Source organism: Callorhinchus milii, unplaced genomic scaffold, assembly GCF_018977255.1.
Source record: "Callorhinchus milii isolate IMCB2004 unplaced genomic scaffold, IMCB_Cmil_1.0 Scaffold15, whole genome shotgun sequence".
Taxonomy (NCBI): domain Eukaryota; kingdom Metazoa; phylum Chordata; class Chondrichthyes; order Chimaeriformes; family Callorhinchidae; genus Callorhinchus; species Callorhinchus milii.
Window position 1 is genome coordinate 13117821 of NW_024704756.1, and position 144179 is coordinate 13261999.

Sequence of the window (144179 nt, forward strand, 5' to 3'; positions counted from 1 at the left end):
CCGAATACTGAATTTACAGTTGTACCAGAAATAATTGAATACTCAACTCCTGCAACCTGCCCTTGTTAAAACACAATAGTGTGGAATTCCACCCCCACTCCTTGCACCTCAGCCTGGGTGCCCCACCAACTTTATTTTCAACGCAGAGCTACATTTACACTGCCTGCTCACATCACTGTCGTTCGGGAAGGCAGAACTCTGCACACACAAGTCAAACGCATGCAGGGTGTTGATGTCCAGCCTTCATCTTTCCTTTCTAGAGGTTTTCCTTTAAATCTAAAGGTATAACAGTCTGCTTGAAGAGCATCATTTGGTTAAACCTTTAAGATCTTTTTTGGCAGATGTACAATATGTGCAATTTAGGTGCAGCCAATGCACACCATTGATCTGTAGGACTACACTTTCTATGCAGTCTTGTTGCTGGTACAAATCACGGTTCTTATGTGCATCCGTTATTTTTATGCCACATTTTACATGTTGGTTGATACCGAAGTTTCAAGTTTAAAATAATTTTTACAATTAATGTGGAAAGAAGGGAAGGGCCTGTTAACACTGGTCATTATAAGTAGTCAAGGTCTCTGTTCTCAATGTTTGCAGAAAATGTTCACCTTTAATTCTGGGACTTGTGCATTGTACAACTCCCCTTTATACAGTTTACTCTACAAAGCCTATGTCCTGAAGAGAAACAATGTCCAAAGCTTTTGACAGATTGCAACCAGCCCTCCTGGCTTCCAGAATACTACACCAAGCATCTGATGTGGAGAAATATTTCTGCAAACGAAACTTGTGTATAGTGATATACAGTCAAACCTGTCTTCAACAACTACTCACGTGACTGGAACAAAAGTGGCCTTTATTATAAGGGTGGCTTCTGAGTAAGGATTTGTTGGTCGGCAAACCAGACTGTTCCAAGGTGGCTTTTAATAGCTGGTGGTTGCTGAATAGGAATGGTTGCTTGAACCAGTTTGACTGTATGTGTAATCCGAATAAAATGCGTAATGTGACTGGATGATCAGATTTACTCCAGGTGCATTGTTGAGATAACCTTTATTTTTGCCTAACATGAATTTTGAAGTAACTTTATTGCTGAGATATCCATGATACACTGTTTATTTTTTTATACTCTTCTTCGTTTCCCTCCGCCCCAATTTTCAGTGAACATTTTACACCAGGAAGTCCGTCAGTACAATATGTTGTATAATCATTCATAGCATTCATGCTGAACAATGCTTTTTTAACTTTCTCAGGTGTCTTGAAAGATTATTTTTGATTTGTTTGGAGCTTCCTTTTTCAGTCCCTTATCTCCTCCGGTTGTGTGGTTATATTTTCAAACTCACCTGTGTGTCTCAGCGATTGGCCTGTGGCCAATTATTGCAGATGAAGGTCGAAAATAGATTCATCCATTCCCTGAGAAGTTTCCTGAGGTTAAACATAAAATAATGAAACAGCATAACGGTTAACAAATGTTGCAATGAAATGTCTCTGCATTTTACAATTATATCAATTATATCAATCCAATATCTAATACCCAATTCAATTTACTAGCTGGGAGGAATGTGAAGGAAGTAGTTTTCTGAGACACTGCCCACTGTTTGGGAAGTGACTTTCAACAACTGATGTGATTCGAGCTGAAGGGTGAAATGTCCCCTTGTGTTTATACTCTTGCCCCATTCATCCTGCAGTAATTGTGGCCAAAGGTACTGTTTCAACGTTATGTTAAGAGCGTGTTCAAGTGGTCTCATTGTCTTTAGTCAACGTACCTCAATATAACACTGGACTCCTCAAATGTAGAAGATCCAAAGGCCTTAATGCTTTCTTTTTTTAACAAAATACAGTTTTTTAATAGCAATTTTCTTCAAATGAATCAAAATTTATTTGGGAATCCCATGCGATTTGCTTTATTTTGCTTTAGGGTTGTAATCTTGAGTGAGAATGATACACCGTAGCTATTAGAAATAACCCAGAGAGCTACGAATGATGGATATTCACACAGGTCATTCATTCCATTCCGACACAGGGTGCTATCCAAAGAGTTGGCCTGTTTTATTCTCTTTCGGAAGCTAGTCAACGCATTAAATTTCCAGCGTTTCCATGGCAAAGCACCTACATATCTTGCGACGCTGATTCCTTAGTGAAATCTTTAAATGATTCTTACCAAATGATTTTATTTACAAAGGGTGTTTAAAAAATTAAGGAAATTGTTTGTACTAAGAGTTTATTTGTGTGGGAATTTGCTGTATGTTTGGAATGTATGTTTGGAAATCATTTATATTGTAAGAAGTCCTTCAAAAAATTGTAAATAAATTTGACGCACTGTTAAAGCGTTGCCCTCTTTTTTAAAATATGAATTCTGTTGCCAAAGAGGTTTGATGAAAATGATGAGGTGTTTTGGACATTAATTAGATGAATCATTCATGTTTTTTTTTTAAATGTCAATCCTGTTTATAAATCTGTAATTAATCAGCGCCTTGGAAAGTCCTCCCGATGTGAAAGGTGCAATATAAATGTAATATGTTGTTGTTGTAATTCTAACTTTTTTTAAAAAAAAACGTTTGCTCTGTCTTTTTAGGGAAACAAATAATTTTTTCACTAATCCTTCGGTTGCGTTTCTGGGGGCAAAAAATCTCAGCAGTGTTTTTGCTGTTTTACTGTCCCTCAGAATCACTAAGTGTTTTGAGATCGCTAGTCGGTGCAAAGGGCCCTTTATAAATGCAAGCTGTTGTTGTTTATCGTGTGACTCTGTTGTGTCAATCGTTAGGCATTGGGTCACCAACAGGGTAAGCATTGTGGCAAAAACTGTGGTCACCATTGTGCCATTTTACATAATGAATAACCATATTGGAGGGTAGCACGCTCTGTGTTGTTGTCATTGTAAACTGAAAGTGAAGCTTAAGCAAATTACAAATGTCACCTGAACCCTGGATGTATCTTACATCCTTCAACATGTTTTCAGCCATCATTGTTTTGTTTCTGCGAACCTTTGTGTTTTTTTACCTCCCCTCAATTAGACTAGCTTTCCTTGCTGAGGTTCACCATTTCATTTGCTGTCCTCTGTCTCCAGGGAGTCTTTTTCGGCTGCCTTTCATAGAATCGTAGAATTTTACAGCTCAGAAGGAGGCCATCATTCAGCCCATCGTGGTGTATGCCGACTTTTTGAAAGAGCTACCAAATAGTCCCACTCCCCCGCTCTTACTCCTTTGTGGCAGAAAATTGACTTACTGAAGCCATAACACCTTTTACTTGGTTTATTGCTCTTAAATCGTTATTTTATCTATAACTCTCTCCTTATTTTATCTGTTACAATAAAGCTTTATGCCATCCCTCTGCGATTCCTAAAAATAGCCCAAGGAGAATCAGCATCATGTCAGGATGGACTGGATTCAAACCTCAGGGAAAGGATACCATTCGGTCCTCCTTAAAGTTATTTAAAGTTCTACCAACATAAAGGTCACTTGGACTATCCAGTGATGTGGAAATGGAAGGCACGTGAATACAATATTAATGCTCAGATGTAAGAAAAGTTGTCCTATCATCAACCAGAAGGACTATATTTTTTTTAAGTTACAATAAAAGAAAAAAATGTAGTTGCTGATACTATTCTCAGCCATTGTTCCTTTAAGATGACAAGGAAATGGTGTTTGTTAGGTGAATCCCCTTTACAGCTATTTCTGTGTAAGACACATTGAGTGGAAAAATACAGTGTAAGATGTGATGTGTGATAATGAACAGGTTGTATACAGTACTGCATTATTCACCCTCTAATTACTCACGACTGTGCTTTGACAACAAATATTAATTGACTATTCCATGCTTCAGCACATCTCGTGTAGTCTTTGCTGTCTTTGCTGAGATGATGCTGTGTACACCAACATATTAAATCAGAATCATTATCTGTCGAGAGGATCTGCAAACCCATTAATCTGTAATTGGAAAATGCAGCTTAATATCTTGAGGGAAGGAGCCTGCATCTGTCTGATCAAGCTGCATAAAGTGGTTATACCAGATTTATTCATCAAATTTTACTGTGAAATTCAGTAAATCAACAAAATCAGTGAACTTCTCGAACTGTAATGAGAAGCACAGGTATCTATTAGAAAGGACACTATGAATTCTGTCTACTCACACAATTTAATGATCAGAGTGTATGTATAACATTATATTTTTAAAGTGTTTTTGTCCTGCTGTTTTCTTATACTGCAAGTTGTACAATAATAATAATGATCACTGCACTTGATACAGCAATTTATCACTTTGTCAAGGCATCTCAAAGTGCTTCGCATGATTTTTTTTGTGGAATGACTGTGTATTTTGCAGGTAAACAAGGCAGATAATTTGCACATATCAATGTCCCATAAACAGCCATGAAATGGATGACCAATGTTATCTGGAATGATTGCTGGCCAGGACACCTGGAGAAACTCTCTTTTCAAACATTGCTATGGGAATGTAACAGTGGAGCTCTTCCCCAGCACCAACATCAGAGCGTCAGCCTAGACTGTGAGTTCAAAGTCCTGACGTGGGGCTTGGACCTACAATCTTCTTTCTGATTTCTTCCTCAAACCAAGATGCTCGACAATGCATAGGTCCTACGATTCACTTACAATCTTGCAAACAGATTAAAATGTGTGAAACAAAAAGGCTGAGAGAATTTGCTGAAGTTAAAATTGTTCCATCACCTCCTTAATTCAGAAATAATCATGTGCGTCCTCCTAAGCAATCAGATACAACTGGAATCAAAAGTGTTTCTGAACATATCCTGTCTACAGTCTCCATCATGTGGTCACAGAAGAACCTGCACTCATCCAGTCATCAAAGCCACCGTCTGACAGGTGCAAACCATAAAGCCTCCATCTATTATCCTGCTTGTGGCTATGAAACAGATGAGGCTAAACAGTCTGACATGTAATGTGGCAATTAACCAGCGTTGTGAATGTATAATCTATGTTTGCAGATCAGCAAACTGACACAGTAGCACTGGGAACATCATTTGAATACTGTTGCTAATAGAAATAACCTAATATGTTGTAGATTTTCCTCCTGTCCAACATATCTGCGATGAGATATCTTTACTCCCTTTTTGTGGCTTGATCAATACAAGGTAGCAGCTGTGTAAAAGCCGTTCTATTGACCCATTCACTGCTGTTAACTTAGAATTTCTTGTTGCTTATTGCTCGATAGATTCCAGTTTGCTTTTCATTTGTTCTCTCAAGTGTTTTCAACACAAATTTTAACCATGTTTTTGTGGGGTATCTAGCTCCAAATTCTTTGCATTTTAAGGCTGATTTGCATTTTACTGGTGCACTGACACAATGATGTAAAATTAAAATTGTATAAACTGGAGAACAAGTACAGTGGTAATGAACAAGAAGAGAGAAAAAAATGAGACGACAAAACATTGTGATCTTTTGGATACCTTTGGAATGACGAAACCCAGAAAGCCTTCAATCTCAACACGGTATGACTTTTTAATGATATTTGTCTGTTGAGATCTTTTTCTAAAGTCACTTTTCTGAAATTCTGTTACTTGCTTTTGCAGTGCAGATGGATATCCTGGAGTTGTGAGAAGTCACAGCTCCCGTGTCTGTGGCGAACTCGTGACTAATGTAATAACAGCAACAATAATACTCCTTGCATTTGATCACGTCTTCTTGACGTCTCAAAGTGCTTCAAAAGCAGAGCTAAAAGTGAAGATTGATACCGTTAGATTTGCATGGAGAGGTTGAGAGTGAATATCCTTGCACTCTTGAGCCGCAAAGAAAAAACATGCACACGTAGAGAAAGCTTTGCTGCAGGAGGTATGCAGCGATGCTGAAATGCTCTTGAGTTGCCGAGCTGTCGAATTTTCCCGGTGGGAACTTGTCAGCATTCATCACTGTGTTACTTGCGAGGGTGACAAAGGAACAGCTTGGAGCATTCTCAATCGTGTGGGGCGACGTTTGCCAGTTAAATAGAATAACAATCCTTGCATTTGATTATAGCGCCTTATCATGTCTCGAAGAAGAGCTTCACAGGGATGTACCGTAAAGGGAATTGACTGTATATCTTGTGGGCGAAACGCGGCAGCCGACTGCGCACAGCAAGCGTCCCACGAACCGCCGTGGGATTGAAGTGACCAAATTATTCATTGTTATTTTTTTCTGGAGGAATTATTACCCCCGGAAAAGCGATCCGCCAATCGACGTAACAACTGGGTGGCTATTTACTGCTCGATACACAGTGGCGTGTGGAGTAACGAAACTCGCCCAAGGTTTCGCCCCGACGGGAATCGAACCCGGGTCCTCTCGCTTGTGGGGCGAGCGCTCTCACTACAGGACTCCACTTTTTTTAATATATAAACTCATTGAATAAAGCGGTGTTTATTATTAGAATTCACCCAATGATGGACATCCAAAGGGGGCAACTTGCCACAACTGGGGGCAGTGGACCTCTCCAGCCTGCTGGTGGCAGCAGTTGCTTCGGGAGGGGTGACGAGAGCGGCGACGGGGCGCCTGGTGCCATCCTGAGGTTCCCAGCTGCTCGTTGGTCGGGAGCCGCGCGAGGTTCCCTGGGAGTTGTAGTCTTTCGTCGCCGCCGCCCGTATCCCGCGGGCGCGAGGGCCGAGATGGCGAAGACTGCAGATCCCAGGGTACGCCGCGCGGGCGCTTGCTGCGTTTCCCCCCCCCACCACCGCCGCGCGCTTGTCTACGTGTTGTCATTTGAGCTCGAGCGGGCGGCGTTTGGCAGTTGGGACCAGCGACGGACGGACGGTCGGTCTCTCGCGCTCCCTCCCTGTCTCTCTCTCTCTCTCACACACACACACACGCAGGCGGACGCCTCAGCGAGCGGCCAGGATGTGGCTGAGACCCGAGGAGGTGTTGCTGAAGAACGCCCTGAAGCTGTGGCTGACCGAGAAGACCAACAACTACTTCATCCTGCAGCGTCGCCGAGGTTACGGCGAAGGTGGCGGCGGACTGACCGGTAAAAAAAACACGCACACAATAGAGGGGGAGGGTGGGGGGGGGGGGAAGTTACCGAGAGAGAGAGAGAGAGAGAGGCCCGGGTATAAGGAAGGCAGAGACCCCCCCCCCCCCACGCACACACACCCTCAGCTTCTCCTCTCATCGGAGGCGACACATCATCATAATAATCCTTACATTCCAGGCGTCTCAAAGCGCTTCAGGCGAATGTACTTACCGTACGGTGTAGTGACCGTGTTTTTGTCAGCACAGGAGAGAACAGCCTTCTCGCTGACTGACTGACTGACTGACTGACAGCCACCAGAGCAGAGCCTCCTTCACCCGGGGGGGGGGGGGGGGGGTAACTGCACAGTGTTGTGCTTCACACAAACTCGTTATATATATATATAGATAGATACTTTCTTCCTCCTCCCCCTCTCTCTCTCTCTCTTCTCCCCGCCCCCCTCTCTCTCTTCTCCCCCCTCTCTCTTCTCCCCCCTCCTCTCTCTCTTCTCCCCCCTCTCTCTTCTCCCCCTCCTCTCTCTCTTCTCCCCCCTCCTCTCTTCCGCCCCCTCCTCTCTCTCTTCTCCCCCCTCTTCTCTTTCCCCTCCCTCTCTCTCTCTCTCCCCCCCTCTTCCTCTCTCTCTTTCTCTCCCTCCTCTCTCTCCCTCTCTCTCTCTCTCCCCTCCTTTCCTCTCTCTCTATTCCCCTGGATGTCGTTGTAACAGAATAGAATCATTGTCAGCAACTTTTCCAAGTTATGACTTGAAACTTCTGTCTTGTAAATTTCTTTACCCCCACCTTCCCCTTCCCCCTCCTCTATCGTCCGCTAACCCTTTTTTGTCACGTAAAATAAACGCACCACACACACAGAAACACAACCAAAAGTGATCATGTTATGCACGTTTGCGCCAAGTATTTCCTGACTTGCGCTTCAGTTCTGACATGTAGTTTGAAGTGAGTGGGATGTTTATCTGAACGCACAGACATCACAACAACAACTTCAGGTCATTGCCCTGTTGTTCCTCCCCCCCCCATCAAAACATCCAGATTTAACAAATCGCCCAACTCTCGCTCGCTATTGAAAAACAGGGGGACCGAGTGAGTGGATTAGCTGCGAGAGCTAATTCACCTCTGGGACTGGGACTGTGGTGGGTTCCTGCCCAGATCGATAGGATGAGAATCTCGGCTGTCTGTGAGATTCCTATTGCGGTCGTAAACCAGTTGCTTTAGGCCATAAGAGGAGTTCCATCGTTCAAAACAACCAGCAGCGCCTGTCAAATGAGATCACAAAGGGCTGACACAATGGGAAACTCACAGGGGTGCCCGTAGGGTTCCTCCCTTTGAGGTTAAAACGCATTGAAATAATCCAGTTTTTTTGTTGGTTTTCACTTTTACCCACTGGTTTGACTTTTTGTGAAGGGGGAAGGGAGACGTTTTTGTTTCTAGCTTCTGTATGTTTCTGTAATTATTTTTCTGGAGTATTCAGAATTTGGCAAAATAATACATTCATTTCTGAGGTACTTTAAATTATTCATCACCATTCTTTGTGCAGTTGATAGATATTACAGTTGAAAATAAAGGATTCAGGGTGTCCTAATGAAAGAGCATATTAAAGGGGAGCGGGGAACTTTCTGTTCAAACTGTTTACCTTAACTAGCAGAAATGTTAATGCAAACATGTTGTAGGTTTAACGTAAAGGATTATTATATTTACCAAATCTTTGGAACTACCTATCTCAGCTGCTTTAGTTAATTACTCAGAAGGTGAGGAATCAAAGTTCATTTTCAAACTTAGCCCCCCCCAATAAAAATGCTGATACTCTTAGCTAGGATTTAGTGCTCCGAGCTGCTACCCCATGTAGAGGGTTCTTTATAAATGCAAGTTATTTTTTTTCTTTCTAGTGGAGTTAAGATGACTGCTGTTTCTATTATTTCTATAACTATATTGTTTATGACTTCCTTCATTTATGGAAATTAATGTTTCTGTGATCTTTAACTAAAGTACTGGATGTATCTTCAATTTCTTGCTTTGTCACAATTGATGTTGTGCCATCAAAGGGTATTGTTCTATGAATAAAGAAAAACTTTGCATAAATTGTGTTTATCGTTCAATTAGGCCTTCTTGTTGGAACAATTGATGCAGTGTTTGATTCAACTTCCAAGGTAGCTCCTTATCGAATTCTGCATCAGACACCAGATTCCCAAGTATATTGGCCCATCGCTTGTGGTAAGTTACTGTGTACATCTATTAAGTAGGCTCATTGTTTGCTATTTTATTGGTGAAGTGCTGGTGGGTGGAAATTATTTTTAAAAATTGCCGTACAAACTGATTAAGAAACCAAAATATAATGTAAAATTCTAGCTTCCTTTGAGAATCTCATTTAAAAAATGCATGGTTTAAATATTTAGTGCCAACTATTTTGTCTGTCAATTTTGCTGCTAATGGAAAGCTTTGTAAACCGAAGGATTATTTGTTCTAAGAGATTGGAAAATATTGGAACTGTCTTGTGAGTATAATTAAGTCTCGAGTTAATATTTCAGTGTTTTATAAAGTAGTGAGTTTGGTTAAAATAGTTTCAGCGATCACTGAGATGAAGATTTGGGGTTTTTATTAATATTTGCTTCATTAAAACTATCTGCAATTTGTTCATGAATAGATATTGTGTTAAGCCCCTAATTCCTAAACTAGAGTCATCTTTTGAGTTGCTTCAGAGCTCATAATTCATTTGTTAAACTATCGAATGCCATTATTTTCATCTTGGAATGAATCCAATTCAAAGTCTCATTACTTTAAGTAGGAATCAGTTATTTGAATGCGCCACCAAAATTTGTTTCGCTTTAAGATGAAACATCAATGGATACCCAATTGTACATTGGATTCCATATAGTATGAAGAAATATAGGTTGGGCAATTTGGATAATCAGTGTTACTATCTAGTGCATTAAGTCTTGAATGTTTACATTGCTGAATTATTGTTTATCTGTCTTTTCATAACGCCATAAGTTCTGATCCATTTCATTTTTGGCTTTATAAGTATATACTAGATAGATCCACTGTTTGCTCATCTAATATTCTGGGCATCACATCCTGTTCAAAGTTCAATATTTGTGCACATTTCATAGATGCAGCCTGGATTCTGCCGAATATCAGATTTTCTATTTGTCATGCACCACCTCTGCTGAGTTTGTTGGAGAGTTCCCACTATTCACAGGATCTGGTAGATTTCCAGACAGCATCATGATAGCATCATTCCAGTCATTTCTAATAGTAATCCTTGCATTTTATACCTTAAAACACCTCACAGGATTTACTTTGAAGTGTACTGACTGTTTTACAAAACAACTGTTCAGATCAAACTGACTAGAGCACTGTTTTCAGACAACACAAAATCATTATTTTTCCCTCTATGACTGCCTCATCAAATAATAAAGTTTTATCTGCCAAAACAATCCAAAATTTAGGCCCATTTAACATTTTTGTTGTCAAAAGCAAGAAGTGGATCTGATCAAAATCAATTATCAAAACAATTTTTTGGAAATGCTAAGACTTTAGAGTTGCACGAAGTGGGGAAACAGGTGCCTAACATCTCCACTCTATAATTTGAATACATGCTGAGGTGATGTTGTCCAGTCAGTGTGCTGAGTGTTCCTGGCTTGATGATTAAGTAGGATGGAAATGACCAGGTCTTTCACTTCTGATCATTGCACATGTTGTAAATGCAAAATGTGCATGGTCACTTATTAGAAGCTGGTTCCTATCAGAGACTTTTGAGAAAACTGACAAGAGCCTCGGACCTTGAGTTCTTACTAAGTATTTCCATTATTTAAATGTCACTGGCTCTATTGTCTGGAATGGATAAAGCTAGTGATGATACTTCAAATATTCCTAATAGCTAATTTGCTTTGTTTCTAAAACAGGGGCCAACAGTGAAGAAATAAATAAGCATTGGGAATGGCTGGAACAGAATGTGATGAAGATGCTCTCTGTCTTTGATACAAATGAAGATGTTACTAGCTTTGTTCAGGGAAAAATCCGGGTAAGGGTATTACTGAAGAATTGAATTAGTTCTAAATTCCTAATCTTGTAGCTAACAGAGAACAAGTTTTCTCCAGTTTCCACAAATCAAAGTTTAACAGAACTTGAATAGAATTTTTTTTTTTTTTAAAAAGTTAAATAATTTGGGCAAAGGTAAATTGCAATTATAGGAACAAATAAAAATTGTGAATTAATCCACTAAGTTGGCTAGGTTTAATTATTAATGAAAACTGTGCTCCATTTCCCCAAATTTAACAAATTAAACTGCATCAATGGGCCATAATGCTTCCTCGAGCCACGTAATACTACCGCAGTTGACAAATAATCCTTCTAATTGTTGTAGCTTCTCTGGCTAATGGGATGTATAAAATAAAATGGTCCCAGCCAATGAGGTTCCCCTGTAAATTGATTGATTTGAGTTTATTTTCTTCACCAAATGTCATCCAGGTAATGACTTTACAGACAAAACACTGACAGGCAGAAAAATGTGTGTATTAAACACAATGAATTTTCAGCTCTTGTTTTATTACTTAAAACAGTTTCTGACCCTCTGCTATTTTACTAATCTATTTTACACAATTAGAAAGGACCAGATATTTGGGAGAAGTTGTACTGAGGAAGTCATTCAATTTCTTACAACTTATTGCTTGCTCTTAACAATTCAGGCTCAATGAGTGGTTAACCCTGCATTTGAACTTCTTATAAGGGACTGAATTTCAGATAATTATTCTGTGTAATCCAATTGTGGGAATAGATTTGGCTGTCTTCCTCCAATCTTTGGAATTTGTCTGTTCAATCCACAAACTAAACTAATTCATACCCACCACAAGAAATTGTTCTGTTAAACTTTGATTATAAGTAGGCTTTGCTTGTTTTTTGTTTTTCTCATTCCCTCCACCCTCATTATTTAAACATAGTTTTGCTAATTTTTAGACAATGCATCAGCACATTTCTATTCAAATAACGCTATGAGGCAGTATTTGTGTTGTGCTTTTAAATAGTATTGGAACAATTCCAATTAGCCTTGTCATGTATTTGAACTTTGCATGTGATATTTGTTTGAATTTAACCAGTAAAAGGCTGCTAGCAGAATATATAGTGGTTGTATGTATCTGCTGGTATTTTGAGTACTTCTGATTATCATGGATGTGCAAAATGCACTTGTCTGCAGTTATCATTTTCAATCTTTTTAGAATGTTAATGGGAGCAGAAAATGTCATTCTTTCATTCAGGTTACAAAGTACAATAACAAGAGGTTTTGTTGTATAATGTTACTCCCTTCCTTGAACAGAAGACACCTGAGTGGGTATTTGCAAAGCGTAAAGATTATGATTAAGTGAATTACAAGTTAGTAATTCAATCCTGGATCAAATCATGTTCTCAATCACAAGAACTGAGCTCTTGTGGCTTATGTTCATTAACTGAATCAGGACACTGGATTAGTGACATCTAATGTACTTAGAGGTGTCTATTATTCTTTTTCTTTCTGGTGTAATCAATTTTTCAGGTTCTGGATTTCTGTTTAAAGATCTCCACCAGACAAACATCAGTTGTGCAGCTAATGGTGTTAATAGTGAAGGGAACAAAATCTACTTATATTCAAAATGTCAATATGCACAGTAATTAATGAAGTGCCCGTGGATTGTTCTCCATAGATTTTTATGCTTGGACTTTTCTTTATGTTTTACAGACTGTTTTACCGTGAGGCTTTCATTTCTTCTCCAAGACTACTCAAATCTGTTTAGTGAACCTTGTGCTATATTTGCTTAAATGTAAATAAACAAGATCTTTTAGGTAATGTAAAGGAAATGTATTCTGTTAAAATAATTTGGTTACATTTAACTTTTTTATCTGTCCAAGGGTCTAATAGCAGAAGAATCTAAAATGACATCAATAAAGGAAGAAGATGACCCTGAGAAGTTTCGGGAAGCCTTGATGAAATTCGAGAAATGGTTTGGGCTACCGCAACAGGAAAAGCTGGTGACATACTACTCTTGTAGTTATTGGAGTGGCCGGGTGCCGTGCCAAGGATGGGTATATCTCAGTAACAACTTCCTCAGCTTCTATTCCTTCTTTTTAGGCAAAGAAGGTGAGGTAACTTGTGATTCTGGACCACACACACACACACCTGCAGGACTGAATTATTTACTCAAGGTTAATCTATAGCCCTTTTTAGTCTGAAAATCAGATTTGATTAGCACAGGTGCAGAAAATGTATCCAGTCCATATCATACTGTGTCTGTTGCTTGTTCTTCCTATGTAAACCAATGAAAAACAAACTCCCATGTGCATACGGCAAGCCATCTGCACACAGCTTAATGGTTTGGTGGTTTGGATGCTGATTCCGATGCCAAGTGCACAGCGTACATGTCTCAAGAACTTCCTCTGACTGTGCCTTCGACCACCCACATTTCCCCCCCCCTCCTCCCAACCTCCACCCTCCCTGATCCTGACCCCCTGCTCGGGTCCGAAACACTGATTGTCCAGCACCTTGGAACGTCCTCCCGACGTGAAAGGCGCTATACAAATGTAATTCTGTTGTTATTGTGAAACAAAATAAAAATCTACCCATATCTATTCATTTGTGAGTTCGGATTAACAACAAGAACATTGCTATAGTTATAGTTTATATACTCCGCCTCGCCCCCTCTTTAGCCTCCTTCAAGTCCCGCCTCAAAACCTCCTCTTCGACCATGCCATCAGTCACCCCCCTTCCCCTCCCTTCTCCCTCCCTGACCCCAGCTCGGGTCTGAAATGCTGTACCCAACGTGAAAGGCACCATGCAAATGTAATCTTGTTATTGTTGTTTTGATGAATGCTGCTCTGTAAACAATTGTTGGAGCGGAACCTGAGCCAAAAGTGATAACACAAGTTTCCAGAAAAAAATGCAATACAACAACAACAACTTGCATTTATACAGCATCCTTCACGCCAGACGGCATCTCGGAGCGCTTACAGTAGTACTCAGTAGTTTTCTGATGTTTGCTTTAACAGGGGAGCATTATGAAAAGGGCATGCTCTAATGATTTCTGACTCGCACAACAATGAATTCTTGTTAATGTTATGGAATAAGAAAAAGTTCAAAGGAAATCGATCTACGTCGCCGTGGAGCCACTGCTACACTTGTTCCTTGCTGTGTAATCCAATTATCTGCTGCTGTGTGATCGGTGTTCAATGCAATTTAGTCTGCTGGGCTTGACAATAACTGATAGTTATAATTTGCATTTGTTTTGTGTGTGCAATGTATTTGAATTTTTTCCATCCAATAAGTTACATTTATATAGCACTTTTCATACAGGGCATTTTGAAGGGCTTTGTGGGTGATGGGGTCAAACTCTGAGCAGGGCTCAGGAGTGTAGTAGCAGTCGTTTAAGACCTTAGAGCTATCTTTGAGAAAGTCATGATGGATCTTGGAATGCCTAATTGATGGAGGTAAAAGTACTCCATTGTATGCAAACTGGTAAATGTTTCCCACCCCTAATTATATAAATTTCATAGCTGCAACTTGTTAGAGTGTAGCTGTCATTGAATTGCAAAGAGCAGTTTTTGAATGTCCAGGTACTTTAATAATTATGTCAAGAAATATTCTATTAATTTTGTCTTGTTTACATTTATAGTTAAGTATATGATAGCCTGGGATGAAGTATCAAAACTTGAAAAGACTACAAGTGTCCTCTTGTCAGAGAGCATTCGAATTTGCAGTCACGGGGAAGACCATTATTTTTCAATGTTCATTCACTTAAATGAAACTTTCCAACTGATGGAACAGCTTGCAGATTATGCTGTAAAGAGATTATTTGACAAGGAAACATTTGAGGAAGATTCATCCCTCAAGGACCCTTTGCAAATAACTAAAAGGTAAATAATAGGTGCTTGTTTTGAGCTAGTCATGAAAGATTATTTTGGTTTATGAGTTTATCAAAGTTATTACAAAGTAATTTATGCTAGACTATCAGTAATGTAACATTGTTCCAAGAATACAGAAGTTTTAACGGGTTTTGTAATTAATGGCAGTCTAATCTATGAGGAACTGTTATTACCGTATACACAAGAAATGTGTTTAATGTACAATGTGCAGCATCATAATACACTCCTGTAATTGTGGGAGTTATCACTGATGTTGCAAAGCACATCAGCTGCATAAACGTGAGTGAATTTTTCTGATAGTGTGTGTAAAAATGACATCACAATTTAAGTAAGCTACACAAAAAGTAATTTCTTCCTCATTTGTTCAGCCTCCATGTACAAATAGGGACTGGCTCCTATCGGATGGGGTGGGAGAAGCACTCGGGGGCCAATGTCCCACTAAAACTCTGGTCCCACTCCCCTCCCAACCAAAGTTATGCTCATTCAGAACTTTATTCTGAGTAGATCTTGAGTTTTACCACTATGAGTCAATTGGGTTTTCGAGTAAAGGAAGAACTTTAGTAGCTTATAGCGCTGTTGTGATCCCAGGTTCACTTTACTTTGTTTGATTCAAGGGCACACCAACTTTGTGGATTTATTTTGAGATTTAATTGTTGGTTCAACCAAATTCTAAAATGGGTTCAGAGTGTCACGAATCTCGTGCATTGTTAAGGTAATGTTATTTTTGAGAGACCTTCAACCCCTGGTACAAAACTTCGACAAACCTCACCTCTTTCTAACCTGATATGGCTTGGAATTATGGCAGTCTTTAAAAAGAAAAAAGGTTGTGCTTGTTTTTTTTAAAAAAAGCCTTTATACCTTTTGTAACGTTTTAGACCTTGGTGGATCATATACTTCACACTTTACTTCCATGCTGTGATTATTGTTGATTTTATTACTAATTGATTAATCTTGTGCACTGAAATTATACTGAAAAATTTCAACGCTCTTGGTAGACGTGAAAGGAACCTGACCTAGTGCTTTTCAGGATGAAGTACTGAGGATCTAAACCAAATGAGACTGCAAGTCAGCAGTGGTGCATGGAAGTGTGAAAGTGTAAAGGGTCGGCATGCCTGAAACTCATTCTCTCTGTCCCCTTGTGGGATGGAGGATATTCCTCTTTGCATGTGAAGGCTAAATTTCTTTCAGAAAACAAGGAAGATAATTGAAGTAAGCTACCATTTTGCTTTTACGAATTATATCGTGATGAGCTATAATTTTATGACTAAAATTCTTCCTATAAAGCACGGATTACTTGTGTTTGTAGAGTACTGGTACATTGAAAACTCAGTTTGGGACATATATTATGTGAATTTAACAAATGCAAATATGTTTGTGGCATTTGGATTGGGAAGTAATTTCCTCTCTTTGAATATTACTGTGTGTTTTTTTTAAGAGGTTTGGAGAACCGAGCCAGGAACGAATATTTCAGAACAATGTTTAGGCTTTCTAAGGATGAAAGTTTGAACTACATAACTGACTGTTTTCTCTGGATCCCCTTTTGCCACGTCCACACATTTGGAAAAATGTTCCTTGCAGATAATTACATATGCTTTAATAGCCAGGATGGAAGTCAGTGCAATGTAATCATTCCATTGCGGGAGGTAATTTTTAATAAACTGAATTATTTTATGTTATATCCCGTGTTCAGGGGGGATGGAAACTTCAGCCAGTGTGAGGCTAATCTGCATTGATAAGAGGTGGGGGAACCATGCATTACATTTAGGACAAGGAATTTGTTACCCATTAATTTTCATAATGCATATTCTTTGGCATTTGATTTTGGGGAGCTACCAAATGAGCTGAAAAGAAATAACATTCAGAATACTTGGATGTACTGCTTGTATGTTCCATATAGTGACATTGTATATAAGGGTGGCTTATTCCCTCAAGGGAATGATGTAGTGGAGAAGAGGATATAAATCATTACCGCTGTACCCTGAAATGAGTGTCAGTGGGATGCAAATTCTTGCTTCAAAATTGTTCTCACACTAATTCTGATTCAATGCTAAATGGGGAACCTCTTCTGTTCAGTACAAAATGTAGAGAGCAGAATTTCTAGTAAATGGATATTTTAATAATTATCATGCTCATTATTATGCACAAATTGACATTTATGCATAATGTTCCATAAAAATAAATCTAACTTATTACTAGTGCAGTAAACTTATTTTCATTGTTCTGTTGACTTTAACCAGAATCTTAAGCAATCTTACAGAATCTGTTCTGAAATAATTCTGATATTGATACAAGTTCTCTGGCAGGTCACAGCTATGGAGAAGCCTCAGAACTCGAGTAAAAGCATCACCTTCAGTACCAGGAGCAAAATAACTTTCCGTTTTACTGAAATTAAGGACTGTGATAACATAGAAAAGATACTGGGAAGGAAACTAAAATGTGGAATGAGTAATCTGCATCAGAAGCCATCGAGTGAAGAGGTAAGTGTGATTAACTCTTCTTATTTCCTTGTGGAATGATGGTGTGATTCTATGTGATGTCAGTCCGATTTTTTTTGTATATGAAGCACAAAATAAGAAGTGTTTTACAGCTATCAAACCTGTTTCTTCGACAGGCTAGTTGCGAACTGCTCCATACCAGATTGCACCTAGCCCATGGTGTGCTTCTTTATATTGACAGGCTTATCCAGATAGTAGCCACATTGGACAAAATGATCCTTCGTTTTCAGACGGTCAACAGAATTCACCGTTTAAGGAAAGCAATAAAACTGTGAACACAGAAGCACTAATGACTGCTTTTCATCCACAAGATGCAGAAAATCTGAATTCTAAAATGGTAAATACTTTTGATGTTTTTTGCTTTGCTTCTACTTGCTCTAATTTTAGTACTGTACCGATACTATTCCACCCCTCCTTTCAGTGTTGCCCTGTGACAATAACAACTTGCGTATATATCGCGGCCCTCACGTAGGGTAGTGTCAGCTGACAAAGGCTAGCTGTGGAGCATCCTGCAACAGCCCTGGTCTATATGTTTTACTGTTGTATCTTGTAGTGCATTTGGTCATTCAACTTTTGAAAGGTTTTTGAACAGAATTTTGGGTTAATAATAGAATTCATTTGATTTAGTAATATCCTTTTATGCTTCTTCCACCTGCTTTTCAAACTCCATTCAAATCTTCAACTTTATTTCAAGTGCAAAGAATTTGAGGATAAACTGTATTTGATCTCGAGCACCTCTTTATCAATTATTTAGGATAGTGCAGTTTGCCAAATATCAAATTAGATTTCAAAGCTGCTTATTTGAAAGCTTATTCTCTCATCTATATGATGAATGTTATGCCTTTTGAAATTGTGCCAAAAATAATTTTGAGTTATGGTCACTGCTAGCAATTATTGTAACAATTGTTTGAATGTGATAAAACCTCTTAGTGGCTGAGCATTGTGTAATAGCTCAGGGCATTGGCATTTTAAGGATATTTTTTCTTTACAGGTTTTGCACTGCATGCTATTTTTCAAAATTATAATTCCCCTTTTGGGGATTTTATTTTCATGGCCTTTGTGAACTGTAACATTTCCTAGATGCCTTGATGGCTCAATGCAGTCATAAATCACATGGTATAGATTTGCAGCTTTTGCTACTGCAGAAACTGGTTTTCACTAAAACACATGAGTTATATTGGCTTCATTGTGATTTCATCTGCAAAGTTTGAAGAAAGTGGGTAGGAAATAACTAACTCTGTAAGGAGTTTCTCCTGGTGACCTGGGCAACAATCCCCCAAATAAAATTGCTCATTTACTTCATGCCTATTTGTGCACTAATTGGTTATTGGGTTTGCCAAAATAATAGTCAAATTTACAATATATCCTTTGAAGCATTTTGAAACATTCCCCGATGTGAAAGGCACTACATTAAAAGTAAGTTATTATTATCATCATCCATAATATCTCTTGGGGAAAGGCTTCTGCATAGCTGCTTCCTAATTCACTAAAGTTAATGAATTTTTAATAACGCACAGAATATTCAATCCTGGCCACTTTCGTTCACAATTATCAATCCAGCATCAATGATAAAGAAATCATCTCCTACTATACTTCTAATAGCTGTTTGTAACAGATTTTAGTTTAAATGGTTTAATAGACCAAGTTGTTCATTTGATATGCTCTAGAGTTCCTTCTCTGTAACCTTCAGGGATTCCAGTTTAGTGGTTTTGAGGTTGCATTGGTTACAGGAATGCAGATGACTTTGCAAAAATATTGGCTAATTTTAGCATGTTCAAGCTTCCTGCTACAGGAAAGGGAGAATATCAGATGAACAATCCGATTTGCTCCAGATTGACTTTGCAGTTTGTTCAAAATAGGCCATCTTGAATAATGGAAAAGGGGTGTGTTCCCTTCAGAATAAATGGTGTAAAATAAGTACTACTACAAAGTAATTTTCAAACCCATGATTGGGAAATATTTGGAGCATTGGTGATGCCACCTATCCAGTAGCATTATTTCCAGCTCTTACTGTGCTGTGTAACCTTGAATATAATGTATTTTAGGACAGTTGTAATAATCGATATTAAATTTGAGCAAGACAAAGCTAAACCACTGTTAGCTCCACCACTAGAGGCTGCTTTTCATCACAGGCTATTGCCAAATTATGCATGTGTATTTAGATTGTTCATTTATATGGAGAAAAATAAATATTTCTTCCTTCATTAAACTTCATTTGCCAATATAAATGTGTACTGGGCTGCCTCATTTGGGAATGTTTATTCTGAGGGTACTGTCTTCTTTGTGACTTGTAGTTGAAGGAAAAAATGAAAGTACAATTGTGGAACATTCATTTTGTGGAATATGGTCGTGGAGTTTGCATGTTTCGAACCAAAAAGACTCGGGACATTGTTGTGAGAGGAATTCCAGAATCCCTAAGAGGGGAGCTTTGGCTGCTATTTTCAGGTGTGTGCTACAAACCAGTTGTGTATTAAGAAACATCATTGAAGTTTTAGGACTTTGTAGAAATGTTCCAAGTGGATTTTTTTTTCCCTACTTCATTTTTTTTTGTTCAAAATTCAGCACTTACGGAAATAAAATTATCTGCTGCAGATTCTGAACCCTAGGCTTTTGTGTTTGGAGGAAACCAACCTTGAAATGACTTGAATGGCAAACAATTAATGCATTGCTTTCCTGACAAAGCTGTATTATGTTGCAATTTGCATTTCTCTGTGACTCCGAACAGCTGGAAAAGAATGTTAAGCAAACTAGAATGAATGTACACTTACATTTCATTTGGAAACGAAGCTGATCTATTTAAACTATAAATTATATTGTGCAACTACATAGAACAGATCTGCTTTTGCATATGTCTGTGTGAACAAGTAAACATCTATAAAGGTTACCCATACATCAAAGAAACATTGCTGTACTTTTCTGTGACGTTAACGTTTCTGTTTAACCACAGGTGCAAATAACGATATGGCTGCTCACCCTGGTTATTACACTGAGCTCGTGGCAAAATCCATGGATACATTTTCTTTGGCCACTGATGAGATTGAACGTGACCTTCATCGCTCATTGCCTGAACATCCGGCATTCCAAAGTGATACAGGCATTTCTGCACTGCGGAGAGTGCTCACAGCCTATGCTTACAGGAATCCTAAAATAGGCTACTGTCAGGTCAGCATTGTGTCCCGTCCTCACAGTTTAGTAGTGCTTTATTTTTAATGCTTAAGGAAATGATTTACAAGGAAGGCATTTAAGTTGATTTTAATACTGAAGTAAAAATGAAGTATCAACAGCTCGATTCTGTAATGGGAGGACCAAGAGTGAGTATTTTAGAGGACTGAGATAAAATGGGTCGAAGGGCCTTCTTCATTTGAACGTATCTTGTTATTTAATAACTAAAGTGTCTTGAAAGACCTATTTTACATAGATTCAATTTTTTTTGCAGGTTTTATATATGACATTTTGATAATTGTAATCAATGCAATGTGTCACTGAATAACATTAGCCTTTACTATCCTAGGCAATGAATATTTTGACATCTGTTCTGCTGCTATATGCTAAGGAAGAAGAGGCTTTCTGGTTGCTCGTGTCTGTGTGTGAGAGAATGCTCCCAGATTACTTCAATCAGCGAATAATTGGTAAATCTTTTGACAGTAAATATGTAATCTTCATGAGGAATATATTTATTTGTTGCAATCAGGTGCGCAAACAATATGATTTGTTCTCCACTTGCACTTATTCTGTTTAATTTTGTTTCAAAGTAAATTGGGCTCCACTCAGACCTTTCTCCATAATGGATGCCAGAATCCATGAGGTACCAAAAGTATTCCTCACAGTTTTCAAAAGTACTGTATTATTGCACAGTGCAACAGTATATATATATTAAAACATTGCAGAAGTGTGTTGGGTACTGCTGGATGGGTGAAGAATAGTTCTCTGTGTACATACTTTAAAATGAGAAACTTTTCTGCCCCGTTCCTTTTCTTCTCTCTCTTTCCCCCTCCCACTTCACAGAACTGAAAAACACTTCAAAACCTAACTGAATGAACACATGCTTGACCAGCAGTTTTCATTAAATATCAAAGTGTGCATTTTAATTGTATTCAGAATTCCTTAATGTGTAATTGCCCAAAGGTAAGAACTGTAAGTCACGGAGCCTGATGTCATTCACTTGATTGTGCACATTTGAAATATAGAAAACAAAAAATGAAAATAACCTGTCAGCACATCAAACTTACCCATTCAGCTCCTCCCACATTCCTCAGTTGAACAAGAAGGCGGTTGAACCCTCTTCTATAGTTCTGTCTAGTTTTAATCTCAAAGATAACTTGCATGTGCTGAATCACACAGCACAGAAAACATGGAACAAAAATAACTTGCTGAGAAATATTAACAGATGGGTGGTTTCTCAATCTGACTATTTGGAATATAATTTTGCAACAGTTCTAGATTTCAGGATAAGTGTAAGAGTTTGTGTACACAAGGTTCTACTGCATTTTTATGAAAGCAGTGTTTCAGTGAATTCAAAGGTGGTTAATGGACCAAAAATGACTTGTTTTTAAGGATCTGTCAAATTACTGCATTACTGCATTGCCCTTGTGAGAAATCCTTAACTAAAATTAAATTTCCTTCAAACGCTGGTTGAATTTGCTATGAAATGAAGTATTCCCCTGACAATTCTTGCTAATAATCAAGTTGTGTTTTTGAGTGAAAGTTGACTTCCATTACCAAGAGGTTGAATAACAATTTAAATCCTAACTAAATGATTTAAAGTAATCTCATTTACATGTTTGCAATTCAGTTGGATTCAGAAGATTTGTAGTAACTGCTTGACAGTAGATAATTCAAGGCTTGCTGGTTAATTATTCCTCAAGTTAAGCTTTGATATTGTTTCTGTTTTTTTAATGCTCCATTGAATAACTTAATTTTGTTTAATCACACTAATAATCATGAAACAAAGAATGTGCTTGGGATAAGAATTGGAACATTTTCGATTTTGAATTTGCATTTTGTGCGTGTGTTCTCTATTCCTGGATTGTACCTAGCTAAAGCGTTCTTTTACTATTTTAACAGGTGCTTTGGTGGATCAGGCAGTTTTTGAAGAGCTTATCAGAGATCAGCTTCCCCAGTTGACTGATCACATGACAGACATGACCTTTTTTTCATCGGTTTCCCTATCGTGGTTTCTCACTGTGTTTATTTCTGTGATGCCCATTGAGAGTGCGGTGAACGTGGTTGACTGTTTCTTCTATGATGGCATAAAGGCTGTCTTGCAACTTGGCCTCGTGGTTTTAGACTATAACATGGACAAGCTGCTTCTCTGCAAAGATGATGCGGAAGCGGTGACCATTTTAAACAAGTAAGGATTTTGAGTTTCATTATTTTATTATTCTGGATATCATGCAGTTGTTTGAATTTTTGTTGGTGTAGACATCTACTTTAGGAAAAGGGAACTGGACAGGTATTTGAAAAGGAAAAAAGTGTGACTAATTGGATAGCTGTTTCAAAGAGCCGGCACATGCACAATGAGTCCAATGGCCTTCTGCGTTGTATGATTCTAGTGTTGTAAATTGTAAATCAAGAGATTTTGGTGTCAATCATTTTTCTCATCTATTGAGTATATTAAGTACGACAGTTTAATTCTTCAAATGTTATTCTGTTGTTTTATAATCCCCAAAATGATATTGCTGAAACAAATCCTCTTGAGTCATTAAAGATTTGAACCTGAGTTTTCTTCACCTCCCTCCCCTGAAACTATTTCTGAAAATTTCAGAAAATATTTCCACTTGTTTGCTTTCATAACCATTGAAGCATCAGTGCGGTAGGATAGTGCCCTGCAATAACAGTGTGTGCAATCCCAGAGATTGTTTTCCCTAAATTGTTAGTTTCCAATGATGGTCGGGAAGGTACTGAACAAAGGCTGGATTTTTCCTCATGATGCAGAAAAGATCAGAAGCAGCCTCTTCACTGGTCCACTGTCGCCATCTGTAGGTTGTTTATAAAAGGCTTGAAAGACATTGCACCAGGAGATGTATCACCAGCAAAACCTGTACTGGGTCTTAGTATAAATCAGAAAAGTGTGCTAACAGATTTTCTTTAAAATATTTCAAAGGAGAGTACAGCACTATTTCAGGCTCACTACATGGGCTATTTCTAAATGGTTAATCACCTGAGTAAGCCAGAATTAAGGTATCTGTTGAAAGGTATTCAACTACTGGAAGTTCTCCATCAATTGTAAAATGTGTGACTACTCTAACAAGTTATAGTAACTTTGAGACGTCTCGAAGACGTGATAAGGCTCCGTATCAAGTGCAAAGATTATTATTAAATCTATCTGTGCAATTGTGTTATTCCATAGATTTCTTTTTAATTGTTAACACATTTTGATTAAAAAAGCTGTGCCCTTCTGTGTAACCCTGATATCTCATGGTCTAATGTTGAGTCCCCATTACGTTTAAGAAAAACATTTTCTGTAATATTTTCCATACTTTTAAAGCCTTACATTTCTTTTTAGATTTTTTGATAATGTTACTAACAAAGACAGCCCTTTACCACCAATGGCTCATCAACCCCCAATTGCCAGCGACAACCAGCATCCTCACCCAAAGGTGGACATAACTGAGCTCATCAGAGAATCCTACGAGGTTGGTCATGTATGCTGAGCTGTGGTCCTGTTGTGTAAATGCCTTGTCCCATCAGCCTGAAATGAAACCATTTTATAAGCTTGTGAAAAGTTGTTTTATTTTAACAAATTATTTTGTTTGAATATCGCTATTTGTGAATTTAAAATCAAATCTGAAAGAAACTCCATCTGGCCAAGGGAGAGGGAATGTGGTTTATTTGCAGCATTTCTACCCTTTCCACAGATGCTATCAGGTCTGGCTCAGTTGGTAACACTCTTGCCAATGAGTCAGAAGCTTGCACGTTTAAGCCTCGTATGAGGACTTTGAACTAATTCTTGGCACTAACACCCTTCTTGCAATGTGTTGCAAGGCTGGAGGTGCTGTTCTTTAGATGAGATGTTAAACATGAGGTTGTTTCTGCACGCTCATGTGGACCTTACAGATCCCACAACATTATTCTAAAAGAGAAGGAAATTTCTTCTGAAATTAATCCTTCAAATTAAATAAAATGGTCATTCACTTCATGGTTGGCTGTGGAACATTACTGTGTGCAGTGTGCAAATTGGCTGCAGCACTCACTTACAAAATACAGTCATTATACACTAGAATAAAATCTTGTGAAGCAGCCTTGTACACATCTATCAGTGATTTGTAATATAAATGACAAATATTGAAGTAATGGTGGTGTTTTGTCATGTAGAATTTCCCAGAAGCAACACAGCTGTTCACAAATTATCTTTGATCCTAATTTGAAATGGCTGCTCAAAGGTCATCGTAAAGATTATTTAGCACCCTGTAAATGCCAGAATAAAAATCCAAATTTAATTTTTCAGAAGTAAAACATTTTTCTAGAATATGTATGGTTTATAACTTGGTGTGTGAATGTAGAAGGGCAGTGCAGCTTTTCATGCTGAGTTTTCTTATTCTGGACTGGCAGAAATATGGCGACATTCGAACAGTGGAGGTTGAGAGTATGCGACGTAGGAACAGGCTCTATGTGATTCAGACTCTGGAAGACACTACAAAACAGAACGTGGTGAGTTATCTGTTGCTGTTTGATGGAAGCATGTGTGTGGGGATCATTAAATCATTCGCCACCCACTATTGGATACCAAACTCGAGATGTTTTTCAGCTTTGAACTTGTGTTTCAGAATGCTAATCCAAGAAGGTTTTAGAGACCGGTGATTTTTTTTCCCTAGCTCCGCTGTAACGCTTATCTGCCTACATTTATTTGTCAGCCAATGACAAGTGCATCTTTGTCATTCTGCTGACAACAAAAATGTTCTTTGTCTCTACCCACATGATTTAGACACATGTCACAAGATACTCAGTTATGGTCTGTATTTTAATGCTGTTTAATGCCATTGTAAATGTCTATTTTAGCTGCGAGTTGTGTCACAGGAAGTGAGGTTCAGCACAAAAGAACTGGAAGACCTCTTTGATCTGTTCAAGGTAAAAATTCATAAATTTCCATTTTCTTATGAATGTCGAAATGAATATTCAACAGTGATTTTAATCCTTCAAATGATTGCAAAATTAAATCCATTTAATGTATCTCCTCTTGCTAGACCAGATATTATCCGAAGTATTATCAGACTCTCCTTTAATGTTAAAATCCACTGTAGGAATGCAATATCTGATATCATTCCAGTCCAAAAGTTTCAATTTAATAGGAAAAAAAATCTTGTCATTCACCTAAGTAGGTTTTTCTACCGGGAGGCATCACTTGAGTCTAATATTGATGGGAGGTAACAAAATGTAGCTGATATGAAGTTGCAAAGAGCTTTATTTTCCTACCAAAAAGGTAAATGCCTCCAAATTCAATTTTTTTATTTTAATGTTTTTAAAGTGGGTCATTCAAACTTGCACAAAATCTCAGCACATGCAGCATTGAAATGGTAATTTTCTTTCTCTCTACAAGCCACATTGGAATATTACTCACATATGGCAGAGCAGCGGGAACTGACATTTAACAACATTTCAATGCACGCACAAGATCAGTCGGGTACAAAAGAGACTATTTTAATTAGGCAGAATATCTTTATCAGCTGCTCTTAAAGGAGGGTCTTTTAAAAATTAAAATAACTTGGTGGAGAGGAAGAAGGAAGGAAGAAAGCACTTCGAAGAATTCTTTAGTTTCAGTCATCCTTCAATCACTGTTAAACAAAAGAAAGCAGAAATGTCAGCAAAGTGGGCACCTGGAAGCTATTGCAGAATCTGCTAACGCTCAGCAATGATAGATGACACCTTCTGTCGAGCCATTTCCTCGAATTGGAAAATATAGAAATTGACTAATAAACAGCAGCTTAAGGATAACTGTAAAATTGAAGGCATACAGTCTATTCCAGATGTAACATGTAATTTTCAGTGTGCACATTTAATGGTCAGTAAATCTTGTGAAGCTCTTTTGAGATTTTGTTCCAACATCATTAGATGCTATACCAAATGCAAGGATTATTATCATGTTCTGTTCCTATATTTTGCCTGTGTTTAAATCATATTGACTAATTTTGGGGGAGATGGTGATAATTTTCTTTTAAAAAAAAATATTTTTAAAAGTGGCCACAGTCAAATACAACATTATTTTGGATTTCACGGTTCTAAGTGTCATTTGTGTAATTAAGAATATTCTAAGTGTGTTGCAGGCTTTTATGTACTTTTGTAAAAAGATCAAAGAATTGAGCAAATGTGAAACATAATTATTTGGATTCTAGTTCCTTCAAATGTGTTTGGTCTCAAGTTTTGTTCTACAAAAACTGCAGCAATTAGCAAATTTGATACAAGTGCCTAAACGCTTCTAACCATATATTCTTTTTCTTGTGTAGAAAGAACATTTCTTAAGTTGTTACTGGAAATCAAACAGTGTGACACTCAAGCACCATAAACCCAGCCTGCCGTATCTAGAGCAATACCAAATTGACCGCCAGCAGTATTGTGCATTGTTCAGGCTCCTGAGTCCGTGGTCATACTCTGCCAATGCAGATTCATTAGCAATGTGGAGCTTCCAACATCTGGTTGAAAATTCTTACCATCTCATCAATTTCAAAGAGTTTTCATGTCTTCTGGGTAAAACATTTTGATTTCAAGTCTGTGCTGCTTTTTTAAAAAATTATCTGATGTATAACATGAAAAGGCAATACCTGTGCTGAATGCTTTACAGCAGTTATTTTATGCGGATGTCCTCCAAGGGTTTGTTGCTAAGGAGTCAGAAAGGGCATCAGGACAGAGTTCCAGAGAACAGGGGCAGAAAGTTGTCACATCATAGAGGTTGTTTTATGAGAATTTTTCATAAAATGCAGCAACAAAGCCAAATTCATTTTTAATTCTGGTGTTCTGTGCTCAAGGTTTGATAAGCTAGCTACACAGCTTAGCAACAGGGAGAAGAGAGAATGTAGTTTACTAAATTAGAAAATGACTGGGGATGGAGCGTAAGCCTGAAATGAGATGTTGAATAGTGTTTACCATTTAACAAAAGTCAGAGGAGTTTGATCTACTGTTACCTAGCAGTCTGCAAAGGTGAAACCCACAAATCTGGTTGCTATGAAAATATACAGTAATTTAGTTATGCCAAAAGCTTTACGGTTCAGTTGTGGAATAGAAAGTCTCTTTATTTTGCTACAAAGCATTGTCCTTCCTGGTTTATTATGTTATTATGCATAACTAAAATGAAAAGCATCACTTGTAAAGGAGATTGATACAGAATTGAAACCAAACTTCCTCAATAACCTGCTGATGTTCTGATCTGGATAAATCGAGACAATGTGATGAAGAAGGCAGTTGACGTAATTTATATCCTGCATGTGTTGGCCTGAAAACTCGGGGAGTGCTGACGTTGTGAGTGAGATTGTACCCTGTGGATTCTGTTTTATACCATGTGTTGACTAAATAAATTAAATAAGATCTAAATTTTAAATGTGAGGGAGTCTAAATTGATGCATTGAGCAGTAGCTGTGGCGTTGATGTGACTTCATGGTCCTTCACATTTCCATCTGTTGTTCATTGTGACGTCTTGGGTGAATTCTTGGATATTATTATTATAATGTCTTTGATGTGATTTTAACATACACTTTTTAAACCGATCCGAAGAGTAGAGTCAAATGTTTATTGCTCTAATGCCCATTCAGGTACAAGGCAAACTGCTACGCAAGCCTTTTAGAAGTTTTGTTTTGGTGAAGGGTTAACACTAAATGAAAATAAGGACAGCACTTGCATAGAATTTTGTGAAATATCTTGGTAGTGAATTGTACCTGTTATCATTCGGAAGACTTTCTATGCAAATGACTGTTCCTTCTTGGAGGGTTTATTAATTCCACTCAACATTTAATTTGTTGCACTGATTTGAATGCACAAAGAATACCTTCACTTCAATGTTTTTGCATAAAATGGAAAGAACCACCTAATGTCTTCAGATATTCTGTGCTGTATTTTCTTTTTTTTTCAATCTTGAAGGATTTGGGGTGTTAATTTACTAATTTTGTACCTTTGGTTTGCAGATGTGATGTGCAATGGAAGTTTTACTGACAAACTGAAGCTACTTTTTAAAATGCATATTCTTCCAGGTAAATAAATTAAAAATGATGCATTTGGATATTGTGAAACTGAAGTTTAATACATTATTCACAGAATGGTGGGATTATTTATTAAATAGATCCAAGGTTCAGTATGTAGTTTTTGTGACCTGTTTAATAACTGCTTATTGACTTTTTGTTGGTCTTTGCTTACAGAAGTTACTGAAGATCAAAGTACAAATTCTGGAGCTTCAAAACACTCACAACTTGCTAGCACGGAAATGACACATGGTGATCAGTTCAAAGGTTTGTACTGATTTCTTCTTATAGTGTGTTAGTGGATGAACAACCGGATTTGATCCCTGTGTTTCTCTGGGGAAGCTACCAAATGGAGATCTCCTGTCCAAGCTGTTCTTTTAACTGAGTCAAAGTGTTGACAACTGAGAGAATCTTTGGAATACCTGGCCACAAGTGTTGTGTGACCTAGTTTAAATGTGTTGTCTCTTATCTTTTTGCAAGCTGGAATTAAAGTTGGAAATTTCATCTTCAAACAAAGAATTCTAACAGAAGTTTGTGACCCAAGTGTTTGTAAGTGCGAGTTGGCAGCTAAAAATTAAAACATTCGATTCAAGTCCCAAACAAGCCTTTGTAGTTGAGATTTGCAACCATCTGCTACTCAGTTGGAGAAAAATATACATTACAGTTCCTCGTGGGTAAACTAAAATTACATGAAGCAAGTTGATGTCCACCATTTTGTGAAGAACAGTAATGTAATAACTGGTGTGGGGAGTGGATGAGAGAAAAGATGCAAAAAAAACTTTACTGATACAATTTGTGTTCGCTCAGAATCCTATTTAGTGAACAAAAACCAATGGGATTTAATGGTCAAGGTGTTGGTTGTATGAGATTTGCTTTATTCTCTGTTCTTCCACTTTTAGTGTTATTACATTCTATTCCTATACAAGATCAAGCTACAAGTCCAGAAGGTGTGTAAACCTGAAAGGTTTTTACAAATTAGCTTTCAGGTAGCTTCTCATTTCAAATATTTCATAGAATTGCATTTGTATCTGCGTGTACGTGTGTGTATAAATAGATGTATATGGAAATCAATCCTTGTGCATCAAATGCGATTCATATATCAAGAGAACATACTCAGGACATTCAAGCTTCATGCACGCTTTATTGAATGAGGTTGCATGATTCTTATTATATTTTTAGTGGTTGTTTTCTCATTTGTTTGAATCAGGAGGAAGTGGCAAAGGGAAAGTTGATGTCCAGTCTTATTTGAAACAGTGGCAAGACGAGCTGCTGCGGAAAGAAGAAAATATTCGAGACTTGCCAAGGATACATCAGGTGAGAATATGAACGTAGACTCAGAGTGTACCAACCATGTTCTTTGGAATTGACACCATCCAATTGTGTTTCTTTTATAATGGGTCTGTTACAGATTGGTACATAGTTAAATGAACTGAAACTAATATTTAAAAGAGAATTTGATAAAATATTTCATAGAATTACACAGCACAGAAGGTGGCCATAGCCCTGCAAAATTGTCCTCCCCAAATAATTATCTATTTGATAAGAAAGAAATTTGATGAGAAAGAATGTAAGAAGAGTACGGGGAAAGCATTGGGAATTGAGTAGTGGTTCCAGTGAAGTTTATTAGTATTTTTATTCCAAAATAAAAAGCTAGTTCTTAAGACCTCAACAGTAGTTCTTAGCAGGGGCCATATGTAATAATGCTTATAGTATTTTTAAAGATTTTTCAAACTGACCAATTTAACTTTTTAACTCCTTAGACACAATTCATTCAGTTCTCTAAAACGTTATACAACCTGTTCCACGGAGATCCCAATGAGGAGGCACTCTATCGAGCTGTGGCAACAGTCACTGGTCTCTTATTGAGAATGGAAGAAGTAGGCAGAAGGCTGAACAACCCGAGCTCTCCCAGTAAAACTAAATCAGATAAAAACCAAGACCAGCAATGTGGTGACAACTTTCAGGAGAGCAGTGTGTTGCCAAAGGAGGAAGATACTCCCACAGAAGCTCAAAGCGAAACAGAATGGACCTTTGCCTTTGAACAGATATTGGCCTCTCTACTAAATGAACCAGTTTTGGTCGAGTTTTTTGAGAAACCTGTGGACACGAAGGTAAAAATAGAAAAAGCTAAAGCTGTTCAACTGAAAAGTAAAATTGGCCAACTCCCAATGTAAAGAGTAGCCTGTGGTCTTCTTTACAAGTTTATGCCAATATTTTTTTGATTGTACAATAAACTGAGTGCCAGCTGGAACCTTGGCGAGTGACGTGTAAAATGTGTAGTCTGATCTCAGTCAGCTTTTAGGTGAAATAATTCTTTGCTGCAAAACGATTGTTGTCATTCTTGCAATGAAGGTTGATTTGTTTTGGGGGGTAGCAGGAAGGTTCAACAATTTTGAATGCGGTGGTGAAAAAAATACTGACCCATGCAGAATAGAATGCCACCTATGTTACTGATTTTGAAGTGAGTTCTTCAGATGTCAGACCAGACAACCTTTCTCTGTAGTAGAATTTATCAAATGAGCATCTGTTACTTTGAACTAAGTGGGATGCCATTGCCATCCACTGGAGGGTGCTGTTGGAATGCTCTCCTTTTGCTATGAGATTAATGTAATATTTTTCTTGTATTTTGTAGTCTGAAGAATAGATTTATATGTACTAATGAAGTTTTTTCAATAGTACTGATTAAACCAAACCATATATAATTCAACAAAAGGGAATCTTAAAAAAAATGCATAATGTGCTTTTAAAGGGTGTGTAGATATTCTGTTCATATACTTCCAAATTGTTGTATTGTATTGATTTATTTCTGCTTCAAGGATATGTCCATGGCAATTAGTGTACCCAAGAATGGGAACTTGTATAAAAGGTACAGAATTCTTGATGCAAGATGTCAGTAACTGCACTACAAAACGTATATTGCTTAAAGTATAAAATGTACCTGCATTATCTTGAAACTTAATAATACAAAAATGTCCAAATTAACTATTTCAGCAATTAACTATTTCAGTAAATAGCATTAAAGTAAGATTGCTAAAAATATATATGGGTATATATAGTCAAGTTTCACAGGAAATGTTCATTTAGCAATCATGTATAGGAAATAACTAATATACAGCAGACTTGCACTTGAAATATTAATTAGAGTAAAGATATTTACAAATTTTGGCTGTAAATATTGAGTTGAAAGTTTCTTGTGCCAAACACTGAGGCACTTAGTGTGTTTTTTTTAAAAAAAAGTCAACTTGTGTGTGTCCTTCCTGTTGTTTATATTGCATTTTCTTCTATCTGATCTCTTCTTTCAGCCCCCATCTAAGACATCTTCAAAATAAATATTTTCAGTTCCAGTGCATACTTTTACAGCTTGTCATTGCTTCTTGTGAAAACAGGTTCGATTTTTAAATGTGTGATATATAAAACAAGTCCTAGATTATTTAAATTGTTGCATTTAGCTAACTGTTCTAAACCCAATTCTCTGCACTTTTACCTTTATGTTGTTAAATGTATTATAATCCCTTTTAAGGTTGAGATACTGGAGGATGTATACTATTACGTTTTTAAATTGAAAGTGCCTTTGGTCTTCTCTGTTGTAATCTGTACAGAAAGTAGAAGCCATCCTGGAGAGGAAAGTTTGATAGTTGTGCAAAGATAATTTATTCACATAAAAGACACAAACCACCCAACCCTCCCCATAAGACACTTTTTCTGTAATAAAATTCTTATTTCATAGGAACATTCATAAATTTAAAATGACTTGTTACATCATATAAAATAGAACTAATTTGTAGTTATTCTAAGGATTTTTATACAGAATTTAATATATTACAATATCTACATTAACATTGTTTGTTCAAAATAGCTGGCCCTATGATTCAACAAACAATAATGCAAAAGTGCAAAGAATTCTCACTTCTGTAGGTGAAAATACCTAAACAATTTGATGTCACAGAAACCTTTTCTTACAGAAATGCAAGTCCAAATTAAAAAGTAACATAACAAACTGCCACAAGCAGAATGGTTATGAGTAAACGTAAAAGGATAGGTCAAATAGACTAGGGCAAGCAATGTGTTCCTTTGGGGCTCTATCAATATATATTATATTCTCTTTTCTTCATTCCTGCACACAGTTGGGTGCAACAATTTTATATAAACATTCTGTGGAATACAATCGAATTGTACTCTACCTTTATAACCTTAAAAATCATATCTATACCAGTTCAACAAAATAACAATCTCACACATACAATGCGACAGTCACAGGGATTGTACAAAACCAGTGCACGATTAAAAGCGAAGGGGCAAATACATTGACATATAGACATTTGTTGAAGATGCAGCTGATCAATAGATTAAAGTACCAACATTGTTTATTTAATACACAGGATTGTCTGAGGGGGGAAACAATTTTGATAAACTCTGGGTGGGGGGAACCATGATTGTCAATGGAGGATTATAGAGCTGAGATGCATTGGTCGAGTGCAGAATAATTTGGTGAGAGTTTCTTGGTAAACTTACCATCCAACGAATAATAGTCTGGCTGTTCAGGCAGGAGAAATTCCAGTAAATTTAGCAATCTTGACAACAATGTGCACTTGAACAGAACTCCCATGACAAACAAACATCTTTAAAGTGCCTAAACCTAGAAAGCAGCGAGAGAAATTTCACAAGTATTGTGCAATTGCAGTATTCATTTGCTAAAAGTAAATTTTCCTGATGTCTGGTCCCAGCAAATATTAAAAGTGGCAGAGAGTGCAGTTTATACTGGGACATGTCACCATTTTGTACGATCTTAAGAAATCATGGACATATACATACCTTCTGAGCTCATCATTGTACAATAAGATCTATGTTTAGCTGCAGGTTCAATACTCAATTTCATTTCTTAATTCTGTGTTCACTAACAGACAGCAGAATGCTCATCTGTTTAGTTGTGCAGGCATTTCTTAATATTTGGATTTTCAGTTCCTGAGAATGTAAAACCACTTTCAAAATCAGTATTTGATCCTGGGTCAGTTGTCATATATATATATATATAATATATAAAAAAGCACTAAACAGGGTTAGTGTTTTACACAGTGTACAGTACGCTGGTAAAGAGTATTCTTGGGTTCCACAGTGAATTTTTTGGTTCTTAACCAATGTACATTTTATAAGTGGCTGTCAGATTTAAATTAAAAAAAGTAAAACTATTTTAAAAATAAAATGTGCTATTTTAAATGAGGAAAATCTTTACCACAATGTTTACAGTGCATTTATCTTAAAATGCTACTTTGAGTGCACCTACTCATAAATTACTAAAGCAGAATCCAAAATGGCTTTACAACATCCTGCCAATGGCAATGATTAGTATCAACAAATCACAGCCTATGTAATGCAATACCTGACAAAGCCAACTGCACAGTTAACACAGCTTTTAACAAGGTCACTTTTACTAGGTATTGTACCAGTAATTCAGTCTTTAAGATTAGTTAATGTTTTGACAGTTAGTTGCAGTCAATTTCATGTGGGTGGGGGAGAAAATAAAATCATCTTTGAGTTAGCTAAAGAATCCTATCGAAATCTGCATTTAAAAGTTACAACACTTGAACATACCAATTGTTTTCATGATTCCAGCTAGTGCTTGGCAAAAGACATGTGTATGAAATTCACATTTAGGAGTGGAAGGGGATTTTAAAACAATTACATTTGTATGAATGACAAACCAAAATGGCTGTTCAAGTTTCTCTAACAAACAGATTAGACGTGGAAATGAATCTGGATGAAATTTGGTCTTAAGAAAGTGGCTTATTTTCATTAAAAACTGCAGGCTGTTCTCCTCAGAGTCCAATCTTCTCTTCAGGGCTGAGAGCTGCTGTGGTAGATTCCAGGAGGTAGTGAAATCTGTACCCATCCCACATGTGGGTTTACCAACTCTTCACTCAACTCCTGCTCACCACCCCACAACCTTTCACAATTCTACCATCGAGGTATTTGCCATATGACTGTTCTCGATGCAGTGCCGAATCGTTGCACTTTCCTGGCTACCGGGGCAGCTGAACATTGGCTAAGTCTGAGATGCTGCTGGTTCGGTTTTGTGTGTGACGTGCTTGATGTTGCGAGAGGTACCCCATAGTACTGCGCTGTGGTGAAGGAGGTGGAAGGAAAAGAGACTGTGACTGGCTTCCTTGCATTGCTCCACTTGGTGGCACTTGCTAAACAAAGAAATAAAAAGTAAGTTATAAATGTGAATCCATTTGAGTTTTATGCCACTCCCATCAGAGCAGCTAAACTTAGCATTTTTCATATGTTGCAAATTTGTTTTTAAAAGTAAACATTTTATCCTGTTTGGCTCTTGAATTTTACATTGCAATCCAACTTTTTAATAAAAATCAATTCACTTTGCTACCCCCAAATTCCATGCATTATTTTAGACGGCTAATTGCTTTTCAAATAATTTATAATTTTATCGTTAGCCCTTTAATATCACCAATTCTTATAATGTGTAATTGAGTGGTGTAACCGGTTAAAATCTACATATAGTTAAATTTATAGAAATAGTCGTCCAAATACAGGTACTATGTTGTTCCTTAAAAATACTTGTTGCAGTGAGTTATTGATTGTGTTTCTGACAATATCAATATCAACCTCCCTTTAGCATTGATACAGGGAAGACAAAAGTGCAAGATGATATAGAAATCACCAACATTTTCCATTCACTTCTCTGACCTGCGGTAGACAGGTGATAAAGTGAGTTGCAAGCAAATACAGCTGCCATGAGCTCCCATCAAGCTACTTTACTGCCTTGGTTACTACTTTTGCCAGGATATACAGCGCTGGGCAGAGCAATTCAAAGTAAGATTTGACAAAACGGTAACATATCTATTGCCATGGAGTCTGCGGTTACCTGAAGGTAGTGATGCTGTTGTTGAAGCTGCATGGAATGCTGCTGTTGGATCGAGGACTGCTGGTGGGCGGAGAAGCCTTGATGTGGGATCGTCACAGAATCCGGAGAAGGGACAATGACTGCGCTACAGCTTATCGGTTGCATTGTTAGTGCTGTCAGCATCTGTTGATCCTGAATATATCTGAAAACACAAGATCACAAATAGCACCACATAAATTTGCCTAACAATATGCGGCACATATAATTAAATAGATGCGGAAGTAATTTTTACCTAATTGGTCTAATCTGATCGAGTGTTCTACAAAAGGTCTGGTCAACGATCATCTGCGGGTGATAGATTATTTCCAGACTGATGAGTGAAGAAGAAAAATATATGAAAAGGTGCTGGAATTGTGCCACACATGAGACTGTGGGCAGAGGGGGGGAGGGAAGTACACAAACTTGGCATCAGCCATCTTCCCGCGGTGAAGAGTGACAAAGGTATTTTTCACTGTACAGCTTTTCTTTACATTCTCAACCTTAGAGCCGTCAAATGCAATAATAGGTATATTTGTGCCCATTCTTTACAGATACTAAATTTTAATCCATGAATGTGAGGAACGAGCCCTGGTTGATCGTCTCGGTCGGTCTCCAACGAGCCCAAGGTTGCTCAGTCCATTTGCAGCCATCTCAGCTGCTGTTCCAGTTGTGATCATCTATCTCAGCACAGACCAGATCTTGGTCTGTATGTTCTAGTTTCACGCTGGACAGTGACTAATGATTGAGCCATACAAGTATTCTAAATGGCAGTTACCGCAACGCAGGATAGAGCAGATGGTGTTCCCTTCCACAATATTCGCTATCATTTGAAGTCCCTTGATTCAATGTACATCACCCTTCAGATACAATGTTGAGATGTGTCCATTTTTCTGTCGGTCAAAGATCATCATCCTACTCACTTACCTCGGGCAACGCATTTCCTTTCAAGGCTTTATGCACTTACTTATATCTCAGTCTGACAACAAATGTCAAACACGGGTATTCTTAAAGGCAGTAACAGGGTACAGCGACGGGTAACCTGCCTCAATTTGTCAAGATCGCTATCATTTGGTGTCTCTTTGATGCAATGTGCATCACACTTCAGGTAATAATAACAGTAATCCTTGCATTTAATACAGCGCCTTATCACGTCTTCAAGACGTCTCAAAGCGCTTCAAGGAATATAGTGTAAAATGAAATGACTATACTTTGTGGGGAAAGGTACAAAGTTCAGGCAGAGCTCAGAGATATTGTATATTACTGTCCAGGATCGACGCACAGGGATACATACTTGGCTTGCTGTCTTGCTGAGTTGTTCTGGAATGGTTGCTCATTTCCACTGCTACTTGGCATTACGGAATGGATGGGTTGATTGAGAAATAATCTGAAGGAAATAACTCATATTAAAACCGCTCACACCTACTTGCAGACAATATTTTCATTTGCTATGGTATCGTCACTTATTTATCTGTTTTATAAATATACAAAAAAATAATAGATGTCAGTGAAGTAAAGGACTGGACTTTATTTGATGTTATAAAACAATGTTATTCACAACTTGTTTGTTGACAGTCATGGTTCCAAGAAGTATCTAGCAATGGTGACTCATCCCCTTATTTGCTACTTTGCTCAATAGATGAAAAATCGGAATGGAGAAAAGGCATTTGCAAGTACTTTCCAGAAAAAAATTGATTCAGGCATCTACCCACACATTAGGGCACTGTCATCATATGCCTGAATATGAGTGAATAAGAGATTATCAATTTGAGTAAATTTCAGAGGCTTGACATATTCCGAAAGCTTATCAGCAACTACTGAAAAGCGTTGCTAACTGATATCTGAAGTTCTATTACGCTTGATCTCTCCAGATCCAATTTGGATAGCAGCACAGTTAGCCGTACAGCACTGAAATGACTGGACTCAATTTATCTTTTCTGGGTTTTGGAGCAATGTAAAAACTGATACTCGCCACAATAATTGTACCTCAGTTGTCGGTCAGGTCCATAATCTGTAGTTGCCTGATTCTGATTGACATTGGAGGCCAGTGGAGCAGGAAATGTCACTGGAGGAGCCTGAGAAAACATCATGGGGTTGCTGAAGAGTGGTGCTGCCAGACTATTATGTGATTGGATTTGCAGGCTGGTTTGTTGAAGATTATTTCCTTTCACAAATTGCTGTTGAACCTACGGAAACATTGACCAAGCAGTAAATCCTCAGAAGGCTCCACAGTGAGCCTTAACTTGATACAACCTGACAACTTCTTTTCAGGTCTATAAGCAGTCACTAACATCATGCAATACTGAATGAAATCACCAGTCCCATTGACACGTCACATTGATGAGCCTGTAGATCCATACATGTGAGTCTGATGTCTAACCTCTGCTGAGAAGTGGACAATATATTGCTCATCGATTTGTCATTGGCCCTGATGGTTTTCCCAGACAAGTAAATTGAGGCAAAACAGTAGTAGTCACCACCTCAATTTAACTTCATGCCCACCTTTCCCACCCTATTTTATTATATCAGTACAAACTTGCTCATAAAAGATTTAATTTAGCCGACAACAAAATTCTCACCTGACTGAGTACTTTGAGCAAATATTCTTGAAGAGTTTATTTCCCCTTTAAAGTAAATCTGACCTACGGTAAATATTGATTAAATAATAATAATCCTTGCAGTTGATAAAGCGCCTTATCACGTCGTCGAGACGTCTCAAAGTGCTTCACAGGACACACTGTAAAGTGTACTAACTGTGTTTTGTGAGCGAAAACTTACTTTGCCAGATATCAGTTACAAGTCTAAATGACAAGGACGTCCCACATATATGACCAATGCAGCAAAACCATTACCTGGCTTGGTTTTACATTTGGTTCCCTGAGGAGTTGTTGGGATGATGACAGATGCTGAGCACATACTTCAGCACCCACCAGACCTTGCATCTGCTTGGTAGTCAGGTGGGGAGTTTGCATGATAATTCCCGGTGGTTGCTGTGGTTGTTGCTGCTGTTGCTGCTGTCCTTCATCTTGATGTTCCATAGCATTAATTCCAAGTGAAATTGGTTGTTGAAGCAACATCTGTAAGGGCACAAATAGAAACCACAAGAATGTGAACAGTCTGACCTACACTACTGTTTGTGTGTGCCATATAAATTATGCAAAACATATTTCAAACTATAGTTATTATTCTTCAGAACCATAGACATCAACTTGTTCTATTTGTACGAGGAGATTCTGGATATGCTTAACATGGACTGTCTGATAACATGGAGGAAAACAGTGGAGCTAGAACTACATGGGGTGAAAACAACCATTTTTAAAAATAATAAAGGCGTCCCATTCAGGTTTAATTTCTCACGCAGAAAAGTTGTCTTTACTCTCTATTTATGGTAGGTCTAGGAAGCAGATGGGATGGTAAAATTACTTCCTGTAAGGGTTTCATACCTGGAGATTAGAATCTTGCACAAGTTGAAGTTGCTCCTTAATCTGGTGCAGCTCCTCCTGCTGTGTCTTTATGTTTGCTTGTAGGATTCGGGTCCTCTCTTCCAGCTGTTCTTTTAGCTGGTGCATCACATCTAGCTGTTCAGGACACTGGTACATGGGCTGTAGAAGAAACAAAGTCATCAGCAAACAGAACAGAAATTCCCAGCCGCAATGGTAAAGTGTCAGCCTGGCTCATCCGGTAGCCCTCCACACCCCCACTACCCCACATCCCAACTTTCCAGGTCAGAAGATTATGGATTCAAATTCCACATCGGGACTTGGAGCTCAATCTGAGCCTTCGAGCCAGTACTGCCCTGGGGGGAAATGCACTGTTATCCCTTCAGATGAGATGTTAAACTGAGATCTTGTCTATGTGTTCAGGTGGATGAAACAGCAGCAAGTCTTGCTTGCTATAACACAGCATCTGCATCGGATAAATTACTCACCATAACTGGCTGCTGATTGGAAATCGCTGGTTGGGGCATTTGCTGTGATCGAAGTGCATCGGTTGATGGCTGGATTGTCAACAGCGCCTGTGAAAGTAAAAATAAAAAATACTTTATTAAATACAAATAGACTGAATGCAGAAGATTTACTGTCCAAATGTAATGGATTTTATATCAGCGTGTTATTCTACCACAAAGCGCTATTTTGGCTTCCTTTTTTGTGTCCTTTTTTGTTTTACTTTGGGGCTAAAAGTAGCCAAATATGCTAAGACTGAAGTTTGCTGAAGCTGCACCAGGAATAATCCCGCGTCCAAGAGTGAGGGATAAAACGCAGTGACCTCCCTATGTCAAAAGGTTCCAAGCACATGTGCTAGGGATTTTACCAGGTTGAGGTTCAAGGAAGCAGTTAGGTATGGGACTGGAGTTATGGAGAACCCTTTCCTACCATAGAAAGTGGTTGCTTCCCTCTCTTCCTGGCACAGCCGGTGTCTATAGAACTGTAAAAAAATAACATTCTCAGGTGCACAGTCTCTCTCTCCTTATCCTTCACTTTGCTCTCCTTTCTCTTCTCTCCCCAAATATACACTATATATATTCTCTGTATTCCTTTCCTTCGACTACTGATGAGTTCAGGTCCAGTGAAGTCCAGAAGCTTTACTGGAGCTGCAGCACCATAGAATAATAATCCTTGCATTTGATATAGCGTCTTAACACGTCTTCGAGACGTCTCAAAACACTTCACAGACAGAATATACTGTAAACTGAATTGGCTGTATATTTTGTGGGTGAAAGCATAGCACCACACTCCATGATGCTACCCTGCGAGAAGGGCATTACAGAAATGCAAGTTGTTACTGATGTTGTTAGCGTAGAATCCACTGGCCCTTTTCTGAATAGACTTGGTTTAAAACAGTGGCCTTCAAACACTCTCGCAAGTCTGAGTTCAATTGTTAGTGTGTGCTCAGTTTTTCCTTGATGGAATTTTCCTTGGTTTTATGGCATAAATCACCACAAAGTGATCCAACCTTTTCTAGTTGCCCACGTTCGTTGAAGGATTTCAGCTCACTTGTATGCATAGTTGTGCGTTTGGATTGTAGAAGTTATTTTACTCGGGCTCACCTGATTGCTGACTGGTTGCAGTCTCTGTGCTGATTTGTCTTGCAGGCTGACATTTACTGAGTGTCTAGAAGTCGTGCTTGCTTCCGTGTGCACTTTGGATGTTGTTGCTGAAACAATTAGCAATGTGTTTTTTAAATTGCATTCATTTGCTATGCTTTGAGGTCTAAAATACAGTAAAAGGTGATAGATGCAATATTTCTCAATGGAGGAAGAATGGTGTGAAGCACTATGATAATAATAATCCTTGCATTTGATAGATCACACTTTCGAGATGTCTCAAAGCGCTTCACAGAATATACTGTAAAGTGAATTGACTATATATTCGTGGGCGAAACATTGGTGGAACAACAGGGGTGAATGATACACTATTCAATGTGATAATTACACACTGGACAAGTTGTTAAGGATTTGCCTCCAGAAGAGACATAAAGAAATAGTTGATTTATTACAACAATAAGTGTTTGGATCTAATGTAAGGTTAAATAATAATAAGAAATATTGACTATTCAGTGCATTTGTGGTTACAAATTCTACTTGAGTCTACAGTTGAGAGCATCAAGAATTTGATGAGTTATTAAATTTGAAACTTCTTTGGGCAAATTATTTTAAACATAAACACTGCAGAAAAAACAGGTTCAAAATTAAGATTGAATACACCAATTTGCCAAATTCTGTACACTCTGAAATGCAACATGGAATAAATCCAGATCCCGGTGAAATTTCTTCCTCCCTCTTTATTCCAACGGAACATGCTCCTAATTTTTTTATTTCTATCTTTGTTATATGTGCAATAATGGACATTATTAATGATATTCAAGTGGAAAGCACGTGAGATGTAGTTTTGGGGGTTCTTTCAGTTACTTACATGCAGAGTCTGACAGCGCAGTATGAGAGGACTTGTGCGAACTCTGAGAAGACACTGAACACGGTCGACTATCAACGAGTTTCTCAATGGGAATATCCTGGGCACTTTCACATTGTCTGATAGCCAAGTTGCAATTGGGTACCTACAACAGTGTAAAATAAACATGTCATCAAGAAATAATGCTGAGCTTATAGAGAGCCAATAAGATACAGATCTGATGGACAAACCTTTCATTAACCCCTTAAATGGCACATTTTTCAGGACAGTCATAATTCAGGGAGTACGAAAGCTGCAATTTTTTTTGAAAAGGAAAACTAACTGCAGATAATTCTGAACGACATTTAATAAGCCCCCAAAACAACACAAGTCTCACGGTTCCTCAAGGTTTCTTGCGAAACAATTCAAGCAATATTGGCATATTTGATTGTGTACCGATCTGAATCAATAACCCTTGTCATAATACCTTAAGAGATGATGAAGCCAAGATGTCAGGGGTGGACTCCTCCAGGCCAAGCTCCCGTCGTCTGTCTGCTCTAACTTCTGCATAGCTACGTAAGAACAAATACCCGGTTTTAGACTCAAGAAATTGAGCCAAAGTATTGAGTCAAATGCAAGAATTATTATTATTAAATAATGTAGTTTCCATATCAGCAGTGCACAATAAGCTTCTCTCATCTTAATCTTTTATTTATAAATAATGAGACATTTTAATTGTAATTAATAATAAAGTGTTTTGGCTCCCAGATTTCTTGATCTCTACATTACAGCTGACGTACCTTACTACAGTGTGTGTACAGACAATAAACTCAGGCTTGGAGTTCCACTGATGGTAGGTGATGTAGTAATGCGTTTGGAGCCATATCCACTGCTGCCCTTTGGTCAGAAAACGATAGTAGCAAGACTTTCCCTTTCCAAACTGCATCACTGCACGAAAGAAAGAAGCTAGTAACCAACAAAGATAACTACCCACAGCTCCTCAAGTTTGAAGAACACAATGAAATTCAGTAAACCATGGCGTTCATTATTTTACATTTTGTGAAGGAAATAAATTCTTTTTATTTTTTTTAAAATAGTTCCTCCATATTCCTGTCGCTGAACACACAACACTCCCCGAGTGAGAGGGCAGGCAAGTTAGCCACTTCCAACCTGTAGCACTATTGATGTTGAAACAATCCCTATAAGAGTGGTCTGAGATGATTCATTTGATGATTTCCCCTTTGATTAAACAAATAAAACTGCCAGTACAAATAGACAAATAGTATTACTTGCTACTCCCTCCACTCTGCCAATACAGGCCTGCTTCATGCCCTTGCTCACTCTGCCCCATCGGCAGGCAAGCTTTCAGCCACTTTGCCATCCCTCTCTGGAACTCCCTTCCTAAATCCCACCGGCTCACCCCAACCCTCAATCCTGACTTTCAAAACCCATCTAAAAACCTATCTCCTTGCCACCAACCCTTGCTTTGCCTGCCTCCCTCCTGGTTCAAGCTTGTGCTAAGTATTTGTAAAGCATTTTGAGAAGTTTTCATCTCATTGAACGGTTCTATATATACGTGCAGAATTATTGCTGTTGTTGCTGCATGAGAATCTTAACATAAAATAATCCCAGTGGGAGTTAAACATCCCTGCCATGGGGAGAAACTGTGTAAGGAAAATACAAATACAAGGAAGAAAAATCAATAGTATTCTTGGCCCAGTGATCTGTAGCACGCTCTCTACTAACTACCAACAACCACTTCAATTGAAGCCTCAGCTATTTATTGTCAAAGTCACAAACAGTTACCTACAGTGTTCATGGCAGCTTGCTAGAAGCTCTAGGTCATCAACATGATAGTAATCATAGCCAGATGTTCCCAGTACTTCAAAAGGTAAGTAGCCTATAATTGGAGGTGCCCTGAGAAGGAGTAAGAAGAAAGTTACAAGGTAGCACCTGATCAGGAAACACTAACAAATGTTGCACACATTATACACACCCCCTTCACTTCTTATGGAATGTTTTTAACGGCTATCTTTCAATGATTAAAAACTTCTGCAAAGTAGACTTTAAAGTAAAGCTCGTGAACACTGCAATAGTTCGCAGCAATTTTCACGTGTTTCTAACTGGAAGATAATTTCATCTGTTACTTACATTTTCTTTCCAGGTAAATGACTGCAGCTGGAATGAGCAGAGATGAAAAATGGTTCATTCCATTCCCCCGCTCAAACCCTTCCAGTCAGTGGCAGCCAAGTCACTACAGGGAGCAGGGATCCTCTTAATTACACTGACAGTACCGAGCTCCCATTCTAATTGTGTTGCATTGTCATTCTCCAAGGTCATTTTCTTAAGCCTTGTCAGAGTGACACTGCGGAATTAGTGCCAATTTCGCAGAGGTATTCTGCAGCATCAGCCAGGTTTGATAATCTGCCACCTCTTCCCGTTTGAGCTTGGGATGTGAGTATACTTTCCACATTCAAGATAACTTCAAAAACCTGGCTGTCAATTTTTACACACTCAGCCCCACTCCCCTCCCCCGGCATAACTCGCAGTCCTGATCCCAGAATCACCCATTACTCCTAGAAATCTATCCAGCTATCAATTCACTTATAAAGTATATTACTTGAAGTGCTTTGAGACATTCTCCTAATATGACTCCTAATATGTGGAGTCCTGTAGCTCAGTGGTTAGAGCACTCGCTTTGCAAGCGAGAGACCTGAGTTCAATTCCAGGCAGAGGGCGAAACCTTGGGCAAGTTTCCTTACTCCACACAGAGCCTAATAATAATCCCTCCAAAAACCAAAAACAATAATAAATTGGTCATTTTCAATCTACGACTGTTTGTGGGACATTGCTGTGCGCAATTGGCTGCCGCGTTCGCCCTCAAATATACAGTCAATTCACTTTACAGTATATTCTGTGAAGCGCTTTGGGACGTCCTCTCGACATGAAAAGCGCTATATCAAATGCAAGGATTATTATTATTATTATTATTAAAGGCGCTATATTAAATGTAAGGATTATTATTATTAATGTTCTTTTGGATGTCAGGTGCCCAAAGGATTCCAAACATGGATCCACCAGTGAATTACTTCTTCTGATTTGCAATTGAAGCATTTGATGAGCTTTGTTGCTAACAGCTTCACATTGACTGATTGACTGCATAAGCTCAAGGAATCGTTCCATCGATAGGGTTACCTTTGCTGATTAAATTCAATGTATACTTATCTATATTAAAATAATCCACTGCTCCTTTGGTCTAAGTCTTAATTGATTCACGTTTCTCTGAATTTATCGGTTTTATAGGTCACCCACTATAAACACATCATAGCAGATATTGTATTATTAGAGGACAAACTTTTTCATGACTAAGAGCAAGATCTGATTGTAGTAGATAAACCATAACCTACCTGTGATCAAGGAATAGGAACTTCCACTCTAAACTGTGGCGTGAAGTAAATTCTTCGCATGGTTCTTCAACATTGCACATTTCCTGCATTAAAACAATAAGCTTCCATCATCGAAAGGACACACCACGTGAATTCAATGACATGTCAAACCTTCAAGGACGTTCGCTGTCACGCAAGTGGAGGCATTTTTACAAACGGTGCATTTTAATGCAATTAGAGAGGTACAGATTCCTGGATGATTGATGCAATTTGAATCAATCTTTATACTTAAAAAAATCAAGAATCACATCCATCATCTAATCTGTGAGCTAATAATTCCTTCTGTGAATCTAATTCTAACATGCTTGAATGCACATGCATAAAAATGTTGGGAAGCAGTGACTCTGGGAAGTGCGTGAGTTTAGTTGATTGAGTCAGTGAGCTATATAATTAGGGCTTCTGATTTTCGGGGTTTATTAATTTGATTTTTCAGTGTTTATTTTTAGCAATTTTATAAATTGGGGCTTTCGTTGCTCTACTGAGAAGATGCACACACCTGTGGACATGGGGGAGAGGGAGAGGCAGAGAGTGACACATGAGCAGTCGGAACCCAAGACACTGCCAACAGCAAGAGAGAAAGCCTCACCTCGGAGTTGCGTCAGGACTGTTATTTCAGGTGATTTTCCATTGATTATTAAATAAACGGCAATTTTTTTTTGTATCGGAGATGTTTAAATCGGAGGTTATCGGTTAAGACCCAAAATTAGAAGCCCTATGTATACATATATGTATATAAATAATATATATTTAAATAATATATTTAGATATTTATATATAATGCATCTTTAACAGCGGATCTAATTTTGAGTTACACCATCTATTTTCTTGCATACTTAGGAAATCTTAAATAATTCACGCTTGATATTCTTTAAAAACAACCAAATTAGGTATTGTAAAGGCTTGTGTGTAGTCTGGTTAGTTGGGATAGTGATCTCAAGAGTGATAATAATCCTTGCATTTGATAGACCGCCTTTCGGTCGGGGGAGGCCTCAATGCACTTCACAGGATTTACTGTAAAGTGTAATCTCTGCGTAGTTTGTGGGCGAATGAGTAGCTCAGTGTTATGATTACCTGCTAACACTTCAGCCAATATGCTAACAAGCGAGCAAGACATAATAGAAAAAGCATCACTTGGAAAATTTCGCCCACGAAAATATACAGCCAATTCACTTTACAGTATATTCTGTGAAGCGCTTTGAGACATTTAGAAGACGTGATAAAGCGCGATATCAAATGCAAGGATTGTTATTATTATAAATATATGTTAATGCTACAGTATAAAATGACCCATTCTTGTTTGTAACATGTACAATATGGTATCAGGAGCCATGTGGAAAGCCATTTAAAATAAACAAATACATATTCAGTCAGCAACAGATTGCTTCTTAACTTTAAGAATCTTAAAGTAAGACCCAAAACATTAAAGTTGTTCGTCGTACTTGCCTTTAAAAACTGCGGGATGGCCAGCCGTACAGTTGCCAGTAGACAGACTTGCTCTTCTGGAGCAGATCGAAACGCCCTTGAAATGGCTAAGTCAAAACCATTACAAGAAGACATAGGCACTGGAAAGTCAAGAATCCATTTTCAGAGCCTGAATAACTGTTTCACTTCAGCTGCGCACTTACTAAAAATCTGAACATAGAACAGTATGTACCGACAATAAAGGTTGCCCTTCCAGTTTAATTTATTTGAAGAAATAGAGGGCTGAAATTGCACTTCAGTCTTACCCTGCTGATTTCACGATAGACTGTCAGATCACGCAGAATGGCCACACATTTTCATTCAGTTTTGATTTGGCAGCTGGTTCTTCTTAAGAACTGTGGAATGCCGGCTTTCAAGTTACAACTCAATCTGAGAATGTTTTCACCATTCTTATCACGTTTTAAGATAAGATGGTCTTACAGGGCTAAACACAGGTGGAATTTCAGGCCTCGGGTTTCTTGTGCCAATAATGCTTTTAAGTCTATATTTCATATTTAATATATTTCTGGACTCTTTAGCAATAAACTTGCTGCTCACCATAGAATAACTAACACAAACAGAAAAAATTTCCTTACTGTGTAAAACACGATTAATAATTTGCACATACCATGACTGTGAAACCTAAAGTTTCCTATGAACTTTACATATTCATACGTAGGGGGTTCTTTTGGGTCTAACGTTCCTCTTGATAAATGACAACAGAATTCAACGTGATTTTCACCTAGGAAAAGAAAGGAAACTGCTTAATTCTTCTTATTAAACTAGAGAATGGCGTCACTTCACTCCTTACATTCTGGGCTCTATTGGTGAATCTCTACTGGCCTTAAAATATGGGATATTGCTCTACGTAAAATGCTTGATGAGTTCGCCTACAAATATATAGTCACTACATTTTAGAGAAAAGCCTGCGAAGCACATTTCAGAATGATCGTGTGGCTTTGCGAGCATTTGGATGAGTTGGGGCTGCCTTTGAAATATGAGGGATTCAGGTGGTCTGCGTGCACTCAAGCTGTGAGCCTCCTCAGCCAGCTATCGTAGCAGCAAAGCAACCTGCAGTCTGCAACAGGAAATTCAATTAGGGTTGATTAATGTCATCACAAATTGCTCGAAGAGGTGGCTGGTGCTATTAGCCCTATTTTGTCCTGAGATCCATGCTCTTAATCAAACTCATCCACTGAGCTGCCACACTGTCAGTTCCATTGCTGTCATTTGCTTTGTCAGGAAGTGCAGAGTCAGGCTCTGCCACTGTTAAGAGTTCTGAAGGGCGCTCTATAAGTGCAAGTTGTTGTTGTGATCACTACACGCAAAAACAACTTGCATTTATAGAACACCCTTCACCCGGGGTAGCATCTCTGTGTGTGTCCATGCAAGCTGCTGCAAGCCTAAGGTCCATGCATTGACTGTATGTGCAAAGCAATGAAATCAAACTAGAGGCAATCTGGCGCTTTGTGGGGTGTGTGACACATCTATATTGCAACCTACACGAAAGGAGTTTCACAAGTACCTGCAGAAATCCAACTCAGAGCTGTCTTCAGCACTCGGGGATTTGGAACAGGATCTCTCACTCCACACCACTTCAGGCTAGTGAAAAGTCCCTTCCCCTTTGCTCAATCATTAATCAACCCTACAAAATCATTTTGCTTTCAGTGGAGTTTAGTCACAGGAGGAGGATAGAGGGTCAGAAGGTGCCTGCAATCATTCTCACCTCCTCTCCTACAAAAAAATCTCCACCTCCATTTATGCAATTACAACTTCTGTCACCGACTCATTAGTAGTCACTGAGTCAGTGTGTTCAGTGTTCAGCCCAGTGGTTTGCTGACAATTATTAATGCTGGCAGAAAAGGTTGAGAAGCTACTACATTCTCAACTGCCAGCTACATACAGCATTGCACTTGATAAGACCTCTAAGCATCCACGGGTCTCCAGAGAACATGTTAAATTTGTGCAAATTTCTTTCCTCGCTCAAAGAACTCATCAGTTCACCATCATATCAGACTAAACGAGGAGTGTGCAGTGCTGCTTTTCCCAGGAGCAAAACGGTGTCCTTCTCTGCTGGCGATGGATGGGAAAGTGCAATTTACAGCAATAAGCTGACAAATACAGTAACTTTATTTTTCTTGATGCGCAGTGCTATTGGAAACTGACCCTAGCTACACTGGAAGATCATTTAAAAAATAAATACAGTATTTTGTCAACAGAATACTATTGAGCGCCACACTCTTTGATGTAAGTGTTTTATGAGTCCTCTTTTGTTCTAAAATATTGACATTGTCTTAAAGCTTTTTTTTCAGCGCAATCTTGCAGGCTGCACACAGCCGGGAACACAGGCTGCTCAATTATTTGTTACAGCCTCATTTGATATGCCTGCTTTGAAATGAAGGCTACATTTAAGAATTTGCCAAATTCTGCATGCTCTGTGATGCTGCATAAATGGAGTAAATCTTAGACCCAGATGGAATTCTGTATTTCTTGCTTATTTTAAAATTTTTTGACATTGAGAGAGATTGGCTACGTTACTACAGTGCAGGATCCGTTAAATAAAAAATCTTGCACACAACCCTTGTAATGCTACATGGGAATACAATCTGTAATCCAGTCCTTTACTGCATCAAACCAATGCTCACAATCTCTCATAGACCATTATCCCCATCCTCATCGAGAAGTAGCTTGACCCTGTCTGCCTCCTAAGCCACCCTGAGCAGTTAGTTACACACATTCATCACTTTCTGTATCAATCAGTTCAATGTAAACAGGGCACGTACTGTTCAGGTAATCCAACGTAACCTGTTCCGTCATTAACATCTGATTCGATAGCAGCTTGTAGACTTCTGCATGTTCCCGTTCTGGGAGAAAGTTCAATATATTTTGGTCCACTAGATCTGACTGGTACAAAACAACAAGGGTTATGTCAACGCTTTTTTTTCAAAAAATTGTTCTCGCTTTCCTTTGTAGCTGCTTATCTCTCTGTCCCTGACCAACTGAGATAAACACAGCAGCCACCAGCCCACGTGATAACAGGCCCACTTTGCAGTTTGCCCAACCATGGCTGAGTGTATGGTCATCGGGGATTGTTCCTAACAATTGCTCAGTTAAGAGTTATTAGAACTCATTCCTCACAAACACTGGGGAGGACATGGGATGTGTTATGTAATTGCCTCCTTGTCATCTAGTTTTTCTAAAAAAAATTACACTACTGGTTATCATCTCAATTTTTCTCAGCACTTTCGGATATTGTGTGCCCTAAGTACCACATTAATTTCAATCCTCTTCATCCTACAGCACGATCTATAAATGTTACCAGCATTATACTGAGAATAAACAAAGGAATACTCCAATCCCCAACACAAGGTAGACACCTCCCCCATCACACAGACACACATAGCACCACTTCATAACCACACAACCACACGCACACACATACACCATACCTCTCCCCCATTCATGCAGAACACACACAACACAACCACACACAAATAAACACACACCACAAGCCCTACCCCCACACAGACCACACCCCATTCTACACACATGCCAAGTTACGTGTTAAGTAGTCTATTTCTTCCACTAGTTCAAAGTCAAAAACAAAATCTTGGCAACATTTCACTTTCACAATTTGTTGCTAAGGGAAAAAAAAATAACTGAGCCTGAATCTAGAAAATCCTAGATTTGGCTGACTTCCACCCAAGTCATTTAAGTTTGCGTAAGTGCAGATTTCAGGCAAAGATCCTACTGTATGTTGTGATCAACACGCTAATCTTTGCACAATGAGATTACTGTAGGCTGAAGAGGATAGAAATTAATGTTACCACCATTTACCCACAGTGGATGGTTACTCAGAAGGGAACACTCTTCTCTGTTTTTCTTTTACCAAATAACTTGCTTCGACTGACAAAGTAATACCCAAAAGTATTCAAGTAGTGTTTTATTTAGAATCTGAAGAAACGAATGACAGGAATACAACTGGTAGCTTTTCTTCTCTGGTTTGACTGTTTTCTTTCTTGAACCTCATGTGCAAATGAATTTCATTCCCACTACTTTCTCAACGACAAATTGCATTTGTATAGTGCCTTTCATGTCGGGAGGATGTCCCAAGTCACTGTATACTGAAGGTTTACACCCGAGCTGAGGGTTGGAATCAAGAGGGATGGAGAGCAAGGGGGCGGTGGTGGGGTGAGACGATGACCCAAAGCACGCTCGAAAAGGAAGGTCTTGAGATGGGCTTTGAAGTTTCTGCCTCACTTTGCAAGTCCTTCCTCTGTCAATACAGCACAATCCTGCCCATGATTATGAACCTTAACCTGACTTCCCCCGCTCTTGTGGCTGCTATTTCCCTATTCATGTAGTCTTTATACCCCCTGGCCTGGGACCAAATGCTATTCAAGGCTCAATCCTCTCTGTGTAGCCTTCCTAAAGCTTTAAAGTCTAAAAATAGCCATCTCCTTGAGCTCAGGAGCTCGATCTCATCAGCTGTGGCAAAGGACTCCTGATGGTGTGGCCTGCTCTTGACATGCCTTTCATTTAGTAAGCACGCCTCATTCTATTAACTGTAATCAGACTAACATATTAGTGGTTCACACATATTAGTGGTTCAGTACTGAAGATGACCCCATGTACTAAGACTACATTCTTGTTGTTACACATGCCTATGTGAGCCCAGCTTAAACAGTTCACCACTTCAATTGTCTAAGTTTCCTTCGCAGTCCTTTATGATAAGCTGTTGTTTGCAGAGACTGATTGGTTTCCCGTTATCACTGCTCATTCATACCACTTCCCAGCATTGAGGATGTCTTGCTTTTTACCCCCTCCATCTTCCCTCTGATTTTTTTCCTCCTAGCATCTCCTTTCCTGAAAGTAGACATGATGGAATCTCAACCCTGATGAAGTCTGCTTCAGGTTAGAAGTTACTAAATGAATATCACAGGTTATTCTATCACAGTTGACCTTGGTCTCACTCAGGACAATATGTGGCTTTTCAGTAGTGATTAGGAGTGGCATTCCTGACTGTTCTTTCTCCTCCTTATGTTTATTAGGGTCTAGAAGCTAAAGCTCTAATGGATAGAATCATATAAGCTGGGTCAGTGCTGTGCTGTGGTAGAGGGTAGGAGAGGAGAGGACTGTTACTTATTGTGTATGTGAAATGCAATTCCAATTTATTCTCATAAAAATTTTGTAATTATATAAATGAGAGTGTATTGCTAATACCTCTAAAGGGTTTGCAATTTACAATTTATTTGAACACTTTAATTATCAAAAAAGAGCAATCACAACATTCTGGACTCGGGTATTGGTTGCCAAAATGTAACCTGATATTTGGATGATTCCCAGTGAAAGAAAGAAAGAACTGTCAGATTAAATATTTCCCCATTTGCTACAATTAGATCCAGTATCACAGGATTAAAAACATAATTCAAAATGGAAATGTTGCTTTTTTCCACCAGTTCAAATCTCCCCCACCCTCCACTTTATGTTGAAGATCAGATTTGGGTGTTAAGCGTAACATTTCTTCATTTTGCGCACGTTTCGCCCACAAAATATTCAGGCAATTCACTTTATAGTATATTCTGTGAAGCGCTTTGAGAAGTCTCGGAGATGTGGTAAGGCATTATATCAAATGCAAGGATTATCGTTGTTATTATATTTCTGATAGTCAGGCTCCACCTCAAAAGGGAAAGGGGGAGGTCGAAGGTGGGATTTAAAGATAAAGAGGGCGATCAGGTGGCTGCAGGTCAGAGTGAGCAATGTAGAGAGTTTGGTTCTTAACTTCATCAAGTCTTCTTAGTAAAAAGTAACGTTTTGCTCCAGCCTCGTCATTCTGTTGCAGAATGGATTGAACACCGCATTACAACACAACACAAAACACTCCAAAATAATCTAGTTGATCGGTTTTGCATTTCTTTTCTGTGATATGACTGCAATAACAACAACAATAATTACTTGCATTTATATAGCGCCCTGCACGCTGGGTAGTGTTCCAGAACGCTTCACAGTGGCGGAGTCTGACAACGAGCCGGGGGAGAGGGAGGGGAAAGGTGACCGTAAGCACAATTGCAGTTTCTCCCTTGTGGTGATGTATGCTGAATTTTACGTAGAATGAGACAAAGTAATCTGCACTTACCGGTAAATGGCCAAGCAGTGATGAAACACTATCAGAGACATAAATAATATTTCCATCAGCACTAAGTGCTATGAGAAACCCATCGAGTGCCTAAAAAATAAAATAAACTCAGTTTAAGTACTGGGATAAATATTATTTTCTTAAAAAACTGTTAGGCGGGATATTATAGAATTGAGTTTCTGAATATTGTATGTACTTGCAAGTATATAATAGATCTGTGGACAGCAGAACTCACGTTAAAATGCATTAAAGAACTCCAGAGTTTCTGAATTATACTTTATTTTTCTTCACTAATTTGATTTGCGTACTTAAAAAGGAAGAATTTGCAGGGCTTTGGAGTAAGAGTGGGGTAGTGGGACTAGTTGGTCGCTCTTTCAAAGAGCTGGCACAGACACAATGCCCTTCTGTGCTGCAAAATTCTATGAATCTGAATTTAATCCCCCAGTGCAGCTCATTAAATCCCTCCCATCATCACTCTGCTGAAGTCAATGTCCATTGTTGTGCTCCACCTTGATCTCTGATGTAAACTGCATCATTTGGAGCGAAAACCTTAATGATAACGATTTACCTCCAACATCAGCTGTGTGAACTCTTCATTGCTAAGGAATGACGGTTTCCAGTCCTGTCTGATCTCACAGGCCTCTGTCTGAGCTGAGATTTCTGAAATTACAAAATAAAGTCCTGTTTTTTAGAAATAATAATTTTCCAATGAAATAAAAAATCCAGGACGTTGAAAACATCCAATGTACATCTTGTAATCCCAGTGTAAAGGTGACACTACCAGCACAGATCACCTCACCCATCTGACTTTAGCCTACAGAACCGCAGTGACCTTCAGATGGAGTGTGAACATTTGAATTTTTCCTGTGTAAAGTAAGGAATCCAACACATAAAGGGCTGTAAATGAGTCACATTGTCCGAGAGATAATATGGTATTGTTGTGTATTGTTCTGTGCAGAACAATATAAAGGTTTTAAAGGTATTAGATCAGAAAGGACTACATGTGGAAGCAGTGGATATATAGCTAGATTTTCTTTTGTGTTTAAAATCTGCTCTTCCTTTTTACATTAAGAAAGAGCTACCAACTAGTCCCACTACCCCACTCTTACTTTTGTCAAATATTGTAAAAATTGCAGGTTGTCTCACGGCGAGATCAAACACAAGCCACTTCGACAAGCCACTTACTCTCGAGACCGCTGCAGGAACTTGATGAATCTGACACAATGCCTCTGACAGCCAAGCTTCGGGAACACATCACTCCCACCCTCGCTCGCCTCCACTGGCTCCCCATCCCCCAGAGGATCGAATTTAAGATCCTTATCCTCACCTACAAGGCCAATCACGGCCTTGCTCCCTCCTACCTCTCCGACCTACTATCCCCCTACCTACCTGCCCGTACCCTCCGTTCCTCTGGCTCCGGTCTGCTCCACATCCCCCGCTCCAACCGCCCTACCATCGGTGGCCGGGCCTTCAGCCCCGAGGCTCTGGAACTCTATCCCCAAGTGCCTTCGCCGCTTCCTCCCTTTCCTCCTTCAAGGCCGGTCTCAAGACCTTTCTCTTTGACCGTGCCTTCAGCTCCCCTCTCGACTCTCTACCCTCTCCTCGCTCCCTCCCTTCCCTCTCCTCACCCTGACCATTTCCCCCCTGCTCAGGTCCTGACCCAACTGTACAGCGCCTTGGGACGTCCTCCCGACGTGAAAGGCGCACTATAAATGGAATCTTGTTGTTGTTGTAAAGCTAAAGTGCCACACAGTTAGTTCTAGGGGTAGGGTGGGACCAATCTAGTGAGAAAGAAACCTGAATGTCAAAGCTGACCTAAGAGCACTGGTAATAAATCCTGCAGAAACACTTCCTTCCCTTGTTCAAGACAAAATGTATTTCTTTGACCGTGCTTTCGGTCATCTTTCCCCTTTCCCACTCAAGTGCCCATATAGCATTCCGAATGAGCCTTGAAACGTCCTCCCGACGTGAAAGGCATTATGTAAATGTAAATTGCATTGTATCTTCTTACCTTTCTGTTTTTGCAGAAAATCAATTGTCCTCTGTAGGACTGTCGATTTGTCCATCTTGCGTGTGGAACCCTGCAGCATTGTGCTAAGTTCTTTGATGAGGACATTGAACTGATCTCTCCGTTTCTTCTCAGATTTGTTGCGGGATGCCCTTTTGCAGGAAGAAAATTGTTTATTTAGGCGGTTCGGCAAAGTTAGAAGTTCAAATGCAAACATGGGATGAGGTCATTGAACAACAACAACAACAATTTGCACTTATATAACAAGCTTTGAACTCAGATGTGATGACTGCCCTAAAACATTTGGTCAAAGCTTTTTTTTTAATATTTAGAAAAAGAATTGCCACAAAACGTTTGTTTTGTTGCAGGTAAAATACGATGGAGCAGCTTTGAAAGTCAAGTTGTTCCCAGCAGTTCCTCAAACCTTTCCCCAAATCCCGTTTATTGTATTCCGATCCATATTTTGTGACAGACGCAGTCAGGCTGGAGAATTGAGGCAGGAATTTTCAGGGAAAATGTTGACCTTGGGAGCACATGGCTAAGGAAGCATACTGCAGAGTACACATACGCCAGCTATCATTCACTGCACTCGTTACGGCTTGAATTTAGTGCATTATCCTTGTGTTAGGCATTTTTGTCCTTGCTGATTAGAATTTAAATCATTACATTTTCTCCAGTTCAGACCCCAAACAGACAACTATAAGAAAAATTACATCCTAAATGAGGCTATGGATAAGATGTGCTCCCATCAATTAGATACAAATGTGGGCCCTGGAACGAGAAAGAGTGAGTGACAGCATCTTCCATTGTGATATATTCTTCATCACAGTAGAGAGAATCTTTTTCCCCATTCATAGCAAATGAGGAAAACTCCACTCAGAGTCTGTGCGACAATTTAAAATCTGTAAGATAACACTACATGGGGCATTGATGTGTGCAAATTGGCTGCTGGGTTCAAATCCACAGTTATTACAAATCCAGTTAATTCTACCCTCCACCTTTCCCAATCCCAATCCCCAGCTCAGGTCCGAAACTTTGTCTGTCCAGCGCCTTGAGAAGTCCTCCCGACGTGAAAGGCGCTATACACATGTAATTTTTTCTGTTGTTATTACGTTACAGTAAAAATTCAGTGAAGCCCTCCGAGACATCTCAATGACATGATGATGCGTTATATCAAATGCAAGAATTGTTATAACACTTAATAACTTTGTTGATTTTCAAAATGAGCCCCTTGGCTAGCAAAACAATAAAACAGGTTTTAAAAAAAATTCACATTGGGAAGTCATTTTCACCTCTTTGCCCTGTCCTTATCATCTTCGTCCATCAGCTCACCTACACAGCTGGTGTCTCTGTAAAATATAAAAGAAATTGTAAATTACACTTTCAGGTAAACAAACATTATTGCACAATTAGCCTTCAGTGATTCTCCCATCCATTAGGTACAATCATGGTTCAGGAATATTGCTTTAGATGGACGATTTGTCGTTAGTTTATGATGACATTATTTATTCATTTCATTGCAGTATGTGAGACATTGCCACATGCAAATCGGCTGCAGCATTTGCCTATATACAAATACACAGTCACTACACTCCTCAATAAAAATCCTGTGAAACACTTTGAGGCATTTTGATGATGTGATAAGGTACTATGTCAGATGTAGGGATTATGAATATAATAATATGAACATTAATAATATTAATACTAATAATTTAAGGACAATTTGATCTTAAATTACTTGTTTGGATAAGAGAGAAGATGACTTGGTATTGATTAGTTTACATTTAGGTTCAGTGAGCAAACTTTGCTCGCTACCGAAGAGACATAGACATAATCTTTCCTTAAATAGGGGAGGTGGAGAGTAGAGGAGGGAGGTACTGCTCTATGATCAAACCAATAAGGGAGATAGTAAAGTTGTTACCAGATTTAGTCTTTCCCACTTCACCGATCACAGTAAAGCACTTCACTATTGGACAGTGCAGCTTAACAGGAATTTGCGTGAATGAACACATGAAGACAGGATAACAAAGTTGAACACTTTTAACTCTGGCACTCTTGCTTGTGAATCCTGCTGGACCAATATTGAGTCCAACCATTATAAGTATTGAGGCTGCCACATAGTTTTGAATATTTACGTTCTTCAGACTTTTTTTGTCTTCATCAATAATCTTGATTGCATGGAATCACCAATGCCAATTGTGCTCTTCACTGCTATTAAGCTGTTGATTTTTCTTTCAGAAGGGATGTATTAGTAGTATCATTTAGGGATCCAATTCCGATTTTTGTTCAAAGAAGATTTAAATTTCTTTAATATTTAACCAGATCAATAACTAAATCCATTTACAATCATGTCTCAACTAAAGGAACTCTCCAAATTCCAAATAACACAAACGCAACATTCCTTTAATAATATACAACATTATTTTTATTTGATGTAGCATTTTTAGCAAAATGCTTGCTGACTGCACAGTTTATTTTGTATGGGATTAAATACGCTGCATATGGATTTCTTTAATGGAACAAAAGTCTTGAAAAAGTTTAAAGTGTATTTTGCTGTTTCCTGGCAAAATTCCCTCGCAAATCATACCTTTTGAAAAAAAAATACCTGGACCCAAACCAAACTTTCAAGAAGGGCAAAGTGAGTGAGGTCAGTTTGAATGTTTTTTTTATATAAACGCAGATTCACACTTTACTTTCATCAGCAATGAGGAAGAATTGCATTTCTATTCAAAAATGGTAAATAATTAACAGTGCCAAAGGGCAGATGGTAGTCAACTGTTCAGTGAATTGCAATCTTATTTAAAGTGTGGATCTAGTATACATTTTTGTCCAGCAAGATATCTTGTAAATAAAGAACACAAGTCAGGCATATGGGAGAAAAAAATCTCACTGGAACCCTACACACATCTTCCTTTTGTTTAGTTTCCCAACAAAAGAGCAGTATAATATACATCCTGCATATTTGTTCCCAAACTGAATACAATTGCTGTAATTGATGCTGGTTCTAATTGATGCCAACTCCGTATAATTAATTCCATGAAGGGTATTCAAAAGCTGATAAATGAGCATAATTGTAATATCTTAATAATACAGTAGGATATAATAATTCTTGCACTTGATATAGCAATATAGCACCTTTCATGCCGGGAGGACATCTCAGAATTTGCTAAATTGCTAAGTAGATGATGAAGGTATCATATTAATAGTGCTCCACTTTTAACATTTAAGCCCTCCGATTGTATATATATTATATATATGCAAGTTGCTGTTAATAGGGCTCCCATTTCATCCCACTTAACTGCTGATAGATCAGTACATACAGTGTGGACTGGTTCTAAGGCTGCCTGAACATTCAGTAGCTGCTTCCATCACTTGTAACTGCACATCTGGTGTAAAAATGGCCAACAAGTCATGATCCATCATCCACAGCAGTTACTATTATATTCTTCACAGCACTGAGGATAGTACAACATTGGTCTAGAATACTGTGGGATTCCATCTGTATCTCCTTGCAATGTTTATCAGAGTTGTTGTTAACCTCTCTGTGTTGGGGTAGCATTGTCAGCAGCTAGAATCACATCACTGTGGTAGTATTCTACCTCGTCTACATGAATGTCCAGTTTCACACTCCGAGAAAATAGTACATCCAGTTCAACAGTTCATGGAATGAGTCACTATAACAGCTGCTGAAAGAGACTGGGATGCCACCATCATACCAAAGGTTTTCAAAATGTCAAGGTCTAGTGCTAGAACTTCATGCTAATCATCTTGAGAAGCAATCTATTTCTGGACTGTAAGACTGAGAGCAACATAAGTGACTTGGTATGAAGCCAAGCTGGCGAGCAGATGCAACATAGTGATTGAGATGTGTGTGGAGAATTCACAGAATATTAATAATCCTTGCATTTTTATACATTACGGTTATGTGAGCTTTGACCAAACTGAAAGCAAGAATGCTGGTGTGGAGTTACTGGGATTGTAGTTTGCTCCCTTCTCGTTTCTGACATTTACGCAGATGGGACAATGGCCTTCGGCATGAAAAAGATGAGTCAATTGGTTTTCTAGATCACTTATAATGCTTTCAGATCTCAAATGATGTCATTGGAACTTGGATTTAACACGTTCTTACATCAAAGCTTTGGCACGTGTCCTTTCTCCTCAAGACCATTGAGCTATACAAACCTATGATATAGAATGAGGCCAATAAACCAATTATATTAGTGTCAGTATACGTTCCTCCAAAAATACCATCTAATCTGCTCCTCACGCCAGTCTCCCCAATACCTTCTGATGAACTATAGAAGAGACGTAATGAAGTTTGGTCTAGGGCAAGAATTATACCATGGTTTTTGTGTTGGTTTGCTGTGCAAGCGCAGTGCATAAGTCATTAAACTATATGAATAGCAAGTTTTATTTCACTGCATATTACAAGGTAACAGCCCATGCACAATATAAAATATAAGAGAGCAGACCCATAATCAACAGATCTATTCTATGGGAACATCTCTCCTTTCCAGGAAAGGGGTAAACCGGTGTTCACATTTAGATGATGTGCCAATCACTAAATCAATTACATTTCATAATGAATTTCTTAAAAGGAAACACAATACAATACTGATTCGCTTCTTCAAAACAATATGCATACAAACCTTCAGTGTCCCATACTCACTATAAACAGCTCCTATAATACGTGCAAATGGCACAACATTCTAAATAATCAAAGCATTCTGAAGCACTTGCATTGCAGTTTCATTTCATTTTGATAATGAATTAACTGAATCATTCCAAGAAGTAAGACTGTAATCAAATCTTAATTTCACCTTTTACATTTCTCCGGAAATTATTATTTTTAAAAAAAATCTTTATTTGCATTCCTCGAGCTATAACATGTGATTTGTTTGGTTCAGGCATTGCAATTAACAAACATACAAAAGATGAGCATATGTGTAAAGCACTGATGGAAGTACTGTAGAGGCAGCATGTCTTTCTAGCAAAACCACAAGCACTGCTCTGCTCGGCTGTGCAGAATTATAAAGCCAAGAAGAAAATTCAACTACAAATATTTTGCATTTTTTCTGGCAGTTTTAATTTTTCCACATCATGTGATGTTTACGATTAGGCAGGTCATGAAAGTAAACTGAGAGAACTCAGTACATACAACAGAACCCGAAGAACCTATGAAAAGAATTTGGAAATGTCTCCAGGGGTGAGCTATGTTTTCTGTTATGCCAGTGCCTTGATACAATTCAAAATGTCTTAAAACTAAATAAGCAATTGACATGCAAGCAATTACATACCTTTTTAAGTTCTTTTATTGGATTTCAGTGCCTCCTTTTGCTGGATACCATCCTTAAACATACACAGTCCTAAGCCATATAATCCATCTTGGTATTACAGCAAAATAAAACATAATTAAAGTCCACAGTGATTCCCGAAAGCCAAACATCTAACATCACCAGAGCAGCAATGTATGTTTAGAGTGAGGAGGACGTGGCTTTCAAGCCTAAAATCAAGGCTGGTCATCTGTGCAATAAATTCTCTTGTAGGTTTTTGTCTCAGTCCATCCTCCTCTAGCTAACAAAAATAGGCTTGATTGTCTGCTGGCAAGCAACATAGAAAGTAGGTCAATTCAACAGCTCAGCTGCCTAACAACATCATCATTAACAACTCGCTTCACAGTTCAGAAATCACGGCTGGGAAACCTTCTAAATATTAATTTCCAGATTAATATTTTTCGCTGACAAGAGATGCCTCGGTCATTTTAATCGGTTTGGTGTCAGGAATGTTGTGTATTTATTTACATCAAATGCATTTATTTCTCAGCACAAGAACTCAAACCCCAAATTCGAGGTTACATAAAATATTCCCTTGAATAAGAACGAAAGTCAAGCTTTAGCAAGAGATAGTATAAGAGAGGAACCAACAATGCCACAATATAGATTTTGATCACTGCTTCGGAAAACTGGACTCATTTTGCCTTTAGAATCATTTGTCATCATAAATCCTTTGGTGCATATATGACTGTTATACTAATGGTAATCAGAGTGTATTGCACATAGTTAACTAACAGAGATTTTATCTATCTTAAGTCACACATTTTTAAATCCCACTCCTTCAAAAGGTTTACTTTTCAATTCTATGGAACAATAATTCTAATAACCACATGTTCATTAATTATTGTAATATATCTAACAAGCAGTATTTTTCTAATTACCTATCATTTTTTAAATGCACTTGCTTGTAACAGCTACCTAGACCATCTGGGAATCTCACACTACGCTCACTGGTTTCTGAGTTCTTGTTTACCACAGAAATCTGCAAGGAAACAATTAAAACAGCAAATGCTCAATATAGCAATAGAAAATATATTAGAAAACTCAGCTTTTACAACACCGTTTTTTATCAAAAGGCTTGCTTTTTAAAAATATATGCACTCTGTGTAGTGAAGTGCTTTGGGACATCCTCCAGAAGTGAACAGGGTTAATAATAATAATTCTACCAAATGAAAGAATTATCAGCTTTTTTTTATTACAATGATTGATTGAAGAGGCCAGAACCATTTAGAACCAACATCACAAATATCACAAGTTTAAAGTAAATTGGTTAAAATTTGCTAGCCACACTGACTGTGTATTAGATATACTGTCAAAAAAGGTAAAACTGGGGAAAAAAACCATAATGGCATAAATACACATGTGCAGCAAGTGATACGACAAATACAAAGATATGTTTTCAAGAATGTAATCTAATTTTCTGGTTCAGATGATGGGTATAAACAACCCAAGTGTTGCTGTTGCTCTTGAGGCTTATGTTGATACCTGAACTCCTCGATTAGATTACAGCCTGTAATCAATATCTGCCACCCATTATTCTTACATTTTGCAGCCTTGATATAGCCAACCCACTTGCTAGATTGGGAACCTCACAGAAGGTGAAGCATTATTCTCATTCAAGCTCAATCTGACTATTGAGGCACACAGGATTCCAGTTGAATTGAACAGTGATGGTTCTTTAATGCTGTTGTGCAAAGCACAAAACGGCTGGAATCAATGAACGCTGTTTTATGAAGTGTTTTTTTTTCTCCAAAGCAAAGTAATTCTAGGAACTCACCAGGGTCAGTCCAATGCCCATGTTATCCATTAGTAGAGCTTTTTATTCCTGTTGGCCAAACATACTAATTGGGGCATGGACTAAGATAGCAACTCACTACGATATTCAGAGTTTGCAATACTCCTTCAAAAGAACATATGTTTAGGAGCCAGGTGCATTACTGTATATTATTCAAGCGAAGAGCATATTCAAATCAGATTCAACTAAACCACAACGTCAGACATTTACAGTGTGCTGGTGACATGAAAGCCCATTTGCATTATTTTGTCATATTAGGATGTCAAATTATTCGGTGATTTGTTGAGTAAGTCAGCGCGTCTAAGTACAATTACGCTGTCTGTGTTTGTCACGAGCTAACAACTGTGTCATTATAATTGGTATTATCAAGCAGAAGAATGTGCCATAATGTGTAGCCAGGCAAGATATGCGGGAGAAATTCCACCTAGATCTGGATTTATTCTATTTTCTTAACGTTTTCTTCACTCAAAGGGTGGTGAATGTATGGAATTCACTACCCCAAAGGGCTGGTGATGCTCAGTCCTTGAACATATTCAAGACTGAGATAGATAGATTTCTTATTTTAAAAGGGATTAAGGGATATGGGGATAAGGCAGTGTCAGGTTATTAGCTGGAGTTAGATTAGAAGATCAGCCATGACCGAATGGCGGGGCAGGCTCGAAGGGCCGAATGGCCTACTCCTGCATGTTATGTTATGTTTAGGGCGTCCAGAATCTGGCAAATTATTGAATTCCATCTTAACTTTGAGGCCAGTTTTCCATAGCTCTTAAAAGCGAATTTTAAGAATTTGTAAATTGGGGATCTTAACTTGGAAGGTGGTTTTCCAAAGCCAGAAAACTGGCTTGCAAATTACTGCAAATTTTCTCCCCTCCATTCAGAGAGGTCGTTTGGCAAGTTGAGTGTCACATATGGACAAGGGCTGTTTTATTTTAGAACCAGTCTAATTTGGAGCAATTCAGAAAAAGCTTTATAAACAGTGTTCAGCGTAGAATTTCATAATTCTGCAACGAGCTTTTGAATAAGATGTGTCCTGGGTTGGGCAATTTTATGTAGATTGTCAAGCAGAAGGTCACAATAAATATCAATTTGAAATTTAAAGGACAGAGATGATTGCCAATTTAGTAGAATATAGAAAGTTTGGGACCAAGTTGTGCTGCTTTGTTCCGGGTATATTGCCAATTATTGTGCAGAGATTTGAGGGCCTGTACGGCATTTGACATTAAACTAACTTGATTGCCTACTGATGCTATGTTACCGGGAGGAGCGTGCTATATTCTGATGCTGTATCTTTAAAAACAGCCTTTAATAATATGCACGATTATATGAAGAGTGAAAAAAGTAGTCAGATAGACAGGTGCTGTTCAGTGCACTTTTTTGGTGTAATCTTGAACACAGATTATTTGTTACCTGACAAAACAATCCTAAAACTAGCTAATGTATGCAGATGTTACAACATCTGCTGGAGTGTTGACACTTGAATGGTAGGACTCAGGTGGCTTGTCATTTGCTACTCTATTTGCTTTGTGTAGATACAAAACATTGCAAGAGTGTGCCAGATTTTATAATAATAATGTTAATAATCTTTATATCCAATAATAATCCTTGCATTTGATGTAGCACCTTATCATGTCTTTGAGTTGTCTCAAAGCGCTTTATAGAATATACTGTGAAGTGAATTGACTGTATATTTTGTGGGTGAAACAAGATATAGCGCCTTAACACATTGAAACGTCTCAAAATGCCTCGCTTTCTATAAAATGTAGTGACTGAGTATTTATAGGCAAAATCTTGATTTACAAATCCTTTCTGGTGAATTACACTGGTTTCCTCCAATAACTTTCAAATGGATTGTAAAAAGGCAACTTATTGGCTCTTCGGTTTATTTTCTATGGGTCATAGATAGCTAATAATCTGTCGCTAAAGACTAGTCCCGAGTGCCAGCCTAGGGGAACTCCGTGATCTGATTTATTTGTGATTCTTTGTTGACCACCTCCCCTACAGTCAGTCAGTCAGTCATTTGGTTATTATGCAGCAATCATCACAATGTGAATACTGTACCACCAACTTTTTACATTGCTAGGGCACAGTGCAACTCATTTTGCAAAGCAGCAAACAACAAGATCCTACCACATCAAACCAAACAGCGTTCTGTCCCATCGAATATTAACTGGTAGAGATCATGGCTTCAGAGATCTTTCCTCTCCTTCACTGAGATGCTCTCCGGCAGTCCTCTCTCCTTTGCTCGCTAAGGATATTTAAACTCAGCACTGTCTCGCTTTATGGTCCTGGGGTCCATCTCCCAGTACTGTACTACTGTGTCCACAAAGTCTTACTGCAGCTTTTGTCAAATTCCACTCCATTTTTGCGCTTTGTATAAACCAGACCCTCAATTTACGTTTAATTAAAGGGAAATCAGCCCCTCCTGCATCCTGGAGCAAATTGATCTCAGCCTCGTCATCATCCAACAACAACAACTTGCACATATATAGTGTCCTCTACTAGGGTAGCATCTCGGAGTGCTTAACAGTGGCTGAGCCTGACCATAACCATGCAGGTACAAAATAATTCAGTACGAATTTGGCAATGTAACCTTCTCGTTCCTTCCCCCACCAACTATCAACTCTGGTGTAAAAACAAACTCCTCCGGGTGTGGACTTGTATCAATACGATTTGGTTTCAGTAGAGCACAAATGGGCATTTGTTCAAACACTAGAAAACAGACCCTAATGTGATCTGTGATCCTCTGGCAAGAGAGAACACAAGTGATGTCCTGCTGTGTGCCTGGAATTAAAAAGACTGAAATCTCTAGCAAAATGCTATTGATTCTTCGATCATGATGAAATAAATGGCTGTTACACAAACTTGAGTAAGACTGAACTTCAAGCATCACGGGTGTAAATTAAAACAACTGGGGAGATGAAAGAGAGTATGTGAGAGAGCAATAATTTCCCAAATTACACAGTACTCACATTGATACACAGAGATGGCTTGCTACTTGAGACACAAAGAGACAGCAGGAAGAATCTCGCTGTAATGAACCCATCATCACTTAATGAAGCAAGACAGCAGCCTCCGCCTCACTGATTAAACCACTGAACAGCCCAGGAGTAGAATGTACAGCACAGAAGTGCGCTCTGGGATTTCTGGCCATTGTCATCGCAACACAAGGGATGTGCTATGATGTTAGAAGCAAAAGTTACTACACACTCGCTTTTATAACTGGGGTTGGGCCACCATCTATTTTACCAAACTAATTTTACAGCTGAAGAGTCGCGAGATCACAAGCTAATTCATTCATTCCTTCTGCTCTCAATGGCTTACCACAAGGGAAACACACTAAAAACCCAGAGGTAGGAACAGTTCTGCACTCCAAACCTCTATTTCTCCAAAGGTGCAAAGTGTTTGCCAACCCCTGCAACGCAGAAGAGAGAGGGTCGGGGTTATCAATGCCTGTGAGCCTTGACTTCTACATAGTATTCTCCGATTGATGTGCTGCAAACAGGATAACTATCATTTACAAGCAAGTGGAAAAATAATTCATTCTCTGAATAAAACGTTCTTTTTTTTATTTCCATACAAGGGCGGGCCCACTTATGCTTTGGACTGTGATGTGCGTAACATCATGATTGATCTACTTGGCTGTTTATAGCACTCCGAGACACTATCCTGCTTGAAGGGTGCTTCAGAAATGCACATTGAACTAAACAGAGCCTCAACTCTCTTGGTAAAAGGTACCCTCTGAACTTCTGAGCTCTCTCTTGCACAACAATAACCTGAGAAGAAATGACCGTCCATAAATGTTTGATTATTAAAAGCAGAGTTTTATAGTCTGAAGCCTATAAACTTTTATGATGGTGTTATCTTGGAAAGGGAGCTGTGTTGGCCTTTCTTCCATGACTTAAGCTTAGCTAAACGTTTGCAAACTGTACATCAGTCACATTTCAAGGTTCTGACAATTGGCAAAATAGGTGCCAAAAGGCAGAAAAATTTCACGAAATTATACATTTGTTATTCACTTAGGTCAGATACTGAATTAATAAAATGTGACAAGCCTCATCTTCACATAGTTCAAAGTAATGCCCATTTAGGTTTCTCTTTCAGGAAAATCACCTGCTCTCCAAGGCAAACTGACTCCAGCAAAACTTTTTAAAATTTTATTATCCAGAAAGGCTTTGCCATTTTAAAGATTCAACGACAATGATGTGGATTTACTGCAGCTCGTATTCCCTGGTTGGTCTTTTCTCGTGAACTTTAAGAACCGTATTCACGCCAGACGAACACATTTTGACAACAGAAGAATCCAGCTGCTGGGACTCCGAAGTTAACAGCTTGTTAGTATTGTAAGCTGTAAAATACTGCACCTTGTGGAGGAAGGGAGACTGCTTCAAATAACAAATCAGGTATCAAACAATATCAAAATGTTTAATCCCGCTGTGACTTTTAATTCATTCACCGCTGCTATCGCAAACCTTTTTTTCTGGAAGATATCATGAAAGATTTTAGCTGTTGCACTTCTGATGTCTCGGCTGTAGTTTGACTCGATTTCCTAACTCCAACGGGATCACAGTGCAGGCTAAACATGCCAGATTCTATCTGGGTCACAAGTTAGATTTCCAAAAACACATTCAAGTAATTCTTCTCCTTTTGGTCTCGCAGGAACTTTTGATGATTTTGCTTTCCCTCCACCACCACTCAAATATCAGCCTCCTCTCACCCTATTTGTGTTTGTTCCACATTCAATTAAAACTCAAAGCAAGAAAGAAAGTTCAAAATGATGCATGGGCTGTAGGTGTATTCAGGCTATTGGCTTCACCTTGTGACCACAAGTTATGCCAATGTAGTTTGAATCTTCTAAACCAAAAGTACAACTCATAAAGTACATCACAGCAATTTGTTTGCCCCAGTTTCTTCCACATAAATAACATTACATCCGAAGCTAAAGAATAGTATTTAAAATCCAACAATGGCTGCATCATACAGGATAAAAGTACAGCTTTTAAATATAGTCTTTAGGTTTTCTAACTGTCTAATATCAAGTAAGTATTGATGATTTAATCATTTTACTTAATTATCTTTCACCGAACATTGATCCCATATATAGTTTCACAATTAGTGGGGTAGTTTCACCATCCCGTTATAGTTTCACAATAGTTTTCATACAGTTCCTCTTGTGGGAATGAGTTTATTCAGAAAGCAAATAACTTTACAATCTTTGAATCAATATTCTGCAAAACCAAGACAGGATGTTGCAAAACTACAGCCACTGAAGGACATTTGTATACATGAGGGAGAAGGGAATAGAGGGGTACAGGAGAGGGGATTAGAAGGAATACAGGTTCTTGTGGAGTGTTAACACCAACACTGACTGGTTGGGTGGAATGGCCTGTTTCCTTGCTAGAACCTTTATGTAATTCAGTGTCTGTGTAATTCTATGTCATTTTAAAGTTGAATTACAGTGATTAATTATATGGATGGTGCCTTTCTCAGGCAGAGAAATATCTGCAGCAAGAAATATCTTCTCCATTGTGAATGCCAGGATTTGTGGCAAGGTAATTTTGAATTCCTAACCCCATTATCAATTTGTACTTAAATTTATAAAGAAACCTCAAAGCGTCAGCTGAACATTCGAGCAACGGTGAGAAGAGAAAGAACAGGATGTAGGAAGAACAGATGCAGGAGAGGATGTTGCATTTATGCTTCGTGTTGCGAGGAGCTTCCCGTTACATTAACACCAACCTCTTGCTGCTTTGAATGAAATAATTGGCCTTACTTTACACAATGGGTACAGAGAATCCTGGTGATCCATCCTCTCACTTCCCCTATTAACAGATGAGAATGACAGCAGTGAGCAGGAATCAAACTGCAAACATCTCCAGGAGAAGAAAGAGTCAATTGTCTTCCATGAAAATGTGCCTTACAGTGCAAACATTGACTTGTGTGACCTCGGATTACACTCCGATAAGGGCAGCCTTCATGTTGTATTACTTTAGACAAATCCAGCTCAAGAAATCCAGTGACTTTGAGGAAAGGAATTCCAAGGAAATTCTAGAAATTGTTCAAACATTATATGATATTGGACCATGACTTTCACCTAGTTCCCCCCTCTCCCCCCTCCCCCCCCCGCCTGACAGATTGACAGCTATCTGTATAAAACTATGGCGAGTGGCCACAAAATTCACAATAGCTCTTATTTAGAGTTTTTTCTACCATTAGACCTTGTAAAAGCTAAAAATAAAAACATTTGCCATCATCGCCAGGGAATCCAATTCATACTTTGACATTGATTTCAATGAATTCCTGCGTTTGACCACTAATTGAAATACTGAGTTACAATGGTGCAGAATGACAAAAGGCAAAAGAATATGATGTCCTTGTACTCAGCTGCTCCTCGTCTGAAGCCTTTGAAAGAAAATTACAGCTCCCTCTGATTTGTGCAGAGCACAGAGACTTTGTGGGTCACGCTTTCATCTGAAAATGGCTCACCTTCTGGTAGTCAGATTGGAAGTAGTGGAGATTGGCGCTAATGGCTGAGGAAATTATCACACTAAAGGCCAAAAAACAAAACAAAAATCCTGAATGAATGATGGTTTAGTGTAAAATTGCCCAGTTTACAATATACAAAGGGCTTTTTTTTTCTTTATCTGAACACCTTCCATGTCTGACTTTGCTGGTGTTATGGGGGTTGCTATAGAAACAGATTTGCCAGGACCTCAACAAGCTGAATAACAGCTAAAGCTTTATTTCCCATAACAGCGTACACCAGGAACATTGAGTATTTGCTGGCTTCAGCTGTACCTTGCAATCTCCACTTCCCTCGGTAGTAAGATAATTAAATGCCGATTCCTAAATATAACAAACTTCACTTCATGTAAGTCTCCCTTTTTATAGAGTGTTCATTTCATCAATTTAAATATAAACCATTCAGTTGTCCTTTTTATAAAATCAGGAACACCAATTCTTTGTAGGCCAGATGCTTTTTGTTTTGCTCAGCCAGATGTCTGACACACATGGAAACCCATCACCATGCTTAAGAGTAACCAAACCAATCTGAGAATTCCTTATATATGCCACCTACGCATGGAAATTTCTGTGTTTGGATTGGAATGAGCACTCTCTCCCCAGGGGGATGCTACCTGCTTCCTAATTCTGGAGAGTGTCAAGCACAATTTAGCAAGAGCCAAGGCTTGGGGAGTAGGGTTGCAATCCTGGGATTTCAGGAGCACCATTACCGTATGGGATCCCGGGAATCCTGTAGGGTAATCAGGCTCCCAAAATCCCAGGATTGCAACCCCCATTTTGGAGCCCAGAGGATACACTGCTGGAATCTAAACAGCTAAAACCACAAATGCAGGCAATCAGTCTGTCGCACTCAGATGTCTTGTGCTTCTAGTGATATTGACCGGTGGAAGTATACCACGGTGATTCATGTTGACCCAATAAAGTACGCAAAAGCACTTCTGTAGATGTATTTCATGGAAGCTTTGGATCAAAGACTAATGCTTAACTTGACATTCAATTCTTTTTCAACTACTGCTCACGTATTTACAAAGTGAATGAGTAACATTCAGCCTTGGAAAAAAAATGTGTCTGTGTAGGGGCGGGGGAGAGAAGATTATGGAATCAGATCACGTTTTATGCTGAGAAGAAAAAATGGCTAATTTTATTTTCCTTTAAGAGGAGAAGTTTCCTTTACGAGGAGAACCGTATCAGCTTCTGAGATCTTCATTTAAGTAGATACTTATTCAGCCAGTGCTTTCCAGAAGTACAATAAGCCTTGCCTGGAATGAATGTTACAAGGACTGATTTTACGGTAAAGATACATTCTGAACCTGAGTCAATAACTTATTCCTGAGTCTTAAGGTTTTGGTAGTCAATTAAAAGAGGTCTTGAAGAGTTAATCGAATGTTCTCAATATACTCCGACACCACCTAGGTCAGAAGGTTTACTAACCAGCAGAGAGTGAGATACTCTTGTGGAGTTCTGTAGCTCAATGGTTAGAGCATTCGCCTCGCAAGTGAGAGACCTGGGTTCAATTCCTGGCAGGGCGAAATGTTATGTAAGTTTCCTTACACCACATGCTTCTGTTTACCTCGCAGTAAATAGGCATCTGGTTGTTAGTTGATTGGCGGATTGCTTCTCCGGGGGTAATAATTCCTTCAAAAAAGTAAATAAGTCACTTCAATCCATGACTGTTTGTGGGACACTGCTGTGCACAATTAGCTGCCGGGTTTTGCCCACAAAATATAGAGTGAATTCACTTTAAGTATATTCTGTGAAGCGCTTTGAGACATCTCAAAGATGTGATAAGGCACTATATCGAATGCTAGGATTATTATTATTATTGCCTGCCAGGCTCAGTAAATGTACTGATGATCAAAACGTCTCCCCTTGGGTGAGGATAGGGTCAGGCTCCACTGCCATATCCCTCCATGGTTGAATAACTTGCTAACACTCCCACATGAGATTCACACATAAAGAATAGCAAACGAGGGCGAGGAACCAGAGGGCTGTTGGTGCCTGTGGTGGAGTAGTTGAAAGTGAGTCATGGTCTTGAGGTGAGAAGGCAAGGTAGGAAAAAAATGCCAGGCCTGAATTTAGCTTTTGGCTTTGTATTTCACCTGTATTTCACCCCCATCAGATAAATTAGAAACCAGGATGGATTTAAAATTGCAAAGGATCAGAAACTCTTTTTACCACATACAACTTGTCCGATAAGATTATTAGACGCAAGCAATGCTGATGTAATTAGGCCATTGCGTAATTACTCAGTGAATCAGCATTAAGCTGCCTGTTACTACAAGGTAAAAGCACTAGGTGAAATATTTAAGATTTGGTTTCCCAACCAATTAATATTAAATAAGTCCATGTTCCATTAATACCTGTGTAAGCCAAAGAAAAATCTACAGTACACGTTAGCTATTTACAGTGTCTCTCCAAGGGTCCTGATCAGTAATCCCCCAAATAAAATTAGTTATTCATTCCTTGGCTGTTTGCAGGCCAGTGCAAATTGCTTGCTGTGTTCACCTGTGAAATAGACAGTGACTATAATTTACAGTAAAATCCTGAAATGTCCTCTTGACATGAAAGGAGCTATGTCAAATGCATGGATTTTTATAATAATTATTCATAAAATAATATTAAAATCATTCCCCTATGTGCTTGCCAAAAAAAAAACGACTCGGAAAAATCTTTAATCTTTTTCTCTTGGATTGCAAGGCTAGTGCCTCCCATGAATATGAGGTAGGCAGGTGAAATGAGCGTAGGTGAAATGGATTTTAGCACATGAGATTTCTCAGCCAGCTAAAATCCTCCGTTCCTAACCCTAGCAAAGCTGATCAAAAGTAGGAACTGCGTCTCAGTGTTGAGGATTTTTGGACAATCATGCTTAATGAAGTTAATGAAGTCTACTATTAGTTAATGAATGTTCCAGCAGTCAGAGCTGACTGAAGCACTCACTCCTCTGTGCCTTAAAACAAATCTCTTGCACTGCATTATAACCATACACGTTCAGTTAGCATCTTTCATTCATGCCTAAGAAACAGAAACAATTACAGCTGTTTCTCTCGCCCACCCACCACACCACCCAGAAAATAGTACAGTGTGGGAGGGAGGAACAACAAATTATCCATCAAAGTCAGTCTAGTTTCTTGTCATTTACAACACTTTTAGACACAACCTACTTAAATAGCAATAAGGTTGGTGCCAATATGCCGCTCATTCTGGCTCTACATGACATAGGATATCAGAGGATTAACTGGGGTTGATTTTTGACATTTCACAGCATTTTTTTTGATAATATCGGATCTTCTTTCAAAAATTTTTTTTGGGGGTTTAGGCCTGTTTTTCTGTACATTTTCTGCTGTATTTTCAGTTCCACACCAAACAACAAAAACATGCACTTATATAGTGCCCTCCACATCTCAGCTAAACAGCTGGGGATGCTCTCTCTAAAACTGGCAAATCGCTATCAGAGGTTATGCAATCACTCTGTCTGGCTACCAACAGGTACCTGCTCCCAAAGGGTTGTTGAACAGAATACTGTCTCAATCAATAGGCACTTACGTAACAGTGTATTAGTTCATCATCTCAACTTTTAGTACAATTCTTTTCATGAGATGTTTTTTTTAAAATACACTGGAGCAATGTTTTCATAACATTCTGATTGGGAAATGGAGAATAATCTCTCCAAAAAATCCTTGTTTAGATTATGTTACACTTATATAACCAGATAAGTACTGCACTATAAAGTTGCAGGTAAGATTCACAAACCACAACCACAAAGCTTTTCATTCTGAAACACTGAATTATAACAATCTGCAGATCATTAAAAACAGTTACATTCATTCCTACGTAAAACACTCCTGGCTAGTTGTTTCCTATACAATTTAAGTTAAAAGGTACTGAAAAATAAATCAGCTCAGTTTTTTTTAAAAAACACACATTTTTCATAATAAAAATGCTCCTTTAAAAAGTACCAGAGGAAAACAAGTGAAGTGTGTTCGTCTGTGATCAACAGGTAATTTTAAACAGTTTACGGGGGAGCTATTTGCTAAATGAATCAACAGCAGCTCTAACACAGTTACTGATTGTTCTAAGACTGAATGTAGGTCAGAGATGCAATTGCAATGTAGTAATGGGACCGTGACCTAGATCAGCCTTTCTTCTAATGGCCGTGGATTTAGTAGTTACTGCTTTCTTTGTACATAACATGTCAACTAAATAACTAAAACTGCATCGTCTTTGCTAAACAATGCAGTTTGTGAAAGGCAAAGGTCACAGATCAGACAAAATAATTCAGGTAAATAAAAATCGGATAAATTTACCTGGCACTGTTCTTTCAAAGGCTCTCCTAATGATCATTCAGATAGAAAAATCTTTTCTTGTTAAGCTTTACTATTAATGATAAAACACGGGGGTAAAATATGCAGTCTCTATTCCTTGTGATAGTTATCAATTTTAATGGCAGAACATATAGACAGATTTTAATAGGATTAATCTTTCAGGACAACACTTTCATGGAGGTGTCTGGCAAAGTTTGGCTCATTTAATTGCAATCAAAGCCATGACGTAAAATAGTGTTTAAATCAATGACTTTGTACATTTTTACTGCTAAAGATGGCACATCCTTTCTCTGATGGTAAACAGGAAAGTTTTGCCAAATGTTTTTCCGGGAAAGCAATCTCCCTTTAATATCTGTTTTTCCTCGAACACAGTGTAGTTTTAGCGAAAACACCATTGGTTTAGGATCCGATCCTGATAAGTGACATTTGGTGATTTTTTCCCCCCTGTAACAACTCATTCACTCATGCCTGACATATGCTGTGCTTTTTGCCACCGCAGTGGCGTTTGAGGACTGTGGTGTGGACCTACGTCATTGGAGCTCAGCCGTCAGTGTGATCAATGTTGGTTTTGCTCATCGATGTTCCCTCGAACCACTTGGCAGTACTAAACAAAGCAGGGCAAGATGCCCGCAAAAGGCCCTGGATCGGGCTCTGTCTGGTGTGTTGCCATTCATCAGTTATAATATATTATATATATAAGTCAGATAACCTGCCAGCAAATCACTATTAATCTCACGCACAAAGAATGGCGAGGTGCCAAAGAACAACCCATTGTTTCAGGGACTGTAACCCAGCAAACAGTCAGCATGATCAAGAGAGGGAGGGAGAAAAGGGAAGATCTTGAACAACAAAAAAATTGCTCTTTGGAAGCTCTTGGGTGGGTCAATCGAGTGCCCAAGATCTTTCAAGGTGCCTTTTTAATTTTAAATATGTTTTAAAAAATTGAAAATCTAACTAGTTAGCAGAGCTTTGCATTATAATAATAATCCTTGCGTTTGATATGGCGCTGTATCGCGTCTTCGACGTGTCTCAAAGCGCTTCGATATATGAGCAAAACTCTGATCAGTATAATTGAGTGGAAATTGAACCTTTAACATTATCCAAACTTAACTTAATGTCTCCTTTGAAGGACAAGACCTCCAGCAATACAAGTCTCCTCTAGCACTGTTTTGAGGTGTCAGCCTGGTCTATGTGAGTTCAAAGTCCCAACATACAATCCAATTGGGAGGGGGTGGGAGAGAGCTCCTTTTCATATAGATATGTTCGAGTAAAGTTCCTGGTACAAATATTGATGTGCCACTGTATTCCTTTATCTGGAAGCTGTCGATTTGCTTCAAAGATACATGAACTGATTCATGATTCACAGCCCACGGTTCCAGTCTGGAGTGTGTCTATAGAGTGTCCTCTACATTTATGTCTCATTTAAACCAACGTAATGAGGAGGTGGTTTATGAACTCTTAGATTCTTCCAAGGATGGCAAAGGTTACGACAGCAATTAATTTGGATTTAAAATAGGTCAAGCTTTGAGCAGCAATATTAAATACGACTGAGTAAGCCGATTAATGTTCAGTGTTTCTAGAATTTCTTTTCCACTTTCCTTTTCAAAGCTTTTTCTCTTTCTTCAATGGAAAAAAAAAATTATGTAGAAATTAAGTTCCAGCTCCTCTTGGCTCAGCAGAGGAATGTCAGCCTGTGCTCCTGCTCCCAATTGCTATTCAGTGAACACCACCTCCTGCACCGAAAAACCCATGTATGGCGGTGTAGGTTTGAGCTTGAGTGAATTGGATGCCTGAAAAGATGTGATTTTATTGGGGAAAAGACAGGTAAATGAGAAAGAATTGATTGTTCTTTGTAGGAGCCAGCACAGACATGATGGGCCAAATGGCCTTCTTCGGTGCTGTAGATTCTCATGGTTTTTACGGATGGATGAGGACACCAGGTGAGATACAACTGTGACAACAGACCCAAATGAGGATCGGTGCTATTGCGAGACAATTGGTAAACTACACACCAATAATATCAGAATCAATATTAAGCAAAAGAGCAATATTACTAACGTTAGGGGATATTTCAGTACAGTAGCATGTGGACTGATACTTTAAGAAAGCCGCTAGCCTAGAGAGCACAGAGATTTCCTGGAACAACTGTCAGTGTCGCACTAAAATCGCTTAATTGTATTTGTAAAATATTTAACTTTTTTTGTAAACAATATGCCACCCCATATTAAACTCGTGCAGGAATTTACAAATAGCAATCGATTCTTGAAGCGAAACAATGTGTGGCCTGAAAGTCTAATTGCTGAGTTGTGTTAATGTTGGATTTAGTTTAGTGACCCAAACCTGATTGTGTGTGGGAGTGGATTGAAGAACAGGCTGGGGAAATCTATGGTAAGCTGGGAAGTCTGACGCAAGCCATCTGCGAGTGAACAAGTAATATGTTGGTGCCTATTGCTGCAAATTATCATGGAAATTAATGAAATAATCTGATTTACGAGAGGTGAAGAGATTCATTATATGAATTGTGGTTTGAGAAGAGAATAGAGGGGAGGATCTGAGGGGAATAATAATAATAGTCCTTGCAATTAATATAGCACTTTTCATGTCTTCTCGACGTCTCAAAGCGCTTCACAGAATAGACTGTAAAGTGAATTGACTGTATCTTTTGTGGGCAGCCAATTGCGCACAGCAGTGTCCCACAAACAGTCGTGGATTGAAGTGACAAATTTTATTATTGTTTTTTTGAGGGATTATTATCAGGCCTGTGGCTTGCCCAAGGTTTCACCCCACTGGGAATCGAACCCAGGTCGATTGCTTGCAAAGCGAGTGCTCTAACCACTGAGCTACAGGACTCCATAGGAATAGGAGGGGAGCGGAGGCCCGTGTGGTTTATATTTAATAATAATAATCCTTGCATTTGATACAGCACTTTATCACGTCTTCGAGATGTCCCAAAGCGCTTCGCAGAACATACTGTAAAGTGAATTGGCTTCTCCTGAAGATGCACACTACACATTTGAGTCAAGCTGATATTGCTGCGTGCAATGATTGGAAATTGTACAGCAGCTGTGCCTGTCTAGAGGTGCTAGATAAATAAATCACTGAACCTCCATCACCAGCTCAAATAGTCTTTTACTCAAGTATTAGTTCCCATGCATTCAAATTGCTCAGGGGATAGATTTCAATATCAGAGCTGGCATCACCAATGCCAGATCTGCAAGAACCATCAATTTTATCCATTACGCTAGCAGTCTGAAGTGCTGGATAAGTGGCATTTGCAATGATTATTGGATGCGGGAAATCTGCATGTAGAAGATGCAGTTACTATTAGCAAAAATCTGGTCTTAATTGTACTCCACTACTTAAAAATGTGTTCCAATGATGGTGTTGAGGTTTAGGGTCATTTGGAAAGCGCTTAATTAAATTGGACTGGTTCTCAGCATTGAGACAGAGTGCAGAAAACCTCTATGCAAGGTTTAATTTACACAAGGTTTTTCAGGCAGCTGTTTACAGGGAGGCAAATCAGTTAGAGCACATCACTGTTATTAAAGCTTGGAAAATCACATGTCCAGTTTCTCTCTCTCTCTCTGTCTATCTATCTACAGCAGTTCATTGCAGTTAAAGCCACCAATCTACATCGAGGCAAGTATCAAACACTTTAGAATTAAATACGACTTATTTTGTGCCTACAAATAACATTGACAGGTCAACAAGTCAAATTACTCAGTGGAGAGACAGTTAATAACTTAACCAAATAATTATGTGGCTAGATTACTTGACTTGTCTTAAGTCTTTTAAAGGGTTCAATGAGTTTTTGTGTACAGTACAACTAAGTAGTTTAATTGACGTTGATAGCTCAGGACACAAGTTGCAGAAAGGGCGCACATCTAAAATCGTCTTACACCACAATCGTCAGTCTCCAATGAAGATTTATTTTTCAAACCCAAACGACTTCTTCAAACTGATGATTTATCCCATTGCTTTCATCCACTGTTAGCTTTTGGCTTTTCTTTGGCCTTTAGTTTTTACGATGTGTAAACCTTCCAGCTGAAGGGTTTGAATTAGCATGTGCTATTTTCTACAGTGTTAACCCAGTCATCTTTATGTGTGCAAATGCTTCTGTTGCATGCTTGCGAAGTACAGTATTCCATGGCACTATGCACTCATTGGTTATCTCAGTTAATCACACTCAGCCTGTAAACCTTAGCACAATGCAAGTTAATAGTGTGCATGTGTTATAAAAGGATAGAATTAGTACCTACGTCATTATGGCCAATGGCATTATTACAATGACAATAAAGATACAGGTCAGAATTGCCAAATGCGGTGAAATGATGTTGATTATAGGGCGATGGACAGGAATGATCAGATAATGAGGTTTTGTAATTGGCATTTACAGAAGGGGAACAAACTAGCAACCAAAAATAATAAAGATCTACATCACCATGAGAACCATAGCACACCGAGGGGCTATACTCGATTGTTTATCTAGAAGGAATTATTCCTTTGAACCTGTGTGTTTACAGAGAGCAATGCTATTTCAAGTAATCCACAGCAGATCGTGGCATTGTGGTAAGCTTGCAGTGTGGAGATCATCTCACATTAACGAAATGGTGCTTGACTTGATACTGCCCATGCACTTATGAATAAATAAAAATCTTTTATATGAAAGATTAAACTGAATTTTTATGGTTACAAATGACACTGACACATATAAGAGATGTATGGAAGTGATTACAATGACACTCTCTTCCCATAAGATTATTTTAAGAAAGAATAAACTCAGATTGTGTTCCGTTTGAAGCTTGGATCCCTGACAATTATCATTTTCAATCTCACCCATTACTTTCCACAGATGTGTGCCTTTTCAGGATTATTGCCCTCATGTAAATTGTAAGCCCTTTAACCTTTGCAAAAGCAAGTGAATGAGTGACTGATTACTGTGTACCATATGATAAATAAATAACATTGCACAAATATTTACATGATCAGTTTCAGGATTATGCCATTAGTCAATCACTCTGTTTATATATACATCACTGCAATTTCTGAACAAAGATACTGATTTCAGATTTTTTTAAAATTTGAATTTGTTTTAATTTGCGTCTTAAAACTAACGTTTTCTTAATAAGAAAAGGGCAATTATTGAACCTCTAGGACAATGAATGCTCTGAAGAACGCTTTAGAAATGTTATTTACACGTTAAATGTTATTTACACGTTTCTTACTAAGAAATACCATAAATTACTGATTCGCACGTGGATAGGGCAAGGGCATTGGGTGCTGAGGTTCCACTGGGTCATGATACACTGGAAGGATAGGACTGGATAAAATTATTTGTAAAAAAAAAGCAAAAAAATTTATATAAAGTCTCATAAGGGACACTGAAACATTGAGGGGCAAGGTCCATTTACCAGAGAGGTTTTTCAGCCAAACTCATTTTGTGAAGCAATAAGTGTAATCCCTGCTGAAAGTGTTATGTGGACAGCTGCTGGGGGATAAATCAAAACTGCAACAAGGTGTTACCTTTCACTCTTATATCTTTCAAACATGGTTACTGGTTTTAATTAGCTCCATGCCTGTGGTCAGTGACACAAAGAGGAGGTCATGTATGAATCTAGATTTATAAAGACACGGTAAGGCATCACTCAATTGAGCATGCTCCTTTATTTATTTCAACAATGTAAACACCTCTTTCTGAGGCCCCAAATGCCTTGAAAAAACACACATACACACATATATATTCATAACCCTTTCCCCTCTTTGCTGAGAGATGTGTAGGACCAGCAAATTAATCCAGAGATTTGAGTCACCAGGTCACTGGTAATCATGCCCTTTGTCAGACACTCATTCTTTTTGTTTGTAATACACTTTACTGCAACTTCTGAAAATAGACGTTGGAGTTTAATCTTATACATTGATAGATTCTCAAACTCCACTCACACCGTATCACTCAGAATAGTCTCCAGACCTTCTCACACGTCATCAAACTCCGAATAGGACTTGAGTAAATGAATAAAGCGGTAGAAGTCTCAGTAAACGTTAGAAAATGTGTATAAATCAGCACTTCTGCAGAAGGAAAACCTTTTCTGCTCTGCCAAGCACATTTTAGAAAGGTTAAAGGAATTAGTATGTTTTTTTTTAAACAATTTACAGCATTATCTGACAGAACATGTTAGTAGTATATAAAATTTCACTAAGATAGTAGACAGCCAAGCCTCAGCTTCAAATTCCAAACTCAGCATCTTGTAAATCTATTGTCTTGTAATATAGCCCTCATGCAGGATCAAGTGAATTTCAGCTTATAGTATCTGACTGTTGCTCCCAATTGCACAGATAAAGATGAATGTTAACCCGGCCATAAATAAGAACCTAAATAATATGATGCCTGCTTCCGAATGTGTGTTAAAGGCTAAGGTCATACTTAATTAACAAATCTGAACAGACTCTATGCTCAGATTGCTTTTATGTGTGATGCAGGAAAAGTGGTTATGTGTTGCCACTTTGTTCTGGTCCATTCTGACCTTTTGCTGGTATCTGAATCTGTTCTAAGCAGAGCTCAATTTTATAATAATACTTGCATTCAATATTTCACAATGGGAGGATGTCTCAAAGCGCTTCATAGAATTTAGTATAAAGTGTAGTTATTGTGTATTTGTAGGCAACAACAACAACAAAATTATATTTGTATAGCGAATTTCACATTGGGAGGACATCCCAAGGCGCTGGACAGACAGTTACGGACCCGAGCTGGGGGTCAGGGTGGGGGAGGGTGGAGGGCAGGTGGGGGGGGCGCGGAAAGCATGGCGATCGAAAGCACGATCGGAGAGGAGCGTCTTGAGGTGGATCTTGCAGGTGGCAAGGGAGGGGGCGAGATGGAGGACTGCGGTATGGAGTTCCAGAGGGTGGGTGCAGAGTGGCGGAAGGCCCACCCGCCAATAGTGGGGCAAGCAAGGTGGGGGACGTGAAGCAGGCCGGGTCCAGCTAAGTGGAGGGAGCGAACAGGGGGTTAGGAGGTCGGAGAGATAGAGTGGGGGAGAAATACCATGGAGGGCTTTGAAGGTGAGGACCAGGATCTTGAATCGTATCCTCTGTGTGATGGGAAGCCAGTGGAGTTGGGCGAAGATGGAGGTGATAGGGTCATGGAGCCTGGTGTGGGGGAGGACACGGCTGCAGAGTTTTGGATGATCTGCAGCCTTTGGAGGGAGGAGTTGGGGGTGGCAAGCGAATAGTAAACCATGTGTTGACTATGTTAGCTAAAATAATAGAATAATGGAATGGAAACTCTCAGTGTCCATAGCTCTACTTTTCCATTGCTTAATATCAAAGGACAGAAATCAAATTTAGATTTTCCAATCCAGATACCTTTTTACTAAGGTAGAATATAGTCTGATCTGATTTAATGGCGTCCACATCATATTGAACACATTACATAAGTAAACCCCCAGATGCTGTTGGTGGATAAAATCTGCTAGTGGATAAAGTTGGCCATTTCCTTCACCTTTAGTGTAAGGCAAGAGAACACACAAATGTCAAGTCTTATAGTCAAATCTAAAACATAATTCCTTTGTACTGGCCAACTTAGTGCTTTTTTTTAAAAATATAGCAAGTACAATTTTGCGTAAAAGGTTTATTAAACGTGACACATGGCATTTGCTTATAAGGCAGCTCAAACTTGTAAAGGCCGTGCGTCACACTGATGCAGAGGACAAAGAGGTAATGTGATTATGGTTAACAGCTCTGACAACCTAGTGTTACCATAGCAATGGGACCAAATCAGGTGGAATCAAAGATGGTGGGAAAAAAGTGCAAGATATTATTGCAAAATAAAGTGGCTTCTAAAATATTGGAGATCCTAGTCAGAACATACAACGGATGCTAGATTTGCAATATCTTTAACTGAACACTAATTTTTTTTATATAAAATGTATTCACATCAAACCCATCATTTTGAATTGTCCATAAACATGTTGATTTTAAAGCAGATTTTGACATGAACCAAAATCTTCAATATAATGCCCAGCTCTCCCTATCATATCCTATTGCAATTTGTTTTGTAATAATAATAATCCTTGCATTTGATATAGTGCCTTAACAGGTCTTCGAGATGTCTCAAAGCGCTTCACAGAATATACTGTCAAGTGAATTGACTGTATATTTTGTATTCCTCGGTCTAGGCTGCTTCTTCCACCTGCTCTATTTTCTCTCCCAGAAACCAGATGCCAACCATCCGCAAAGGAGATGTTCTGGTTTCAAATCAATACCCTTAATTTTCCCTCAATCCCTCTGGAAATTCCGCTTCATTTTGCTTGGACTATCTTCTAACTTCCCTGTTCAAGATTTGCTATATTGTATAAGGAAAAGCCCTACCTGTTTATGATGCATTGCATCAAAATCCAAGTGCACTAAACAGGCAGGCTTCCGTATAGCTGATATAATGTCTTATTCAATTTATAAGATTCCTGAAGCTTCTTGGCCTTAAAATACATGAATGATACTATTTGAATCTTGCTTGAACTTGAAAACGTTAGTAAAATTACAGCTAAGCCTTGCTATCAACACAAAGATCCAGAAGGTAATCTATTATTAGGGATGAGTCTTTATGAACTAAACATAGTTTAATTCCATTCAGTTGCACAATATGTCTCAGAAAAGACCTTACAGATATCCTGGAGTCCTGTAGCTTAGCGGTTAGAGCACTCGCCTCGCAAGCGAGAGACTTGGGTTAGATTCCCGGCAGTGTGAAATATTAGGCAAGTTTCCTTACTCCACACGCCTCTGTTTATCTCGTAGTAAATAGAAACCCAATTGTTAGTCAATTGCCGTCTCGTTTTTCCGGGGGTAATAACCCTTCAAAATAAATAAAAGTAATTTGGTCATTCAATCCACGACTGTTTGTATGACCCTGCTGTGTGTTATTGGCTGCCGCATTTCGCCCACAAAATATACAGTCAATTCACTTTACGGTATATACCGTGAAGCGCTTGAGACATCTCAAAGACATGATAAGGCGCTATATCAAATGCACAGATTATTATTTTATAAGATTTTAAAGAGGATTGAGAGAGTAAATTCTGAACAATACTTTCGGATGTGCTGAAACAGGGAGAACAAGGTTCAGGGTTGCAAAGGAAGATTTAAGAACATTAGATTTGAACTGAGTAAAATACAACAAACCAAATCGAGCACACAACATAAACATCTCACAGTATTTTACACTGTCAAACTATACACGGCAATAAGTTAAGCCTCACATTATTTTACTCTGTGAAACCCTAGTTCATGCCTTTGTCACCTCTCGGCTGGACTACTCTAACGCCCTCCTCGCCAGTCTCCCATCCACTATCATCCATAAAATCCAGATCATTCAAAACCCTGCTGCCCACATTCTCACCCGCACCAAACTCCACTCCCCGATCCCCCCAGTCTTTGCCAGATTGCACTGGCTGCCTGTCCCAGAGAGGATCGACTTCAAGATCCTCACCCTTGTATTCAAATCCCTCCACTCTTCTGCACACCCTACCTCTCTGACCTCCTCTCCCCTCAAAACAGTACTCGTTGCTTTCATTCCTCCAGGTCTGGCCTCCTCCTCGTCCCCCAAGTCCTCCGCTCCACCCTCGGCAGCCGTGCCTTCAGCCACTAAGCCCCGAGGCTCTGGAATTCCCTTCCTCACTCCCTTCACCTCGCCCTCTCTCTTCCTATTTTCAGGTCTCGGCTGAAGGCCTTTCTTTTCGACCTCGCCTTTGGTCACCTTCCTCCCCCTCCCCTTGGCTCAGCCCCGGGATCCATTACTGTGAAGCGCTCTGAGACGCTGTCCGGTATGGAGGGCGCTATATAAATCCAAGTTGCTGCTGCTGTTGTGTCTCTGCGTGGACCAATGAAAAGTATTCCATGTTTACTGTGCCGATAGGATACTGATACAACAATTTGGAAAATATAATAATAATCCTTGCATTTGACATAGCGCCTTATCACGTCTTTGAGATATGGTGAGTAAGTAAAAATAATAATAGTAATAAGTCATCATATACTATGCCCTCGGTAACAACAACAACTTGCATTTATATAGCACCTCTCGCTAGGGTAGCATCCTGGAGCACTTGACAGTATCAGTGCACATCACACTCCTTCCCTATGTGTCATTTGCAAAAGATGAAGATCCTATTCCAGGTATACCAACCCCAAATGAACTCATACTCTGCAAACCCACGTATAGCATTTATTGAATAAAAGAAATATTTATTATTTTTCCCCTGAAATTTCAGCGTGGGTTCTTGTTTCCACAACCAGTAGGATAGCGTGGGGATATTTAGTCTGATGCCCACCATTGCCTCAACACGTCGCTGACATTCTTTATGACTGACAGAACAGACATCCCGCTATCGGTGGAACAATTTCATTTTGCAAAGTTCATCGAAAGCATTCATTAAATTCCGACCCCAGGATTTTCTCTCCCATTCCCAATCACACCAATCCCAAACAGGAATAGTACAACAGAGACTGACAAAGACTGTACAATCTGCCAGAATAGCATCAGACAGAACATTGCCTAAAATATACAATCTCAACCCATTTAAGACTAACGTTTCTCTCCAACGTCCTAAATACTGGTCAATAGTTCCATCTCTGCGAAACTACTGTACAGTCCTAAATACTGGTCAATAGTTCCATCTCTGCGAAACTACTGTACAGTGAGCATAACATGTAACGTTTATAGCCGAGGTAGTCTTAAAGCCATTTCAGAAAACAATCAATGGAAAATCATTCAGGGTTTGTAGATCTATACAATCATTTGAGACCTCAGTCACTTCAACAGATCTTTAAAGCTTTTTATGCTTTCAAGAAAGGACCTAGCATCAGATATTTACAGAAAGCAGATAGAAAATGCAGATGTAAACAAGACTGACCTGAGGTGTTCAGGGCTTATTCCATCTGCAGAAAAATACTTGAACATGTTGACAGCGTTTGAACTGCCCTTCCTATATATGTATTGATCAACACTCAACAACTCCAGAATTGTCAGCAAGATGTCAAAGCCATTTCAGTTTTGATCATGTCTCCATAAGATAGTGTATCCAAAATCAGATTTCAACTGAATTCCATTTGGAGTGACTCCCCTATACTTGTACGTCTGTTCAAGGCTCTCAGACCAGCTGACGTTCATCCTGCTTATTTAAAACCTTAACTGTGTCTAAGCAGTTAGCTGTGATGTCAGAGAGCAAAAGGTTGTCAGTTTAAAATCTTAACTGGTGAAGCTGGCTAAGAAAAGATCTACTCGCAGACAACATTGCACTTTGTCAGGTAAGACAAAATGTCTCTCTGTGTCACGTGGACAACTTTCAATGAACAAACAGCCGTACATGCAAAAATGATGTGCAATGAATGTCAGGGAGTAAAGAACAGAGAGCTCTGCTAAACCAAGAAGAAAGTGCAGCTATTGAAATCCATGGAGTCCTGTAGCTTAGTGGTTAGAGCATTCACCTTGCAAGTGAGAAGACCTGGGATTGATTCCCGGCATAGCGACACATTGGGCAAGTTTTCTTACTACACGCACTTCCGTTTACCTAGTAGTAAGTAGGAACCCGATTGTTAGTTGATTGACGGATCCCTTTTCCGGGGGTAATAATCCCTTAAAAACATAACAATATGGTCACTCAATCCACGACTGGTTGTGGGACTCTGCTGTACGTAATTGGCTGCCACAATTCACCCACAAAATATACAGTATATTCTGGAAGCGCTTTGATACGTCTCGAAGACGTGGTATAGCAAATGCAAGGATTATTATTATCAACTAAATGGAAGTATTAACACAAAATCCAAGTACACTCAAATGCAATGTCTGTGTTCTCCAATGGATACAGCCTCCTAAATAAAGAATAAAGGAGAGCGAAATGGATCAATGAAGCCTGAGCCATTGGGGAGGAGATGAGCGTATCAAATAAAGATTAACATTTTCTTCCATCATTTTTTCTTAGCATTTTACGCTATCCTATCTACAGAAATAACACTAGGAATCCTTTTCGTGAATTCGCAAAACAAATTGGAATCCTTTTCGGAAAAAAAATCATTTGCTTTAAAAAGTACTCTACAGTACTCTTAGGTCTTCTTACCGTGGTTTGATTGCACCCTTGAGTGAAGGAATAAAGCTCTCTTATCTCTGTTAAGAGTCTGAGAGATGCATCAATGAAATTAGTCAGGGCAGCTAGCCATTTCCTGGAGATGTGAGTACACTGTACTAAAACATAGCCTCTCAGCCTGTATAAAGACAACTAGATTGGGCATTTTGAGAAACTGAAATGCCATTCACACAGCCCTTCAGACCAACAGCTGGATCTGTAATTAAATGTCCATTTTTAAAGCATCTGGGGTAGATTTACTCAATTTATGTAACATTTCAGGGTGTCCAGAATTTGACAATTTTTTGAATTCAGTCTTAACTTTGAGGTTTAAAGGAACTTGTAAAAGAAAAAGAAACAGCTTCAGAATGGAAGCTTTATTTAAGAATCTGCTAAATTCTGAAAGCTGTAAAATGCAACAGAAATAAGAGTAAGTCTACGCCCAAGTGGAATTTCTCCCCAAAGCCAAGGAGTCGCGTACGTGCTGGAGCAAGGAGAAGAGGAAGGTTTGGGAGAACTACAATCTGACACACCATCCAGTGGCAACTTACAGTATGTATTCATTGGCAGTGACCTTGACTCAGATCCCTCACCTGTCCCCTGGTGTTGTAATGCTGAACGACAAGACAATATACAAGCGCATTTTGTATATTCTTGAAATTTGCTTTCCAGAACTCACAGAAGATGACATTCAGCATTAAAGCTGAAGGCTACACTTTGCCAAATTCTGGATGCTATAAAATGGTACATAAAGAGAGTAAACTTTGTCAAGAGGAGGAATTTCTCCCCACAGATTACACGAGAAGTGGTCCCTTTCACTGAAAAAACCTGACCAAGATTCCGAAAGATATTTTAAAACTGGCATATATTTTCTGACCTGTTTTTTGGATGTTCGTATTCATTGCTAACTCGCAAACAAAAAAACAATAATAATCCTTGAGTTTGATCTGACACTTTATCACATCGCTGAAATGTCTCAAAGTGCTTCACAGGATTTACTGTAAAATGCAGGGACTGTATAGTTGCAGCTGATCCTGACAGCCAATTTGCCCATAGCAAAATCCCACAAACAGCTATGAAGTGAATGACCAATGTTATCCGGGGAATTACTAGAGAAACTCCCTTCTCTTTTCGAATAGTGCCACAGCATCATCACTGTTCATGTGAATAGGCAAACAAGACCTTGGTTTAATATCTCACACAAAGGATGGGCACCTCTGGCAGTGTAGCACCTTCCCCCCTCCCTCACTCCCCAACACTGGAGTATCAGCCTAGGTTATTTGCTAAAGTCCTGACTGAACCCACAACCGTCTGACTCACGAGAACACAAGCGCAAAATAAAAGAGAGAGCAAAAACAGAATAAGGTTAAAACGTGTGTTGATAATAAACCACAACATGGCCAGTTGTCGTGTAGAGAAATCTGAAGTTCAGATGCCAATTCACATATTTGTTTCCATGGTAGATAGCATATCAAGAGTCAATTCCCCAACAATATAACAAAGTCAAATATTAGGAGTTTCACCCTGGGCTGTTCAGGCGTTCCTGGGAGATGCTTATCAAATACTTGAGGGTTCTACTGTTGGACACTCGAACTCCCTGGATGAATGAGTTTGACATCAGATGCTTTCAGGCTTCAATGCCTGAATGCTTATGAGGCTAAAGCCTTGACCCCTCTTCCCCCAGTATCCTTGCTTCAGCAAACCTTGCTCACTTCGCTCGTGTTATCTGCTCAACTTCTACGACTGGTAAAATCATGACAGAGAGATGTAAAACCTGGCACAAATCTTAAATGACAAGAAAGGAACCAAAATATTAATAATAATCCTTGCAATTAATATAGCGCTTTTCACGTTGGGAGGACGTTCCAAAGCGCTTCACAGAACACACTGTAAAGTGAATTGACTGTATACTTGTGGGCGAACGCAGCAGCCAATTGCGCACAGCAATGTCCCACAAACAGTTGTAGATTGAAAATGACCAATTTATTGTTGTTTTTGGTTTTGGAGGGATTATTATTAGGCGTGTGTTGTAAGGAAACTTGCCCAAGGTTTCGCCCTACCTGGAATTAAACTCAGGTCTCTCACTTGCAAAGCGAGTGCTCTAACCACTGAGCTACAGGACTCCACAAATGAGGCAGGCTTCATCGTGTCTGGTTTGATTGTATAGAAGACATTAAAAAGATTATTAATATCCAGTTCTCAAATAAAAAGAAAAGTGTCATGATCTAGAATGCTGATAATACTGCAAAAGGTCGTGATTGACGACTTCACTTATCTTTGCACTGCACCAGGTACAAATAGCAGGTGCCTGTTTACAGCTGGTCTTGCACCATAAACTATAGAGAGCGCTCTTAGTGGCAGTATTTAGCTCAGTTAATAACAGTAATCCTTACATTTGGCCTTTCTGCTCTAATGAGCAGAAAATATTTTATATTACACATAAAAACTTATTCCTGCTTATTTAATTTCCTGAAATAAAACTGCATATTAAATGTAACATTTGATGATTGAGTCATTATTGTACCAATCTAATGAAAGGTATAAAACCTATAGCAACTCCACTGTGAGTTCAGAGGATGCCACGTAACTCACTGGAAGATAATAATCCTTGCATTTGTTATGGCGCCTTATCACTTTGTTGAGACATCTCAAAGCACTTCACAGATGATACTGTAAAGTGTATTATGTGCGCAAAATATTCAGCATTGACATTTTAGAGATTGTTCTCATTCGATGATGCTGAATTAAGGAAAAACACTTGCATCATCTAGTAGCTGAAGCGACCTTTGAACAATCAATGCAGCGGATTTACAACTATGATTTCTAAAGTCGTGACGGGGTGGTTTGCAGTAGTTGCCCACCTTGTGATTGCAGCACATCTCAGGCTGTTTGATTTGCCTTCCAAATACCCTGGTAAAGCATTGCCCTCGCTCAGAGGGAGCTAACAAACTGCCCGATAAATCGGACCTGAATCCTCCCTCCAGCTCAATAGCAATTTGAGCTTGATTGAGTTTCAAGCTTCCATTTTGCCTTTTTCATCCCTGTCCAAATCTTTCAGAGTTTAGTGAATCTTTGGTTCAGGTGGAAAATGTGATGTTCCGTGTTTATTGAACATAGTCCTTGTGGAATTTCATTCTGAACACACATGAAATATGGAAATCATATTTCCTGAATGGAAATCAGCACTGATGGCTATTACACTGGAATATACTGTACCTGCTAGTGCTGTCCCATTCTAACAAAAATACAATATCAATTCAAACAGTCCCACATTATGAAAATACTTATGATCTACTCAAAAAAATACTCAAGAACTTTAGTGATGGAAGGTAGTGTATGCAATGTTAATCTACCAAAACATATTAAATTATAATAGAGCAGCATACCTTTAAAATGCTCTGGCCTTTTACTGATGTACAGTTTCAGATAGTGTCTGAAAGTTTCTCTTTTCTGCTCTTTTGAGACCCTACGTAGTGAAACAAAAAGGTACGACAGACAAGGCTTGTTTTCCTACGTTTTGCTTTGAGCCTTTGAGAGTGTACATCTGAGTGTGTGAAAGAAAGAGGGAAAAGAAAGAAGAGAAACAGAAAGAAAGTGAACGAGAGAGGGGGAGAGAAAGACTTGTGCCAAGGAATGTTGATATTCTCTTTCACAGCCTTGAATTTTATGAATACCTTATTTCTGTACAATGCATACTAAACTTTCACAGAATCAAATTCCCCCTTGCAACTAGGTGGCTTGTTTACTATAATATTCCCTATATTTGGAGTATACAGTAGGTAGATCAGAACTATTGGTACTGATGACAATTTTCATGCTGCTTTGTTCTGTAAATCTGGCTTTATCTATTAACTATCTCATCTTATTGACAGAACTTCATTATAAACTCGCTGCTTTTCATCTAATTGAGCTAAATCTTATATAAAGGGCTCAGTTCAACTAGGTGTATTACATAGCTTGTAACATATTGACCAAAATCCAAAACCCATAATAAGAGCTTGTTTATAGTCGGTGCCTATTTCAAACTGTATAAGATTGATAGGTATTGATTTTCCCATCTTAAAACAGAACTATAACACAAATAATTGCCCCAATGCTTATAGAACACTGATTCTCAATAACTCAAATCTTAAATTGAATCTCAGTTTACCAGTAATTCCTTAGTAAGATCTAAAATTAATCACACTGGAAATGAGGGTACAGAAACTAAACACCATAAAATATCCTGGATCAGTTCTTCACAAGCAGGCATATAGCATTACTAAGTATGCTGCTAACATTAACAGCCTGTATTTTTTGGCTTGGCAGGTCACAGTGATCAGCCTTAGGAAAGGAATACTCTGGCTTGCAGTCAGAGCTTACTGCACATGACCCAGTAACCTACTTTCAAACGTCATGTTGTGTAAGATACAAGAATGCTCTCACTAGTTGATAGGCATTATTAAACTGCTGCGTCATCTCTTACCTAATTTTTGTCTGAAAATGAATGATCCTTCTTGGGGATGTGTCAGGGTGGGAGTGGTGGGGATGTGGGAGTATTGTAACATTCACAGTAAACCGTGCTGAGATTTCAGCAGGCCAGGAAATAAACACTTGAAGCGACAGCTTCAAGTGAACAAGGTATTAACATAATAATAATAATTCTGGCATTTGATGTAACCATTTTCACGTCTTCTAGACGTCTCAAAGTGCTTAACATGTCAGCTCTAATGAGCTTACAGTGACAGCGAACTCAATTATATTAAAGAATGTGCATTTTCTCAGGAAAACATCAAAATTTATATTAATCAATAATAATAATCCTTGCATTCGATAGCACACCTTTCAGGTCAGAAGGATGGCTCACAGGATATACAATAAAATGTATTTTGGGGGCGAACGGTACGTTCTACGTCTTAACGCTGTCACAAATACTTGGACACAGAAAATAAAACCCTAGGACTATTTGCTGACTTTGAGCATCGACAGGGCTAGAGCACAGAAGTATCTCAACAATTATTGATTAACTTCAAACTTGCCAAATGCTATATATACTTTATGAAAATAGGACTAAATAGAGCTGTTCTGCATATCAGCATGACTTATTTCCATATACTGAATCATATCAGCATACAAGAAAGGAAGTTTCTCCCAGTGTTCTGGCCATCAAGTAGCTAAATAAATTGGTTATTTATTTACGTTCTCCCGACATAAAAGGCGCTACATTAAAGGTAAGGTTCACATTTATCTATATGTATATAACAATTCAGCACACAGCAGTATGTGTAAAATCAATCAATCAAGTCTGTCTATTCAAGAGGCAAAGTCAACGAACTCACTTTAACCCTCTCACGCCCAAATTTCTCTTGCAATGTTCAATCAAGTAAAATCTCGTATTTTAAGATTCGTTCCCATCTTGTTTTAAGGATCTCTTTTCTCTCATTTAGGACTATTCTTTCCATTCACTCATTTGATGGCTTGACATAAGGAAATCGCTCCCCAAGCCTCCATTATTGGAGCTCTCAGACTTGCTGCAAGTTACAATGGAGCTGTGTGACTTGGCCTCTCTCCTGTTTGTTCCTACGTCCTGGTTGCTGCTCGACATCTTCTCTTAATCAGTAGGATAAGATTAGAACTTGGCAGCATTAGGAAGTTATTGACTTGAACTGGTCACTGCCAATGGCCAACTGGATTTGTGTATTATTGGGACAAACCTAACATCGTCTTAATAACTCTAATCGTATACCAGGCAGGAACAGAAAGCTCAGTCTGATAACTCCAGTTCTCTACAACACAGCTGCACATTTCAGACATACTGCTTACTTGTAAGCAAGCGTTCTAACTGAATGCTTACAGTTATGTCTGGAAATCATCAAATGTTTAAGCACAGGATCATATCATATTAGAATGTCTCAAAGCACTTCACCTCCTAAGCATAATGTAGTTAGTGTGTTCAGGCTGCAATGCTTTGTGTACAGTTATGTATTTTTATTAAAAAAAACTCAAATTTGCTTCACCCACTGAAGTAAAATCACAACCGTTGTGAACAAAGGCTGGATCTTTGTGAACAATAAATAGATCCTCCTCCATCACACACGCAAACCACCGGCTCCACAAAGTAACTGCATCAGCCCACAGTGGTTTGAAAGCAGTTTTCCGTTCACATCTGTGAACTGTCAGCAGTCTTAAAGTTACAGAGGAAATGGCAAGGTAAAGAGTTATGCAGTAGTTTCGACAAACAGTCAGTTATTCAATAAGATGGGCATTTCTTTTGTTGCTGTAGCCTTATGCACACTTGAACTGCAAAATAAAGGAGGTTTTACGTGGAACAACACACAAAAAAAAGTAATGTCATGAGTAGTGATATTTGCAGCATTTACCTCTGATCTACTGCGTTATTGGTGATCCAAGCTCTCCATTAATTCAAGTTCAATATATTACTGCATATCAAACATTTAATCATAGATTACAATTAGCCTTTTTGTATTCCATTTATTAATTCTTGGAAAATAATAAATGCAAATTCATATTAAGGCTAAAGGCTGGAGAAATGGTACAATTTATTTGCTGAATGGAGACTATAAGCTGAGTGTATTGTACATTCTATTCTGATAATAAATCATATTACATATCAAGCCTGGTTAATTCTATTCTTTCAGATTCTCCAATGCAAACATCTGCAGGAACAGCTGGATTGTCAACATCTAATCCAGTTCAAAATTGAAATGAAATGTTTGACAGTGACTGGAAGCAATGCGCTAATTGTCTTGTGGAAGTTCAATCAGCAATTATGGATTTTTCACCCACAAAATAGACAGTCAATATACTTTAGAGTATATTCTGTGAAGCACTTTGAGATACCTCAAAGGTGTGATAAGACGCTATATCAAATGCAAAGATTATTAGCATTATTTTACAAGAATTCAGAAAGAAATCTCTCAAACTGTAACCCATCTTCAGACCTATCTTTTCAACCACATTTGTGGTCATCTTTCCCCACCTTCTCAGCTTCCCTCACACCCCACCCCTAAACAAAAAAAACACCTGTGAGTTAGCTGTGTAATGTGTTTTGAGACTTCCTCCCAACCTGAAGGTGCTATTTATATCAATATAAATATTTACTGCAATCCAAATCTCTTCACAGGAAAATATTTCAAGTATGTTAAACATTTTCCAAAGCAGTTGAAATATTGCAGTAATTATAAAAGTCTGTTATTATAATAATACTGCAGTTTGTGTTGCGGATTTAGTGATAATGTATATTAATATTTTAGGATATTAAACCAATGACCTCTCTGCTTGTCCAGGTGGACGTTAAAGATCCCGTAGCACTGTTCGAAAAGAGAAGGGAGTTTTTCCTGGTGTTTCAGTCAACAATCCCCCAAATGCAACTGGTCGCTCACTCCATAACTTTTTGTGAGACATTGCTGTATGCAAATTAACTGCCACGTTCACCTACAAATATACAGTTACTACAGATTTACAGTATAACCTGTGAAGCGCTTTGAGACATCTCAATAACGTGATAAGGCACTATATTAAATTTATTTTATCAAGGGTCATTATCATCAATAATATTATACAGGACTAGTAAGACTACCGTTATTAAAATAGTGTGTCTTCTTAAATTTTCCCTTATCATGTAATGTTTTTTCTATTATACCATTTAGTTGGTGATTCTACTGATTAATTCCATATTTCTAATTTTTCCTCATCATAGTGAACTTGCTTTGTATTCTAAAGCTATGGTTTATGATGAATTTTGATCATTATGAACCTGCGTAGCCAAACCACATAAGACAGGATAGCGACAACACTTCTCCGTTAGCCTTTTCAGTTTCCTTGAAATTGATGAGATCAATTTACCAATACAAGTGGTCGGCTTTGATCTAATATTCTGTGTTTTTAATACATCAGACTGCCATCTGTCCCTTTACCTTGAGTCTCTATTATTACAAACATTTATAATGTTCTTTTAAAAATTATTCCACGCATTCTTGTCATTTAATGATCCATCTCCATTAGACTAATGTTTTAAATCCATTACAATATTTTTCATCACTGGGAATATGACCCCTTTGTTCCTGCTTAGGAAACAAAATAGCTCAAGGACAACAGCATGGGGACACTTTGCTCACTTTTTCTTAGAATGGGGGAAGAATTTAGTCAATGGTGGTCTCATTTATCATGAAATAACCAAAATCCTACAAGCAAAAGCATTAACGCATAAGGTAATCTTCTGTATAACAAATGTAATTAGAATCTATCCCACTGCAGAAAGTCCAGAAAAGGGAAGAGCACAAGATATAAAGGGCCTTAACCACGTAAACAGGATTTAATCTGTGTCTTCATACGGCTATTCACAAAGTGGTTCTATTGGCATCTCAATCTAAATCATTCTACCTTGCAGATAGAAGCGGTTCGATGGTGAAGACCAGTTGTAAAGGATGAAAACGAAGTTTGGCATCACCATTACATTACTTTTGTGAACACTGCAATGTGGAAAACATTCACGTAATTTGAACATTGCACAGCCATGCCGAGGTTTGAGAAAATGCTTTAGAAAGTACTGTACTGCAATGAGCTGACCTAATGACTCAGTTGTTAAAGTCGGTCTCTTGTTTGAATCTTAGTCTAGAGTGAGCTATGAATGTACCACAAATGGCTTGTCATTGTTCTTATCCTTTGAGTGCTCTTCTGCGAAATTATTTCCTCTGCATAGTTCTGAATAGCACACATTGGGCAACAAAAAGATTATTCTCGCTGCAAGTAGTACACGCTGAATAACTACACGATACAACTGTTATCAGAATCTCAATCGAGCCCAGCAAGAGCACTTTATAAATGTCACCAAAAATTGGAAAATACAGTGCAACAACAACAAATCACACTATACTTCCCGATGGAAAGATGTTCCAGGGCGCAACCTTCAATTCACTTTTTTTTAAATAATCGGAATGGAATTTTGCAGTTAAAATCTTTGCATTTGGCAAACGATATTTGTGGGTATTATAATAATAGTTTGTGGTATTGTTCCCTCAAGCTTGCAAGAACCGATTTGCAATCTATTACGGGGGAATTACTGACAGTACAAAGAATCACAGAATGTTTACAGAACATAGGAAGGCCGTTTAGTCTATCTTTCCGTCCATTCACTTTACAGTATACTCTGTGAAGCGCTAGAGACTTCGCGAAGATGTGATAAGGCGCTATGTCAAATGCAAGGATTATTATCTTGTTTGTCTTGACTCTCGCTGGAGCCACTTGCTCTAACCCCATGTTCTTTCTCCATATGCTGTCTTTTTTTTCTTTGAGTATTACCTACACTTTAAAGCGAGAGAGAGAGAGAGTGCAGTAACCATGAACATTTGCTAAATCACAAAAAATCCTTAGAATATAATATAATCAATACATCACACATTGGTGTGATGTATTGATTGCATTGATTGTCTAAATATGCTAAAGGCTTAGCATCATACTTTTGTTTTGAGAAACAGGTCAATTGTAAGGTAAGTGTTAACCACAACACTTTTGCTACCAGTATCACGACATTCTTTTATAAAACATAAGTTTTCATTTTATCTGACACGGCAATGTGGCTATTTCTTCTGCAGATCTGGATTAAAATGCCTAAAGTAGAAAATCATGTTTGCCAAATTCTGAAAGCAGCATAACTTTAACACTTAGTGTAGGAGATTGTTTAGCAAAATACTTTAGGATGTAGAATTTATGTATGTATAATGCATGGGAGACATTTATTTATTACTTTACTGATTTACTATGGAATCCCAGTGCATTCTGTCTGCAAGGCGTTTAAAAGAGATATAAAGGTGAATGGTTGATTTTCCCAAGCAACTCATTTTACCTTTTTGACCGTAAGAAATTGCCACTTTGTGTTATTTGTTTGAGCTGCTGATCAAGAGCAATTAAGCATAATTGACTGAAATATTTCAAAAAGGCATGACAGAGGAGAATTGCATTTCATTTCAGTTGGTGTTATAACGTAACATAGAATTAGTACAGTTTAACATTCCTAGATGCACTTGCAGTAACTGTAGAGTACATTTACATCTCAGAACAGTCTGAAAATTAAATTGTAAGCACACAGATAGAAAACCCCAATGCAGGTCACAACTCACAAGAGTTAACATCAAAAATGTACACAATGTTAAGCTGTTGGCAATGCATAAACCCACAAGGGAAAACAAGTCCCGTCTGCATGGAGACCCCTCTACAATCTGCATTACACACTCAAGACAAGAATAGTCCAAAGCTTTAGTGAGAGCTGTCAGATTAAAGATTTCTAACAGGTGCAAGCATAAAAAGGCAGGCTGTACGGTAGAGTGCATTGAGCCATTGCAATGTGTTATATATTTTTTTAAAAAATCATTTAGATTACAAAAGTCACTCACCCTGGTAGCTGCAAGGATTTGCTTGTGCACGAGAGTCTCATACAGAGGCTTTCAGAATGAGTATGCCTTATTACTCATGAAGACAGTTATATAACTGACACCATTTCAGCATTTCGTGTGGGCAATGAATATGCCAAGTGCTTTCCACCTTGGGTAATTTTCATCTCCCATCCCACGTAGAAACATACAACGTCTGTAGATTCTCTGGAGTCAGCGAGAGGTTTTCTTCTACGTGTTAATTAGACGGTCAACAAACTGTTTCAAAGAAAGTTCAGAGGTCCACCAGAGCTGGAGAAAGATAATGCCAGTGTGAGCCTGTACACTTGAGTGAGGTGGCATACCTATTCTGCTGAGACCAGCTTGGCCTAGATTTTACATACTGTAACTGGGTGACCACTCATGCAAATGGGAGATTTAGCATGCTGTTTTGCTGCTGTCAGAGCAGTAAGTTAATGTGCAGTCATATACTGCTGCAGGGGGGAAAAAAAAATCTCATTTGTTTTGCAATGAAAAGCTTTCCAAACCAATTTACAAATAAAATAGGAAGGTCTGACCTACAAGGGGCGGCGGGGGGGTGGGGGGGGAATCAACAGCTGCAAGTATCAGCTGTGTTTAAACCATTCAGCTCTTCTTCCCACTGGGAGAAGGTTTCACCGCAAATTTATGAATAAGTAAATCTGAGGAGTCTACTGAATGATCGTAATTCCTTCGACTTGAATATTCATTTTATCTTTCTGCTGCACAGGAGATGGTTTTATTGACATGCGTTTACGCCAACACGGCCTGTATTAGATTACCTGCCCCTACACATTTCTATTTTTTATAGCCTGACGACGGCTGAATCATGGTATTCCATTATGTACAGGAAGAAAATAATAATGCGACTTGGGTTCATAAAAATTAAGACCACAGCAAACACCACTGATAAGGACTGTGTGCTCTATCTCGCCTAGGTTGTTTCTAATAATGACACCACTTTCTCTCAATCGTCAAACTTTCATACAGATGAGGAAGTTACATAATTTAGATTAAACAGGAAACAAACATTGACAATAATTGGTTGCATTTCACCTCATCACTGGGTACCATCCTGGGTAGCCCTTAGATACTTTGGGCTTTCCTGGACCTCCAGTTGACAGATGGATACCCATGGACTGAGTAGCTTAATAGATCCTCCTCAGACAATACATTGTGGAATTGCTGTATTTCTTACTGTGATGGATACTGTAAGGGAAATTGCTCCCACAATTGCAACGCGACTCAAAGGGAAAAATGGTAGAATTTACGTAGTCTGTCGTAGGTTCTGCATTCAACAAATTTGAATCTTGGAAGTTGCAAGTCATGTAGCTAAAATTCCCTCTTTTTTCCTCTGCTCCTTTTGACAGGCTTTAAGGAACATCAGTTGTGAACCTGTGCGAATGGCAAACATGCCCAGGACCTTCCCTCCATAAACCAGGGTGATGGGATCCACTCTAATGTTCCTCCTACTCAGTGAACTCAGTAGAGATCAGGGATTGAATGTGGGATGTTCTGAGTGTGTGTGGCTTGGATTCACACTAGACACTGAGACATTGGGGCAGCTCATTGCATTATTTTCTAAACCTCATTTTTTTTAAAAAATCTCAGCATGGCTGTGCAAAGTAAGTGGATGTTAAAAACATGAGAGCATGCCCAAATATTATGGAATCTCTATGATTCCACATAGCTTTACAGCTGGTCTTCACCTTACAAATACATCTGTCCCAAAAAGGTGGGATTAGTAATAGCGAGATGCCAGTAAAATCATTTTGTGAACGGGTATTCGAAGACACAAAGTAAACACTGGTGACATGGTTAAGGACANTTTTTTTTCTTTCTCCAGTAAAATTCATCACCTTTATCCTGTGCTCTGTTCTGTGTCCAGGCTGAGAACTCACAGGACTATGTTATAGAACTAACCTGATCTACGAAGACTGAAATTGAGACCCCAACGGTGGCTGACATTCTTAGCTGAAAGCTCTCAAAACAATTTTCATGATTTAATTATACTGTGGATTGTCAGGCTCAGAGTGGCTGAAAATTCATCTGCTTTCTAATCACAAGGATGCCATACAGAAAGATTGGAGGAAAAAAGAATACATATCTGGACAATGGATCAAAAATTGTCTTGGGAATGTGTAAAGCCTTAGAATATTGAATTCAGCCTCAATATTATTACCTTTTGTAGATGGATCAAGTTCTTTTTCTTACAATGTTTTGATGACGAGAGTTTTCTTTGTTGTTAGAAATTCAATGCCAAAATAATTCTATGTCTTGAAAGAACAATTCTTGCACGAAGCCAAGAACATTCTGAACATTCGCAAGAATGAATAGATGACATGCAAGAGGGAAATATTTTTGCTTTAGTGACTTTACAAGAAAAAAAACATCTAGTATTAATACTGAGGATTCAGTGCTGCTCTTTTGTAATAAGACAATTAAAAAACATACATTTGCATTTCATATCCTGTTATGATTAAGTGTTTGAAATGGTCTATTTCTTACTGACAGTCAAGCTTGTGCACAAGGGAGCATTGGCTTCATAATTGGCTGACATTTTATACCAGGTATTTATCACATAATAAAAATCCAACACCAAAGAGGTAGAACCTCTGACTCATTCTGCCAATAAGGCCCTCTTGTCTCCATGTGGCCTCTTGGGATAGTAATCTGAAACAGGCCAAAGCATTCCCATGACTGTCTATAAAGCCAATTGCTCCACAATCCGTTGGTGGATTGTTTTAGTACTCCAAGGAGAGCATCATTATTGAGTAAGCCAAAAAAAATGGGTTCAGTAACAGAAATTTATGAGTGCTTTACTGAAGTAGTATTTCAACACTTCCATTACCTAGTTTAACATAGAGCATTTCATCTAGAGTTGACATCTTTCCTAATAACATTCCAAGGCAGTACTGGGGGGAGTGTTGCGTTGTTGGAGGTGCTGTTCTTCAGATGAGACATTGAACCAAGGTCTCATCTGCCTGTTCAGGTGGTTGTTAAAAATCCCACAGCACTATTGGAAAAGAGAAGGGAGTTTCTCCTGGTGTCATGGCCAACAATCCCCCAAAATAAAATAAAAAATGTGGTCAATCATTTCAGGCTGTTTGTGGGACATTGCTCTGAGCAATTGTGCTGCCACATTTGCCTACAAATAGTTGCTCCATTTCACAGTAATTCTAATGAAGCACTTTGAGACATCCTTCCAACATGATAAGGCGCGATAACCAAATGCAAAGATTATTATCATTATTATTGCTTGTATGCCATATTGCCATTACTTGTATTGTTAGTTATTTTGTGGTGAGTTGCTCAAGAAAGAAAACATTTCTCAGGCTAGTTTTAACCAACAGTAGCTTTGAAACAATGGGGAGTCAAAGAGAAACCTTAAACTTAAAAATGCCACATACTGAAACAGTTTTAACTGTGACAAATCCACAAATAAAATTCTTCCAGTTATTTCCCAGTGTATTACACTATCAATCCCCAAACCCCAAATTGAATTGTTTTTTTCCCTCTATTGTGGCATATGCTGAGCAGATGTGGCAATTTTTACTCAATTGTAAAAAAAATGTTTACCAAAAAAGTAGACAAACATTAATTAGTTGCAGGAATCCTCTAACTACTGCCATCATTAGTTCTGCCTCCTTCTGGCAATTGTGATATTAAATTGACAGTTATTCATTTCCCCTTCATTTAGAAAGCGGGCATAGAAACATCTCAACACAGTGTGTCTCATTTTATGTTCAACAAATTATTCAGCACATCTCAAATCATCTAACCACTGCATCAGGGAGGAGTGTTTAGAGCTGAACATTAAAATAAATGACACACAAAGTATCAAAGTGATTGTATTGTGAAATGCACCCAAACAGTAAAAGGTAAATGAATACAACAGAGAAGGGAGGGCACTTTGAACAGTTGCAAGAGAGGTTCAAATGAAGAATGCTCTTTGACTCATTCGATCTTGTTCTTCCAGAATACCAACCTGACCATATTTCCATTGCAGCATCAGGCCACTTATTTCAATAAATCCACTGCTCTGGCATCAACCACCTTGCGTTGGCAATCCGTCCCAGCCATTTATCACCTCGTGTGTAGAAAGTCATTTTTTTTCTTTTAATTAAAACTGGTCAGCACTGGGGGAGCCCATGAGCATTTTTACGAGTTTCAGGTGAATATATTCTTGGCCCCAAGTTCCAGCAATCAGCAGTAATTATTTACTGATTTGCAGTCCTTATTGTGTCTTTCACACTTCTGCTCAGTGTTGGAGAGGGAGTCTGAGAAGAGAGAGATCTCGAAACAAGGATACAACAACAACAACAAGATTACATTTGTATAGCGCCTTTCATGTAGGGAGGGTGTACCAAGGCGCTGGACAGTGTACAGCATTTCAGACCCGAGCTGGGGTCAGGGAGGGAAGGGGGGGGTTGGCTGATGGCATGGTTGAAGAGGAGGGTTTTGAGGTGGGACTTGAAGGAGACTAAGGAGGGGGCGAGGCGGAGCACTGGGGGATGGAATTCCAGAGGTTGGGGGCAGAGTGACTGAAGGCTCTCCCGCCAATGGTGGGGCGGGTGGTTCAGGGGACGTGGAGCAGCCAGAGCCGGCTGAGCGGAGGGAGCGGGCGGGTTGGTAGGGGATTAGGAGGTCGCAGAGGTAGGATGGGGTGAGGCCATGGAGGAACTTTGTATGTGAAGACCAGGATCTTGAACTGGATCCTCTGAAGGATAGGGAGCCAATGGAGTCGGGCGAGAGTGGGGAGATGGGGTCATGGAGTTCGGTGCGTGAGGGGACATGGGCTGCAGAATTCTGGATTATCTGCCAGCCTGTGGAGGGAGGAGTTGGGAAGGCGAACAAGCAGGGCGTTTGCATAGTCGAGCCTGGAGGTGATGAAGGCATGAACGCGAGTTTCAGCGGCCTGAGGGGTGAGGTAGTGGCGGAGTCGGGCGATGTTACAGAGTTGAGGGAAGGCAGAGCGGGTCATGGCTTGAATGTGGGAAAGAAAACAGTTGCGGGTCGAATAAGACACCTAGGTTCCTGACTGGCTTGGTGAGTTGTAGTGTGCAACCATGGAGGTTGATGTTGCCAGAACCTGAGGTGCTGAGGCACTGGCGCGAGCCAATCAGGAGGGCCTCAGTCTTGTTCACATTCAACTGTAGGAAATTTGCCCTAATCCAGGACTTGATGTCTGACAGACAGTGGTCCTGGATTAAGGGTGGAGGCAGAAAGATAGAGTTGGGTGTCATCCGCATACATGTGGAAGTTGACCCCATGTCTGTGGATGATGTCACCGAGCATGTAGATATTAAAGAGAAAGCCAATATTAAAATGCGGTTAATTTTTTCAACAGCAATTACAATAACTTGCATTTATATTGCGCTCCCTCACGCAGGATAGCGCCCTAGAGCGCTTGATGGCAGAGCACGATGCCGAGCCGGGGGCAGGAGGGGTTGACATGGTCGAAGAGGAAGGTCTTCAGGCGCTGAAGATGGGGAACAAGGGGGCAAGATAGAGGAAGAGTGTTCCAGAGTTTTGGGGTGAAGTGATCACTGATGGTTTCGAACCTTGGAACCAGACATTGAATGCTTATGTATAAAGTTGCTATGGAACCATAATAATAATAATAATCCTTGCATTTGATATAGCGCTTTTCACATCGGGAGGACGTCCCAAAGCGCTTCACAGAGTACACTGTAAAGTGAATTGACTGTATATTTGTGGGCAAACGCGGCAGCCAATTGCGCACAGCAATGTCCCACAAACAGTCGTAGATTTGAAAATGACCAATTTATTATTGTTTTTAGTTTTGGAGGGATTATTATTAGGCTCTGTGTGGAGTAAGGAAACTTGCCCAAGGTTTCGCCCTCTGCCTGGAATTGAACTCAGGTCTCTCACTTGCAAAGCGAGTGCTCGAACCACTGAGCCACAGGACTCCAAACCGTAACACTCTCCAGATTAGAGAGCGGGTTTCAGACACAAATGAGAATTTGGAATGAGTTGGCGGAAATTGTGCCACTGTGTTTTGGTTTATCATTTTGTTTCAATACATCTGATTCTACAGAAATGTATTTCCCTTAACGCCTCTGACTGGTAACCTTAAACAACAAACAATCAAACACAATGACAAGTATGATTAAGAGATTGCAATGAATGTGCAGGCACCTCACTTTCAAGCGTTTATGCAAGTGATTCAGTAAATAATGTGTGACCCTTGGAGACCAATGTAACTTCTTGTTCTGTAATAAAGAGTGACCAGCTTGAATAAGCAGAATTTCCAAGCAGTCGAGCACTATTTGTACTGAGAATTGGCTCCCCAATTTGAACGTGCAATCCCGAACCACTCAATTTATTGTGCAATCAGCCGCCAGTCTGGATCCAATGCTGGATTCTACAGATTGAACACACTCATCATTCCGGTGTATTTGTTGAGTCTGCAGCTGTTATTTGTTTCTACGTGTGCACATACTACTGCCAACTCACATTACTCTGGACAGAATTGCAAGTATCCATCCAGCCTGCTGAAGTGTCAACAGAAATCTGTCTCTTAACATTACTATAAGGGGTAGTAAATCTTTGGCATGGAATGCAGTGAAACCCATATTAAATTACAGTGAATTTCAAACAATTGCTGGTCATTAGTACAAAACATGGAATATTTTGTACAAAATACTTTACAGTAATTCATGTGAATCACTTGGGTCGCCCTCCTGCTATGAAAGGTGCTGTATAAATTGCAAGGATTGTTATTATTTTTCATTCCACAGCTGTTTGTGGGACATTGGTGCGTGTAAGCGTGCCGCCATGTGTGTCTACAAATACACAGTCACTGCACTTGAAAGCAATTGCCTGTGAAGTGCTTGAGGCATTTCAATACTATACATGCGGTAAATAAATTATTATATCGCAGTAATTATTGGATTAACCTTAAGTCAAAAGTCCCCGCTGGACATATTGGGTTAAATTAATTTGACTGCAACGGTCATTTTATAGGCAGCAGAGTAACATCATCATAACATCTCGCTGAATCACACAGAAAGTATTTGATGGCTGAGTTCCAGTGTTCCGCACACAAATATAACAGTGTGTAGCATAGTTTCCTTTGCATGGTTAAACATGTCAAAGATTTCTTGCATTGCAGCTAGTTGACACACTGAGGATGTGTTTGAGCCCTTCACGTGAAAGGTCAAATGAATGGTACAGACTGCAGTCAGGTTCTCCATAACCAAACTGGAACTGGAAAAAACATTATTAAACTTCACTGATTCTTCTTTTTACTTCTGTTTCACAATATTCATTCGCCTGCAACCATACAGTCATTACACTTTAAAGCATATCCTGTGAAAATGCTTTGAGATGTCCTTCCAACATGAAACGGTACTACATCAAAAGTAAGGACTATTCATTATATAGCTCATCTGAACTCTTTCACAAGTAAAGTTGAACAGAGTAAAAATCTAATCCTGTAATTCTTCAAACGGTTGAATTGGAATATCAAGAGTTTTCAAGGCTGATTATCACTTGAATCAATTTCAGTGGGTACATTCCTATTCAGACCAATAGATGGAGTGCCACACACACACATGATCTTTCAGAGTAGTTTTTGATACTGTTCATCTCCCACAGAGTGAATCGCATTCATGTTAAATCACAAATAAGTATTGATGGTGATCAGAGAATTTTGGTAGCACAATATTCTCCTAACTGGAAAATATGTGACACTGAACTATAGGATGGTAAAAGGATTATAAATTGAATCAAATAAGTAGAAATCTACATTTAAATAGACAAATTGCATTAGTTTTACATTTCAATAAAGTTTTGTATATATGTTTACATATCCATATTTGAAGTTATTTTGTAAATTAATCCTTGCATTTGATAGAGTGCCCATAAAGTTGAGAACTTGTAGTTTCTTTACAGTGTAGTGACTGTATTTGCAGGCAAGTGCAGTAGCCAATTTAGGCACTGCTTTATCCCACAAATGGCCATGAAGTGAATAACCAATGTTATCTGAAGAACATCAAATATGGACATGTGTAAATAGCTACAGTTACTTAGTTTCTCCCGGAGACCACAAGTCCAGGGAAACTTTTCTTTTCAAGTAGTGCCATGGGATCTTTAACGTCCACCTAGCCAGGTAGACAGGATTTAACATCCCATCCAAAATGACAGCACCTCTGACAATACCATGCTTTCCCCAAAGGCTTGCCACAGGACTTGAACCCACAACCTTCCTGACCAGAAGCAAGAGTGCTACCCACCTGAACCACATTGGCATATTTTCAAAATACAATTTGTGAGAAAACACTTGCTGTCACTGGCAACTTTAATTCTTAATCAAGATAAACTCTATTTTTTGAACGATAATTTGCCATTCCAGCTTAATTGCTGTGACTGCTATTTAAATTGAACATAATTATAGGTTTTATCTTTTCTTGTTCGTTGTGGAGCAGTGTTTTACCACAAGGTGTCATTGAGGAGCCTTTTCAATACAATTTAACATTTAAGATTTCAGATGGTTCTAATTTTTTTTTGAGCTGCTAGCATAGTGATTTGTTATTTATCTTGTAATGTAATTTCCAAACGTTGGTGTTTATCCCAATAATTCATGTATTACGATAGCTTTATAAAGCTTCTTGAGTTTATAGTAAGGTTCATTCTCCAGCCAAAGCAAACATTGGAATTTGCTTGAAATGCCCTCAGTATTACAAGCAAGGTTGCTAATGCACTGCAATCATCATTTATAAAGGCAAAGCATTCAAAATAGTGATGTTAGATGCTTATACCTTAAAAGTCATGCACGCACAAAAAGCCATTCAATTCACAGCCTTTCAGTATGTCGTGTGTAGAAAAAAAGCTATACATCTTATTCATTCCTGCCCAGGCTCTGCAAGCTATTAACTTGCTAGTCATTTCCTTCCTCTTCTCAAGGACAATGAGCTCCTCAGTCCACAATACAAATTGAAATTATTGTATGGAAGATTTTAATAGATTTATCCATGTTATCTTTGACTGGAGCAAATGCTAACCATGGTATGTCAAAAAAAAAATTCCATGCTCTCAATGGAAAAGCTGAATTGAGATTCTGAAAAGATTAGTAAAACTTTCTTCCGTCGTTTGCAACTTTCCAAGGTTTGGAAATATCTGTTTCTACTTTCTTCCTCATTATCATTGTCTGCCTCATGCACTGTAGAGCCATATTTTTACTGCCCTGGATTTATACTGCTCATTACACTCCTATTTATCCTCCTATAGGACCAAGTGATTTTAAGCAACGCGTGCTCCCATCTCCCCGAGTACTTATAAATTCCGAATTGTGAAACGGGTCACAATAAAGATCATTTATCAGTTCGGTGCAAACATTTCAAGCTTTCCCAAGTCTTCCATAAGTTTCTTACCATAGTTTTGCAATAATTTGCACTGCTGATTATCCTAATTTTTGGCTTTAGCAGGAGGCCATAATGAGAATGGTATGGACCTCATTGTGCACATCTGGAAGGGTTTTTTGGGAGCAGGAATCTTTCTGAATATGTTCTGTAAAGTAAAATCTCTTGCAAGAATGTAGTCGTTGAGAACATGGATATGACAACATAAGGCACTGCTTCAATAATTCTGACACAATATGGGAGTAGAACCTGTAAGAGCAGGTTGGATACAGATATTAAATTATGGAAGAAAAAATGTTTTTGTAAGATGAAAAAAGGAGAACTTTTGATCTGATTGCTTTGTTCTGGCCTGTTAAAAACATGCTTGGTTTCAATTCCTGAAATCGCAGTACAGACTTGGGAGAACAAAAAAGGCATTACAGTACAAATAATTTTATCACATGGTAAAGGACTCAATTGCAACATAACTTACATCAGTCAACTGTTCACAGTTCATTTTTACAAAAGCTGGAGCCAGGAAACCAGTCTAAGTGATCATCCAAGAATACCATTTCAGAAGAATAGAATGAACATAATTGCAGAATTGTTGTTTGTCAAACAGATTTGTTATACAATGATACTTCAACAATATACTGAGTTTTGGAGGAGGGAAAAGAGAAAGGAAGGGTACTAACAAGAGTACTATGTAGTTGTGCAAAATTATAATTAAGGGTGACCCTTAACTCAACTAGAAGCTTTAAACTTTAAAATGTCCTGCATAATTCTTAGTTTCACACACATGTTGCTGATATTCCCTTCCAGCCTGTATAAGATAAAACCAAATGAGTTTTTTTTAAATGAAGTCTAGCACTGATCATTTCTTACTGTTGTGACCAATTTACATACCAGCTTTCATTACACTATCCTAAAAAGGTACATTTCATAGACTCTCAAATTCATATTTTGTTCACATTTACACATGAAAGTTATACATGAGAACATAAAGGTAAACATTGCGTTAAATATAAAGACATTCAATTCAGCACTCAACTTATTTTAAAGGGAATGAATCGCCTTCCGGGGAAAGATCTTGCAAGTTGGTATACTTCCAAATTGATCTTGAGCATGCCATGGAATCTAACTGAATCCATTCAAATCTTCACAACAAGGTTTCAAAATGTTTCAAGAGATGCAAATATGTTTGAAACAGAAGTCACCAAAACAACAGAAGTCTATGGCTAGGTTGGATACCGCTGAATTCTCGCCATATGTTAGTGGCTTGGAAACTTTTCTCTACAATATCACACTGCCCCATGTTGAACGGTCACGTTTATAAGGAAACCAAAAGATTAACAGTTGGATACATTTTACTGGTTCTAAGGCAATCATACGATCGGAAGATAGAAACATTACTCCTGATTAGACCCTGACCTCAAATGCTAACTCCACCACTAAGATGGTCAGACATGCATCTTTGGAGTCCAGAAACTATTTTGTATAATCCATAAAACAATGGTCGACTATCTTCACATTAGAAGCACCGCCTACAAATACTACGTTAAGCAGAAATTGAAGACCATGCAAGCCTTATGATTTTTATAATGCAACAACTGGACTAAGATCTATCAGGTTGACAAAATTAATGATCATCCAAACGTATCGAACATTGACAGATACAAATCGAAAATGCATAAATATTTCCGCAAACCTTTTTTGAAGGAAATTCAAAATAAGAAATGTTTTACTATAATGTATGTCTACGTTTATTGGTGATTGGGGCCAATTATGATTTAATATTAAAACCAATAAATGTAGACATCTTAGCCGTATACCTAACATGTAAAATATTTAGTGTTACATTCTCCTCAAAGCAATATTGAACACAGGGACTTTTTTTTTGTGAAGCAGATCTTAGTTCTGGTAATACTGAAGCTTCCATTTTCTGAACTTTTGTTTCAATAGACTACCAAACTTTAAAAGAAAAAAAACTCAAATGGGTTTATCTGTAGTCTTTTCAGCGAATCTGCAGTTTTCCGTGAATCTTCTTGGATTTTATTCCCCAGAACTGAATTTATGGTGGCAGAATTCACATCCTTCACAAGTCACGTTTAATCCTGCTTCCCTTCACGCCACTGCTTTGAGCCTTCATTCCATGCCACATAAACAAATAAGGCAAGAACCACATGAACAGCCACAACAGCAACTATAGCAGCATAGAAGTAGCTGTCTTTGTCTGACAACCCAAATGTACCTGAGGTGGGCAAAAGAACAGAGTAAGTAAAGCCTAAGCACAATAATATTTTTAAGACCATGAACTGTCAAATTACTTTTGAATGCAAAGCCTCAAGTTTATGTTTTGAGGAAAAGGGGAAAATGAGAACAAATGGTGGTTATTAGAAAGATGGGCGTGGGGGAAGAGAACATTTTATTCAAATCTGCTATGTTGATCCGGCATTATATTAGTCTGCATTTTGGACTATGGACAGAGGCAAACCTAATTTGCTTTAAAAATGTAGCCAATAGATTCCCACTCTGCTTGCTTTACAAAAACTATGGAGCATACCATCTGCACTTGTGGTTATATCACGTTTCGCAATTAAACAATTCCAAATTCTTTGTTTCTCAGTCTGCTCTTTGTCTCTCAATTCCATTATTCCCTGGACTGCCTAACGACACTGCTGTGTTTTTTCCCCACTTCACTGCAAAGAAATGTTATTTGGAGGCTGTCCATCATGTGTAAGATCAATATAATAATCTATTAATAGATCAACAATATTATTATAGACATGTCTTTTATACTGTAAAGGCTGGAATAGACCTGAATAGTATTCCCTAGCTTCTTTTGGGAAAATGAACTGGTTTTGAATTGAGCACAGAAAACAGCTGCAGAACGGAGATTTCCAATCGTGTAAATAGCAATATAATGCCAGATCAACATACCTTTTATGCTTAGTTACAACTTTCACTGCAAAGAGGCAGGCTTGACCTGGCGTTTTTAACTCATTACTGTTATGTCAATAGAAAGTGAAGCACTTTTGCACCAAACAAACCATACCGAAATAAAATTACCTTCAAACACATAAGACTTTGTTCCAAAGTAGAGACCAATTGGTAAAGTGATCATCAGGAATGTGAAAAAGAGAAGTGTCTTCAGGACTGACAATAACGAGCCGTCATTTCTGGAAGAGCAATCAAACGAAAAGAGTTAGTTGTCTGTTTTAGAAAAGGGTGTACTTTTTTTGGGTGGGGGTGTCAGTTGGGTGTCTTGACACATGCAAGTAGGGGTGGGGGGGGGGGAGACTACAGCAGACTCCGGCCTGTTCCATGTCTCCCGCCCGACCATCGGTGGCCGGGCTTTCCGCCCCTCTGCCCCCACACTCTGGAACTCCATCCCCCGGTCCCTTGGCCTCGCTTCCTCCCTCGCCTCCTTCAAGGCCGGTCTGTCTCGAGGACCCTTTTCTGCGACCGTGCCTTCGGTCGCCCTCCCACCTTCTCTGCCTTCCCTCACCCCTACACCACCCCTCCCCCCCCCTACCCTCACCCCTCCCCTCACCCCTCCCCCAGGGCTCGGGTCCTGGAACCCCTGACTGTTCAGCCCTTTGGGACGTCCTCCCGACGTGAAAGGCGCTCTGTACATGTCATGTTGTTGTAGTAGTAATAGAGCCGCCAACCGCGCGATCACAGAGGCCAAAGGGCAGGTGTGTCTGAGCCCCTCACCCCCCCGCTGCCCCTCACCCCCCCCCCCCCCCCCCGCTGCCCCTCACCCCCTCCCCCACTCACCCGTTAAAGTCCGGGACCGGAGCCCCGACCATCATCGTCTTGTCCAACCGCTCCATGTCCCAGCTTCCTCCACCCACCAGGTCTCAGCCACTTCCGCTTCCGCCCGCCTCGGCCACGTGATCCACGTGATCCGTGTGTGTGTGTGTGTGTGCGGAGGGGGCGGGGCAGGGTGGCCGGTCACGTGCCGCTGCTCACACACAGCCCTGTCACTCACACACAGCCCTGTCACTCACACAGGGGGGGCGGGGCGTGTGCAGGTCTGGCTCCGCCCCCTGCCTGCCCATCATCACAACATGATGATAATAATAATAATAATAATAACTTATGATTATTTAATGACTGCTTAGTTACTGATAACAATCCTCGCGCGCGAATAAAGCGCCTTCGTGAAAGGCACCACGCGCATCTTTTCTTTGTCGGTGGGGGTTGGGGGGGGGGGGGTTGGTTCTGTTGGCCGCGTCTCCGAGACGTCTCGCGAGCGCTTCAAGGAATATATACGGTAGCGACCGGATAGCTTGTGGGCGAAACGCGGCAGCCAGTCGCGCACGGTGGTCGCCCGCCAACGGTCGTGGATTGAAGCGACCGATTTATTTTACACACACACACACAGTGTATGTATTCCGTGAAGCGCTCGGAGACGTCCCAAAGACGTGACAAGGCGCTACGTCGAATGCAAGGATTATTATTATAACTAGTCCGTGCCACACGCCGGCCGCGTGCCACAATGGACTCGGTCTTCACCACGTCAGGGCACTCTACATCCCAACCTCTTTTTGGGTGAAAAATTCCTGCTAAGTTCTCCTTCCGCTGTTCTTGTGGCTATCTTGTAACTATGTCCCCAAGTCACTGCCTCCTCTGTCAATGGAAACGACATTTTCCTATTTACCCTGACAAAATGCCTCATAGTTGTATACACCTGTATTAATTTCCCCCACTCAACCGTCTCTGAACTGCTCCAAGGACAGAGTAAATCTGGACCCAACTAGAAATTTCCCCTCCAAATCCTTAAGTAGGAATAGTTATTTTCAAAACTCTCTAGAGATGTTAAAATGTCATGCTTCATAACAGATCTTATGTGAATAACTGAATCTGTTGTGTAACATTTTCACCCCATAAATTTGGTCCTTCAACATTTAAGGGAATAATTAACTGAGTATGCAGTTTATTAATCGTTGCAGTCTTTGTCCCTTATTTCAGTCAATGAGTGGAACTTGAGGTATGAATATGGAAACAATATATGCCTGAAACTGACATCTGCTGTAAAAACCTCAGTTCTTCGATTCCCATCAGGTATTATAAACTATTAAAAAATTTAAAAATAATAAATCTGACATTTTAGGCAGTATAGGTTTGCTGTGTCATTGCATTTTTCAACTTACAGTATTTTTTTGACCCATTCTTTTATTTGAATAATTATAATTATTAATAATAGCACTGATAAGGCTTTCAAAATGGAACACTTCTTGGGACAGAGAAACATTAGATTGAATTTTTTCTGTTAAGAGCGATTTGCCAAGTTCAGCTCAAAAAACAAACAGGTGCGGTATTTGCATTCAGCAACGCATCTTAGTTCGACCAGCTTGATACGTGGTGGCTTATGAAGCAGCCCTTGTCAGTTTGATTGATGGCACTCTCACCATTATTAATTCAAGATTGAATTAATTTCACATCAATTACTTGAAGTCATCTGACCTCAATCGCAACAGAGCCCTCAGGATGTTAAGGTACATCCTGATGCTCCGCAGGTTTACTGGAGTGCGACGGAAACATGAATAGGCTTTCACCTTTGTGCCACATAAGTGCTACAGAAGGAGATTCCCCATGAATTAAGTCAACTTCACCCAAATTCACCCATGCAAGCGAGAGACCTGGGTTCCATTCCCGGCAAGTTTCCTTACTCCACACATGATAATAATCCCTCAAAAAAAAACAATAATAAATTGGTCATTTCAATCCACGACTGTTTGTGGGACACTGCTGTGCGCAATTGGCTGCCGCATTTCGCCCACAAATATACAGTCAATTCACTTGACAATCTATTCTGTGAAGCGCTTTGAGACGTCTAGAATACGTGAAAAAGCGTTATATCAAATGCAAGGATTATTATTATTATTGTCAGGAAGAAAACTTATGCAGAAATCAGAAGAAACTCAGAAAAATGAATTTAATAAATGGTGCTGTAAAACAAAACCTGATGAATAGTCACATATCAATGCAAAATTCTTCAATTGTGCTTTCAGACATCATTTTGAAGATGTAAAGCCTAAGCAGTGGAATATTGGACCTCCCTCCCTCCTGCCCCCCAACCCCCCAACCCCCCGCCACCCCAAAATCCAAGAAGGACTCCTACTCTTGACAGTCATTTAAATATGTTGCAAATATAGGACTAAAATGTTCAATGTAAAATGTATTATCATTTGTCCACAAGATACACAGTTACTCCACTTTGCAGTATATCTTGTGAAGCACTTTGAGACATCCTTGTGGGGTTTTGTAGCTCAGTGGTTAGAGCACTCGGCTCACAAATGAGAGATCTGGGTTTGATTCCCGGCAGGGAGAAATGCTGGGCAAGTTTCCTTACTCCCCACGACTCAGTTTACCTAGCAGTAAGTAGGAAACCGGTTGTTAGTCGATTGACGGATCGGTTTTCCGGGGATAATAATGTCTTTAAAAAAAAAAATGAATTGGTCACTTCAGTCCACAACGGTTTGTGGAACACTGCTGCATGTAATTGGCTACTGCGTTTCGCCCACAAAATATAGTGTCATTTCACTTTACAGAATATTCTGTGAAGCGCTCTGATACGTCTCGACGATGTGATAAAACACTATATCAAATGCAAGGATTATTATTATTATTGCTACCCTCCTGATGTGAAAAGCGCTACATCATCATTGAATTGCATTGGAAAAACTGTGCCTCTATCGCGAGGGGAGGGGTAATGACTAAAACATTACTGTGGCACAATGTTAAGCTGATGAAGTTAACGTTTAAGCAACCTATTTTTCACATGAAGTCAACAGAAGAGAATCATTTGAAACCAAGCATTTGAAGAACAAATAAAATAACCTTTGACATGTACGGTACAGTAGCTATGGTAGTTGGAGACAGTGATACCAAGGACAAAGCAACCTTCTTGCTAACTGAGCCTCCCAATAGTGTATTTCATATCTTGAAATGCACTAGTAGTGAATGAGCTGTAAATCACTATAAGTTTTATAAGTAACAATATGTGGCATTTGATTCCCTTGTGGGACCTTTTCTGATATTAAATAAAATTCGAGCTGCATATCTGGAACTTGGAGCCGGGTAAGACACTTCTGTTGTCAGATGTCTCGCTTGTCTTTAACAGCAGCAACACACTGAATCACAATCAACAGATAGTGACAATTGGCCAGTCACATGTTCAGTTCAATATATATCATTCAGAACTTAGTTAAACATAATAAAGCAATAAATCACATCTTTGGTTGGTTCCAGCAGGCTATTGGTACCAGCAGGCTACCATGCCATGATTAATGTAACCTGGAATTAAATTCTTTAGAAAAAAGTGAAATAAATGGGTAAAAGAGAGAAAGGCACTTGTCTTTGTGTCTGATGGAACAGCCAACTATTCCTCTCTGGAGCTGCAATGCTTCAGTGTCTAGAAAAAAAACTCACTTTACATTTTACATCCACAACAACTCGCATTTATATAGTGCTCTTCACTTTTCTTAGTTGGGTTAAAGTTATCTTATCCATCCACTTGAAGACAAAACGTTTTGTTACCAAAATAATGCTGACTGATGGCAGATTATTTAACTGGACAGGTGATTCAGTTGAGTAGATCTATTTCACGTGTCAAGGTCAAATGAAAGCTGAGCACCTGAAGCCAGAATTTTTTATTAATATGTTATTCTTTCCAAGGTATTGCAAATGTAAAGCAAACTACTCTAGTCTTCAGTGGATGATGTAGGTTCTTCTGTAGAAGGAAGGAAAATATTCCTGCCTCCCCCACCCCCCACTCCACAATTATATCTTATTCTAGCATCTTATTACATTTCAAATGATCTTCAGCAGTATTCAGACAAGGTAATATTACTACTGAAAACAAGTCTCTGAAACATTCAGTCTCAAACTGATTGGTTAAAGCAACACGTCTGTGGCGACAGTTAAAATCAACTGCTGTATATGGACTTCTTATTGATCTAACCTGCTTTTGCTGAGAAAGTGGTTATCTCAGTGTTGCCCACGCATCTGGTAAAAATGGTCAGTGCCACATATAGTAACTATAATTTCTGCTGTCATAAAAAACACTGAGCGAAATAAGTGCACAGCTGCAGTGTTTTAGGTTGTTTCATAAATGTCTCCATACAATTCTGATAACTTCTGAGGATCGCTGTAATTTAATGAAAACAATTCCTCGTTAAGTGTTCTACAATGTGCAGTTCATGGAGCTGCTGTTTTTCAGGTACAGAACTTTCATTACTGTAGTCGTGTTTGGTATATCATTAAAGTCTAGGTGAACTGACATTGCATATCAAGAATAATTATTCTCTGAAGGTACGTTTCATGTTTTCTTTATCCAAACATCCAGAAACAACTATGATCTTGATTTCGAACAGTAGAAACGCCTGAAAGTCCCAGGAAGCAACAAACAATTCAATTGTAGTTTTCAGTGCTTTCAGTGTTAATATATCAATAATTGTTTGCTCTTTCCTCCCATTGTTTGCTAGATTTTTTAAAAACAATTAATGGGGAGAAATTACAACTGGATCTAGATTTACTCTATTAGCATATTATCTTTTCCATCCACTTGAAGACGAAACTTAGAGCTTCCAAAAATTATCAACTTCTTAAATGCAGCCTCAACTTTCTATAAATTATCTTCAGTGCAGAATAGAATCAAGTTAAGAGTTAAGACTGAATTAAGCAATTTGTCAAATTGTGGGCGCTGTAAAATGCTACATTAATAGAGTAAATGTAGACAAGGGTGGAATTTCTGCACAAAAATAAACTTTACAGCAAGACTATACAAAGACAAATATTCACAGTTGATGTCTGTCACTGGGTTAATTTCAGCTTTGGTTGAAATATTCCTTTGACTGATTGATATTCACATCAGGCTTAGCACGTCACATACCAACACTTAACATTTGTATAAGGAGGAACTATATGGTTGTTTCGATAACGTTACAAATCATGGGTAATTACCAGGATAGTTGCTCTATGATTACAAAGTTTGATAATCTCTCAATTATAGCCCTAGTGATTGGATCCATACTCTCCCAGGGTTGAGTGGAATCAAATGCTCTCAAGTAAACTACCATCTACCAAGCAAGTTTATCTTATGAATTGCATTTGAATCGTAAAAATATTATTATTGTTTTTGCTCTGGGCATAGACGAGAGAAACATATACGTATAACATATCACGACAAAAAAAAGCCATCAAAGTTGTGTCTGTTGTCCACATCACTCAACAACAACAACAACAAATAACATTTGTAAAGTGCCTTTCATGTTACTTCACAAAGTTTATTAGCCCTGGAGACAATTGGCCCTAGTGATTAGAGTATGTCCAAATCATGGACCGTTATTATGGGTAGCACTTTTGCACTGAATTGGGCTCAGGAAACTTAAATGTATGAGTCTCTATGGTGTCCTTGAATGTTGGATCACCATGCAACATTTATCTTTCTTGCATGAATCCAACAGTTGTTTGCTGGGAAAGTTTTATTGATTACTGATCAGTCAGAAAGACAGGTCCTGATCCTTCCTATTTCACCGAATCCTCCTGTGGAATCAAACAACAGACATTATCGAGCACCACAAATTATAAATGGAGCTCAAACCTCAATTCTGTGTGTATCAGAACAAATACTCCCAAATAACTTCATGGTAATGGATTTGTTCAGGAGACCAAGGGCACTTGTCTATTAAAGTGAATGTGACAGAGTGAATGGTCAAGCATGAAGGCTTCTGTACCAGTGAACTAAATTGAGAGGAGTGCAGTTTTTATATTCTCTGGGACTGATGTCAGGTTAAAGGCCTATTTTGCTTGAGTGGCTGAAAAGTAGCACATGTGGATATGTATTCCTAAAAGGGCTTTCAAGCTAGATTCTCAAAGCGGTTATTATTATTTTATGAAGGTTTTCACTCAACATATTGCAGTTTTCTTGGGTTAAGCTTTCTAAATACTGACTGATTATTAGGTGCTCCTGTAAGCAGCAAAAAAAACAAGATGAAACTTACCTATATGATTTCAGTTTTCCTTTCCCCACACCGAGAGTGACAAGTTACAGCCATTTCCACAACTTAATGCCTGCAGCGAGTCTTAGCTTTTACTTCGCAAAACGTTTTAACATGTTAATTTATCCTTCTTGTTACTAGGCCATATTGTGGTATTTCTTAACAAGGAATTCAAGTCGTGCAAATGGGGATTCTTTCTGAAAACCAACAGGAAGGACATCAGTCTAATCATGGGGTGCGTAAAAAATCCACTTGTGTCTTAATTCACTCTATTAATGTTCAGAATTTGTCTAATTCAGAAATTTCCGGTTTGCTGCAAGTTCTTTTTAAGAACTACTGAAAATGGGCTGCAAATTTAAAACTGAATTCAAGAAATTGGGAGTGAGGGAGTGAGGCAGAGAGTGAGTCAGAGGGACACTAGGATGGAGTTCCAGAGAGAGGGGCAGAAAGGCAATGTCCATCATTAGAAGCAAAAGAGAAGCACTGGAAATTGATGGATCAAACAAAATTTCACTTCCTTTTATGCATCAAGAATTGTTTAATGATCGTTGGAAAAGCATTACAAACTGATAGGAGATAAAAATGAAAGCTTACTCATCAAGACACCTTCCTCCCAATCGTCCAGCCATATGAGTGCGATACTCAGAAATCACATGCAAATTGTTCCCCAGACGTTTACACAACAATGACTGTACATGGTTGGCATCAAGCTGCCTAATTGATGTTTAATGCCAAAGTTGCTAGGGCATGTTTAGGGAATTAATGAGAAATGATTGCCAAAGCAAATGCTCCTCAGTGAGGTGAATGAATAAAAGCAGACTCCAGGGAATGTGTGACTACAAGGTTCATTTTCATCCATCTTACTGCTAATTAATAAGACCACTGCCGATGACAGCACATCCAGCCTGGCTCATTGGCAGGAGTTGGAAGGGCAGACCAGTCACTGGGGGCAGTGAATCATCCCAACTCAACACCCGTTCCCTTGCAAACCAAAGCACAAACGGGTAAGATGGTCCTTGCTGGACAAACAGCGGGAAAGCTTGCCAGACAGTGCTATCAGTGCGGTTTTAGCTGGTTAGAGTCCAGAATTTACTCCAACACATACTCTGGGGTCCCCAAGCCTTGGTTCTTGTCAAACTGTGCCTAATACCTTCCGGAATAATAATAATAATATTTATTAATAATAACAGATAATCCTTCAACTGTTTAAATACAATTTATAAATAATAAATAATCTTTACGTGGTGTTTTTGCAGTTGTGTCCACAGATGTGATCAAAGTTTCTGAAACTTTTAAGAACCTATTACTTTGGTCTGAAATTTAACGCAGTTTGTCAATTGTATTTTATTGACTATTAAAGAATTTTTTTAAAAAATCACGGGTTGTGTCTGCCCTGAAGGTGGCACTGTTAGGTTAGCTAAAACTGTACCAACATTCATGTGAGGTAAAGCATATATGTAGCTTCACCAACTTCAATTATACACGAAGCAATGAATGGAATGGAATGCTGGAAATTGATTAATACAAAATAATATTTGGCACTTTTTCAATGTTTAGCTTTTGGTTCCGCTTCAGCCCCATTTGTTTAAAAATTTTGTATTGTACAAAATAGAAACAAATTCAGAAGGGATCCTTAGTAAGGAGGAGCCCTGCTAAAAAAAAACAACTGAAATTATACCCAGATATTAGCCTTTCTAACATTGGTTTGTACATACATAATTCATAAGTCTTTACAGATCGACACATTAACTCCTTACTCACTGATGACCCTGACCATTGGGAATCCACACCTGAAACTAACGTGATATCATTCACTCCAGGTTCTACTCATTGAAAAGCAGCACTTACATCTCCTCTGGCTTTAATAAGTACTTGTCAAGTGGGGGAAGGTGGCTGTCTTTTCCTGTTATTCTTTGACCTGTATCACATTGCCTAGGGAAACAGAGGTAACTGGTAACACAATGTCCAGGCTTGAATTCATTGCACAACATGTTTCATTTAGCCTGAAGGGCAGATGCTTCACTTCTGAAAGCTACTGGATGTTGACTATTATTGAGCATAATTTTGTGATGAAAAAGCACTGAGACCTTGCTGGTCTGCGCTGCAAGGGATAAACTGAATCATTTCAAAGCACAAACTGCCCATTGTACATCTCAGATTAAAGTAAGGTATTGAAGCATGTTGTTCACAATGCCATGCTTTTTTTTTAAAAAGGGGAGGGTAAATGCTGTACATAAAGGCCACCTGATCAACAGATCAATGGGTCAGAAGCAGAGGTTCCAACAGTTATAACCATTATAACAGCAAACCTATAATGTAAAAAAAATTAACAAAAATATAACAAAAAAGCATTTTGTCCATAGAAAGTGCAGTCACTACACTTTACAGTATATTCTGTGAAGTGCTTTGAGATGTCTCAAAGATGTTATAAGGCGCTATATTAAATGCCAGTATTATTATTATTACATTTCTTTCAATTGGATCTAATAAGATTTGTGTGTCTCCTAATACCCTTTATTATTCACTAATTGATAGAGCTTTAGTTAAGTCTATGGCCTTCAAGGCAAACCCAGACTTATGTTCTGTGATGATTTGAAGAAAGAGCAAAACAGTAACTGTAGAAAGCAAAGCAGAACATGATATCATTTCAGTTCTGAATATGCTGTATGGAATACCTGGACCATAAATATGTTGTACACTATTAAACAGTCATTGTTTATTGTGTCATACCTAGCTTCAACATTGCTCATTTGTCAACATGTATATTTCGTTAGAGTTAATTATACCCTGATGATTTAATACTTATTAAAAAAATGTGGAGTTTATTGTTCATGAGAAAAACATGGAACTCATTGTCTGCTTCGGGCTATTCCCTTTTGGTTGCTCCCTGGTGTACTGGAGTACCAGTGGGAAACCGCAAATCAAAATGTATTTCAATTACGACCATTCACACAGGCTGCTTCAATTTGCTAAATGATCATCTGCAATTCAAGAAAAAATAACACTTATTATCAGCTGGAAATGAAAGCTCTTTGTGCAACACCAATCAAGCATTTTTTTTACATTCTGATTTCTCTTGAATTTTGCCTATTCTGATTTCACACAGACTTTTAATTTGAGTCTCGGTTGAGAAGGAAACCGCAACTGTGCAAATCCCAGGAACCCCTTAATTAATTTAATGAATCGGCCAATACTGGAGTATTTTTCTTTCTGCTGAATTAAATGGAAACTTTTCTTAGTGAAACATGCATAATACCCATTTCTATTCCCTGCCGTACACCTCTTAGCAAATTGCTGGTTGCAGGTTAATGGTTAGTGAATGTGATTTACAACAAGAAGCTTCTTAATATTTTAAAGTGAATTTTGTATCTGGTAGTAGTCTTTTGATCCTTTGAAGTCTTTACCTTGCACTTTTGTTTAATTTTTAATGTTGTCACCAAGTGCATAGGATAGGTTCAACTGTGCATTTGGATTACGTTTAATTATTATTAATCTGGAAGAAACAAACATGTTTCATCTTCCTTTGAAACATAGGCACTTTCGTGTATTTTGAGTAATTGCAAATGGGCATTAAGCATATATGAAGTCGGGATATCTGACACTTGTACTTCAATAGAGAAATATCAGTTTGTTTAAGTGATATTGTTGTCAATAGTGTTTTGTATTAGCTTTAGTGATGCCAGAATGGCAATCATTAATACTCTGTCAGACATCATCAGCATTCTAATCAGTATTTTTTTGATTTGAAGAAAAACATTGCTATATTTATATGTAATGTAATGTAATTAATTAAAATATATAAAGTGCCATACTGAACAATTAATCACATGAAAATTGCAGAGTTAAGATATTATCACATTAATGGAATTGTTGATTCAATCTGTCAATGCAACACATTTACACTTCGGGATAAATCCTGTGATTTGGCTCAGACAATGTAAATGAAACGGAGGACAGAAATGTGGGACTTGATTATAAGCACCTGCGCCTTCGCAATACTTTAACTGCTACTTGAACTGCAATCTTACTACAGCAGAAAATAGACAGCTGCCATCATAGATAGCTGGACTCAAAGAGAAGTTGAATCCCATCTGAAGCTATTTCCCCTCAATGGGTATGATTTGCTCATACTTAATGGAATTGTTTGATGAAGCACTATATTACTGCAAAGCAAATGTCTCATCCCGAGGGAAAGGAAAACCATCTGGAGTGGATTGATCTGAAGCACTGTGCATAATATCTATCAATCAATGAAACAACACAGCCTGGAAAAGCTGAACTTTGGGCTGTTGGTTCAATGGCAAATGCAACAGCAAGGGACATGAAAGAGAAGGAACAGACATTCCCTGCCATGTAGCTTTGGAGGAATGCTTTGCAGCAATGAATTCCAAAGCAAGATTTTTTTTTACACTGCACTTCAATCGATCTATATCTTAACATTACAAAACAGAAAAGAGGGAGATTGCAGATGGATCGTAAAATACATTGCACTCATAGAATTGGATTGAGACTTCCGACTTTATAAATACAAAGCATTCCGTGATAGCTTCCAGTTTGCTTGAATCTCTGAATAACTTTCACAGGGAGAAGAATCTGTTGAAGTTTGGTTAAGATCCCAACTCAAATGACAGAGGTGGAATGATATTGGCCTAAACAGTATGGTGCTCAGTCCTTATGGGTGATTAAGGAATATTTCTGTACACTATTTGTTCAGTGCCAGAGAGGGTAATTTATAAGATGGACCAAACTTAATCAGATCAATTGAAACTTGAATACTATCATTATTTCACCATTTAGTAATCTACTTGGAAAATATTATTCCTAACACAAAACAAAGGAGAAAGATTAAGAATTGACCAGTACTTGCACAGTATACGAAAATATCCAAAATTGTGGTAAGCACAAACAATTCAATGCTGAACATCTCTGTTTCTATTACCTGTTGGCACTGAAGTAGCCTATTAATAACACTCAATTTAAAACAAGCCTCATTCATGTCAGAGTCCTATTATTTTTCTTCTGGATAAGAAGGAATGAAAAGGTCAATTACTCAGTGATTTTTCTGCCTTATCTTAAGTGTACTTTTCTACAAGACAATTTATACAGATACAAAGTTAATGAAAATAGACTTTCTGCTACAGGCTGTGGAAGAAAGATAGTACTGAGCACCATTATTGAATTCATAAGTTAGTGACAATTTTACAAAGGAGTTAGAAAACCAAGCGCAATCTGGAATGCTTGGGGAACACATCATACACAGGTAGTGCCAGAAATAAGTACAGGACACACAGTTTAAGAATGCGTTGAAGACAACATGTTTGTTAATGGTGCAATGATGTTGCAGCAAACTGAAACGTTATATAAGACAGAACTGGGTAAAGCAGGATCATAGCCTTGATAACTGTAAAGGGAACAAGAAAACAGCAGGAAATCAATCAGAATAATTGCAGACATGTTGTACGATAACCAGTACTTAACAGCGTAACAGGCTTACTTGCCTCTGAGTTCTTTTCACCGCTTCTCAGTCAGTTGGCGAGTGGAGGAAATGCTAGAAAGAAAATAAAAACAGATTGAGGGTATTTTGTCAACATTTAGTAACTGACGTGCACTGAAATTTCACCAATTTACCCCATGCATTTAAAATAATGAAGGAAATTGACAAGCTAGTGAATGGCTCTTCCCTCCAGTAAAAGGGATCCAAAACAAGGGGATACTTTCCTAACGTTAGAGCTAAGCCACTTAGAAGTTAAATCAGCAAACATATCTTCACAGAGAAGCCTGCAAAAATATGGAACACACTGGCTCCAGAAAGCTGTGGAGACAGAATCGATTGCACGTTTAAAAGAGTGATCGAAAGATACTTAGGAAGTAAAGGTATTAAAGTGTGTTGGGAAGTGGGATTAAATGATCTAATAAACTGGAAGGTGGGTTGAATGGCCTCCTCACGTCCTTATAATATAAAGTGAACAGATATAGAGCCAGACAATTATATTAAAAAAAGTTGTAGATTTGTGCACAACCTGACATTTACTTCTTTGATAATTTGGCCTTAACATTTATTTCATACCTCTGTAAGAGGACATGAATAGAGATTGCACACTTTCTCCCATGTAATCTCTATTAATCTGTGTCTACAATTCAACAAGCCAAGCCAGAATATCTCACTGACAGACCCACCACCCCTTGTCCTTTTTAGTCTCCAGTGTCCATTTGGGTCATTTTGCTTTGAAATCCTTAGCTTTGGAGTCCTGTAGCTCAGTGGTTAGAGCACTCGCTTTGGAAGCGAGACACCTGCGTTCAATTCCCCGCAGGGCGAAACCCTGTGGAACACTGCAGTGCGCAATTGGCTGCTGCATTTCGCCCACAAATATACAGTCAATTTACCTTACAGCATATTCTGTGAAGCACTTTGAGATGTCTAGAAGATGTGAAAAGAGCTATATCAAATGCAATGATTATTATTATTTTATATTAGGCTGTGATATTGTTCTCTCCACAAACACTCGCTAGTCTGCCGTAAATTTAGTCCAATAAAAAGTTACCTGAATGAAACTGGTGCAAAGATGGCCTTACTTCATTACAGGAGTGAACCATATCCAGCATAATCACTTTGAAATGCATATGCAGTCTCTTTTACAGCTGAAGGCAATCAGAGGTAACCTTTTACAGAGAGCGCACATTTGAAACATTTACAAAGAAGCTAACAGGGTCAGGCAAGGGTACAGTTTATAATCCTGGGTTTCTGAAGCTGACAACCTGGGAAATTTAATGACTAACACTGGTAACATTACTGTTGGGTTAAGCGACCAAGTGAATGAAAAGGCAACCCTCCTCTAAAACATCATAACTATCAGAGGAAATGAGAACATTTTAATAAGCGAGTGTAGTATTATTCCTTCAATCTTCAATCATTTAAACACTTCAATACAGCACAATTTTTAAAGAAAATCAAGACAAAAAAAGGAAGGGTACTACTGCTGAACTCCTAGTAGAAGACAGACTGTTGGGAATAGCCCCTGATTCACCAGCTAATGAGGGCTAACTCTTCACTGTGATAAAGTCTCAACATGACTAATCGAATCTTTAATGGGATCAAGCTTTAACTGCTACTCTACACAACCAGGGTTTGAGTAGCAAGTCCACCTAGTTTAGTAGCATTCTGTTAACGTAGCATTTCAGAGCAACCAGAATTTGACAAATTCTTAAATACAGTCTTGAATTTTGAAGCTGTTTTTTCTGGAAGTTCTTTTAAGAAGTACAGAGAACGGGCTTCAAAGTTAAATCTGAATTCAGCAGTTTGCCAATTTCTGCACACTCTGAAATTCTATGTTAATAGGGTAAATTGTGAACAAGGTAGAATTGCTATCCAACAGTTTGTTCCCATTAAATTCAGAACTGTATTGAGTTTGGAAACAATTCGATCCAATTCCATTTATTCTATACTTCCTACTTTTTTAAAAAAGAGTAAGACATGTATTTTGATTCCAAGGTTGCTACACAGATAGTTGCTTTAAACTTCATGAATCAAATTATATATGTTACTGTTCAGGGTATTGTTCTATGTCTGATCAACCACAGATATAACACATGCATCAGTATTTTATTCAACCAAATATCTATTATTATCTTTAAGTTGTAAATGCTGTAATATGACAAAAGTTGTTTTCAAAATCCCTTTCAGCGAATGTGCTGTGATCTTTAATTCCTCTCGAGACAATATTGCTGTGTACGTGCCGGCTCGGTAAACAAAAAATAAATTAGACAGAGCACACTTGGTCAATTTTGGCACCCAAATCTGAATGCATGCCATTTTTCCATATCAACTCCAGCCACATGTCCTTTTTGCACTTGATAAGCTACACATACTCAGGGATGATACATGGGATAGAGAGACGAGTCCTATAGATGCAAATTACATTGCCTAAACAATTAATTTCTTTACTGTCTTCGTCCGACACAAGTATTTAGAAGGAAATTGCTTGTCTTGGGGAGAAGTGAATACATTTTTGAAATCCTCTGGAGTAAGTGATTGTGTGATTAATTCTATTGGTAATGTAGTTACACTCTAGTATATCCCTCTACCCCGAATGAAGAAGCTTAATATTTGTTCAGAAAAAAAACAAATACGTTGCAATTTCAGCTGCTCTCATTTGTATCAAAGAGTTTTAGTCTGAAGTTTCAGTTCCACAGTATAATACGTACAGTACATTTATTCTAAACTGTACTTTTCTACTTTGCATCATCTACTACAGATACTTGCCTGGTTGTTAAAAAAATCAGTATTCGAGAGCTGTATCAATTGCAGCAATGAAATGAATACTTATTCTCCGCATAACACTGCACCAAGGAAGAAGGGAGAAATCACTTGGAGGCAATTTCACTGAAACAAACAGCACCATTGTAGAAACTAAATCATACGTATAAAGGGAATAGTAAGGTAGAGCCTGATGGAAGGTTGGGGAGGATGGAGGTTGTGTGGGATGGGGTGGAGCTGAATCCCAAAGTCTTGATAAAGTTTCCATAGGAGGGTCAGCAAGTGTGTACCTCTCAGCGTAGGGCAACCCTAAACATAGAGTTATATAGAATATACAGTACAGAAACAGGCCAACTGGTCTATGCTGGTGTTTATGCTCCACATGAACCTCCTCCTGCCCTTCCTCAACTAATCCTATTAGCATAACCTTCCCTTCCTTTCTGCCCCATGTACTTATCTAGCTTCCCCTTAAATGCATCTATGCTATTCGCCTCAACAACTCCTTGTGGTAGCAAGTTCCACATTCAAGCTTTCCAACTGAGTACCCTGAACTCGAGCAAAGAATGGATTTTGTTTTGAAAAAAATAGTTGCTGTGATTGAAGATTTGATTTTAAAGACAAACCTCAGAAAATCCATTTGAGAGTTTATCAAAGTTTTGTGAATTATAAAGCGAGGGAAATAAAACCTGTGAATTTATCCTAACTTTGAAATAAACATTGGAAAATAAACATATTTTGGAAAATAATGTAAGGATAAACCAATTGATCAAACGGAGATCCAAGTTACTCTGTGAATAATGCATTGTACTTCGTTATCAGGACATCAGATTAGTGTGAACCTATCACTATAGCCTCAAAAGCCACCCAGAAAAATTGTGCAATGCTACACATTTAAGTTCTACACACTTTTCCAGTTTTCAGTCAGACGCAGTTTAGAGCCATTAGGATCATCAGAGACTTATGTGAGCAAACATTGGCCAGTTGCAAGTTAGGTTAAGCATAATGTAAACTCTTCTCTGCAAATCTGAGCTTCATAAAATGCCAAGACCAATTTTAAAAAAGTGTTGTTTAATTCATACATGTAAATTAAATTAATTCGAATTTAGATGTCTTGTAAATCAAACTGTAGTGCCAGTTCATTATGTTGCTAAAGATTATGCATCAGTTAGTTTTGCTGATTGAAGATAATGTGCAATATTTACAAGATTCAATTGGATTAGAAAATTAACTTTCTTTGTGACACAAAAGTAAGCCCTACCTTTGTGAGGTAATGAGTAATTTCCACAACTGGAGTGCTTCTAAACTCTTAATCCATCATTAGAAACGATATTTTATCATTAATCTGTACATTTCTGCAATCTTTCAATCTTTAAACTGTTCATACTGGAACTTCTACAATTAATTCCACTGGGTCACCAAGAGAACACAATTTCACTGGTCTGTAAAATTCCTGACCTCCCAATTTTATAATGGAAAATCATTAATGACAAGTGAAATTTAACCTCATTAATGTATAATTAAACATGGTTAAATTACTACCCACTTTTGGGCAACTATAAGCACAATTTTTTATTTCATTTGCGGTATTTCATAGCAGGATTTATTAATACAAAATCCTGTATTAATATTATTATTATTTATTAATACAAAATCCTGTGAAAATCTCCATTCATCCCATGGGAACTTCACCCCAGAAGCAGATGGTGTCCGGGCAAAATTTCCACCAAAGAAAATCTGCATTTGCACAGCTGAGATCTTTATTAAGGAGTACCATTAAGAAATAAAATAATTCTTGCATTTGCATTTGATACACGTTCTTATAACGTGGATGGTGAAAACGTCCCACTAAGGAATACAAGGGCAAAGTCACTGTCAAGATGTTCTCTGTAGAGTATGGTTTCTGAAAAAATCAAGCATCGTACAATATGTCCCAGAGGTGAATTGTTTCAGTTATTTAAATTTGGAAGTCAAAATGCAATGAGAAAACTAATCTACTCATACTACACAATGCAATTTACTGTGGTCATGAAGTTTAATGATTGCTTCAGGATTGTGGACGGCTAGAAAAGTACATATAATTTATTAGGCCTCGCTGTAACTGGTGAGATGTGAAGGGAAAAGAATGAAATGTCAAACTCAGTCATGAGCTATATCATTCCACAAAATCGCAGAAGTTCTATCATTCCACAAAAGCTCTTTTCACAAATCTTACCTTTCTGGCTAACATTTGAGGAGGGACAATATAAAATATTACAGGGAAGAAGCAGGGAATTAGGTTTAGAGTAGTTAGTTCCAGTGGAGAAACTAGTGTCAGCCTAGTTCAGTTGGTAGCACTCTTACCTCTGAGTCAGTGTGTTGTTGGAGGTGTCATCCTTCAGATGAGATGTTAAGCCAAGGTCCTGCTGACCATACATTAAAGATCCCATGGCACTATTTAAAAAAACAATGGTGTTTCTCCAGGTATCATAGCCAACAAGCCCCTCCAATAAAATTGGTGACTTACCTCCCAGCTGTTTGTGGGCACTGCTGTTGTACAAATGGTCTACAGCATTCGCCTACAAAATGCAACACTTTACAGAAAATCCTGTAAAATACTTTGAGACATTCTCCCAGCATGAAAGTCGCTGTGTCAAATGCAAAGATTACTATTATGATTACTGGGTGTAAATTGAGTGTAGTTGATATTGTGTCACTGCAAAAGTGATTAATAGCAGTGATGTTGAGTTAAATATACATCATTAATCTTAACTTCGATCATTTTTTTCATCGACAAATCACAGCATCTCAATGAACCTGACCTTCCTTGTTTCGTGGCGATATCTCCTGCAGATTTATAGACTGGGCCAGTTTAGTAGGATGTGGTATTTTGCTGAAAAATCACCATCGAACTTGTTGTGATGTAAAGGTCATTTCAAGTCAATAATCCTTTGTTTTTTTCTGACAAGACATCTGTGGTTTGTGATTCACAAGTATACTTGGTATTTCAATTGTATTATTGAACAGGTATAAAAATTCTGCGAAGTTAAAAAAAGATTGCTTCAATAATAACAAATGCTGCTCAAGTGGATTCTACCTTGATTATATTGTAACTGGATGTCAGTCTGGCTACTTTTCCTCTCCTATTTTGGGGATTCTTTGGACCAAAAAAGGTCCCAAGTGTTTGTGGAGACTCCCCAAGGGATATATTAAACATGGAATGCTGCCTCTCTCACCCATTTCTCAGTCCATGGTCTGATTATTGATTGTTCATTCAAGGTTTACAGTCAACACGATGGATGATGGTCATAAACTAGACTGTATCTCGGGGGCATTTGACTACAAGTTGTGAAAGAAGTTACTGTAACCTTGTGCCACTCACTGGAGAGGCCACATGGGGAAAAATTGGGTTTTAAAACTTGATACAAGCAACAATGACAGCAATTCATACTTATTCAGCACCTTTCAGGTAGGAGAATGTCTCAAAGCAGTTTAGAGAGTCAGAGTGATAGCCTGGGCTGGGAATAAGGTAAGTGGGGTAGGGGGGAGAAGTGGCCAAGAGCTCCAAAGAAAAGATAAGTTCCTATCCAGGTCATTTAACAGCAGAACTTATTATTTGTTATAAACACCGCAATTTTAGATACCATTTTTGCACCCCCCACCCCGGCCCCCTTCCTCTCCCCCCACCACCACCCACCCCCGTATCTTCAAAAGGGGGCAATGAAGCACTGCAAAGGTTTCAGAGAAAAACGAGGATGATTCTGAGCCTGGGGTTTATGAGCTAAGCTGCCAGAGAAGGCCACCAGAACTGAACTTGTTTTCATTCCAAGAAAAGATTAGTGGTATCACAGGTCAGAGTCCTTAAACGTTTTAAGAGGCACCCGATGACATGATGTAATCAGATTACTTGGCTTTTACATGAGAACTGAACTAAAGGGCACGAGTTAAAAATCAGATGTGATGTGACAATAAAATAGTTCAAAATCATAAAAACAGAACTTGAGATTGGAAAATTTTCCCTGCAACAGAGTAGAGCATCCGTGGAACAGCTTTCCAAGAAATGTCATTTTCACATCCCATGCTTTCTGAATTTAGTATTTTCTTATAAAGACAGATATTTAACTTGTCCTGTAGATTCTCCCCCAGGATGAAACCTCTCTGAATAAAGGTGAGGGGGGCATGAAGTAGACCAGAGTTGGCAGAGTGGAAGTAATGGCAAGAGGAGTAGGGTCACAGGAGATCACAGAATACAGTGAGGCAAGGCAGTGGAGGCATTGAAAGACAAAGACAAGAATCTTATCCACTTTCGGAATAGGAGCCAGTGGAGTTAGGCATTGATGAGAATGATAGGGTCGTGAAGTCTAGTGGAGGAGAGGATATAGGTGACAGAGCTCTTTATGATCTAGAGCTTGTGTACACCTCCGAGCAGGACCTTTGGAAAAAATCGAACCTGGAACTGACAAGGTATCGATGAAGGATTCGGCTGTGTTGGGCATGAAGTAATGGCAGAGACAAATGTTGTTGGAGAAATGGAGAAAAGCAGATTTGGTTAGATCCAAGATGAAAGATTTACAGGAAGGTTGCGAGAGAGTCAAACAAAATGCCAAGGTTCTAAACACGAGTTAGTGTGAGACACAGTCAGTGTTTGAGGTGATGGAGTGGTGGCAGAAGCAGAGCACAATGGCTTGAGTTTTGTGGACATTGAGTTGGTGAAAGTTAAGGCGCACTCAGGACTTGAAGTCTGACAGGATTCACATGGGATTTAAAGTTATGTGTAAATCTTTTAACAGAACGTATTTAAAGCACAGGCAAAATAATTGGTGACATTTAAAAAGAATTAATTTGCATACAAAATACTTAGAGCAACAGCCTTGCTTGCCACTGTGGAAACGAACGCTACAATTTATGTAATGTTTGGACTGATGAAGATCTACAGCTAATATTGTTGTTGAAATCTTCCACAGTCTGAAATTAATTCCTACAAGAATATTAAGCTGCATTGAATTTGTAATTTTCTAATGCCCGTGTGCTACAGGTTATAAGTTATTAAAAAGTTATATTTTTAAACGTGCTGATCTCAGGCAGTGCACCATAAAACAGTAGAATGAATATCTGAGCATTAGTTATTGAAGACTGAGGCGATTTGAGAAAAGCTGAAAGATTATTCTGTATTATTTCTGTTTCTCATGCTGCACTGAACAGCTCTTGAAAGATTTAATGAAGTAACTGCCATCAACTATCAGACAGTTCTGCTATCTGACAGAAATGAGATAGTGTATGATATGACGAGGCTGGGCTATGTTCATTTCGCTGGGTCATTTGTTGGTCACTAAAGTGGCAGATGTTGTAAAAAAGATGAGTGAGGAAATAAAACAGGATACAGGATAAATAGTGCTTACCACCTAGAAGAAGGAGTGGAGTATGGTGAACCCATCAGTGTGTGACCATAAAAGCATTTTAGACTCCTATAAATTTGCAGGGCTATGGGGAGAGAGCAGGGGAGTGGGATTAATTTGGATAGCTCTTTTTAAAGAGCCGGTAAAAACACGATGGGCCGAATGGCCTCCTTCTGTGCTGTATAATTCTATGATTCTTGACTATAAAGCCAAAGGAATGCAGCAAAGACATCGGAAATAACAATAGGCTTATAGAAAGCCCACCTGGAGTAATAGTGTGCAGTTCTGATGGCTGAAATTGCTTTACCTGGTATCAATGACAATGTTGACCTTGTGTGAACTTTCCTTATCGATAATCGTTCAGTGTCAAAGTCTCCATAAGAAACTCCAATTCCGAATTTCAGCCACTGTACGACCCTCGGAACATTCTGACATTGGAGGGGATCCAGCAATGAAGAGAAAACATTATTAGAGACGACACAGTAATGGATGAAAAATAACATATGGGATTAGGCATGTGAATTATGACAAAAGATTGTGAAAACTAGGAATCTTTACATTGGAGAAATTGATTGAACATAACAATTAGGGATTTCTTTTAATGCAAGCTAATCACCAACATTCACAGGAATTTTTCTCCCTCTTTTTTGTCGCCCCAAGCTATAATTATTTCGCGTTGGCAAAAATATACACATTTGTAAAAAAAATACTCACAGAAACATTAGCAATAGGACAATCCATTAAAACAGTTCTCCCTGAGCAACATGGGACATTGTGATGGATGACCAAGATTGAAATGAACAGCTAGAGTCGCCATATGTTTGACAGGATATTATTTATATTCTGTATGTAAACTCAAGATTGTGTGCATTTCTTCCTTTTCACAGTGGATGATAGATATCAAGTTAGTATGAGCTGCCCGAGATTTATGCTGCTTAGAAAACCTATTAACCCACATCATTTTTCTCTGACAATATTAAAAGAAGGGAGAATAAAATAAATGGGGGGAAAATGTTTAAATGTTTTTTGTTCCTGTTTTATACCATTCTTATCACCTGAGATTTATCACTTATTTTATGAAGTTTTTTTATCCACATTACTTTATTTCTTCGTTGAATTTTCTGTTAATTATCAGTCAAGCTTATTTTTCCGATTCCATCGCTTTGGGCTAAAGATATGCTGCAAATACGATTACACAGAGAGCCATGAACATGCTATGAATTTGTGTTAACTTTATAAAACTTTCTCTATGGAATTTTCCCTCCATTCAGAGATATTTCTATCCAGACAGTACATATGGCTATGACAAATTGAGAGCCAAGTTGTGACTTCTTCTTGAATCGAAATATCACCCAGCTCAAGATTTACTCAATCTAAGTAGTATTTTAAGTAGTCTAAAAGACATGAAAAGCGCAATATCAAATGCAAGCATTATTATTATTATTATTATTTTACAGGATCCAGAATTTGGCAAAATGTTAATTTCAGTCTTATGATTTGAGAGCAATTTTCTGTAAGTTAGATTTTATCATTTGCTTGTTGGCAGCAGTTATGCTATCACAAGTGTTCATTTTAAATCTATTTCCTTTACTTCTCTGGTCAAAGAGATTTCTTACATCTGCATCACCTATGTCTTTCTGGGTCCAGATGTTATCTATCTCTTTATTGGACCTTCTCTAGTGCATCATTTTCCTTTTGTAAGTATATGCTCAAAGTAACACTAGATTTACTAAAATATTCCAATGTGACCTCTCTCACCAGCGATCTACAAAAGGTTAAAACAATGTGTTTTTGAGTTGTGATCAAATGCTTTTGAGATTCAAACCAGAATTTGATTTAACTTTGCTGAGAAGTTTCACTTGACTGGAATCCTTCATTGAAGATCAAAAATCACACACAAATTTCTTTCTTTCTCCATTTCTCCTGATGGATATCCCCTTTACCGTGTACTATTTCCACTACCGAGATGAATTACATTGCATTTATCATCATTAAACTCCATCTACCTTATACAAAGTTGATCATATTGTGTGGGATGTGACAGAGGAAGTAATCCATCCTGATAACATTTGGCAGTTTATAGTTGTAGAAAATACCGATGTGAAAGGCGCTATACAAATGTAATTTTGTTGTTGTTGTTGTTGTTTATTACCCAGTGATCCTGCAACTCAGTGTTCAAGCCTCGCCCCTCCCTTGCCTCCTTCAAGATCCATCTCAAGACCCTCCTCTTCGACCGTGCTTTCGATCTCACTACTTCCTCCCTGCCCTCCACCCTCCCCGATCCCATCCCCCAGCTCAGGTCCGAAACTTTGTCTGTCCAGCGCCTTGGGACGTCCTCCCGACGCGAAAGGCACTATACAAATGTAATTTTGTTGTGGTTGTTGGTGTTGTAGAGAGTTAAATCCCAATACCCTGTTTAACTTGTATGCCCCAACAATATGTTAACACCTCCTAAAGGCTGCATGCATTTGGGCATTTGATTCATTTGATCACGATGATCAAAGCAGTATGTTTTCAAAGCTGTGGTTTGAATTTTGAACTCTTACTTCCTTTTGAAGCAAAGAGCCTTACAGCTGCAAAATAATAAGCTTCTTGCATGAAGCTTCAGCGATTAAAATAAAACAGCTGATTTTTTAAATCATCTTCAAAGACAGATGGATTATACTTGCCACAAAACTTTCAAATGTTGGTACTTGTGAACTTCAGGTAACTGAAGCAAACTAAATCTATAAAATGTAGTTTACGTTAACAAAACAGATGATTTATTTTGATGATAGGAAAGAAGGATTGCATCGATTACTCATAATATTTAGTCTATGTTATGCCAACATTCATCTTGAACTGATTTCTTTGAACTTGCAGAATATTGGTGAATGACACTTTGCTTTGGGGGCAGGGGGGTAAGAAAGCAAGTCCCGATTAAACCATGAATGAGATTGCACCATCAAACAAACATGGTATTTGAAGTCTTATGGTTCAACAACAAAACTACATTTGTATAAGGCCTTTCATGTTGGGTGGGACATCCCAAGGCAGTTCAGTTCTTCCTCCATTGACCTAGAATGGTAGAAGATACACCTTAATATGAGGCTCCAGTCAAATATTAAGAAGGGGAGAGGTTTCTTATTAATATGAGGAATGCATTTAATTCTAACTTCATTTACACCAGAATGTTTCGCCCACAAAATATGCAGTCAATTCACTTTACAGTATATTCTGCGAAGAGGCGTCTCGAAGACTTGATAAGGCGCTATATCAAATGCAAGGAATATTATTATTATTATGATTATTATGATTATTATTATTATTATCATTCACCCTATCTCTTCAACGTTTCAGAATCAATCCGTAGAGATGAATTAGTTTTTTTTATTTGCTTTTTTAAAAAAAAGTATTTCCTTAACTGTATAGTCTTCATAATAAGAGAAAGACAATGAAGTATTATAAGATATAATGTACAGAGGTGCACAGGGATAACAACAGATAATGTGTTCTGAATTTGCTGGCAGCCTTAAGGGTTAATCATAGATGTACAGAATTGGGGAAAGCTTATTGAACAGTTACAGAATGGTTTCATCAGGCAATCTATAAACAGCAAGATTCATCCAAATTGACCAAATTTATCACATTGCAACGTTCTGATATTTACATAACTACACTTATTTTTAAACGCCTGAATGCGAAAAGCTCAAAGTAATCTGCATTGTAATTAGAATACACAAATAGATTGCTCTACATTTTCTCAATCATTCTGCATTTGGTTCATCAAATGCAGTTCAAACGAAGGCAAAAAATTTCAGTTAGGTCACTGGGTGGCAGTAGCAGAGTGCACTTTGTGACCAGCGAAAGATACTTGACATTTCAGCGCTGATTGTTATTTGTTGATTTCATACCAGCTTCCACAAGGTAATTTCTCTTCTCATGTATATCAGTCATTTGGTGTTTGCAGCATGGAATGATGCTGTATCAGTGATTACAGTCAAGATTATGAGTTCTTTAAAAGTTCAAGAATTTTTGTTCAACACAGTGAAGGATAGCGAAGAGTTAATTTGCTTACTAAGTAACTTGAATCTCCCCGTTACCACACGTTCTGCAGTTAGGATTCAACTTTGGCAAACATTAACCATTAAACCGCTGGGACCAAGATGACACATCTCGGCATAATCCCTCGGTGAGTGTTGAGTTTATTCTCACTTGTTCAATGCAAAGATTGAGTCAGAGGTTAAATCTTTGTCTCATTTCTGTCAACCTGGGTCCTTGGCTGCAAAAGTTGCCCAATAATCCATGTATATCTCACTCATTTCATGATGTTGTTTCTGCCTTGCAAAGGAATTCAGAAATCTTTGCATGTCTAATTTGAGTCAGGTCATTTCTAACCATTTCACGAGTTATTGACTACAATTACAAAATGGCAAAGTCAGTATAAGTATAATTGCGTGAAAAAAAAACTGGACTTTCATTTTCCATATCAGGAGCTCCATTTTGTCATTTAATTTTCGAGGCAGAATGTGAATTTCTATTTAAATCAAATGAATGATTGAATGCTCACTAAAGTGTTTAATTTCAAATGTCATTGAAGTACAGAGGTTCAATAGTGTTTGTGTCCAGATATTATTTCACATCCTGCATTAGGATAAATTAATTTATCCACAGAGCAATATCAGGGGAATAGTGAAAATGATCTGTATAAGCTGAATTTCTATCGACTATTTTACATTCCTATGTGCAGGACTGCTATCAATGCTAGGTTACTATTTGTTCCAGACACATATTCAGCATTTGACCTCTTGCCTAAAATCAATCACATCCACATTCTACATCAATAAAATAGAAGCTATCTTCTCTGTTAATGAGCCTGTTTGTGGGCAACTTTACTTTCATGTTTTTCTCCTATCTTGGCAAGTTTAAAGTACCATTAAGCCAATTTTAGCTGGAGGGTTGCTGACCAGGACACAGGGAGAAACTTCTTTCTCTATTCAAGTAGTGCCTTCAGATCTTTGATGTCCACCTGAACAGGTAGATGGAGCCACAATTTGACATGTCACCCGAAGGACAGCACCTGTAAGATTGCAGCAAACCCCCATCACTGCAATGGAATATCAGCCTAGATTGTGATTTTAATGTCCAATGTGAGCCTTGAACCATTTAAATAATACCATTTAAACAAAAAATAAAGAGACATACAAACCAATTCAGATTTTTGAAGAGTTCTAGAAAAATAAATCATTTAATATTTAAAGGTATTCATCCAAATGAAGTACATTAACTTTCTGTACTTATGCCCATTATCCAGGAGAATTTTGAAGTAAGCCTCATAGAATTACCTAAAACGTTAAGGCGGTTTAAAGCCAATAAATCTCTAGGGCCAAATGATATACAGTATCTCCCAGAGTGCTGAAGGAAACTAGGGAGACATTAAAGGGACAATAATTATCATTGTGAAAGATTGACTAAGCAGTGGGCAAGTTCTGCAGCATTGGAGTGACAAAAATGATGCGGGCAATTTCAGAGTAGCCTGACATCAATAACATGTAAACTAATGGAATCCATTCAAGCGTCCAGGGCGGTAGGAGTACCTATATAGAAGATCAGTTCATGAGAAATAGTCAACTCGGATTCAGAAGGAGAAACAATTCATGCCTGAAAAGACTCTGTGACATCTTTTGAGATTGTTTTGATAAAGTAGAATATAAACTCTTTGACATACCCTGGGTAAATCTTGTAGCTTCCCCATTAGATGTTGCAGACATTTAATGTTTCAGAAAACATTTGACAAAGTTCCCTATGAAAGACTTCCAATTAAACTAAAAGCCACAGCAACCTAGGGACCTGATAAGAAACGAGTGAACAAAATTGAGAGTACTCATGAGAGGTATAACACCAGGCTACAGAGAACTCACAACGGGTCAGTTCTTGACATGAAGCAATCCCTCAGGTATTCAGCTGGTTCAGGACTTAAAATCTTACTCTTAAGATTTAACCAGTGATGGCATAAAACTGACCATGAATCAAGCAACATGTGTGCTTTACATATGTATATCTACAAAATATACAGTAAAATCCTATGAAGAGCTTTGAGACATCCTCCTAACGTGAAAGGTGCTGTATCAAATGCAAAGATTATTATTAGTATTGGAATATCTTTATTACTTTTTCATATTCATCACTGTTAAGAAAAAAAATTGTGGCTTTGGCTCTTTGTGGGACCTCGCTGTGCACATATTGTTTTCTGTGTCTTTAAAATAATTTACAGTATAACCTGTGAAGCACTTTAAGATGTCCTCCCGACATTATAATATAATATGTAAGTATTACATATTCATATATTTTAAACGAAAGAGATTTGAAAACAACTATTCAGTCTTTATTGTTACATAAATGAACAGGAGCTGAGAATATGTTGAAGTCTGTAGTTCAAGCTAAGGTTGTCACTGATATTCGTGAAACAGCCCACATCTCCTCTCACAATTTACAGGGTTGTCAGAACTGTCTGCATTGCAGCCTTGAGGCTTGCTGTTGGTTGTCGATCCTCTAATCCATCAACCATATGCCATGGAGATATAAATCAGTAATTTGTTAGAGAAAATACAGTAATTGTGTTACAGTACCTGCAGTATGATTATCCTTCAGGTCACACATCATGGGCGATTATGTGTTCTTTCATCCCTCATCATAAGTCTTCCGTACACCAATAGTAAAACTACATTTTATCAAATTCGAGATACTCCCTCCAATTCCATCAGGTCATCTTTCTTTATTTCATCTCAAAACTTTTCCAAGCGATTTTTTATAACTTTTTTAAAATCTGTGGCACTTTTCCTTAAACAAACCGACTAGCTTTTTCCATCCATTTGACAAATATTTTCCCAATCAGTTTCCATCTCAGACTCATCAAAGTTGTATTGTTAAGTATGTGTACACCCCTGCTGTGCAGCACAGCAAACCAAGACAGTTAACAAAACAGCGATCAGTATCATAGGTTCCTCGATAAGCCTTTAAGTTTTGATAATACTCATTTCATCGTTAATTGCAGCATTATTATGCCTTCCTGGGTTGCATTAAAATAAAATTGGTCACTCACTCCGTGGCTGTTAGTGGGACATTGCTGAGTGCAACTGGCTCCCACATTTTACCCACAAAATATACACACTTTACAGTGCTTTGAGATGTCTCAATGACGTGATAAGGCGTTACAACAAGAGGATTATTATTCTAATGTCTTATAAAAGCTACATTAACCAGTGCCTACATAACATATTATACTGAGAGAACAAAGCTTTAAAACAACAACAACAACAAAATTATATTTATAGAGCTCCTTTCATGTTGGAAGGACGTCCCAAAGCCCTGGAAGCACAAAAAGGCATAAAGCATAAAAACTTATGATTTTAGTCAAAACATATCAAGGAAAGAATGAAGCAATTTACTGACAAGTTGTATGCATTTGCAAAGTAATTTGTAACAGCAACGAATATATTTTGAGCATTTTTATATGTGTGTCCGTATCCTTTCCTACATTGAAATGCTATGCACAATCACATTTAGTTTGTTCAGTCTTTCCCATGTTCCCAGTAGCCAGGAATGTGCGTCACAGTTGATCTGCTTTGGAATTAAATTTGTCAGTTCAACTCTTTGCATTGAGTATGTAAACTAAGAATGACTGACACGTACTTGAAGAGGCACTTTTCTGAGCCTTAGATGCAGAGACAAGATAGTGGCACTTGTAACTGGACTAATTGTGATGTGCTCATTGAGGAGCTCAAAGTACTGTCATCCCTTACCACGTATTAAGAAGTGGATAAAGTACTTCAAAAATTATATCAGACCATCCTGAAATTCCGGCAAATGAAAATAAGCGTCTTGTTGATTTAACATTACTTGATGAACTTGCAGTACAACTCCAATTTCATAAAGCAACTTAAAATCCATTTTAAATCACGTTTTACCCTCAAGCTGGAACTAAACTGCGTCAACAACTGCTCATATGAGAACGATGCTACAAACTGATTAAATAGACTCACTAATGGAGTGGAAGCATTGTTTGGGGAGAGAAAAATACCCATGCTAACCAATTTTAAAATTCAAAACAAAAGGAAATTTGTGTTATCCACCTTCAACCGTAAATATAGCAAACCCTTCAAGATTACAATGTCAATTACCGGGTTATCATTTCTACATAATGTTAATTTTGTTCCCCCAAAATAAAAAATGATGATGGGTATCACAAGTACTTAGGATGAAACATTAAACTGTTCAGGTGGATGTTAAATCCCGTGGAACTATTCAAAAAGAGAAGGGAGTTTCTCCCGGTGTCCTGGCCAACAATCTGCCAGATAAAATAACTTTGTGCGACATTGTGTGCAAATTAGCTGCCATGCTTGCCTACAAATACACAGTCACCACACTGTGCAGTAAAATCCTGTGCACCGTTTTGATAAACACCAATGTAATAAGGTGCTAACTCAAAAGCAAGGGTTATTATTATTTATAAAGGTTGTTTTTGTACACCGATATTCTAAATAATAAGATTGAATGATGTAAATTTTGCTGGTGTAAAATTTCCCTATTTACCTTCTTGTTTCTTAACAGAACTGAGTAAGAAATGAGTTGTGTGGCTGAAACAAGGTCAGACACTAAAGGCAACTCACAAAGCTCAAAACAACTGTTTCAGTTTTGAGAATGAAGGATTAAAGAAGGATGAGTTTGGCTGAGGACCTCCACACCAGCCTGGCCGATACTTAATCCCCAGTAAGGCAAGGACACAGATGCCTGCATTGCATTCGTTATATTTCTGTAAGATCAGTTATATTTTGTCATGGATAAATAAGAGAGAACTTTTTTCGCAGTCATACACAAAGTGTGTGATGGTGAGCAGCATTCAATTGTGAGATTTCTCACGAAAGCGCTCTGAGACTCTGCCTGGCTTGAAGGGCGTTATATAAATGCAAATTGTTGTTGTTGTTAACGGAGGAGTTTTAAGTATGTGATTGGAGGTTGTCATTTTTTTAATCCCAATATACTATCACCTTATTTAGCATATAAAATAGTTCGCTTCATATGGTAATGTTGTCATAACAACTGAGTTATGTTTAGGATGGATTATATTTCATACAAAGAAAAATGCAGTGGAAAAACATTTGCGATGAATAGAATTTGGGCTGGACTGAATGCGATATGGCTTCCTTTGTTTTATTTTGTATACTATTCTTATACTATTACAATTGGCTGACAAAATCTTCAAGTAACTTATTCCTATATTCATCTTTTGTTGCCAACTATTCATGGGATTATTTCCAAATCAAATAACAATCATAGTACGAAGAACTCTTTGTAAAGAAAACACAATGGAAATATACTGTGGAGAGAGATTGGCATAAAATGGTTAAAACAGTTTTTCGTATCAGGATGGAATAACTTTAAGTAAACTTTGAAGTCAATATTGCAAAAATATATAAATCGGATTTGGCACTAATATATTAAAAATCACAATAGATCTTCCATATGTATTCTGGCCATAGATCAAGGAGAAAGCTGAATGTTGATCAGGGTTGTCCTTTAAATTGGAAGCGTCACTTTGGTTATATTTGGTTACTTGTTAGTGCTCGACTTGCTGTCTTATAAATCAGTTTCATAAAAAGATGAATGGTCTTGTTGAATTTTAGAAAATGGAAAGAAAGTAATTTACAAACCGAGATTTATCACTTTCGATCTTATCTTCTCTGAGGATGGTTTCACTTTCATCAAATATATATTATGAAAGTCCTAGTAGTCTACATAACATATTATATAACATATATAAGAGTATATAAAAGAGAACGAGACAGAAAGAGAGTTTAAGGATCAGGGTTTGCAGATATAAACACTCCTGAAATATTGAACGCAAAACATTCAACTTCAGCAAGTTAATACAATAATTATGAAGCTTTTTAGCGTTCACATCAGTTTAGTGTACAGCCCCCTACAAATAAATAAAACACCTTTGGTAACCAGTAATAGCAGAGTGTTTGCTGCAGAATTTGACAAACACAACATATTCTATCAAATTTCCTCTTGCAATGACAGTAGAGATGTTATGCCTTAAGGAACAAAATTCAAAACAACAAATGGAAAACTCTAAAAAAATCAATAATTCCTGTTCTCACATTGATCGTTTATAAGTATGTGTCGTGATAACACACAATAAATGTATTGAAGTCTAATCAGCATGCAATGTGCCAATACTTTTCAGTGACATTTAATGTTTCTATGGTAATAATTTAAGCCATTCAAAATTATTGTAATAATTACTTCCTCTTGTGTGTGAAATTGTTGTTTGTTCAAATGTTTCCTATACAGAAATGTCAAGCTGTTCCATTATTTGTAATGAAAATTCAAGTTGAGAGAATGTAAAATTATGAAAATATGCATTTAGGATAAATAATAATAATAACCCTTGCATTTGCTTCAAAGTGCTTCACTGAGAATTTTTGCCAAATGCAGTTACTATAATAATAAAATCCTTGCACTTCTAGTCGTCTCAAAGCGCTTCACAGAATAGACTGTGAAGTGAATTGACTGTATATATTTGTGGGGGAATTGCGGCAGCCAATTGAGCACAGCAGTGTCACACCAACAGTCGTGGATTGAATTGACCAATTTATTATTGTGTTTTTTTCTTGAGGGATTATTATCAGGAGTGTGACGTAAGGAAACCCTGCTGAGAATCAAACCCAGGTCTCTCGCTTGCAAAGCGAGTGCTCTAACCACTGAGCTACAGGACTCCACAAATGTATTTTGTAAGCTAACACAGCAGCCAATTTGTTCAAGTGTGCACAGTATCTAACTTCTCTTAAGTACCAGAAAGCAAACTTTTTTGGAAAACTAATCAAAATATTGCCCTAGATAATATATTATCTCAGGAAGGATCATTTACGGATCCACTCTGGTCATCTCTGCCTCTTTGTATCCTTTATCATCTTTCACAGCCAAGACAAATGTGTTGCTATGGAAGGTAATGGTGAAACCTAAGCCTCATTTCACTCACTTACTGGAGAAATCAGCATGAGGAATACAGATCCCGGGAACATGCACAAGACACCACGACGATGTATAGCTCTTCAAGAGTGAGACAGATCAGAATTCCAATCCTTTTTTGGTATAGGTAAAAGTGAATGAAAAACATCATAACACAAGGCTGGCTGAAGATAACTGCAGAATGCCATTGGCAGCCCTTAAATAACTAACGCTTTGCTAAAGTCCTGTCCATCTGTTCAGGTGAATGTTATAGTGACCATGGGACCTTTTCGAAAAGAGAAGGAATTTCTCACAATGTCCTGGGCAATAAAGCCCCTGATAAAATTGCTCATTCACTTCCCAGCTGTTCATGGGACATTGCTATAACCGTTTTGACTGCTGTTGGTGTACAAAACACACACTTTATAAGCACACTTCGTAGTAAATCCTGGGAAGTGCTTGGAGACATTTCAATGACGTGAGGAAGCACTATATCAATGCAAAGATTACCAAGCCTTGGTATTTTTAAAATAAAATCATTGTGTGCGGCTTAGTTTCAGCTCAAATATAATAGCTTTAAGTTACTACTGCCATTTTATAAAATTCATCAAAGGAAACCCTTTGTCAGTAAAATTCATTAAATTAGAACTTTTGTCAATTTAAATTACATTAAATTGCTCAGTTCCACAGTTAATAGAATTCTGTACTTTACACATGAGCCGTGCGGTAATGATTAGCAATCAATTTAGTGAACCAAAGTGAGACTTTCCTTCAAGTTTCAAAAATTGGCCCACTTAAATTTTAGGGTCTTGACTTTAATAAAGAACGCTTGAAAGATTTTTTGCAAATAAATTGAGGTCTTACCTATTTCAAGATAAACTTGAAAGACTACTGAAATGTATCGTCAGAGTTGTAAAATTAATTGAAATACGACACGTTCATTTTTATTTAAGTTAATATTGGGAGGACTTGGCTATGTGCTCACCACCATTTTGCAACTCGTGTATCAAAGAAAGAACTTGTTTAAGCTCTTTATCAGATTAAAATGTCTCCAAGTGCTTCAGAAGTAATTTACTATGTGTACTGACATTACTTGAAGGCAACTCAGCAGCCATTTACACCAGCAAGTTCAGACAAACAACCCTGAGGTTAATAACCAAAGCATCCAGAGAAAAAGAACACTGCTGCTGTTGATAGTTGCCCAAAATGCAAGGAGTTCTCTTTTCACATGGTGACTGACATGAGTTCTTTAAAATCAACCCAAACAAGCTTCAGAGCCAAGGGTTAATGTCCGATCCAAAAGAATGCACCTCCCGATGATGCAGTGCGGAGCAGTTCAGGGACGTGAACAGATTTGAATGCAAGAACGAGAGAGGATCTTGAAGTCGATCCATTCTGCAACAGGGAGCCAGTGGAGCCTGACAAGAACTGGGGTGAGGAGCTGAGAAGCCTGGTATGGGTGGCAGAGTTTTGCATCATTTCGATCTTGTTTACAGTGGAGCTGGGGAGACTGGTGAGGAGTTGCTTAGGAAAAATCGAGGCAGGAGGTGATTAAAGCATGAATCAACAAAAACAACTTGCATTTCATACAGCACCCATCACCAGGTAGCGCTTAAAATCAGGATTTCAACAGCGTTTGAAGTAAGATAGGGATGAAGGCAGGCGATGTGGAGAAGGTGGAGGAAGGCAGTCCTGGTCAGGGACTGGAAAAACACATCAGCAAATGTTCCCCACTTGCTTTGCCAACAGTTAATTTTTTTCTGTTTCTTTAAAATTAAAAATAAAATGACCATCTAAAAGTCACATTGATTTAACTTTATCCACATCCATTGATGTTGATATGATGTAGATACATATTCAAAACCAAATTACTTTTGCATTGTATTTGAAGACGAGTCTGTTTTGCTGATATTCCTGCTTGCTCCTGCACCAAATAAGTTGGAACAGAAACCTGAATTCCTGCAGCAAAGGGCCAGGGAAATAAGTTGTGTTCAGTTCTAAAACCCAAGTCACCCATCAAGCTCTGTAACAGAGACCAAAAAGGAATTAATAGCCTTAAACCACTACAATTCCTGCTTTAAGATATTCTTAAGTGGTCCTGGAAAATGAAAATGGAAATTAATAATGGAAAGAGGTAGCAGCTGTCACATATATTTTTAATTAATTATTTCAAGAAAAAATAATGGGAAACATTTCAGAGAGAATCATTTGAGTCAGTTTCAAGCTGACAAGATCACTTACATTTAAAGTTTGTTTGAAGTCTGTAAATGAGGGAGCCCAAGCCATTCTTGCTATTATCTGATCCACATAGATTCAATTAGGAGAGTTTTCTGAGAGCAGTTTTCTTATACACGGCTGAAGTCTGAGGTCTCGTAGAGCAAGAAATAATTCTCTTTCATTACCAAGTGCATTCAAGCCTTTGAAGGGATGATTTTCTCAACCATTCTAGAGTGATTTGGTCACTTCATTTCCTGGCTAGCAGAACATCCAGTTTTTTGATTGCCTCCCCCATCTCTTTTATTTGCTAGTTCCTGCTTCAATAATCAAGTCTCCTTGAATTTGATCCAGCGCCTTTCACGTCGGGAGGACGTTTCAAAGCATTATGTGCAGCGTCTTTGACACTGTGCAAAATAGTGGAATGGATTTACTGTGTATTTTGTGATGACATCAATGTCCCAAACAGCTATGAAGCCAAATGACCAATTTATCTGGAGGAATGTTGGTCAGCACACGTGGCGAACCTCTCTTCACTTTTCAAATAGCAATACGAGATCTTCAATGTCCACTTCTACAAGGAAACAGGACCTCAGTTCAATATATCATTCAAACGACAGCACCTCCAACAATGCAATGCTCCCTCAGCACTGCACTGAAGTATCAGACTAAACTTAAAGTCCAAAGATAACTATTGAAAGCAATGCATCTAGAAGAGGGGTTCATACAAGGGAGCTCATACAAAGACACTTTCATAGCCAAGATGGGAGAAGCGTATGGTTTAATAAAGGGGAAGATCAGTTTGTACACTGAGCGTAAATATTTTTGTTCAGCACAATTTACAATCCCTTTGATAATGTGCAAAAATAATGGAATTGAAAACTCTTAAGTGGCTGACAACACCAAAGACGATGTATGCAACAATGAACAGAACTTTTACCCAACAGTGAGCGCACAGACCTAAATCGGCTAGAACACACTGCAGGCATATTGACCACAGTAAAAAAAAATCTATATTAAGCATGATTTATTACACGTTGCTTATTTATTTCATTGTTTATTGTGACTAGTGATGCTCTATTGTGCGGTTATTTGTGAATATTTTGGATATTAAAACATACATTTATTAGTAAATTATCTTCAGAGATGTAGAACAACATTTTGTGCGATTATCTGAAGCAAACAATTTTCTCCTATTGTGCAAAATACATTTTCAATTTGTTTGGCAGAAAAATAATTCCCAAGACTTTCGTTCGCTGTGGTCTCAATCAAATTTCTCAACAAAAGAGAAATCCTTCGGCTAAAAAATTGTAGTTGCATTTCACCACCAAAGCAAACTAAATAGGCTGGGTCATGGATGCACAAACAATAGGTTCTTAATCTAATGAGCAAAAAAGAACATACGGTGGTTATTAATAAGCAATATCAAATGCCACGCAAGCGGCCAAAAATTCATTATGCATTATTCAGCAAAATTAATGAAAATGCAAATCTGGTCTCTTAAATTCGGATTGTAATCTATCTGATAAAATATTTAGACAATTTTAGTACAGGTGGGAGAAAAATCACCCATTTCTTTAGAGAACATTGCTATAAGCCAGTGTCAAACCATGTCAGCATCTATATTGAGTAAAATACTTTTGTTACTACAGGAAAGTTCCAGGGTTTCTCTGTTGCTTGCACTCCATGTAACAAATGCTTTGATGTAACTATGCTCTATGCTGTGCCTAGTGTGTGCTGTCTAGAGTATGTATCCCGCTGGGTTCACGCATTAACTTTAATGCAATCATAAAAGCATCATTTAAGATTTCATTTGAGTGCTATTTGCAGTTTTTAATTACCACCAGTTTTTTACACCTGAAAGATTCAGTATTGATCTAAAATGTTGAACATTACGCTTGAATTGCATTTTCAATCCAATGCTTTGAGATTTAGATTGCAGAAGTTATATGTCAGATACATATTTTAACTAAGGAACCAACAAGTCTGAAGGCAAGAAGAGAAGACAAGATAACAGTGGTTAGCTAAGAAAATAGTTTCCGGCTGAAAATCCTGTACATTAAAGGAGGAAAGGCGTTTCCAACGCATACTTTCATGGCTTCTTCGAAAATTATAATTTAAGTTGAAACATTGACACCTGATATCATCGGCAGAAAAGGCGGATACAATAATCGTAACATTTGAAGTGAATTCATTATCAAAATGCCGCTTGATGTGTTTTGAATCAATAAGTTCTTATTACTGCTTCACTTGAGTTAGTGCCATCCTATAGGTAATTCCAGGAAAGGTTTGATTGCCTCTCCAAGCCTTGCAGCCTGTCACCCAGCAACATCCAATATTGATGTTCACATTCCCAAACTTTGCTTCCACCAATAATTATTTCAAAGGTACAAGAAGGTGAGTCAGAAATGTATTCACTGTTTGAACTTCTTACTTCTTAAGAAACTATCTGCTCCTCTCAGATTTCCAGCACTGATTGTGTGATCTGCTTTCCCTAATTATTCCTTAAATAATTTATATTTAAAATAGTCTGAGTTTCAAAAAGAAAAAAAAGTCCACAGAACAAGAAAGCAAGAAGGACCATTCTCTTTTTGCTTGTTTTTCAAGCAGTCTCGAATCAAAAAAAAAGTTGCTGCGACTTTAATCTGGTACTCTTAGCTTACCCCTTGCTCCTATAATGTACAGGTTTTAAGATCAGTGTCGGCAAGATACCATTTTCTCAGAAAACCACTATTATCTTGTCTTGTCTCTTATTGTTTTCAAACTTGTTGGTTCCTCCAGCATTGGTTGTGTGATCTGCATTTCCTTTGGAGTCCTGCAGCGTATTGGTTAGAGCACTCGCCTCACAAGTCATTCCTGGCTGGGGTGTAACTTTAGGCAAGTTTCTTTACTTCACACACCTGTTTACCTAGCGCTAAGTAGAACTCCGATTGTTAGTCGATTGGCGAATCGCTTTCCGGGGGTAATAGTCTCTTCAAAAATAAAGAAAGAAATAAAGAAATGATTTTGGTCATTCGATCCACATTGCTGTGCGCAATTGTCAAAATAGTCAGTTCACTTTACAGTTATATACAGTACAGTATATACTGTGACGCACTTTGAGATGTCTCAATGGCGTGATAAGGCGCTATATCAAACTGAAGGATTATT

At 38.4% G+C, this 144179-nt stretch overlaps 3 protein-coding genes across 5 annotated transcripts; 1 reads left to right on the forward strand and 2 right to left on the reverse strand.

Moving 5' to 3' along the window:
- Positions 1 to 6710: 6710 nt before the first annotated feature.
- tbc1d8b (TBC1 domain family member 8B) lies at positions 6711 to 31846 on the forward strand. Of its 2 annotated transcripts, XM_042340633.1 has the most exons (21): positions 6711 to 6957; positions 9054 to 9164; positions 10856 to 10974; positions 12834 to 13062; positions 14591 to 14831; positions 16276 to 16483; positions 17144 to 17317; positions 17517 to 17672; positions 19630 to 19780; positions 20283 to 20497; positions 20847 to 20964; positions 22400 to 22685; positions 23841 to 23970; positions 24887 to 24985; positions 25334 to 25402; positions 26776 to 27016; positions 28444 to 28509; positions 28675 to 28764; positions 29397 to 29444; positions 29705 to 29811; positions 30258 to 31846. In XM_042340633.1, the coding sequence occupies exons 1-21, from the start codon at positions 6831 to 6833 to the stop codon at positions 30669 to 30671; spliced, it is 3399 nt and encodes a 1132-aa protein (XP_042196567.1). In that variant the 5' UTR covers positions 6711 to 6830; the 3' UTR covers positions 30672 to 31846. The 2 variants fall into 2 exon arrangements, with proteins under 2 accessions (XP_042196567.1, XP_042196568.1); XM_042340634.1 differs by lacking the exon at positions 29397 to 29444.
- A 2231-nt stretch (positions 31847 to 34077) lies between these two features.
- On the reverse strand, positions 34078 to 95131 carry npas2 (neuronal PAS domain protein 2). Of its 2 annotated transcripts, XM_042340795.1 has the most exons (22): positions 94808 to 95131; positions 55624 to 55680; positions 54335 to 54483; positions 52892 to 52983; positions 52324 to 52413; positions 48971 to 49091; positions 46816 to 46929; positions 46170 to 46288; positions 44688 to 44770; positions 43091 to 43197; positions 42081 to 42228; positions 41768 to 41852; positions 41305 to 41446; positions 40440 to 40546; positions 39321 to 39407; positions 38836 to 38994; positions 38245 to 38469; positions 37379 to 37578; positions 36687 to 36779; positions 35649 to 35726; positions 35378 to 35558; positions 34078 to 34685 (listed from the first exon to the last, which is right to left on the reverse strand). In XM_042340795.1, exons 1-22 carry the CDS (start codon positions 94846 to 94848, stop codon positions 34515 to 34517), a joined length of 2649 nt encoding a protein of 882 aa, XP_042196729.1. In that variant the 5' UTR covers positions 94849 to 95131; the 3' UTR covers positions 34078 to 34514. The 2 variants fall into 2 exon arrangements, with proteins under 2 accessions (XP_042196729.1, XP_042196730.1); XM_042340796.1 differs by lacking the exon at positions 35649 to 35726.
- Positions 95132 to 104624: 9493 nt separating this feature from the next.
- vma21 (vacuolar ATPase assembly factor VMA21) lies at positions 104625 to 108078 on the reverse strand. The gene is made up of 3 exons (XM_007893041.2): positions 107968 to 108078; positions 107257 to 107366; positions 104625 to 106438 (listed from the first exon to the last, which is right to left on the reverse strand). Exons 1-3 carry the CDS (start codon positions 108021 to 108023, stop codon positions 106296 to 106298), a joined length of 309 nt encoding a protein of 102 aa, XP_007891232.1. The 5' UTR covers positions 108024 to 108078; the 3' UTR covers positions 104625 to 106295.
- Between the last annotated feature and the right edge of the window lie 36101 nt (positions 108079 to 144179).

What these genes read in the sequence shown, in the direction of transcription:
- npas2 (XM_042340795.1), bottom strand. Translation starts at nt 94,848, where the DNA reads ATGAGACTCTCGTGCACAAGCAAATCCTTGCAGCTACCAGG. An exon ending in GGACCTGACCGACAACTGAG is followed by an intron (nt 36,780 to 37,378) that starts GTACAATTATTG and finishes TATTTCCTTCAG; the next exon opens with ATTATTTCTCAATCAACCCA. An exon ending in GATCAGATTAGACCAATTAG is followed by an intron (nt 35,559 to 35,648) that starts GTAAAAATTACT and finishes TTGTGTTTTCAG; the next exon opens with ATATATTCAGGATCAACAGA.
- tbc1d8b (XM_042340633.1), top strand. Translation starts at nt 6,831, where the DNA reads ATGTGGCTGAGACCCGAGGAGGTGTTGCTGAAGAACGCCCTGAAGCTG. An exon ending in AAAATCTGAATTCTAAAATG is followed by an intron (nt 17,673 to 19,629) that starts GTAAATACTTTT and finishes TGTGACTTGTAG; the next exon opens with TTGAAGGAAAAAATGAAAGT. An exon ending in ACACTACAAAACAGAACGTG is followed by an intron (nt 24,986 to 25,333) that starts GTGAGTTATCTG and finishes TGTCTATTTTAG; the next exon opens with CTGCGAGTTGTGTCACAGGA.
- vma21 (XM_007893041.2), bottom strand. Translation starts at nt 108,023, where the DNA reads ATGGAGCGGTTGGACAAGACGATGATGGTCGGGGCTCCGGTCCCGGAC. An exon ending in CCGGTCCCGGACTTTAACGG is followed by an intron (nt 107,367 to 107,967) that starts GTGAGTGGGGGA and finishes TTGCTCTTCCAG; the next exon opens with AAATGACGGCTCGTTATTGT. An exon ending in AAAGTCTTATGTGTTTGAAG is followed by an intron (nt 106,439 to 107,256) that starts GTAATTTTATTT and finishes TGCCCACCTCAG; the next exon opens with GTACATTTGGGTTGTCAGAC.